At 38.6% G+C, this 110,093-nt stretch overlaps 6 protein-coding genes across 6 annotated transcripts in view; all 6 read left to right on the forward strand.

Annotated features, from left to right (window-relative positions):
* Positions 1 to 9,562, forward strand: part of zmp:0000001301 (rab9 effector protein with kelch motifs) — a 20,278-nt gene extending 10,716 nt beyond the window's left edge. Inside the window, exons 10-18 of the mRNA XM_036594879.1 lie at positions 1,647 to 1,728; positions 1,848 to 1,933; positions 4,784 to 4,871; positions 4,947 to 4,995; positions 5,412 to 5,499; positions 6,754 to 6,854; positions 7,049 to 7,133; positions 8,810 to 8,914; positions 9,203 to 9,562. Coding sequence (XP_036450772.1) covers positions 1,647 to 1,728; positions 1,848 to 1,933; positions 4,784 to 4,871; positions 4,947 to 4,995; positions 5,412 to 5,499; positions 6,754 to 6,854; positions 7,049 to 7,133; positions 8,810 to 8,914; positions 9,203 to 9,307 — 789 coding nt within the window. The 3' untranslated portion in view covers positions 9,308 to 9,562. The remainder of the gene's footprint in view (positions 1 to 1,646; positions 1,729 to 1,847; positions 1,934 to 4,783; positions 4,872 to 4,946; positions 4,996 to 5,411; positions 5,500 to 6,753; positions 6,855 to 7,048; positions 7,134 to 8,809; positions 8,915 to 9,202) is intronic.
* Positions 9,563 to 11,584: 2,022 nt separating this feature from the next.
* LOC118824605 (spindlin-Z) lies at positions 11,585 to 20,502 on the forward strand. Its single transcript, XM_036594878.1, has 6 exons — positions 11,585 to 11,711; positions 16,839 to 17,169; positions 17,273 to 17,321; positions 17,609 to 17,859; positions 18,005 to 18,238; positions 19,953 to 20,502. The coding sequence occupies exons 2-6, from the start codon at positions 17,118 to 17,120 to the stop codon at positions 20,150 to 20,152; spliced, it is 786 nt and encodes a 261-aa protein (XP_036450771.1). The 5' UTR covers positions 11,585 to 11,711; positions 16,839 to 17,117; the 3' UTR covers positions 20,153 to 20,502.
* A 12,994-nt stretch (positions 20,503 to 33,496) lies between these two features.
* On the forward strand, positions 33,497 to 36,118 carry nxnl2 (nucleoredoxin like 2). The gene is made up of 2 exons (XM_036595143.1): positions 33,497 to 34,067; positions 35,574 to 36,118. The coding sequence occupies exons 1-2, from the start codon at positions 33,766 to 33,768 to the stop codon at positions 35,740 to 35,742; spliced, it is 471 nt and encodes a 156-aa protein (XP_036451036.1). The 5' UTR covers positions 33,497 to 33,765; the 3' UTR covers positions 35,743 to 36,118.
* Positions 36,119 to 40,747: 4,629 nt separating this feature from the next.
* wu:fb59d01 (uncharacterized protein LOC322379 homolog) lies at positions 40,748 to 48,846 on the forward strand. The gene is made up of 6 exons (XM_036595678.1): positions 40,748 to 40,968; positions 43,827 to 44,021; positions 45,188 to 45,352; positions 47,247 to 47,312; positions 47,470 to 47,548; positions 48,282 to 48,846. The coding sequence occupies exons 1-6, from the start codon at positions 40,860 to 40,862 to the stop codon at positions 48,337 to 48,339; spliced, it is 672 nt and encodes a 223-aa protein (XP_036451571.1). The 5' UTR covers positions 40,748 to 40,859; the 3' UTR covers positions 48,340 to 48,846.
* A 2,475-nt stretch (positions 48,847 to 51,321) lies between these two features.
* LOC118824797 (myosin-IIIb) lies at positions 51,322 to 100,133 on the forward strand. The gene is made up of 30 exons (XM_036595210.1): positions 51,322 to 51,592; positions 52,212 to 52,277; positions 53,869 to 53,999; positions 61,035 to 61,137; positions 70,839 to 70,941; positions 72,736 to 72,892; positions 73,263 to 73,365; positions 75,834 to 75,959; positions 78,417 to 78,525; positions 79,169 to 79,285; positions 80,492 to 80,592; positions 81,167 to 81,253; positions 82,684 to 82,749; positions 84,146 to 84,259; positions 84,883 to 84,994; positions 85,726 to 85,769; positions 85,912 to 85,974; positions 86,457 to 86,576; positions 90,234 to 90,319; positions 90,698 to 90,745; positions 90,907 to 90,954; positions 92,313 to 92,404; positions 93,915 to 94,085; positions 94,398 to 94,528; positions 95,377 to 95,573; positions 95,713 to 95,802; positions 95,963 to 96,128; positions 97,544 to 97,879; positions 99,697 to 99,766; positions 99,862 to 100,133. The coding sequence occupies exons 1-30, from the start codon at positions 51,491 to 51,493 to the stop codon at positions 99,867 to 99,869; spliced, it is 3,267 nt and encodes a 1,088-aa protein (XP_036451103.1). The 5' UTR covers positions 51,322 to 51,490; the 3' UTR covers positions 99,870 to 100,133.
* Positions 100,134 to 102,737: 2,604 nt separating this feature from the next.
* On the forward strand, positions 102,738 to 106,170 carry ccl27b (chemokine (C-C motif) ligand 27b). The gene is made up of 3 exons (XM_036594925.1): positions 102,738 to 102,868; positions 104,015 to 104,129; positions 105,455 to 106,170. The coding sequence occupies exons 1-3, from the start codon at positions 102,814 to 102,816 to the stop codon at positions 105,552 to 105,554; spliced, it is 270 nt and encodes an 89-aa protein (XP_036450818.1). The 5' UTR covers positions 102,738 to 102,813; the 3' UTR covers positions 105,555 to 106,170.
* Positions 106,171 to 110,093: the final 3,923 nt, after the last annotated feature.

The following is a 110,093-nucleotide window of genomic DNA, read 5'->3' on the forward strand; positions in this document are numbered from 1 at the left end:
GGGTCTAGAAACACTAACAGTGTTTTAAACTGTGCTTAAAGCTGCTCAAATAGTAATGTTTTGAGCGTAGATTTGAAAGTGTCCAGTGCAGAATAGCAGCTAAACGTTGCTTCTCGATGTTTAGTCTGATTAGTTCCTAATGATTTCAGAGTTTTGCTCGGCTCATATTGCTGCAACATATGAAATAAATATGCTGTTCCTACACCACTAGGCAATTTATAGACCAGTAATAGTACCTTAAAGTCTATTCTATAACAGACTGGTAACCAGTGCAATGATTTAAGAATGGGGGTGATGTGTTCCCATCATTTACTCCTAGTGAAACTCTGGCAGCTGCATTCTGAATCATCTGAAGCTGTTTATCTTTTAGGAGTCCAGTTAGGAGACCATTACAGTAATCAATCCTGCTAGAAATAAAGGCGTGTATGAGTTCTTCCAGGTCTGCTTTCGTCAGAAAATCTTGGATCTTGTTGATATTCTTAAGGTGATAAAAAAGCTGATTTAGTAACTACTTCGACACGACTGGTAAAATTAAGGTCAGAGTCTATTAGTACAAGGTTACATACAAGTTCTTTAGATTTTAAGGCTCTTAAATCTAAATGGACAGCTCATCTGTGCCCCTCATTGCTATTCCCAAATAAAATAATCTCTGTTTTATCTTTATTCAACTGCAGAAAGTTTTGTCCCATCCAGTTAGTGATGAGCTCAAGGCATTTACAGATCTGAGTATCATCTGCATAGCTGTGGTAAGATATCCCATAGTCCTGTAGTATTTGGCCAAGAGGCAGCATGTACAAACTGAACAAGAGTGGCCCAAGAACTGAACCCTGGGGGACACCACAGGTCACTGGCACTCTCTCAGAAATATTATTTTCAATTTCCACAAAGTAGTCCCTTCCTTGCAGGTATGAACTGAACCATTTTAGGACAGTTCCTGAGAGCCCATCCCAGTTCTCAAGTCTTTCTATGAGAATTATATGGTCGCTGGTATCAAAGGCAATGCTGTGATTAAGCAATAGTAGATGTTTTTCCAGAGTCTGTATTTAATGAATGTCATTAATAACTTTAATTAGAGCACAGTACTATTATTAGGCCAAAAACCTGAGTGAAATTTGTGTAGACAGCTAGACCAGTATTGTAGTATTGAGTTGTCTTCTCACAGTGGAAGGATGGACAGAAGCACAAGTGGATTTTTTCAGAACTGAAAGAAGAATGGAGCTTGGTTTTATGATTATCGGTCAGAGATGAAAGCTTTAATGGCCACAGTTTTGGTGGTCTAACAGGTATATCTTGCACAGTGGTTAGGAGTTTCATTTTCTCTATAATTTTTGATAGTTTTTAAACTTCAGTTTTGGAAACTTGCTCTATATCTAATCTCATAGGAAATATCTACTAAAAAATTAACCTCTTAATACTATTGGCTGTTTTGAATGAAGGTAGGTCTCTGGCATTTGCACAGTACTGTTTATATACATACTGTTCATGTGATGAATTTACCAAGACTACCTGACCGAGGATCATTGAAATGCACCACATGTCCCATTCACATGTCATCTAGTAAAGAGTCCTGGCTTTAATCCTCGTTTCCCTTGATTGTAGAAGCTGCATAATGATTCACAATAAAAAATGCTGTTTGTTAAACACAGGATATCTACTTGTTTGGGGGGATGTTTACTGGCCCTGAAGGAACCGTCTCTTCAACTAATGAAATTCACAAGCTAAGCATTGGTAAGATTCTGTTGTTTATGTGCTTGTCATTTTTTGCATTTCCCAAACTGAAATGTGACTTGGCCCACAGCAAATACTAATCCATTCCTTCTCCTTGTGGTTTTTGCATAATTCTCCAGCAAAGATGAAATGGAAGGTACCTTTGTATGTGGGGATTCCTCCAGCAAGACGTTATGGCCACACAGCCTTTATTCTTCATAGTCATGTAAGTGAGTGAGCATATGTGTTTGTATATGTTAAAAACATATGTAAGAAGTCAGAAGGACTCAGCTCAGTCCATCCAGTGTCTACAAGCGTTCACACCAATTCAGCAAAACGTCCTGGTTTCACTAATGAGTTCACCTTTTGACAGAGAGAAATCTAATTAGACGGTGTCGTACAGGGCTGAAACAAATGCCTGCTGTCTCTGGCAGCCAGTGGACCTAATTAAGTACTCCTAGCTTACAGTATTATTTAAAGGAACAGTCAAACTTTTTCCTGAAATATATGTCATTTTCCTTGTTTCCAAGATTTTTTAAAACTATGTAGCTATTTTTATGGAATGTGTTCTTCTAAAGTAAGATATGAAGCAAACATTATCTCCCATAGACTTCAAGTGGTCTTTATCGAGCCATCTGGTCTTTATTGTCACTCATCAACAGAACAAATTTCCAAAAAAGTTGGGACATTTGGTCAAATGCCATTAAAAACAGAAAGTAGTGATCCATTTTGACCTTTATTTAAGTAAAAAACTGTACAAAGACGATATGTAATGCTTTATAATGGCACATAGCCAGTTTAAGACTAGTAAAGTTGAAATGTTCAAAAAAACGTCTGGAAGAGGGGATGCAATCTTAGATATAAAAGTAGCATCCAGTAAAGGCCTTGCACTTTGAGAGCAAGGATGGATCAAGGCTCATCATAAAATCCAAAAGTTTAAAAATAACGATCCTCAGTGAGTGTTTGGACTTGCATAGAACTTCCATTGTTCTATGCACAGTGGAAGTCATATGTCAACAAAGTCTAGAAACGCCGCCAACTTCTCTGGGCTAAAGCTCATCTGAAATGGACTGATGCGCAGTGGAAATGTGTATTGTGGTCTAACGGGTCCACCTTTCAGATTGTTTATAGAAATAATGGACAAAAAAGATTCCAGATTGTTACCAGCATAAAGTTCAGGGTCTGTTGTGATATGGGGTATTGGTGGGTAACTTGCACATCTGTGAAAGTACCATAACTGCTAAAAACATATTCAGCCTTCTGCACAAGATCCTTTTCAGGGGAGTCCATGCTTACTTCAACATGACAACACCAAGCCACATTTTGCACGTTATAACAGCATGGCTGTGTAATCAGAGAGTGAGGATGTTAGACCGCCCTGCTTGCAGTCCAGATCTGTCTCTCATTGAGAATGGTTCCCTTTTTAGCTCAAAGTACTTTTAAGAAGTGTTTCAGCCCTGACTGCTTTTTAAAAGAGGCAAAATACAGAACAGCCAATCAGAACAGAGGTCATTTCTACATATCAGTATTAAAGGCACAGTAACAAAAACAGCCTGTTTAATTCAAGAGGTTGCGAAATGGCCATGTAACAATGAGTTGGGATTATTTTTGGTACACAAACACATACAAATGCCATAAGCCCTTCTCACAATCCAAGTAATCTCAAATACATTCAATGTGGCTGAGGTGTGGACTGTCCATTGGAGGTCAGTCCATTGTTCTGAGAACACCAGCAGCTTATTTGTTTGATTCCCAAATTGTTTCTTTTTTTTCTTTTCTTAGTAACAGCTTCTTGACACATCTTTTTAGACTCATAGCACTGAGTTTTCTCACAGTGGAAGGATGGACAGGATTTTTTTCAGATATGAAGCAAGAGTGGAGCTTGATTTTCTCCTCTCTCTTAAAGAAGAAAGCTTTATGTAATGTATACAGACCATTCGACTGACTTAGTTCAAACTGCAGTCCCACCATCCCACAAAAAACTATTTGAAAAATAATTAATCAAATTAATTGAGTTAAATATATACAATATCATTATTTATAGGGTATTTTCTGTTGGGAGATGTCTGTCCCAAACTCACATTAAACCTAAGTTACCCTAAATTCAACATGTAAAAATAATTATTATGTTTTTAAGGTCTTTTTAATCACTTTTAAAGTGAAGCTGAAAGGTGTACATTTATCACCAGTTTAATTTTCCAGTGAAAAAACATTGCTGTCCCACAGTTTCACGTCGTTACCGAAACACATTTTCGTCTATAGGCGGAGCCTTTATTTTAGCCACACCCCTACATTTTAGAGCAGGAAGTGAGGCTGCATCCCTCTCCCTCATGGCCACATGGTGAGCAGTTAGATCCCATTGTTTTGAAGTAAATGTGTCCCAAAGCCTAAAAATCAATGTGTAATATTAAGAATTGTCATTACTGAAACACATTTTCTGAGGTTAAATAACTCTATAATGAAAAATGTTATGATTTTATGTTTGTACACTCGTTCAAAGCTGTGGTTGCTAGTCAGGTACTGGCCAGTGTTTTTGAGTTCTGCTGAAAATTAGCTAAAATTGTCACCACCGAAACTTTTTGATAGTGTTATGATTGTTTTGTTAGTGACAAAATGGAATCTTTAATCATTTGTTTAAATAAAATAAACATAATTAAGCTATAGGGTCACTCAAACCAAAATGAATTCAGTATTCCAAGTTAAATGTCTGGAATGTGTTTTCAACTTGGACTTGAGGTCTAAACTCTGGAGTAGCAATTCGATAAAATGATTCATATCTGATGGAGACAGTTTTGGTGGTCAACCAGGTCTTGTATGGTTATTAGAAGCCTCTATATCTTTTGATATATATTTTATTTCATTTTTAACTTTTTATCTTGCATCTAAAGTCTTCAGAAATATCAGCAGAAAAATGAATAACTTGTACTTAATGGCTGTTTTAACTGGAAATTAAAGAAATGCAGGATGGCCTCTGATTTTGCATAGTACTACAGTACAATTCTGAGAAAGTTCCATTTAAAAAGCCATTTAATTGTGAAAAAACCTTTGCACTGTACTGCGTATTTCTTCACTGTAGATGTACGTGTTTGGAGGTAAGAATGAGGAACAGGAATTCAATGACTTGAAGATCATGAAATTAATAAACCCATCAGAGAGACAGCCAGGTAAGATGACTTCACCTCTTTTTCACTATATCCTTATTACAGTCTAAATGATTCCTTTATCCACATTTATTACAGTCATGAAGGAGATTCTGTCTGAATTTGGACTTCAGGGAATCAGCAACAGGTTAGTACCTTTATAGCAGGGGTGCTCAGTCCTGGCCTTTGAGATCTACCACCCTGGACAGTTCAGATCCAGCATACTTGACTCATCAATATAGCCTTCATCACTTGGATCAATTGTGTTCAATAAGAGTTGGAGCCAAACTCTATAGGATGGTAGATCTCCAGGACCAGGATTGGGCATCCCAGCTTTTTAGGACAGACTGTGCAAGTGGTTTACATTTCATTGTCTTCTTCAGGAAGTTTTAAGTGCCTAAATGGTGTAATGATAGCAGTTGGGGGTAGTGTCATGTCATTACCTGGAACTGAACCCAAGCCCTTCTTCCTTTATGCAAATTTGGAGTTCTAGTTTCATTCTCAGTTTCATGAGGGCTATTTTTTTCGGTTATTTAAATTGAGTATGTGTGTGCATGTGTTCAGCTTTGTGCCAACAAAGGTTCCCAATGTGAAGTACGAGCTGAGTGAAACTCCATTAACTGTGAAGATTGAGAGAACAGAGTCAACACAGGTGACTTAAACTGCAGTTTATTCAGATTATCTGTAGTACCTTTTACAGAAAATGGCTCCTTGAATGAATGAATATATTAACAATAGATTGAATAATGACGTGTTAGCATTAACGAACATATACATTTTTGACTAAGGATCGCATTACCTGTCTGCGTTGCAGAATTAACAAATAATTCATCAAATATCATGGTCAAAATAACGCAGGCCAATCTACATTGTTCAGTTGGTTATAAAACCACCAATGCAGTTTTAAAGGGGCACTCCGGCCAAAATAGAAGTGCAAATATTGCTACATCTGTTGTAAACGTACCTATTCACCTCCTCTAGTGGTGCCACAGTAGTCTCTAGAGCAGGGGTGCACAGCTCCGGTCCTGGAGGATCAGTATCCAGCACAGTTTGATGATTTATCTGCCCGGTTACACTTAATCGCCAGGTTTAGTGGGTATATTTGAGTAGGGAAACTTCAAAACTGTGCTGGACACCGGCCAACCAGGACCGGAGTTGTGCACCCTGCTCTAGAGTGAGATTTTCCAGTTTAAAGACTCCAAAACTGCCCTTAATATGATTTATCTTGAAGGTGGGTGGACCTCTTAAAAACTACAAACACTTTGGAGTGGATACTCGAGGACATGTTTGAAATGTTTGTTTCTAACCGGTTAAGGCAGAAGGATGCCAGTTAGCTAACATGACGAATGTCATGTCTACATTTATAGGCCTCTACATCAGGCATGTCAAACTGGGGACTTTTCGGGCCAAAGTGCTGCAGAGATTAGCGTTTACCCTCATCTAATACTTGGAATTCAGTTCATGAAGTCTTTGCTAATTAGCTGAATCAGGTGTGTTTAATGAGGTACCGTGCTGAAGTCTGCAGTGTTTTGGCCTGCGAGGACTGGAGTCTGACACATGTGCTTTACATCAGTGGCTATGCTAGCAGTCCAGATTCTGTTATCATCTTGCAGGGATTCCCAGTAGTTGTATGACATATTTACATAGTGCATGCTGGGTATCGTAGTGAGAGAACACTGATGAAAAAAAAGATGAAAATTGTGAATTCTGTCAGACTGATGCAGCTTAGAGATATAATGCCTCGTCACAGAATATTACATAACTTGACAAAAAACAATAATTGCTATTTTTAGGCCGTAATGCCCTTTTAATATTACGCATGTTATATTATATGGCAATATAATCACATCTTTTATCAAACAGACTAACTCAATGCATGTTTAAACCAGTGGTTTGCACTGTCTAGCCCACAGCTCATCGAGATTTCACTGCAGTCCGTGATGAGGCAATGAGCATGATCCACAAAGCTTTTGCAATTTTAGATGAGGAGTTCCGCAAACTAGACAGGTATGGGAAAGGTACGAAACTGCCGGGTGAAAGTCACCTGCAGCTTTATTTCAGAGATCAGTCAGCACTTGGTAAAGAAACAGCTTAGTGTAGTTTCTGATTTTGAATGGTTTATCTCTATGTTTATATGTGTTTCCTCTTGCAACAGATTGAGCAAGATAGGTCAACTGTTTTTTCTTTTTCTCTGGAAACAGAGAAAAGTCAGAGCTTTCGCAGGCAGCAGAAGCGCTGCGGTGTGAGCAACAGGCTTACAATGAGTATCACCAGAAGCAGACTCAGGTGTGTTGTATTTACAGTACTGTCAGAGAACACTTCATGTGTTTAATTTCCAGTCAAAACAGCTGTTATGAAAGTTATTCATTTTTAGCATCAGGAGAAAAAAAATTACACAGAAGCCTCAACAACTAAATATCATTTTTCAGTTTTTAGTGTGCCCGCTCTTTACCTTTATAACAGCTCCCATTTTTTTCAGGAGACTTACTTTCAGTTTTTCAAAGAAATCTGCACCTACTAAGTTCAGTCTTAGACAGTGGCTGTATTTTATGCTTCTCATCGTTCCAGTAATCCTTAAACATGTTAAACGATGTTGAGGTCTGGACCCTAGGTTGGTCAGTATATTGTTCTGAGAACACCAGCAACTTCTTTGTTTGATCAAATGTTCTTGTTTTGTGGCTATTTCCTGTTCCCTTTAATAGTTTCTTGACAGCTGTACATGCTTTCAGAGTCATAGTGTTGAGTCGTCTTCTCACAGTGAAAGGATGGACAGAAACACCTGTGGATTTTTTCAGATCTGAAACGAGAGGGGAACTTGATTTTTTTTTTTCTTGGCTCTCAAAGATGAAAGTTTTATCAAACAATGTTTTATGCAAACAATGTTAGTGTAAAATTATTAGAATATATATATATATATATATATATATATTCTATATATATATATATATATATATATATATATTCTAACATATCACTGGGGTAGGAATGACATGTTAACCCCTTACATGGCCAGTTTTATTATACATTTCTAAAATAGCTCAACTAGTTTGCATTGAAGTCCCTGTAGATACTGAATAAGTCTCAGTATGCAATAAGCCTGAGATTTTAAGGGGTTAAAACAAAAAAAGTCACGTGTAAAAAACTGTAGATCATCAAATAAATGCATATTAATGAAAACTAAAAAAACTAAGAAAACTAACTAAGAAAACTAAAGCCACAAGAAAGCTCTGCCACTGTCAATATTCAGAGACAGTCTACTGATGTCTGCACAAAGTACCAGCTTTTCCCAATATGCTTTGCAAATAACAGCTAATTACTTTAAATTCTGACATGTATCTGACAAGAAACGTTACCTGTTTCTCCCAGAAAGAACCATTTTTACACATATTTAAGGAATACAGCAGATTACTGCAGAATATCTGCTGGAAATGTACATTAATTGTTTACAGTATATGTACTGTTTACTGATGGGGACAGTTTTGGTGGTTTAGGAGGTCTTGCATGGTTGTTAATAGTCCCATTTTCTCCATATCTTTTAACCCTTTAAATGGCCAGGGCCCAAAGTTTTAGTTACACTTCTATAACCTAAGAATAGCTCAGCCAGTCTATACCTGATCTCCGCAAAAAAAATTAAAAAAGAATAACTTGAATTTAATGACAGATCTGACTGGAAATTAAACACATGAAAGAGTGATCCCTAACTTTTGCACGGTACCTTATTTGTGAATCTGAACGTAGACGCAAAAATGAAGTCAGTCCAGCCCAAATTAACTGTGGCAAACTTAACCTTTTGAGTAACATATCAAGCATATCTATAGTTCTGTAACACTTTTACACATCATTCTCCAAAATGGCTTTTCTTGAATGGGCGGTCATTTTTCAGAACACATTCCCGCCTTTTATTCTATACATTTTCAAAACAATGGTTGAAGGAAGTCGGGTTTGTGTCTCTGGTTGAACAGGAACTTCAGGAAATGCTGGAGAGGCACAGATCTCAGAACGAGGCTTGGCTCCGAGCTCGAGCAGAAGAGAACGACAAGGAGAGGAAGGAGCTGTGTAAACTCAGGGTGTGTAACCGCAAACAGTTACTGAGGACGCACTTGTGGCCATGTTTCACTAGAGGCTTGCTATTTATATACCCCAATGTCTGACTAGTCAGACAACGACATTTCCACCTTAGCAATTAGCCTCCACTGAATATGACTGGACCTCACTTTTAACTAATGGTCAACCAATTGTCCAGAAAAGGCAAAATCAAAGGTGTATTACACCAGTTCAGTAGACATGGCACAGTACAGGATTCCATTAAGGTGCACCGTCATTCATTGCTGTTTATTGTCAACGTTTTTTAACAGGAGGAGGTGCTTCATGAGCAGGAGAAGCTAAAAGAAGAGCAGTGCAACATCCAAAAACGCAGTGAGCACCTCCTGTCCATTATGCAGCAGTTCAAAGGCATGTGAAGAAACAGTCTCCATGGCAACCAGAAGGAGGAGAGAGGCCGAGTTTTGTTTTCCATCACACTTCTTTGCTGTCATTGCTGTGCGTGTGAGTGTGTTCATTCGTGGGACCCCTTTGTGTCCTTTAATCACTCTAGACATGCATACATTGATGGCGTGTTTGCATAATTGCCATTATATGTTGTTGTACAGAGAGAGACACCTGTAAAAGCATGGCCTTATGCAACCAAACAAAGCCAATCTGACAGGGTATGTATGCTTACTAAGAAAACTACAGGCCCAGATTTTTAGATCTGAGGCCCAGAAGTACAAGAGCAAGCACTGCTTTCATTCTTGTGAAACAGGTTGACTTCCTTTCTTGTGTTTTGTGTTTTCTTCATTTGAAAATGTATCTGAATGCTGAAGTCTACGAATAAAAGTTTATGAAAATGTAACAACTGACTATATAAACAATGCTAGGAATATATGAAATGTATCTTGTTCAGGCACTGACTGAAAACAGTGTTAACATAAGTAATAAAGAAAGCAAACTATGTCATATCAAGCCAGTTAAAACCACTGTATGAGATTCCTCACTTCTAGTCCTATATCCTTTCCTAATCCTCATAAAAACTGATATTTAGTCACAGATAACATTTCCATAGCATTCTTTCCATGCAAACTGATTCGGGATGGGTTTAAACAGACACTGACTTAAAACAGTGTTAGCAAAACATATTAAGCCAGTTATTACCACTATAATAACTAGCTTAAAGTGCCTTAATTCCAGTTCTGACACATTTCCCATCATCATAAAAACTTTAGTCATGGATAGCATTTTCATAGCATTTTGTCCACATAAAGTACAGAAGTAACTGGCTTGAAAGGGCACAGTTTGCTTTGAAGATTGCTTATGCTAACACTGTTTTCAGTCAGTGTCTGTTTAAACTCATACTGAATCACGTTGTGCGGACACAACGCTGCTTCCACTGTGAAAATGTTAGGAGTATTATGCTAGCAAGAAGACAGAGGCTGCATCCACATTACACATCTGGTCACACTAGAAAAGTACTCAGGTATCACTTTTACTCCTAGTCCTGTATTCTATATAGGTGTGAATGGACATTGGCTGAAGAATGTGTTGAGAACTGGCTCTATTCAGTAAACCATATACAGTAAAGCTCCACTCTGTGAATGAATACTGCAGGATATAAGTGAATCATGACTTTTTTTTAAGAGGAACATAGATGATGATTATGGAAGCCCATTTCCACTACTGGAGAAAAAATATATAGCCATTTAGTGAGTCATAATAGTAAGAATTTTGATCATAATTATGACTTGGTCTCTTATAATTATGATTTAGTACCTTGTGACTCTGTCATAATAATTCCTCTCATAATCAGGAGAAAATGTTCCCAAAACTTTGATATAGTCAGAATTTTGATATAGTGAGCCATTATTATAAGCTACCAAGTCATAATTATAAGATATTAAGTCATAATTATGAGAAGGTAAGTAATAATTATGAGATACTAATGACTTAGTCATTGTTATGAGATGCTAAGTCATAATCATGAGATATTAAGTTGTAATTAGATTGCAAGTCATAATTATGACATAGTAAGTCATTATTACTAGATATTAAGCCAGAATTATGAGATGCTAAGTTTAGATAGTTATATGATTATTAGATAGTAAGTAGTATAGTAAATATGAGATCGCAAGTCATAATTATGATACATGTCATTATTATGAGATACTTAGTTATGACATAGTAAGTCATCATTACCGGATGTTAAGTAAGAATTATGAGATGCTAAGTTATAATTATTAGATTGTAAGTTGTGAATATGAGACTGCAAGTCATAATTATGACATAGTAAGTCACTATTATGAGATACTAAGTCATAATTATCAGAAGGTAACTAATAATTACGAGAAAGTAAGTTATAAGTATGAGATACTAATGGCTTACTCATTATTATGAGGTGCTAAGTCATAATAATGAGATATTAGCTCATAATTATAGAAAACTTTATTACTGTGACTTAATAAACGGCTATACATTTTCCAGTGGAGGAAACGGGCTTCCACACAACGGAGGACAACTACCCCGCCAACAAAACATCCCTGTCGCAGTGTCTGCGCAAAAAACACATACAATTTTTTGCCCTGAAGTTTGGAGCTGATGGAAAAAAATGTACACCGCCTCACTATTTCGCAGGAAGGCTGGGCCCGTTGCGCCAGGACGCGGCCAACGGCGGAGCACTATTTCGCCGAGCAAGAGGGGAGGGGAGGGGAAGGCAGGGCCGCCTTCTGCTCATCAAACGGAGAACCAAGGGGGGGAGAGTGAGAGAGAGAGAGAGCAGGAGAGGAATAATTTCCCCCCATAGCATGCTAAAACAAATTTCCAATAAAAAAGAGGGTAAGCTGACAAATAACGTCCGACATGCATATGTTTAGCGCTGCGGGAGAAGTGTGAATACAAGACTGCGCGGGCGAGAATAGAGGGATTTTTGGGAAGCGTTTACAGTAAGGTTGTCGGAGGCTGGATGCAGACATGGCTTTTTTTCCTGCTTTCGTTTGAAAGGGGTTTCTCGTCAGGCAGAGGCTGCATTACAGTCCCTCCTTTGTTCGGCTGCGGCCGCTCCGCTGCTCCGGCTCTGCTGCTGCGGGGATTGTAGCTAAATAATAGTGAGGCAACATGGCTGACGCGGCTGCTGCTGCTGCTGGTTAGCTGGCTAATGTCTCTGCTTTCAGGTTGATGTGCTGGTTGCCGTCCACTGTTTTTGGTTGTTTCAGTTGTATGGCTTTTTCTTGACGTCCCTTTGGAATGATAACAACCTCTGCTGTTGCTAATGTTGGCTGTGGTAGCCGTTGGTGCATCGTTAGCCAGCTAGGTTAGCTACCTGCAGAGCGTTAGCTTCCATTAGCCAACGTTAACGTTAGCTAGAAAGCCTAAACAGGGCTGTTTGGTTTCTAGTAGTAATCATGACACATAGCGTATGTCTTCTTTATCATCTGAAAGAAGTCGTCTGGGGCTCAGTGCATCTACCACAATGGCAAAGTTATGGTTTACAAGGCATTTCGTTCATGGGAACAAGCTAGCTTGGCTAGCTTCTTATTCGAATTTTCCCGTTCCACCTTAAATGGTGCAGCAGTTACATTCTAGCACCTGAGGCGCCAGAATGTAAGTGTTGCACCATTTAAGGTGGAACGGGAAAATGCAAGGAAGGAGCTGACTTCAGCTTCGTATCGCTCCTGCGCTTTCTAGAACATTTCCATCTGAGAGTCTGTTTTTCTTCTTTAATAAGTACCCCACGCTAGACTACCTCGTAACCTGTCTGATAAAACTCCCAGGCCTGCAGACAGCGTTTAATGAATCGGTGAAGTAACTTGTCAACTGTTCTCCCGCTGTCTCTCTCCTATTAGCCACCTTCGCCTTTGGCAGGCGACGCGATGAAATGCGATCAGGCTGAACTGATCTCTCCCTGCATTGTTGAAACGTCCTCCCCGCCAGGTTGAACTGTAAGGCGAGCGGCTCTCCGTCGGCGCACAGCTGAAACATCAGCCTGTAAAGAAAGCCTCAGGTCGAATTGCACCCCGAAACACAACTGCAGACGGCGAGATGAATCATTCGTGACGGAAACCGTGGTTTGTTTGGTGGGAGGACGGTCGTTTCATTTGTCTCTTCTGATGAACGTTTTGTAGGGCACCTCTACAGGATTAATTGGCCAATTAACTTGAGGCGGCAAAGCGAGTGGGCCCTACTCAAGGTGCCACTTTCACCCAACACAGAACAGCTGTGTTATCTGTCCCACCATGGAATCTTTTAGTAAACCTGAATTTAGACCAATTGACCAAAAACAAGGGATGCAGAACAGATGTTTAGATTTGACTGATATTTCAAACCAGTAGCTGATGATGTATTCGTAGTACTCCAGAAGAGCAGAATGTTTCACTAATGCTGGGCTGCTTTGATAAAATATCTGGATTTCGTTCATTTTAGTGCATTTGCAACCCAAAAGAAACAAGTATTGTATTTCTCTGTGATGTTATTCCAGGTGGACCTGCTCCCAGTTTCTGCATTTTATAAATGTTTGTGTCAGCATTGTTAGATACCTACATGAAAAATATCAGATATCGGCATCAGCCCACAATTCCCATTTAACAACATGGATGAACTTGAGTGAGCTGTTAAATACAGGCTACTGGTTTGCAATTATATAAAACCTGAAATTAGAAAATTCACTAAAAGCTGCTCAAAGATCTAATGTAGTCTCGTCCGCAGAATGTCTGGGGACAACCATTAGACACATTGGGCTAAATGTATAAGGGTAGGAGCAAACGAGTGTGAAAGTTCTAAACCAAACCAACACTGCGTGAAGGCGAAACTCAACATTGTCCGACAAAGTCTTTTGTTAGCCTATGGATATAACGTTAGTTAGCATGGCTAAAAAGTCCCCCCAGAACGCATGTACATCTGAATCGCGTGTGCATAAAACACATTACATGCTGTAAAAATAAACATCACCTCTAGTGAGGGAAAAACTCTTTTGTTAGCTTACAGTTGCATTTCGTTAGCTAGCTTGTTTGGCCTGTGTTATTGATTGTGCTCTGGATGCTAAAAGAAGGCAGACTAGAGGAACGTGGAGGCAGGTTTTAGAGGGGGCGTACCCTTGTCTGCATTCTTGTTACGATTGCAAATCACAGGAATAGGTCTAACGTGAAATAACTTAAAAGTGGAACTCCACTGATTGTTTTTAATTTTCTGCATAATTCGATCATAGAAATGTAAACAAAGTCATTTAGGGCTGTGCTTCCCAAAAGGGCCTTAGTGTGAAGGCTAAACTGGAAGAAAGTGTTCAGTGTGATGCTCGCACTACCATTTAAGACTCATCCTTGCACAAAAGTGCTTTTGGTCCAGCATGGTTTGATGTGAAATAATACAATGTAAACAAACTTACTGACTCTGATTTCTTCACAGTGGAGGTGATGGGAACAAGGGGTTGCAATATCTACAGTGCAGATTTAGCCATTTTATTTACCATCTGAAATGACCAGTGGACCTACACGTCTTCTGACTTTTCATATAAATGTTCGTAAAGGTAAAATAGTGGTAAATCTAAAAAATTGGGGAATGTTTTGCCTGATGATGCTGTAAATGGCCTCAAAATTACTTCTAAACAATGTCTCAGGCATCAGGAGTATTTGTGACCTTTTTATGCAGTAACTTTATGGGATGTAGCTTTGGGGCATTAAACTCTTTGGTGGTCTGGTTCCTATGGCCACCATTGTAAACAATTCTGACTTTTACTGAAATTTCAGTAGAACATCATTTTTAAGACTGAATTATTCAGAAATGTTAAAAAGGTATCTTATCTATCATGGATGGTTTGTCCTTCATTGAGTTGTTCAAATAGGATACAGGCTAGCTGTTATCAGTATGTTGTCAATAAGTCTAGTTGTTTGTTGAAAGACATTCTTCTCAGCTGATAACAGCGATTGTGCATGCGATTTATTTTTATGCTGCATTTTCATGGGGGGGTCTTCTGTAGCCACGTCTGCTGCCGTCAGGTCATCAAAAGGCCACCAACAGAAAGATACAAGTTCACTGTGCTTATGATCTTGTTCTAGCCATAAAATCCTGACTGTGCTTGAGTGTTCCGGTTGTTATACACTTTATTTAGCATCCTCTATCTGTGGACATTATCTAAGGGAATAATGCATGAGCCTATTCTCACTGATCAGTTAGCTATGACCATCAGCAGCGTAACAGCCTGCAAAAGTGCTCAGCCTGGATTTTGAATGGAGACTGAATGAAATGGAACGCAAGAGAGTGATGTGCTCATGCAAACTGAAGATGACAATAAGCGTTCATGCACTTATTTTTGGTTAAAAGGGGAATTTGACAGATTTTTCTGATTCAGTATAATTCAGTCGTTGAGATGTAAGCACGTTATTAGAGTGGTTTGCTATGAAGTGATGCATTGTAGAGAAATTTATTGACCTACTATTTTCTAACTATTTCATGTAATAATCTTCAATGAGGAACCTTTTAGAGGTGTCAAACAGTCTAGTCGTCGGGTTCCTATCAGCACCACTGTGAACAGTGTTTTACAAAGGAGCTTTCACATCAAACCACTCTGAGTGACTTTGTTTACATCTTACCATGTTAATTATTGGGAGTATAAATCAGTGGAATTCCCTTTTTACAGCACTTCTGTGAATCCCCGTGATTTACAGTCTCAATTTCTAGTTTCACTTGTGTCTAATGACATTACAAATAAGGAAAGCCCTCTGGTTTGGATGAGGCTTCTTGCCCTAATGCAAGTTCAGTCTCTTCACAGAGGTGACCAAATACAACTGATATACTATTAAATTCAAATTTAGTTAGTTGTGAAGTTGAATGATGTGAGAGTGTAATGCTAAACTCTGCAGGATCTCCAGGATTTGAATTCAGTTTGTGTTAATGAAGCTTGGATATCCATTTTGGCAGATTGTAGCCACTTTTGCACAGTCAGTTATGCTTTTTGGGGGCCAAACGTATTGTGAGCTTACCGCCCAGCTGTGGTCATTTGCAGTAATCGAGCTACAGAGTGAAATTCTGTGGATCCAGGATCTGAAGAAAGCTGGAATTGAGACAAGGGTCGTGATGATGCATATTATGTTCATTTTTAGTTTGATTCATCAACTGTGTTCATTTGGCTTGAGCAAATTGGCTTAGTGAAAATGTTCTCTTCAGACACTCATGTAGTTTTTCTTTCTCTGACACGTCTTTTTGCTCATGGGAGATGCAGTCTGTAATAATGGTATTTCTCCCCAATCGGGAGACGTTTTTCTCCCCGAGTCTAAGGTCTGTCTCAGCCAGCTTGAGCTACGGTTCAGTTGAAATATGTTTGATGGTTCTGAGGAAGGCTGTCTGGTCAAGTTAACTCATAATGCATAATGTTATGCAGCTGTTCCTGGTATTCTGTTTTTCCTGTAGTTAAAATCAGACTAATTCAGATTTGATCACCCAGCAGAGCAAGTTGTGACCACTATTTTGGTTTGGCTGTCTGTGTAACTTGTAGCACCGCTAAAGGTTAACACCGCAGTAGCCGTTGGCTGCCTTTGCATGTAGAACGATCCTGATGTGTTACGCAACAGCTTTGTCTTAGCTGACTAAATAATGTATGTCTTATGTCAATGCACGTTTGATCCAATTTCTAAGTAACCCCAAATGTCTGGATCTCTGATGCAGCCATAAGGAGAGATAAGGAAGGGCCTCAAATCAGTTTTAGAAATGCCACCTATTTTAAGGCTTTAATGTCAGTCTAATTTAAAAATAATCCATTTTCATCTAAGTTTGGAGTTCTAGCAGAGACATCTGTTAAGAATTATGCATGAAAATGTTTAGATGGATTCTCTTTAGTTCATATGTAGCTCACTTTTACTCAGTGAGTGTTTGTGCATATATTTACTTAACGATGTGTTACTCTTGGAGACGTAAAGCTTGCAATCAATCTCTTTCAGTGTCAAAACTGTTAAATCTCCTTCTTGTTTTTTTCAGGTTTTTGAAGCCCTTCCTCAAAGGTAAAAGACTGGACAGCCATCCGCTGGCAGAGCCCTGTGTGGGCTGCTGATAACCCAGCTGTCAGCTTTAAACCAAGAATTACACATTTCTGTCTGTTGGTGTCGTACCACTGGATTATATGCCAGCGTTTCCCCCCATTGTGATCTTCCCCCCTTTTATTTGAACCCCCTGTATACTCTTTCATTCATCAGAAAGAGTACAGTCAATATTTTCACCCTAGTCCGGCAGCACAGCTGCTCCCCTACATCCAGATGAATGAAGACCCCATTCGGGAAGAACGCAGGCCAGAGATCCAGAGCTGATGCAGGTAAAATTGGTCGTGGTGCTGTGGTTTTGTTTTTATATGCGATTCACTTTATTGGAGATATTTTATAATATTTGTGTGGGTCTTTTTGTTTTGTTTACTTAAGGACATGCTGGTGTCTCTGCAAATATGATGAAGAAAAAGAATTCGCACAAGTAAGTTTCCAAACCTAGGTGCTGTAAATCAGATTATGAAGTAACATTTGCCAAGAAGTACAATTTAAATGAAGTAATATAGTTTAAATTATAAATATTATAAGAGCTGTATAGGATTTGTGTAGGATTTAGATGTAATATTTGACCAGTATGTTTCCTTGTGTGGTCACTCAATTCCAATTCTTGTAGCAGCCAGCAAAATCTCTCAAGGTCACAGTGGATTTTCAGGAGCTTAGTTTTATAGCGCATCTGAAGATGATTTGTACGGTTGCTCTGCATTCTTGCAGAAAACACAAGAGCACCGTTGGACCTACCAAGGTGTCCCAGCCCCGGCGGAACATAGTGGGCTGCCGCATTCAGCACATTTGGAAGGAGGGCAGTGGAGCAGCCTCTCAGTGGAAAGGAACAGTGCTAGATCAAGTGCCCGTCAACCCATCGTTGTACCTGATCAAGTACGATGGCTTCGACTGCGTTTACGGGTTGGAGCTACATAAGGACGAGCGAGTGCAGGGGCTGGAGGTCCTGCCAGACCGTCTAGGTAGGTCTTGTTTGCTGTTCGTTTGTTTTTCCTGAATTTAATGCTTTGACTGCTTTGTCTTCTATATATTGTAATAATGCATTCATAGGTCCATGTCATTTTGCCTGTGTTCTCACGCAACACCCTTCTTCCTTTCGCCCATCAGCATCTACGCGCATCAGCGATGCCCACCTGGCCGACACCATGATAGGCAAGGCCGTTGAGCATATGTTTGAGACTGAAGAAGGCTCGAAAGACGAGTGGCGGGGGATGGTGCTGGCCAGAGCCCCTATTATGAACACATGGTTTTATATCACATATGAAAAAGACCCCGTCCTCTACATGTATCAGCTCCTCGATGACTACAAGGATGGAGACCTGAGGATCATGCCAGATTCAAGTAAGTTTGGTTTGTTTAGTGCAATGGCCTCTAGCCCTGGTCCTGGAGAGCTACATTCCTGCAGAGCCAAAGTTCCATCCACAGTTTGCCACACCTGCTCTGACTAATCAACCTCTTCCCATGTCCCTGACAGGCTGGATCAGATGTATTAGAGTTAAGTAAAGAGTGGGAACTAAACTCTACAAGAAGGTGGCTCTCCAGGACCAGGATTGGAGGTCACTGGTTTGATCTATCAAGCCGTTTGTTTGGCTTTGTCCTTTGTAATACACTGTTTTGTGTCTCATCTTAAGATGTGTATTTTACATAGTTTCAGAGCTTTGCTCTGACATGACATTTTGATATGATATTGAGGACAGCGTGTAGCATAAAGGGGCATTCCGGCTTAAAGATTGACTTTAATATGTTCTTCAGGTTATGCACTATTCTGTAGCACAACACTGTATTCCTCAGCCAGTTTGACAGATTTCAAAGGTTTAGCATTTTAAGGTTTTGGTTAATCAACGTTCTCTCACTACAATGTTCAGCATGGATTATGCAAGTGCATGATACAAGCTTTGGGACTCCCTGCAGTGTCATCCAATCCTGACTGCTAGCTTTGCCACTGATCTATAGGCTAAAAACACAGCCACAGCCTTAGTGTAACTCTTACCTCGGGTGCCAAACAAAATTGTAAAGAAAACAGTGATTCTGTTTATTTAGCACAAAATGGATGCCAGAGACATGATTTTACCAGTAATGGTCATTCTGAGTCATTCCAAATGTCAGAGTCTTTCGAAATGCTTAGGTTTCGCAGGTGACCTGATGTCGCATCACTGATTTTATCAAGAATCATGTTTACACAAGGTACAAACTGGGAGCTCTGTTGAAAGTGCAGTGCATTAGATTTCACTGTTGGGTATTATATAGGTATATTTTTTATATATGGTGTCTTTGTAGTTAGATATGTGTTGATTTTATAGATGTAAAAAATGTAATCTACTGAGCGTATTTATTCATGACATTCACCTGCTGAGAATTCATCCTGTAAAGTTAAACAAGGCAAACTTTATCTCAAATATTGTCTATATTTTGGAAGTACATGCTGCTTTCAGCGCTGCTTCGTCATACACTGGAATTAGACACATGTAATCAGTATTATTGTATCCAGAATCATCAAAGAAACAAGCAGTTATGATTGAGCTGAATCTGATATGCGATGCAGAGAATGTGTATTTCGAGGATCTCAATAGCCAACAGCTTTTAGATTGTCGCCCTCTTCATCTGATGAGTCGTTTCTGTCATCTGAGTAATCCGTTCCATTGTAATGATGATTTGAAGAAAGTTGAGACAGTTGTACGGCTGCATTAAGATATTTGGCTTACTAGCAGTAACATTAAATATTAAAACATTTCTGTGTTCACCAGCTGATTGAAAAAATAAAAATTGAAAATAGCCCCCAGAAATTCATCCTGAAGCAGTGGTAGTTTCTCAAAAGTTTCTCTCATCTTCAAGATACATCAGAAGGGGGTTTTCGTAGTCTGTAAACTGGAACATCTCACTGAGGAGAGCCACTGTGGAATACTGTTGCTCTGCTGTAGGAGGAGTGTAGACTTGTATACAACAGATTTTTCACATTTTGGCTGGAGCGCCCCTTTAATGTTTACATAGATCGGACACCATTTTTGCAACTCATTCCTCTATTAAGTGTCTAATGTTTCTCCTTGGTGTGTCACAGATGACTCGCCCCCAGCGGAACGGGAGCCCGGAGAGGTAGTGGACAGCCTCGTGGGGAAGCAGGTGGAGTACGCCAAAGAGGATGGCACGAAACGGACTGGCATGGTCATCCACCAGGTGGAGGCCAAGCCCTCCGTTTATTTTATCAAGTTCGATGACGACTTTCACATTTACGTGTACGACTTGGTGAAAACGTCATAGGCCGGGCACACAGTGCGAGCGAGGGAGGAAGTCGCGGTAGCGAAGGAGGAGACTGACTTGGGATGTGATCCACAAACTCTGCCAAAAGTTCTCGTGGAACGTTTCTTTGCACCATCTTATGGAGACGTAACGATGGATATTTCACTGGAGCCTTGGATTGCCACTAGCTAAGTGTCTTTTTATTGTTTTTCAGATGAAGGGATAGCTGTGTTTGACATGATATTCCCTAAACAAAAGTAGCTTAATATTCAAATGGTTGTCTTTTAGTATTGTTCATTCCTGTTGATAACCAGTGAAGATAATGAGCATACATCATTTCCACTAGCGAAAAGGGGGGGACAAAAAAAAAACACACAGGTCCCAGATTCTTGCCTTCAAGAGTTAACGTGTTCTCTGTTATGAATTGGGATGAATCGGGCGGTTCGATGACTGACAGAACAGAAGTGTGACTGTTACAGCTCCGTGCGGAGTTCAGCCTTTACGTGTCACCCAAAGTCCTTTTTTTGTTTTTTTGTTTTTTTTCGCTTTGCTGAAGTCAACAGCAGCTCCCAGCAGTGGGGATGACTAGCTCAGTTTCTCCCTTAACATCGTTTCACTATCACTACGAATTTAACTCATCATCTGTTTGTTAGATGATGCGTATATTTGTAGTGTGCACACCAGCTTCTTCTTCTTCTTCTTACAACAGTGTCTTGTACTTACCATATGATAAAATGCTAATGCAGCTTATCAGTGAATTAATTATATTAAGCACTAATGTCATTTGACCTCTATGGAAGATTGGAGCACTTGATTATCTTTTTTTCCTCAAATATGTGATTTATCACATTCAGTCACTTATTTAAAAGCTATTTACAAATGAGCATTTTTAAGCTTCGACTGAACTCATTGTAAACGTCTTGTGAAATTCTGCTATCGCTCGGCTGTAGCTTACGTACTGACGGTGTTTTAAGTGTTTTGCGACTTGTATTTACTTTCATAATCTAATATACATGGACGGTTGTCTTAATTTTGTTATCCACCATATGACAAAACGGTTTGTGGGTTAGATTTATGACTTTTAATTGATCTTTTATTTTATTTGGAAGATTGGCCACCTATTTCAAGAACTATTGTGACAAAGACCAGTAAAAAAAACAAAAAAAAAACAAAAAAAAACAAAGAAAATTGATGCAATAATAATTCAAAAGTATTCAGGAAACACATTCAGGAAGTGCACTGCAATCTTTACGGCCCACTCTGATTTCATTTGATGAGTAATGCTTTCTTACACAATTAGCCTTTTGAGATTTCTTTTCATTTTTTTCCACTTTATGTGTAAATGTGCGTGCCTCGCTGTTCGATTGTCAAATGTTTTAACGTTTTGTATGTTCCCAATCAATTTCTATTTTCAAGCTGACCTGAGGGCCCCTCAGGAATGTTACAATGTTTGAAGTAACACATCCACACTCGCAGCCACATGTGTTTTTCATTACCTCATGCTCCTCGTTCATGAGCATTCGGCCCACTACAGCTCACTCCTCCTTTTCTTTTTCAGCCGCGTTCGGCTGCATATAGAAGCTCGGCTACTGAGGGGAAAGGCAGCGCGACTGCAAAGGTCACACAAAGCTGTTGTATCTTGCTTTTGATATGCACAACGGAAAAAAACAATGTCATTGCAGCACCACAGACAGTGGAACTGATGTCGCTTTGTGTTTCTTTTATGTTCCATTCTCCCAGTATTGACCCTAAGACCTTAAGCCTGCTTAGCTTACCAAAAAAAGAAAAAGAGAACCATCGTCGATTAAACCGTCGTGATTCTTACACGGTTTGGGGGGGAAGCATCGTCCTTGGTTGCCGCTCGGGACTTGTGGTGTTCTATTAGTTTAAGGGGAGACTGTGGGCCCTGTAACAAAACTGTATGCACCCCCAGTATCTGTTGCAGCTACATGTACTTAACAAGTCTGTTTTTTTGTTTTTTTTAAAGTAGGATTCTGTCTTATCAGTGGCATATGGACGTGTCATTATGCAAACGGACATTCAGAAAAGACATGTTCGACGGATTGGCCTTTTATTTACATTTACCTACTGTAGTATTGTACCGTGTTTGATGTCAGGTCGACGTGGGAAATTGAAACAAAGAAGAAAAAAAACGAACGCTAGGCCATTCTTTTTGCATGAAATGAGTAGAGTTGTAAGTGTATGTTAGTGTGATGCATGTGTACCTGTCTTTTTATTTCAGTTATTTGTTCCCTAAATGAAAGTTTATTGTGTTGCTAATTGTGAATTTCCTGTTATTGGTTATTATTATTATTATTATTTTTTTTTATTTGTTTCCGATTTTTTCCCATTTCTTAAAAAAAAAAAAAAGTATTTTATTTTCTACTATGCTCTATCGGATCAAATGCACTGGTGTTCTATGTGGAGTGCCAATTTGAAGGGCAAGGTACCAGTGTTACACAGCATTTGAGGGATCATATCTTTAACGTTTCTACGTTTGTATGCATTAAGAGTCCCAGAATTACAAAGGTAACGTTGAGGAAAAGGCCTTATATGATTGGGATGGAATTGTTAATACATAAAAAAAATCCTATGTGAAGTATGTGAGCGTATGTCTGTGAGCGTGTATGGAACTTCACGCTAATGACCACACATATCCGTTTCAGCCTTGTACATATCGAATTGGAAAAAATGAGGGGTTTTTCCCGTTTAGTGCACAACTTTACCCTGCGTGGAGAAAACGGTGGCGAATTTGAGAATATGATCCCTTTGAGATGCTGTTGCTCTTTGATTACTTTGTAAAAAAAAAAAACAAACAGAAAAAAAACAGTGCAATTTGATGATTGTCGCAGATACATGTATAGTTCAAATTTTCATGTTCTCCTTCACGTATAGTTAAATGGCTTCTATTGGACCGCATTTTTTTTTCTAAACATTGTAGATAGTTCATTTTATTTGCATTTAGAAGTATAAACACATTTTAAAACCTGTTACTTAATTCTGTAAGTAATTTTTATAATTATTATGTAAGTCTATCCTTATAAGATTAAAAAAATAAAACTTCATGTGAAACAAAGGCGTCTTTGTATCTGGTCTCCCCTCCACCGCGTTTATTTGATCCATAGTTTCTGCATAATTAAATCAAACTTGCCAGGTCAGGATTGTTTACAGTGGTGGTGATGGGAACCAGACGTCTGAAGTGTTTAATGCCTCTGAAAGCTACATCACAGCCTTACAGATATGTTGCCTGATGATTTGAGATAGTTTTTGATAGTTTTGACCTTGATTTTGATAGTTTTGAGATGAGCTTTTGGGCTAAAAAGTATTTTTTTGTGGAGAGGTGCTTGTAGGGTGTTGTAAAGCAAAATAATCCCCAAAGAAAATTTGCTACTATTGTATCATTATCAACATATAAAAACTCAGATGATTTACTGCTGGCTTTGGATAGTAAATAAAATGGCTATGGCCATTTTAAAATCACTGCCACTGTAAAGAAATCTGAGTCAGTTTGTTTCTATATATTTCACATCAAACCGCTATGAATGGCTCAAGGATTCACTAATAAATCAGTGGAACTCTCTTTTAATTCATCCCTCCAATCTCAATCACTTGTTAGGCTGTGTAGTACAGTATACTAACATTTAACCAAGTGTCATTGAAATGTGAAAAGCCTAAAACACATTTGAAGACAAAAAAAAAATCAGTGTAAACCTCAAGAGAAGAAAATGAACACTGTATGTGGATCATTCTACTGAACTGGTTCAAAGTCAGAGTTCAAAACACATTTCAGACTTTTAAGTGACTTTGTCTTTATACTAAAATCATTTTTCTTTGAGGGAACCAGTACATTAGATATGTTTATCAAAATAAATAATTAAACGTTCCATTTTGTCACTAACAAGACAATCATAACACTGCCGAAAGTTTACCAGCTGTTTTGGTATTGACCGTTTCGGTGGTGACCGTTTTAGCTCGTTTTGAACAGAACAATTAGAAATATTCGCCAGTGCACGACTAACAAACACAGCTTTGAACAGCTGTACACACATAATTGCAGAAAATATGTTTCGGTTGTGACAATTCTTAATGTTACATACTGATTTTCAGACTTTAGGACACATTTATTTCAAAACATTGAGATCTAACTGCTCACCATGTGGCCAAGAGGGACAGGGATGCAGTCTCACTTCCTGCTCTAAAATGTAGGGGTTTGGCTAAATTAAGGATCCTTGTGTTTCGGTAGTGAAATAAAAACGTGGGACAGCATTTTTAATGAAGTTTTTTTTTATTTAAAATTTGAACTAAATCTAAATCTTTCAACTTCAAAAGAAACCAAAAAGCATTGAAAAAGTTGTTAAAAAGTCAATCTTATTTTCACAAGTTGAAATGGTTGTCTGCTGTGTTCGCGTAATGCATGCTGGGTGTTGTAGTGAGAGAACACTGATGAATGAAAACAAGTCAGCGATATAAAACCATGAATTCTGTCAAACCGAGAAGCCTGAAGGGTTTTAGGCTACACTACAGATTATCAACAGTTAGTTGCGGCCATGCAAGCTGATGGGTTGAGAAGCGTTCTAACCGTGCTGTTATTTCACCATAACATCACAGGTTTTTCACAAACACACTCTGCTGAGACACCATTGCTAAGCAACGACTTCGACAGCTGTAGGAGACACTCATGCTATTTGAACATTTTTACTTCCTACTTTGCGCAAAAACAGAAAATGGATACTTTTACTTCTGAAGATGAGGCTAACCTAAATTCCCAAACTGTCAGTTGGTCTGTGTGGAGCTGGAGAACGAACTGCCGGCTGTGCAGCGAGTGGGCGGAGCTCGTTACTCTGATGTAGCAACAAGCTGCTCATTAAGGAACTATAATTTGGTGAAGGAACTGGGAACATTAAAACATATTAAATGCCAGGTTTACAGCCCAAATTATTCATTTATTACTTTATTTATTTAACTGTTGTATAAAAGCAATAGAACACTCGAGGTTGTGTGTTATCGCTATAACACTGCGACCAAATCACAGCCGTGATGTTATTTCGCGATAACACACTCCCTCTCGTGTTCTATTGCTTAAATATGACAAATAACATGTTAAACTCTAGATTTAGGTCAGAGTTCCTCTTTAACATCATCAGCTATGAAGAGTATAGCTAATTAGTTGAGCAACAAATACTGAGCCCGCTGTACATTTACTCAATTCTCCTATCTGTTTATCATTAATAACTTATGCAGAATATTTATTGATTGTGCTTACGAACTGCAGTTACTCGTGTTACTTAAGTAGAGCGCACCTTTCGCCATGGGCAAACACAAAGGCCCTTATCTTGCACATTTCTCTATTTTAAATTGTTTTGAATATTCTTCAAGGTCCACTTTGCATTTTCTTGTACCAAAAACAGTTATAATTCACTTTCACAGGACCATTTCTTTATCTCTTAGAATTAAACGGGCTGTTTTTATTACTGTGCTTTTAGGACTGATACATGTAAGTCATCTCTGTTCTCATTGGCTGTCACTCATTAAAAAAAAACAAAAAAAAACAGTCCTGCCCCATTAAGCACTCTAAGCTTTGCAGCCCTCTCCAAAGTCTGCACTTCTGTAGATGTAGAGAGCAAGAGGCCAGGTGCATTTAGGCTATATGTGTACTTAATTGGCAGAAAATATGTCTTACTCATTTTTAAATGAGCTAGTTTGCTTATCTACATTGTCTCAATATAGATTTCAAGCATGATGCAGCTCAATGAAAAGTTAATAAAAAATGCATTTTGGCTCAAACTCAGTCAGCTGCAAAGCCTTCCTGTCTGATTGGTCCTAGCCTTGTCTCTCAAGGAATTTTGGGTAAGAGGTCGCTGCAGAATTAGTACCAGTTTAAGGTGAGCCTGGTCACTTCTTATTTCTCCTATTATATCAGAAACATGACGGCAAAACAATAGAGGGCGCCCACAGACGGGTCCTTAATGAATGGAAGAGAATGGAGCTGGTTAATGGCTAAAATTCAACATTTAACCATTTGTGCAGGACATTTATTTTCGGAAAGTAGAAGGATGTATTAGCATTACTGCTGAACTGATTGGTTGGTGAGCTGATCTATGGAGAGGAATTTATGCCAGATTGAAATACCGCAATGCACATGCCTTACTTTTCCATAGTGACATGCAGAATTCATGCCAAAATGAAAAACCTTGACCTTTCGATTGCTGAAAAGCAATGCATTAGGATTTGTATATAAAAAATGAAATGCAGAATTTGTGTCAGAACTGAACTCAATCCACTTTCACATGGAATTAAAGCACAACCATTGCCTTCCACTTTAAATGGATTTATGTCATTGAAATGCAATCGTAACAGTGAAAACAGTGTAATGCAACGCACACATGACACTATTTTTTCTATAGTGACGTGGAATATGTGCCAAATTGAAAAGCAAAACCTCTACTATACGTTCATGTTGCTTGACTTCTTTTATTTCCATTGTTGAATTACAACCAAAACAGTGAAATGCAATGTGCAATGCACACACAAGACTGCATTTACACAGTAACATGTAGAAAGTACTGCAGAATGGAAAGCAATATAGTCATGCCTTTATTATTTCAAGGTGGATTGTGTTCAACTCTGATGAATTCAGCATTTCATTTTTAAACTGCAAATCCTAATGCATTGTTTTTCAGTAAAGAGGTCAAATGACATGAAAGCAATGTAATAGATGTTTTGTTTTTCATTTTGGCACATATTCTGTAAGTCATTATGGAAAAGTAATGTCATGTGTGCATTGCATTTCACGTTTTTCCCACTGTAGTGATTGCTTTTCAATTTGGCACCAATTGTTCTCCATTCTGATCAGTGCGTTGGCTGATTAAAGCAGTTCGCAGTGCTTTGGCTGATTAAAGCAGTTCGCACTCAATAACATCATGTATGTGCATAAGGCACTGTCAGAAAGTCCTATAAAGGTGAGTTCAAAAGTGCTGAAACCTATATCAACGCTGTTGAAATACTAGATGCTGTTCTGTGTTGAGGAAAATTGTTTTTCTTTATAAAAATGGCTAAGCATTTACAAACTATGATTTTACACAAAAGCTCCATAGGAACCCATTCATTTTGGACTCGCTCAGGAGTGCCCTCTAGCATCAGACAAGACTTTGAGCTGCTCTCTGCTATGGTAAGATATGTGGGGATAAACGGATGAAAAAGAAAGTGGGTATATAAATGAACTGTTTTTCATTACATCACAAAACAGTGCTTTCAAAATGCTGTTTTTGCAGCTTGGTTTCAGTGCACAGACTGTGGAATGAACTGTACAACTTTAAGTGTACAGTGTTTACATCCTACAACCCCATTTCCAAAAACGTTGAGATGCTGATCAAAATGTAAATAAAAACAAAATGCAAAGATGTGCAAATCATTGAAACCCTATATTTAATTGAAAATAGTACAAAGACTATATATTAGATGTTAAAACTGAGTGTTTTTATTGTTTTTTGAAAAATGTATGCCGATTTTGAAATTGTTGCCAGCAACACATTCCAAAAAAGTCTGGACAGGGCAACAAAATGGCTGGTAAAGTTGTGTAATGCCCAAAAAATTGGCAACAGGTCAGTAACATGATTGGGTATAAACAGAGCATCCCAGAGAGGCTGAGTCTTTCAGAAGTAAAGATGGGGAGGGGTTCAGTGAAAGACTGCAGAGAAATCTCTGTATGCAAGGGACAAGGCTAACAACCAATAGTGGATGGCCGTGATCTTCAGGCCCTCAGGCGGCACTGCATTAAAAACAGACACGATTCTGTAGTGGAAATCACTGCATGGGCTCAGGAACACTTCCAAAAACCACTGTCTCTGAGCACAGTTTGTTGCTGCATCCACAAATGCAAGTTAAAACTCTACCATACATAAACAGGATCCAGAAACGCTGCCGCCTTCTCTGGGTCTGAGCTCATTTAAGATGGACTGAGGTGAAGTGGAAAAGCGTCCTGTGGTCCGACAAATCAAAATCATTCAGAATCAGAATCATGGACGCTGCGTCCTCCGAGCTAAAGAGGAGAGGGACCATCCGGCTTGTTATGAGCGCACAGTTTAAAAGGCGGCATCCATGTTGCTATGGGGGTGCATTAGTGCACATGGCATGGGTGACTTGCACATCTGTGAAGGCACCCTTAATGCTGAATGATATATACAGGTTCAGAGCAACGTGTTTTTAAGGGAAGGCCTTGCTTATTTCAGCAAGACAATGCCACACTACATTCTGCACGTATTACAAAAACATGGCTTTGAAGTAAAAGAGTACAGATACTAAACTGGCCTGCCAACAGTGCAGACCTGCCACCCATTGAAACCATTTACTGAGTTATAAAATGGGAAAATGGCAAAAATAGGATAAATTCTTAAAAGAAGAGGTGATGCAGCACAGTGGTAAACATGCCCCTGTCTCAACTTTTTTTCAATGTGTTACTGGCATCAAATTCAAAATGAACATTTATTTTTCAAAAGCATTAAAATTTATCAGTTTCAACATATGATATGTTGCCTTTGTACTATTTTCAATTAAATATAGAGTTTAAATGATTTGCACACATTGCATTTTGTTTTTACTTACATTTTGCACAGCGTCCCAACCTGTTTGGAAACAGAATTGTAGATCAGAATTTCAAAAACAAGAGGAAAAAATTTTGGTTTTCCACTAATTTAATTATTTTGACGATGCTCTTCAAATAAAGATACCTCACATTAGCTATTAAACAACAGCCTAGAACAGCCTCACAAACAATAGCTGGAGACCACCAAGTTACTTAGCATGCTATGACAATATTCTCCACATAATCTCACAAACATTATCCACAAACCGGAGTTATTAAGAAGGCTATGATGATACTGTAATGTAGGGGCTGAGGCATGTTACAAGTGCGACATGACTTTATTAGGGACAGTCTAGTACTCATTGTCCATAAAACAGGGCTCAAAACCCAAGCAGACAAGAGAAGATTCATATTCAAAAAAACAGGAGATAAACAAAAGTCAAAAACAGGAAAACAATACAAACAAACTCAGAACAAACAGGGACACTTTGATACACGCAGGGAAAAAAGGGGTATATGTAGCAGCGTTAATTAGTCCTGAGAATAATGTGAAGATGTGCAATGGAAGAATAGGTAGAGCAACAGGCCCAGGATGGGGTAGCTGGTAACAGAACCAAAATCTCAGACAGTGTGGGCCTGGACAGCGAGGAAGCACGGCTATAACCGGCAAAAAGTCCAGAGGGGAAGGTAGTTGATCAACAGGGTCATCAGAGGGGACAGAGGTAAGACCAGAATCAGTAATGTGGACTGGTTGAGTGGGGCACTGGGAAGCCCACTGAGTTGCCATCCTAAAAGCCTGCGCTGGAACATCCCTGGAAGCCGACACAGAATGAGCAGTCCTAAAAGCCGGCACTGAAGCAGCTTGGGAAGCCAGCACTAGAACAGAACAGGGAGCAGTTTGGGAAGCCGGCACCAGATCAGGACCAGGAACTGGCACAGGAGCTGCATAGAAAACCGGCACTGGAGTACAGCAGCTCAGGAAGCGAGCACTGGATCAGTGTGAGTAGTCGGCATAGGATCTGCACAAGGAACCAGCACTTGTTGAGCAGCAGCTCGGTAAGCCAGCACGATGTCAAGATGGGGGTCTGGCACTGAAGCTGCCTGGAGAACCAGAACTGAAGCAGCCTGGAGGACAGGAACCTTGAGTGGAGTTGGCACTGGCACTGCGTGGAGCCGTTCAGAACGCAGAAACGGGAGACCTCCAGTAAGCAGGGACTAGAACCATCCAGGGAGCTGGCACTGGAGCTGCTTGGAAAACCAGAACTGGAACCATCCGGGGAGCAGGAACTGGAGCAGGCCTGGGAGCGGGACCAGAGGTGTCTGCTCCAGTTGTAATTGGTACCCCAGGGAAGGTGGCTATAGGAGCCACCACAGGAGAGGAGGTTCTGGAAGCCACCACAGGCATGTTAGCTCAGGGTGGCATGATGAAGGCAGGCATCGACCCCCCCCCCCCAACACACACACACACACAGTTTCTTGGGGAGCCTCCTCCTTTTTACTCGAAGGAGTTCCAGAATTTCTCTAGTGAGTGAGCCACCTTGCTATGAGAGACCCACATGTGAGCCTCCAAGTCTAAGGGCTCATTTACACTGCTCCGGCGCGTTGACGCAGCGCAATGTATCCCATTCGTTTTCAATGGAAAGTGTCGGTTCCGTCAGACGTGGCCGCGCAGTGCATGATGAGTGCGGCGAGTCTGGGGGATGCGGTGCGGCGAAAAGTTGAGCCGATCTGAACTGATTAATCCGGTCAGCGCGATGCGTCTATCCTATAGATATACATACCTAGATGCCGCGTTGCCTGTTGTTTTCTATCTGATGCTATACGTCTGCGCGTCCGCCATGTTGGAGCGGTCAAGATCCGCTTGTGAACAGATTGACATGTATTGAGAGATGATGAGTCTCAGGATTAAATCAGCCACAACTTCCTTATTACTCAACCGATTTTCACCAAATCTGTTTTGTTATAATCCCCAGACATAGAATAATCTAGGCTGCGCGGGCTGCTCTCGGTAGCTTTTATTTCTTTAATAACTCATCGTGCTAATTAGCCGTCTTGGTCAGCAGAAAGTATTCAGTCTGCGCCTGACGTTAAAAACCGAGTTTAGCGCGAGCTCCGGTAGAAACATCAGCAAATCCATCAATGTGTGAATCACTTCTAATCTTAATACACATAAAAATTAAATAAACCCCCCAAAACACAGTAAGAAGGACGAAGCTGAAGTTGGCTTCCTATCAGCCAGCTTCTTCCTCGAGTTTTCCCGTTCTACCTTAAATGTTGCAGCCGTCACTTTCTAGTGCCTGCAGTTGCACCATTTAAGGTGGAACCGGAAAATTCGAACAAGAAGCTGGCTGATGCACCATTTAAGGTGGAACGGGAAAATTCAAACATGATGCTGGCTGATGCACCATTTAAGGTGGAACGGGAAAATTCAAACATGATGCTGGCTGATGCATTATTTAAGGTGGAAATTCGAACAAGAAGCTGGCAAATAAGAAGCTGACTTCAGCTTCGTGTAAGGTGCTAAAGTTAATCTATTATGAATACACGGTTTTAAAGAATGCTATAATCTACCTAGCTACAAAGCAATGACCATCATTGTAAATAAATAACTACTACATAAAGTTAAGATCGCCTGAGTAGACTATTAGATGAAATAAGCTTAATATAAAAACTATTCCATTAACAGGTTCTCTGTGCCTCACCAACCACACGGCCATCTACACATAAACATCACACAAACAATACTCGTCTCACAAACATGAGTGTGGATCGCTGCGTTCCCTCCGTCATATAATCCTATCGCCCTTTCTGAGTGCGATATTCTTGAAATAGCATAATTTTGGACAGTATCTTACTTTAACTGCCGCTCTGTAATTGTACTGAATGCAGTCCAGCAGCGATTTTGACCGCCCTAAAATAGCGGCGCCGTTGACGTGCCTGGCTGGACCCAACGCGGCATCTGGATATGTCTGTCTATGGTCTATCTAATCAGACGATAGCTGGTGTTTGCGCGATAAGTGTTCACAATGCAATGTATGAAACAATCGTTCCGGTGGAGCATGGAGGAAAAGCTCCAAACAATTTTAAACCTAGACATTTTTAAATATATGTATATATAAATTTGTAATTAATAACATACTAAATTTGTTTTTTGATTATTAGAAAATCAGCACATTCATTAATTAAAATTTGACTTAGCAGGACGTGATTTAATTGGATGCGGCCAACTGAAGAGGAGGAGCGCGTTCACGTCCGTCGACGCGCCGAACAGTGTAAATGCATACCACAAAGGCCACTTTAGTCTCCCCAGACTGAAAAGACTCATTAAAGTGGGCCAAATAGCAGAGAACAATGTGCAGGTGTGTGTAATGGAGGAGTGGGTGGAGCTTGAAAAGAGGAAAACAAAAGCACATGGCTTGGTCATGTGCACTACCACACAGGCCCAGGAGGGGGTAGATTGTGACAGATACTCTCCACCTAATCTCACAAACATTAGCCAGAGACGACAGAGTTGCTATGACGATCTACATATACTGTAATTTCACAAATGGTAGACAGAGACCACCGAGTTACTTAGCTTGCTATGACAATACTCTCCACCTGATCTCACAAATATTAAGGGACCAGCGAGTTACTTAGCATGTTATGATACTCTCCACATAATCTCACAAACATAAGACAGAGACCACTGAGTTACTAAGCTTGCTATGACAGTGCTCTCCATCTAATCTCACTGATGTTAGCCATGGACCACCAAATTATTTAGTATGATGATACTGTGTTAACTAACATGCTTACAATACAAACTAGCATGCATGCTAATGCATAGTTATCACAATACAAACTTGCTAGATAGCTGAATACAGACTGTGGTTAAACGCAGATAGACATTTATAATAACAGATATTAGGTAACTGATCCTCTATGTTTTATGGAGCCCATAAGGTGACAGACATGGTGATTATTTTTTAAAAAAGGTGTGGCCATAAATGAATAGGGCCACAAAATAATATATTTAGGCTGCAAATTACTATATCGAGGCCACGAATTAATATAAAACTTATTTCGTAGCTACGTTTGTTTGTTTGTTTGTTTGTTTGTTTGTTTTTCTTAACCGCCAGTGCATTTGTAAACCAATGGGTAACGGCTGCAAGGCAACCTGTATTTTATAGACTAGTTTTCCTCCCATACTCTGGATTTTATACCCTCATTTAACACAGCTGTGTGGCAGAACTCAGTTATAACAGCGTTATTACGGTTAACGCCACACTGTGCGTGTTAACCGTAAAGGCAAGTAAAACTGGAATTAAATGATAAATAATGTAAGAAACGAAACGTTATTCAAAGGATAAATGATTCTCATCAAATCGTAATTTGATTTAATCACATTATAAAAATATACTTAAAATGAATCATCGCGTTTCTTTTTATTAAATAATAACTGACATTTCCCACCCAGATACAAGACCCCTTCGTTGATAAATGATAAACCATGGCTCATATTTTATCGAATCAACACTGTTTTAATACAATAACGGCTGACTTAATTAAATCAGAACTCTCACATTTTCAGTCCATGTGCATTTTAATCTGTTCATTTTTTCCATCCCTCATTCCAGGCAGCGCCTTTTCTATGCAAACAAATAAACGAGTCCTGACCCAGACGGCCTTTCTCAGAATCTGAAACTGCATTAGAACTTCTCTCTGAGGAGTTTTACCTCAACTGGCAACCGCGGCGACTGCGTGTCGCCGTGGAGATCATCGAGAGTGCTCATTGGTGCTGTCGAGCGTCACCTCATTTGCATTAGGCGGGTCTTAGCAGGTTTATCTGCTCGTCCAATGAAAGTAAAAGCCGTTGATCAAAACAGTCGCTTTTGAGAGTGTTGCCAGTATTTGTCTGTTTTTCCCCGTTTCTCTTCAGGCTGGGCTTAGCGTGCTCCCACATTTCGAGCTGGGTGCCTCAGCTGATTGACTTATTGACACACAGTCAGTTAGCTTAGTCTAACCAGAGTCAGAAGGCGTCAGAAAGGGCTACTGCGTACAATCGGTAAGTATGGTGGAGGTTTTCTCGGGCCGAGCACTTATAAACAAAGAAGGCGACCTCGTCGACCCAGAACAGGCTCTCCGGAACAAAGTTGTGGGGCTGTATTTTTCCGCCGGGTGGTGTCCACCCTGCCGGGACTTCACCCCGGTGCTGTGTGATTTTTACACCGAGCTGGTGGAGGAGAGCGACCCTCCGGCACAGCTCGAGATAGTTTTTATATCCTCTGACAAGTCCACAGAAGACATGGTGGAGTATTACCACGACATGCACGGAGACTGGCTCGCCCTGCCCTGGACCGACCAGTACAAACAGTGAGTGGATATTGCAAGTTAAAGGGGAACTCCACCCAATTTTAAAACTTTCTCTATAAGTGAATGGCCGACATTTAAACAAAGTCATTCAGAGTGGTTCCTTGTGAAATGTTCCTTTGTAGAAGATTCTTACTGTGTCAGAATTGGTCACAGTGGTGGTGATAGGAACCAGACATCTGAAGAGTTTAATGCCTCTTAAAAGCTCCCTCACAGAAACTTATTCTATGAAATGATTGCGAATATGCTGCCTGATGTCTGAGACATTGTTTTACAGTAGTTTTGAGATAAGATTTTGGCCAAGACTTAATATTTTTCATTCATTTATGGTGGAGGGGTACATGTTCTAAGGCAATTATAGTCCAGGATGAAAGCCTGTTCTTAAAGATTTATAACTACTGTACTATCATCAACATTACATATAAAAGCTCAGAAGATACATGAAGGATCACTGATCATTTTGGATAGTAAATAAAATGCCTGTATTTTTTGACATCACAACCCCTAGTTACTATCACCACAACTGTAAAGACATCCTAAGTGGTAGGTTTTTCTACTTTGTTTACATCTCAACGATTTATTACGAATTATGCAGAAATTATTAAAAACCAGTGGAATTCGTCTTCAACTCCACACTATTGGTTTGTGTACTGAATACACGTATTTGCATGCAAGAGCAATGATGGGTTTTCAGATGTTACATGCGCCGTGCTAACCTAAAACTATGTTAAATAAAAGTCTGTTTACCTTACAGGCTGAAGCAGAAGCAAAAGTGGCCACCAAAAACCTTTCAAAAAAAGCATTAGGTTCAAAAACTCCTCAGTTACTGAGTTCCCTATTGAACTGCAGTGAAACTTCTTATTACTTCCAGCATATATCAGGATAGGACCTGAAGTTTAAGCTCCTTTCTTCTCTTTTTGGTCAGAAATTAAGTGCTAAATTACATGCTACAGCTCTTAAATGCTAAAGCGAGAGCAGCAAAGCAGTTCACAGCTGCTGTCGTCAACAAAACAGAATTAAATGCAAAAAAGTAGCTGACTGCAGTGAAACTGAGAGGAAAAAGTTATATTTTTTACAAATATACTTGAACATAAATACTCCTAAAAGTACAAATATCCATCAAACTGAATAGATGTAGCTATCTAGTTACTACTCTGGATAGCATCCGCTGGAGGTAGCCTACAATAAGTCTAGTCATTTGTAAAGTAGGCTAACCCTTCTTTGTCTCCTTTGTAAGAGGTTTAGTGAACACCCTTTGGAGGATTAGGTGTAAAAGTAGGCTAATATCCCTCTGCCTGACCTGTACTGTCCATTAAATTGTGGCTTTAACAACACATGTATTTGGAAATGTTACAGCATTGGCATGTGGTGGACCTGGTAAGCAAAGTCCAGTCAAGAATGTATTGTTTCTTGAATGAATGTGTTTTATGTACACCTTCCCATTCTAATGGGAGCTTGTGCAGAATTACAGGGCCAGTACTAACATTATGTTCTCCTTGTGTCTTTCAGTGAGCTCAAGAAGAGGTACAACATCACTGCCGTCCCCAAGCTGGTGATAGTGAAAGAGAACGGACAGGTCATCACAGACAAAGGCCGGAAGCAGATCCGAGACCAAGGCCTGGCCTGTTTCGGGAACTGGCTGGAGGTGGCTGAAATCTTCCAGAACTTTAAATGCTGATGTCTGGCAAGAGCACTTGCTTGCGCCATGCCACAGGTCCAAAGGGCTAGCGAAAAACTGTGAATTTTGCATCAAGCACTTTGAGAGGAGATCTGGACACTTGCTATGCCACCGTAGCCATAAGCTTTAAGAAGGCCTTATATCAGGAGGCCGACAAACTTGAGAAGAATGAGAAAAAATGCTTTTGCTACTTCTGAAAAATGATATTATTTGCACTGCTGTTTTTGTATTAGTGTTTTTCTCTATTTTAGGACAAAAGATCAATGTGCTGCTACGTTTCTTGGGGACTTGCAGCTGTTGTTTTTATGCATAGCATTGTCATGGTGCTACCGAGTCATTTAGCGTCCCCAGCGTTTCATTAAAGCACTGTGATATATCCCTGAGAGAGTCTTTTTTTCCGCTGTGCTTTGCTCCCAGTCTGCCGCTGTTTTCCTGCAGTTTGCAAAACATTCAGTGACTATGAGAACACTGTTGGGTCTCAGGTGAAAAGCAGTCCTGAGAGAGCCCTTCACTTCCTTTTGTTGCCAAAGAGCAGTTCTCAGACTTCAACACCTAATGACCAAGGACGGTATTCTCAGAAGTCTAAAGGCTCTTCAACAGGAGACAGGAGTTCAGGGAGATCCCTATTAGACAATCCTCACTGATAGCTTAGGTTACCTGATTTACTGAGAAAGCTTGCGGCTGAGAAACAGCTACCAGGTCAGGAGTGGGCAATATGACGATATTTAGCATTACCATGATAAATTATGTCATGTTGACAATATTTGTCTGAGTATATCATACACATCGTAAGTACTTAAAGAACTCTGACCGACTGAATGTTTCATTACAAAGAGAGCATAATTAGGCCTGTTTTGATTGGATTTCTCACAATATAGTATGTGAGGCGTTAAACAAAAATCATTGCATTTAGTTTTTTATAGAATTCTTAAAATGTGGCACTGATTATTTTTGCTGGTTTCCACTTATAAAACAAAACAAAACAAACTATTGTGATACGTGTTATGTATCGTGTAAATGTCTTGAAGTATGGTTTTATTTTTTGCAGTATCACCTACCACTGCCTCATGTTTTTGGGAAATGAATGATACATGAACATGATACGCAAATTATGTCCTTGATGTTCGTTTTCTTAAACCAGGGTCGGCACCATGCGGGTCTGGTGCCGCATGCAGCTTTTTTACTGCCTTGTTGGAGCTCCACAGAATTAGATTTTTAGGTAAAAATAAAATAATCCTCCTTTGCAGTAAAATAAAGCTCTGCTGATCGTTCAGACAGTTTTAACAATCTTACACATTGGAGTTAATGTATAACCAGAGCCGGCTTAGGAGGAGCCTGGCCACTTCCTTTTCCCCCTTTATATCAAAAACATGGCTGAAAACAACCAGAGGGCGCCTGTGAGCGAGTCCGCAATGAATGGTAGTAAAGGAAGCTCAACCAGAGAAGTTGTAGAGGTGAGAATTACCACTCTGCAATGTCTTCTGGGTTTCTTAAACGCTAGAGGGCGCTCCTGAGCGAGTCAAAAATGAATGGGTTGATATGGAGCATTTGAGCAAAATCATAGTTTATAAATGATTAAACATTTTTAATGTAAAAGAAAACATTCATTTCCTGAACACTGAATAGCATAAAACATTTTAACACTGCTGTTATATTTTTAAGAGCTTTTAAACTCGAGTTGTAGGAGTTTATAATGGCACCTCATCTATGTTCATGAAGTCAGTGAGCGCGAACAGCCAATGAGCTGCTCCGTTTGCCAATCAATCAGCACACACTAGCAGTAATGCCTGCCTTCTGCTGCCCAAAACCCGTTTGCTGTAGAAAAAATGAAATATATAGGTAAGATTTCTTTGTTTTTTTAGTGAAATACATCCTTCTACTTTCTAAAATTAAAGAAACGTTCTGTGTAAGTGGTTAGAAACTATTTTAACTTTTCGTTTTTAGCCGTTGAGCACCATTTACTCCCATTCATTGAGGATTCCCTCACGGGCGCCCTCTGCTGTTTAGAAGTCCTGTTTTTGATATAACGGGGGAAATAGGAAGTGGCCAGGCTCCTCATAAACCAGCTCTGGCTCAACGGCTAAACACACACACACATATTCTAAGCCGCGTATCCTTCTGGGTACGGCTAAAAACAAAAATGTAAAATAGTTTCTAAACACTTTACCAGAACTTTACCTAGAAAGTAGAAGGATGTATTTCACTAAAAAAAGCAAAGAAAACTTACCTATATATTTCCTTTTTCTATAGCAAACGGGTTTTTGGCAGCAGAACGCTAGCATTCCTGCTACTGCATGCTGATTGGTTAGCATTACTGCTACTGAGTGCTAATTGGTTGGCGAGCGGAGCAGCTCATTGGCTGTTAGTCCTCACTGACGTCATGGACGTATATGAGGCGCCATTTTAAACTTCTACAACTTGAGTTTAAAACCTTTAAAAATATATAACAGCACTGTTAAAAGTTTTATGCTATCCAGTGAAATTATTGTATTCTTTTACATTAAAATGGCATTTATAAACTATGATTTTGCTCAAATGCTCCATCTTAACCCATTTATTTTGGACTCGCTCCTGTAATGTCTTCTGGTTTTTTAACGCTAGAGGGCGCTCCCGATTGCCAACCCAGTTGAATGTTCAATACCATCTGTGAAAGCGATGCTACACCTAACAATAAGCGTATGTGAATATTGGATGTATCTTCATAGTCCTCACAGGGGACTGATCTCATTTGCAGCATCCAGATCCTTCCATGTATTTCCTCCATGCACCACTGGAGGGCGATAAAACAACAGCAGAATGCTGCACTCAGTCTCTCCTAATAAGCTCAGAATAGAGACTGTACTAATATATGTCACAAGCGATATCAGTACTGTACTCAAATATTAATGCTTTAAATATTATTAATGTTATTAATTATTTTGTTATACTGCATTTAAAAAGTTAATTTGGACAGGTTCCTTGGACATGGATAAAACTAGTCCCATTAAAATTCCATTAAAATCCTATTTAGTCCTATTTAGCTTAATCAGGATCTGGGAAACCGGCCAGTTTAATTTTCGTTCATGTAATGCTGCCGTAGTGTCTGGTCCTTGAAGGGGAATTCCATCTTACTTCCCAAAATTTCTGTGTAATTAAATGGTTACGATGTAAACAAAGTCATTAAAAGTCATTTGATGTGAAATGCTTCAGTCTAGAGAAACTTGCTGAGTCAGAATTGTTCACAGTGGTGGTGATAGGAAGAGTTCAGTGCCTCTGAAAACATTGGATACATGCTGCCTGATGTCTGACACATTGTTTTATGATAGTTGTGTGACAAATTTTGTTTGCCTTGAAAAGATTTTTGGCTTAAAGTGCATTTTAATGTATTCATGGTGGAGGGGTTCATGTACACGGGGCGTTGTACGGCAAAACAGTCCCCAAAGAAAACCTTTTTCAGATTTATGACTAGTTTACCATCATCAACATTACATATATAAACTCAGGAGACGTGTAGTTTCACTGGTGGTTTTGGATAGTATATAAAATGGCCGTATTTGTGTTGTAGACCCCTGGTTCCTATCACCACCACTCTAAAGAAATTTGAGTTGGTAAGTTTCATTACAATAAATGAATTAACTAAAACAATAGTGTGTTCAGTTTGTGACCATATTAAATTATATCTGCCAATATTATCAGTTAGCAGAAATGTTTAGCTGCTTAAAGGAGAATTCCACTGATTTTTAAAAAAAGTTGTGCATAATTAAAATGTTAAGATGTAAAGTCGTTCAGAGTGGTCTGATGTGAAATGCACTGCAACATCTGCATTAAAGTAACCACTAAAACCACCTCATTGTTTTTACACTCACTGTCCATTTTATCAGCTCCATTTACCGTATAGGCAGTTACAGACTGTAGACTCTGCATACTTTGTTAGCCCCCTTTTACCCTGTAAATCAGCCAAAAATAGTCAGTTTAATTTGCTTTGGCCTAATGCTGCTGTAGTGTCTGGTCCTTAAAGGGCAGTTTCATCTTTTTGCAAAATGTTAATTGAATTGTTAACAGTCTAGACTTTGACTCATAGAAAAAATATTATATGAAATTGTTATGAATACATTAATGGCTGAGAGGTACATGCTGGGCATTGTGAAGCAAAATAGTCCCCAAAAAACATGTTTTTGCATTTACCACTATTTTACCATCATCAATGTTACATATAAAAATGGACGTAGGTTCACTAATTATTTTGGATAGTAAATAAAATGGCTATATTTGTGCTGTAGACATTGCGACCCCTGGTTCCTATCACCACCACTGTAATTAGAGTCAGGGGGTTTCTCTGCAATTAACCATGTCAAATCAAACTTTGAATGACTGTTTGCATCTCAACCATTGAATTATGCAGAAATTATGAAAACATTGGTATTAGAATTCTCCAGTAATCAGTATTGTTTTTCACATCTGTGACTGTTGATCACTCAGTGAGGTAGAAACTTGGCCTTATTTGGCTTAAGATAATCAGAGGAGGGACCTTCGGGTTTTCCTAGATGTTAGGAATCGGTAGGTCGGTGACGCTTCATCGTTTTGATAGATAAGTTACAACATGTGTCACAGTTTTAGTGTCGGTTTCTGTTGGGCAACTATGGGTGTGTCTCTCGGACTTTTATGGCTTCATTAACAGCACGGTTTAGAAGTGAGCTTAAGAAATGAAGTCTGTGCTCATCAGAACCAGGCCAGTTTCGATGTAACAAAGTATTTTGATGCTAGCAAAGGTCCAGTCTAAGTAAGTAAGCAATAATTAAAAAAATGTTCACTTCTATTTGGAAATGAAGAGATACAGTCTAATAGAACCCTCACACAATAACGCACAAATACTCTACAAAAGCAATCCTAACCTTTGAATCTTGGCTGAAAAAGCGGAATCAGAGTGTGTGTTGTAAGTGATTAACCTGCAGTAGTCAAAGGATACTGTGACACACCCAGCATGGTCATTTTCTTGTTTTATGACTGAAACTGTACATTTGCTGTCAGTGAGAGAGCGTCACACACCCAGCCCATAAAACCCGCAGAGCTGATAAAGGAGTCTAAAGGACATCGCTCAGGCAGAGGTTTAGAAATCGAGGATATAATCATACCTGCTCATGCAAAGAGGGGAAAAAAGCAGCACAACTCAGGGATACAAAATGAATTCTCAACCAACTTTCTGTGTTTTGCTGATGGCGGTCGTGTGTGCCCTTGCAGTGGCAGAAGGTTAGTTGTATCAGTTGTATTGCTTTTGTGATTTCAGTGATTATGTTGGTTCTATGTAGTCGTGCGCATCACTAGAGCCTTAAATTGAATCCGAAACTGCATTTGAATGTTCCTTTTTTTATTCTCAAATAATAACAAATGTAAGGCCAAGTACTGAAGGCCTAACCTGAGTTAAAGGGACATTTCACCTTAACGTTATTTTTCGTCAGGATCGTCTGTCCTCTGTTACACTGAAGAGGAAATACACTTTGAAAAGCGACGTGCTTGTTAAGAATGAGGAAGCCAGACATTTTTATTTTGTCATTATTCATCAAACTTCTATTTGCTGGTCGTTTCAAAACTGGACCCAGCATTCACAAAATGTCAAAATCGGTGGACTGATCTAGGATCACATTTTATGACTAAGGTCACAATAACATGGAGAAGTATCTGATCCTGAATCAGCATGTTTCGTGAACATTGGCCCAGGAAGAAAGCTTGGTGACTTTGAAATGCTCCAGGAAGCTCAAATGCAAATGGCAGAGAATTATAGCAAAAAGATCAATAAGAGTTTTAGGAAAGATTTCCTTTATTGTAGTGATCATTTGACAGAACAGAGAACAGAGAAAAATGAGGAAATAAAGTAGAATTAAGGCAAAATTCCACTCAAGGACAAATCTCTCATTTTATTTCATGAGAAACGAAAGCAATTGTTCATTGAGAGTTGAGTGTTTTAAGTATTTCAGTGCTTATTGTCTCGTTGACGGGTTTGCAGAGCCCACTGCTCCATTTCAGCTCTGTAAATGATTACACGAACAAGAAATTCTCTAAAAGCAGATGTGACACTGGCCTCTGTGTGTGACTTGAAAAACAACAGGAAAGCAGGGAAAAAAATCCTCTAAAACCAATTACACCCATATGGAAAAAAATATATGGACATGTATCTTTATATATTTCAAATACATTGCAATCCATGCGGAAATACATTCCAAAATGCAATACAAACCAAATTGCATTGTAGAATATATTGCCTTATTAACCAAATATATTTTAAAATGCATTTATTTTAAATGTAAGGCAATATGCAATATTACACCTAGAACTATACCATGGAAAAATAAATGTTTGTAAATGGATGAAAATAGCCAAAGTACTAGTCTAATGCACTTTACTGTTTGGAACTTTTGAAAAGAATTCCATTATCTTAATTTTAAATATTAGCCATTTGACCTTTAACATGACTAAAGCAAGTGTTGTCGGTATTGATACACTGTAAAAATGCAGTTTGATGATTTAATGTTATGTTTATTTGAAATATATTTTGTGTGAGCTGTCTTACTGCATACGTACATGGTTAATGCAAAGTACAATGCAAAACACAGAAGTCAGTACCATTTAGTTAGTTTATGTATATAATTATATCTGTAACCTTAAAACTACATACAGTTGAAAAATATTATAACAAATACAAATAAATGCCTTTTTTGGCCATTTTCATATATTGCAAAGTATATATTTGATAAATACATTTGGAATATATTTTTTTCCATATGGGACAAAATGCGTTTCACCACTGACTTATTCTACACCCCTGACTTAAGTCTCCATTGATTTATTGTACATCCTTGACTTTAGTCACCATTGATTTATTATATACCACCAACTTATTCTACACCACTGACTTATATCACCCTTGACGTATTTTACACCATTGACTTAGTATAGATCACTGACTTAAGTCACCACTGACTTATTCCACACTATTGACTTATTTCACACCATTGACTTATTTTACACCACTGACTTAAGTCACTATTGACTTATTCCATACCAATGGCTTATTCTACACCACTGATTTAAGTCACTATTGACTTATTCCACACCACTGACATATTATACACCACTGACATAAGTCATCATTGACTCATTCCATACCACTGGCTTATTTTACACCATTGACTTAGGTCACCATTGTCTTATTCTACACCACTGACTTAAGTCACCATTGACTTATTCTACACCATTGACTTAAAATATCAACTTTTTCCTTACCATTGACTTAAGTCACTGTTGATTTATTCTATACCATGACTTATTCTCATTCTTCTGCCAGCTATGATTGATTTTAAAATCTTTTTAATCTTTTAAATTTCTTAATGACCAGTCTACTTATCTGACTGTTTAACTATATGCATCCCTAAATGCGACCTTACATCTGTTGACGTTGCCTTCCTCCAGGTCCCTTGAGTTTGATATAAAAAACTTCTTACTATTTATTCTATTTTAACTGGATTAATTTTTGAATTTGTTTTAAATTACTGCTTTTTGATTTCTCTTATATATTTCTTTATTTCTTTCCTTTTTATTTTTTCTTTCTCTGACATATTTTACCTGTGTATTTGTGATTTGATATGTTTTTTCTTTGTATGTGACTTTTCTTTTAAATTACTCTTAAGTGCGTTTTTTCTCGTTGCTACATATATTTCTGAGCAGATTAGCTATGAGATAATCCACCAGCATTTGGAAGAGGAAAGTCAAAGGAAAATAAATGAAAAAAGAGTTTCCAGGACTGGAAAAAAGGGTTAAAAACACCAAGATGCAACCAGAAAATGCAACCAGCTTCTAAGACTGAACTTTATTGGTGTGACAAAATGTACTCGCAAATTTTTGTGAAAAACTGAAAGCACGTCTCCTGCTTCTGTGTGATTTTCTGTCGAATGCATTTTCTGACACTGAAAATGAATCATTTGTACTTAATGGCCAATTTATAATTTAAATAAATGGAAGGTGTTTTTGACTTCTGCACATTATTGTAAATAAAGTTTATTATGATTATATTATTATTATTGTTATTAATAAATTATTTCACTATTCCATAGTTCCGAAATGCAGTATGGCCCCGGAGAGAGAAACTGGAGAGGACAGAACAGTGAAATTTTACTATGACCAGCAACTGGGATTTTGCGCCCCCTTCTTCAACAAAGGAAACTGTAGCGGTGGCAACTGTTTCAGTTCTGACAGAGACTGCATGGCATCATGTTCAGCGGAGTACCAAGATTTGTACCCAGAAGGAGGTAAAACCCAGCATCCTTTTAGGATACAGTGATTGGCTGTGGTTCCAGATAAGCAGGCATGGGGGGCATGCAGATGTTGATACTTTGCATATACATCCACCATCCACTGTATGAGTTCCAGCTTCCTTATACACACTTAGAAAAGATGGTTCCTCAAGGGTTTTTGCGTAAAGGCAATGGTTCTATTTAGAACTATGATTTCTATATAGAGCCATTTCATTCCTAAATGTTTGTTTGTATGGGGAAATCGTTCCTTAGATTGATGCAGAATGTGTTATATATGGTTTTATCTAGAACCTTTTTATAAATGGTTCTATATAGCACCAAAAAGGGTTCTGCTATTGTTACGATGTGACCTTATAACAACAGAAAACCCTTTTTGGTGCTACCTAGAAACCTTTTCAAAAAGGTTCTATAAAGAACCATATATAACACATTTTCCATCAATCTGAAGAACGATTTCACCATGAAAAGAACCATTCAAGAATACAATGGTTCTTTGAGTGTTCATAGTTCTATAAAGAACCATTGTGTTTACTAAAGAACCCTTAAAGAGTCATATTTTTCAAGATATGTAGCACCAAAACAGGTCCTGCTATTGTTACAGTGCCAAACTTGTAACATTAGAAGAACGCTGTTTGGTGCTGTATAGAACCATTTTCAAAAAGATTCAATGTAGAACCATATACAACACATTCTCCATTAGTCCAAAGACCCATTTCACCATGCAAAGAACCATTTAATAATGCAAATGCTTCTTTTAGTGCTCATGGTTTTATATAGAACCACTGTCTTTACTAAAGAACCCTTGAAGAACCGTCTTTTTAATGTGTGTTGGTCCACTATATAGGGGTGTAGTTACAGACTGTAGCCCCTCTGTTGTCATGCAGTCTGTCAGTGACCCTGTTCAGTTTCTGACCACAGGGCCGGTGTTGACCAGATGTTGGCAGGGTAGTTGTAAGTGGTCCACCACCCAAAAATACCCAGCCAAAAGTGGCTCTGTGGTCAGAAACTGGCCATTAATAAAGGGCCAAGTCGCAAATTAGGCTATAGTCTCAAACTATACACCAGTAAAGTCTGTCTACAATTTGGGGGGTTTCTGATAAAGTGTCCAGTGGGTTGATCTTTCCTGCCCTCTCTGAGGGTGTTCTCCACTCATCTTTCAGATGCAGTGTGCACTTTGAAGATGGATCCAGGCAACTGCTACGCCAACATTGCCATGTATCACTACGACAGTGAAGAGAAAACCTGCCGCATGTTCATTTACAAAGGCTGCCACGGGAACGGAAACCGCTTTGCATCCAGAGAGGAATGTCAGCAGATGTGTCTAGGTCGGTGCTCTCTTCTCTTTTCTTCCATTATCATTCCTCCTGTTCTCTCTTATTCTCTTCACTTCTTCTCCTCTCTTTTCTCTTCTCATCCCTTATGTATCTTTAACCTCTTTTCTATTTTCTTCTCTTCTCGTTTTGTCTTTTCTCAGCTTTTCTCTTCTCTTGTCTTTCCATCTTTATCTCCTTTATTCACTTTTCTTATCTTCACTCCTCTCCTCTCTTATTCCTTTCTTTACCCTCCCATTATCTTTTCTCATTTTTCTTCTTTTATCTTCTTCATTCTCCTCTCCTCCCTTTTTTCTTTTCACTTTTATTCTCTTTTCTCTTCTCCTCTTCCTTTCTCTTCCCTTATTTTCACCTCCACTCCTTTTTCTTTTCTCATGTTCTCTTCTTTTTTCTCTTTTCTCTTTCGTGCTTTTCTCCTTTTTCTCTTCCTTTTTGTATCATCTTTTCTTCTCTTTCTTTTCTGTTCCCTTTTTTCTTTTGCCTTCACTTTTTCCCTGTTTTCTTTTCTTGTCTCTTCTATGTCTTTCTCTTATCTCCTTATCCATTGTCTTTCTCCTCATCTTCCCTTTTCTCTTCTATTTTCTTCTTTTTTCTATTTTCTTAACTTTGCTCGCTTCTATTCTATTTTCTTCCCTTTCCTTATCTTTCCTTCTCTTCCTTTCTCCTCTTTCCTCTTCTCTTCTCTGCTTATTTTTCCTCTTCTCTCCTCATCTCTTCTCTTCTCTCCTTGTCTCGTCTCATCTCGTCTCTCATCTCTTCTCTTCTCATCTCATCTTGCCTCGTCTCTTCACTTCTCTTCTCTCCTCGCCTCATCTCATCTCTTCTCTTCTCTCCTAGTCTCTTCTCTTCTCTCCTCATCTCATCTCGTCTGCTCTCTTCTCTCCTTGTCCCTTCTCTTCTTATCTCTTCTTTTATCTTTTCTTCTCTTATCTTCTTGTATTTTCTCTCCTCATGTCTTTTCTTCTCGTTTCTTCTCTCCTCCTCTCTTCTGTCCTTGTCTCTTCTCTCCTCATCTCTTCTCTTCCCATCTCCTCTCTTCTCTTCTTTCCTTGTCTGTTCCCGTCTCTTCTCTCGTTGTCTCTTCTCTTCCTCCATTATACATGTATTCACCTTTGCTCTCTCTTCTTCATCCTGCTTCTGAGCCCTCCTTTCATCAGCCTATCCCCACATTACTCTTCTCTTCTCTTCTCTTCTCTTCTCTTCTCTTCTCTTCTCTTCTCTTCTCTTCTCTTCTTCCATTATACATGCACTCACCTGTGCTCTTTCTTCTTCTTCCTGCTTCCTAGACCCTTCTTTCATCAGTTTCTCCCCACATTACCATTTTATGACTTTGTGTAAACCACACAAAACACTGAAGTCGTTATAACCGTCCAGTGTTTTAGACGCCACTGACTAAACCCAGCCTAGTTCATATAAGTTAAACATTAAACACAATGCCATAAAGATAGAGCCGCTTCTCCTTTGAGCAGCTTCACATTTATGTGGAAATGCAGCCATTTATGAACAGCAGCAGTGACTGTGTGCTTCTTTTTATGTGAAATAAATGCTAATGCAGTAGTTATATTTCATCTGGGCTCTAATTGCGCAGACACTTCATATGGCATAGTTAGTGTCTGATCCACCAGCTTGAGTAAAAGCTCTGCGTGAATAAGACCAAAAGACTCCACAGTAAGACAGTTGTTTATGAAAATATCATCTGAGTTGGTCATTTTATGTATTTATTGGATCTTAACTGAGTTTTTCAGAGATAGTCACATACAGACACACTATATATAGATGAACATATGTGGGCTGGGTGCGTTTTTGAATTGTGGCTCATTCTTTTGTTGTCCACTAGAGGTCAGCACAACCCCACTGCAACAAACTCATTCACTGCCTTATTTTACAGCAAAGTCTGGCCGATCAGTGCTAGCAGGGGACGCTCCCAACCCTGACCTGCAAACAGTTGATGTGGGTAAGTGGTCAGTTAAGTTCAGATTGGTCGCTCCTACCAATAAATTCAATATATACTTTGTATGTATATCTCTTTTGATCACCTTGTCATTATGTTCCTCTTCATCTGTAACCGTCCGAGTCCAAATCATGACATGTGGGTGTTTGTTTTGTGACAGGTTTGATTGTTGGCATTCTGGGTGGGATTATATTTGCAGTGGCAGCCATTTCTGCAATTGTTCTATTTGTTAAGCAAAGGTAAGAACCTTCATAGACAAAGACCTTATAGTACTGCATAAACAGAACACAGGAAAATGTCCAGTGTTGAATGAAAAGTATAATGGTCATTTAAGTCCAGCTAGATGCGACTGACCAGTGTGAGAGTGAATTTAAGACAAATAAAGGTATTCATTCAACACTGACCGGCATTCAATTAGGGATGCACTGATATGGGAATTGTGGACATGTGTATGTACAAATATGTATGAAAAAATAAATAAATTAAATTTTTTATATATATATATATATATATATATATATATATATATATAAATACAAATATACGTGTGTGTATATATACATATATATATACGTATGTACATATATATATATATACACACACATATATATATATACGTATGTATATATATATATATATATATATATATATATATATATATATATATATATGTGTGTGTGTTTGTGTGTGTGTTTATATAAAGACATTTATTGAGAGTTAAATAAAGACAATTTAACATAATTGTCCAATGTCAACTAAACATTCTGCTCTTTCAGAATTCAGTTAACAATCAATTTAAAATAATATGTTATAATTTATTCTTTTTTTTTATTTTACAATTATCTGACAATCCTGATATGATTCCGATATCATTGTTTATTCCCACCTACAATGCCATGTGCATAACAGTAGTTATTGGAATAGTATTGAGTGAACAAGGTAAAATATTGTGTTGGGTCTTTTTATCAACAGGAAGGCAAAACGTCATGAGATGAAGAAAGTGTCAACAAATGATGTCGAGATGAGCTAGACGAGACTACAGCTTGAACTGCTTGCTCGGCTCTTTTGTATGACAGCTTGATTTTATTTGATCTCTGAATAGCAATAGCCTGAGTGGCCTCCAATAATCCATGGCTAAGAAGCATCTCTGTCTTAAGAATATCTTAAGTACTGTATATCTGTTAGCTGATTATTATATGTCGCATGTTTGTTGGTTTTTAGTAATGTGAAATCAAAGAATGTAAAACTGCTTTATACACGTTTTCGGGCTATGTAATCACATGAAGCAAATGCCCAGCTTTGTCTTTTTAGACCAACTGTAGATAGTATCAGCAAATATAAGATAACAAAATCACAAACGGTCATTAATTAATAGTAGTCATACCTGTAAATATTACCGTGTGGTTGGTGTATTGTTTAATTATGGAACTTTATATAGTGTAATATCTTTCATACTGTTTTTGTTTTGTCATTTGTTTGCTTTACCAAAAGACAAATAAAAGGTTGTTTTTCAATTAAAACATCTAGTTCTTTAATATGTCACGTCTCATTCGTGTACTAATTCCTGTATTTCCCTGTGAACTACAAATCTCACTTCCCATGACATTGGGACAATATGTGAAATGCAAAAAAAAAAATAAAGAAAGCAGGGATTTGTAAATGCGCTTTGACCTGCATTTAAACAAAAATAGAGACAAGATAATGAATGATTAACCTTATCAACTTTGTTGTTTGTTGTAAATATATACTCGTTCTGAAATTGACGCCTGCATCATGCTCCTAAAAAAGTAATGCAAGCATGCTTGGATGTAAAAGGAGCATCCAGGAAAGGCTGAGATGGGTTGTGGCTCTCCACTATGTCAATAAATGCATCAGCAAGTAACCCAATAGCTTAAGAACATCATAAGAACACCTCTACATGCGTAATTGTAAATAAAGGTGTGTTGAATCGAAAGATGCTGGGAATTCAAAAAAAATCCCTGTGTGTAAAGTGCAAGGCCCAAAACTATTACTGTATGCCTGTGACCTTCAATCTTTCAGACAGCACTGCGTTACAAAAACGGGATTTTTCTGTGATGGATATCACCATATGGGTTCAGGAATACTTTAAATAAACTGTCAATAAAAAAAGGTAAGTTAAGGCTGTACTATGCACAGCAGAAGCTATTACTCAACAACACCCGGAAACACCTCTGACTTCTCTGGGCTCAAGCTCATCTGAAATGGACTGAAACACAGGTGGTCTGACAAGTCAACCTTTTAAATTACTTTTGGAAATAATGGATGTTATGTTCTCTGAGCCAGAGGAAAGGGACTATCCAGATTGTTACCAGTATAAAGTTTAAAAGCCAGGGCCTGTGATGGTATGGGGTGTATTAGTGCTTATGGCATGGGTAACTTGCCCATCTGTGAAGGCACCATTAATGTTAAAAGATTTTTAAGCAACATTTTGGAGCAACATATTTTGCTTTCTAGATGATGTCTTTTTCAGGAACATCTATGCTTCTTTCAGCATGACAACACCAAGCCTGTGCATGTGTTACAACAGCATGGCTGCATAATCAGAGGGCAGATGGTAGACTGGCCTGCCTTCAGTACAGACCTGTCTCCCATTTAAAACATGCGGCGCATTATGAAGCACAAAATATGACAACAAAGGACCCATATGGAAAATCTGTTTTCAAAGCTGGATCAGTTGGTTTCTTCAGTCCCCAAACAATTGTTCAGTGATGTAAAAAGGAAATGTGATACAGTGGTAAACATGCTGCTGTCTCAATCTTTTGGAATATGTTGCAGGTATTAACGGTGCAGTGTGTAAGATTTAGTTGCATCTAGCGGTGAGGTTGCAACCAACTAAATACCTCTCCCTCGTACCTCCCTTTCCAAGTGTGTAGTAGAACAATACAATGCAGCAACAGCAGCAACCATTGACACTTATTCTTTCTACATTTTCCAGACGGTTCTACAGCGCCACCAAATTCAAGCTGCTGCTTCAACATAAAACATGAAAGTCACTCTCAAGCTAGTGTTTGGTTTGTCCATTCTGGGTTACTGTAGAAACATGGCAGCCTCTATTGGATGAGGGCCTGCTCCCTACGTATATATGAAAGGCTCATTCTAAGCTAACGAAAACACAGTGATTCATAGTTTCATGTGATTATACACTAATGAATACATGGTTTTGTATACTATATTCCATTTCTGCTAATAGACCCTCCTGAATTTTACACACTGCTCCTTTAAATTTGAAGTATGTCCCAACTTTTTTGGAATTGAGATTTGTTTATGACCCTTTTAATCAGAAATCTGCACATCCAAGTACTAAAGGCCTTTCAAAACCATTGAACAAAAGTCAACATTGAATATTGAAATAAGTTTACTACTCAAATTACAGCATGGACAGGCAAAATGACCAGTGTCTACTCTATATGAAGCAGAATAAACTAGAACTATAATAGGATTCTTATTTAAGGCCTGTGAGGACCCAAATGAATTCACTTTCCACTGGTAGGCTAAGCTATATTTAAAAAAAAAGGTAATACAGTGAGCTTTTCTTTGTCAGGTTTTTGAAGAGGTTTGCCATCTTAGAGGCCCTAACTCGTCTCGATAAAGCAAGTAAACCGTCAAATTCGTTGAACTGAGTAAGATGTTCACAAGACGTCACGGGGTAGGTAAGAGTTAACCGTGGTGAGTTGCTATTGAGAGATATTTTTATTTGAGATTTTCCTCAGCGAGCAGCTGATTAGGAACCTGAACGCGTTGTGGTTTTCCTACACCCGTATTGCGGAAAATCCTGCCTCCCGCGCTACGTTTCTGCTACTAGCCAATCACAGCGCAATATTTAAATAAGCCCCTGCGTCTGTGAATCAGAGTTACGCAGAGGTTCCGCTGTGAATCAGAAACTTCTAGCCAATCCTAGCGCAGCATGCAAATCATCGTCTAGTGTTTATGAAATAATAGCCTATCCTAAAGCTGGAGGCGGGGCTTGTCATAATACGGGTGGGTAAAAAACACATAACTCGGCTTATTGGAGACAGTAGAGTGCACCTAAACTGTCTCAGCGGTGAAGGAGGAAGGAGCGAGTCGACGGTTTGGAAAATTAAAGAGATGTTTTAAGTAACGAGGAGCGCTGAAACTCGGCAGTCACCTTTCACTGAACTGAAGTAAGTTCTAGACAAAACATGGAGGAACACTTCCAGGAAGATTTGGCCAGTCTGTCAGATTTGGACGAGAAAAGTTTGCTCGAGTCTCTGTCCGGCCGTTTCAGCCGCAACCGCATTTATGTGAGTAACTTACCTTGCAAGTATGAGTTGTTCTTGAGATAGACAGAGTCTAGCACTGCAGTCTAGAACCATCTCTTAAACTTTGACTTAGATGACCACACCTTTACTGGACTGTTTTTAACCTTGCTTACGAACACTTAGGTTCAAAATGGTAGCATATGGACAACGATTTTGCTGTACACTCTTAAGAAATATGGTTCTTCAAGTGTTAGAACCATGAGTTGTGTATAGAACCATTTCATGCTTAAATGGTCCTCAGACTGATGGAGAATGTGTTGTATGATTCTGTATAGAATCATTTTGAAAGTGGTTCTACATAGCACCAAGAAGGGTTCTTTTACTGTTACAAGCTTGGCAGTGTAACAAAGCAGAACCCTTTTTGGTACTACACAGAGCCGTATGCAACAGGAAAGAACCATTTAAGCATGAAATGCTTCTATATAAAACTCATGGTTCTAAATAGAATAATTTCCTTTACTAAAGAGCCCTTGAAGAATCATCTTTTTTAAGAGTGTAGTTGACACTAGAACCCACACAAAACATTAATACATTTCTGAGGCAGAACCGAGGCAGACAGAATGTTCTGGTGAGCTTTGATGTCTTTTTCTCTGTTAAACAGACATATATTGGGGACATCTTGGTCGCAGTGAACCCATTTAAACAGCTTCCACTCTATGAAAAGGAGGTGAGACAATGATATCCGTTTGTGTTAATTCAGTCAGATGTTATCTAGAATGCCTTGCTTTGGTACTTCCTTCTGACTGAAAGTTAAACACGAAAAAAATGGTTCTTCGAGGGTCCTTTAGTAAAGGCAATGCTTCTACTTAGAAACTGAGTTTTGTATAGAACCATTTCATGCTTAAATGGCTCTTTGCGTAGTGAAATGGTTCTTCAGATTGATGGAGAATGTGTTGCATATGGTACTGTATAGAACCTCTTTTAAAATGGTTCTGTGTAACACCATGAAGGATTCTGCTGTTGTTCCAGTGTGAAGCTTGTAACACTAGAAGAACCCTGTTTGGTGCTGTAGCAAACCATTTTCAAAAAGGTTCTATATAGAACCAAAAAGAGTTCGGCTGCTGTTGTGATCTCAAGCTTGTAACAACAGAAGAACCCTGTTTGCTGCTATATGGAACCATTTTCAAAAAGGTCCTGTATAGAACCAAAAGGGGTTCTGCTATTTTTATGATATCAAGCTTGTAACAATAGAAGAACCCTGTTTGCTGCTATATGGAACCATTTTCAAAAAAGTTCTATATAGAACCAAAAAGCGTTCTGCTATTGTTACGAAATCAAGCTTGTAACAACAGAAGAACCCTTTTTGGTGCTATATAGAACTATTTTCAAAAAGGTTCTATATAGAAGCAAAAGAGGCTCTGCTTTTGTTAAGATGTCAAGCTTGTAACAGTAGAAGAATCCTTTTTGATGCTATATATAGAACCATTTTCAAAAAGGTTCTGTATAGAACCAAAAGGGGTTCTGCTATTTTATGATATCAAGCTTGTAACAACAGAAGAATCCTTTTTGATGCTATATATAGAACCATTTTCAAAAAGGTTCTGTATAGAACCAAAAGGGGTTCTGCTATTTTATGATATCAAGCTTGTAACAATAGAAGAATCCTTTTTGATGCTATATGGAGCCATTTTCAAATATGTTCTATATAGAACCAAAAAGTGTTCTGCTATTGTTATGATATCAAGCTTGTACAATAGAAGAACCCTTTTTGGTGCTGTATAGAAACATTTTTAAAAAGGTTCTCTATAGAAGCAAAAAAGGTTCTGCTTTTCTTGCGACGTCAAGCTTGTAACAATAGAAGAATCCTGTTTTGTGCAATATAGAACCATTTTAAAAAAGTTCTATGTAGAACCATGTACAACCCATTTTCACCATGCAAAGAGCCATTTAAGCATGAAATGGTCCTATATAGGACTCATGGTTCTGAATAGAGCCATTGCCTGTACTAAAGAACCGTTTCACCATGCAAAGAGCCATTTAAGCATGAAATGGTCCTATATAGCACTCATGGTTCTAAATAGAGCCATTGCCTGTACTAAAGAACCGTTTCACCATGCAAAGAGCCATTTAAGCAGGAAATGGTACTATATGGAACTCTCGCTATCGCTAAACTATCGCTTTGACTAAAGAACCCTTGAAGGACCATCTGTTTTAAGTGTGTGTAAAATAAATCACTCGGACACTTTTTATTGTCATTTTCCTTCATACATACTTTGCACTTAAAAATCAGATGAACAAACCATCCGAATGTCTTCCAGGTGTCTGCGAGGTACAAATGCCATGAGAAGAGTTCTCTGCCTCCACACATATTTGCTGTGGCAGACCGAGCGTATCAGTCCATGCTGGGCCGCCTCGGCACGGGGCCTAAAAACCAGTGTATAGTCATCAGGTGAGTCCCTGAATTCCTTGTGCTCGGTGCATTTCAGAGCAAGTTCTAATCAAGAACGTCAGACCTCGTTCATGGAGCCGTTTTTGTGTTCCTGTTCACCCTTAACCAGGCATGTGGAGACAGGTCTGTTTCTGGCATGTCGTGGCTGATGAGGAATTATGGAAAGAACTTCACGTGTAGTGTAGTTTATTTGACAGTAAGATCGAGATTAAAGCTTATTTCATGGACTTACCCTTTATATACGGTACTGTGCAAAAGTCACCATTAAGCCATTAAGATCAAATCATCAGATATTTCTGAGGAGATCAGATGTAACATAATCTACTTGCTTAAGAAAAGGGAAAAAAACAGGCGTTCCAAAATGATTAACAGATACAGAGAAAATGGACTTCAAACATGTGTGACCTGAAAACCACCAAACCTTTCACCTCAGATTATTAGTACCTACAGTGCTCTGAAAGGATGTGAAGCTGTCAAAAAGCTGTTACTGTGAAGAGGAAATAGACAAGAACCGTTTAACACTTGCTCATCAAACAAAGAAGCTGCTGGTGTTCTCAGAACACTAGAGCACCCCAGACCTCATCACTGAGCGTGTTTGGGATTACTTGGATTGGAAGAAACTGAAAATGAAGACAACTTCTAAGACTGAACTTTGGAGGTGTCGAAAAACATTTCTTTGAAAAGCTGAAAGCAAGTCTTCTGAAAAAAGTGTGAAAGCTGTGATAATGACAAAGCGTGGACACATACATACTGAACAGTTTGATATATTTAGTTGTAATTTTCTGTTAAAGGTATGGTTTCTGCAGGCAACCCCATCCATTCACAAGCTCCTAAATATCCTAACAACCTCAGCTATTGTAATAAATCTAAACTTAGATTGAATAAACTGTATCCTATATTCTAAATGTGCCACTCCTTGACTAAATTTGCCAGCTTTTGAGTGCTGTTGTATTTTTGCATGCTGCTTGTGGCACCGTGGTAAGCCACTCAACTACCGGCCCTGGAGGCGTGGCAATCTCAACTAGGTTCCTTAATGTCTTTATTGGACCCTTTATATCTCTGCTTATGCAATTTACACCCATGACTAATATGTAGCTAATAATATACCTGAACCCTTAGCCTTCCTAAGAGCAAATTTTTTGAGCTGTGGCTTGTAAGAACCTACCATCACCACTGGAAAGGTTCACGGAGCACCCACGTCCTTCTTGAACATGTTGGTGCATTTTTAGCTGACCACAATGTTCAGTTGTGTCTGTTACTGCAATCAGTCTCCAGCTTCTTCGGAGAAGTGTTGTCCACATAGGTACATGTAAGATACTGCTCTAATGCATTTCACAGAGGCTCGCTGCTCGACCTGTGTCTTTCCCAAGTGTAGTATTTGTTGAATATGTGGTTTGCTGGATAAATGCAAGACTATATTTGTAATTGTGTATGATTTTGAGATTTCTAAGCTTTGGAAATTGATGTTAACTTATACTGGCCTACACTTTCAGAAATAAAGGTACTAAGCTGTCACTGGGGCAGTACCCTCTCTTGTCACTGGGGTGGTATCCTTAAAGGTACATCTAAGTACCTTTAGTCAGCGAATCTAATTGTACTGTAATCCACTGAAAGAATTTTTTCAGTTGTATTGACTCCGCACACCCCATCTCGTCTCCAGGCTTTTTATTTTATTGCTTTGTTTTAAAACATTGGATTATGAAAAGGTATAAATATGTACTTTTCCACCTGGAAAAACTATTTAAGGTACACAATCGGACCTTAAAACCTGTGGGTATATTTACCTTGTCTGTATCTTGATGAATGAAAAATGTACCTGCACAGTATCTTTATTTCTAACAGTGTAAGATTCTAAGAAAAGAGTAATTGCTTTGTTGGATAATTGAAAGCCTTGGCCTGCAATTGTCTTAGTTTTGGTAATAATTGTGCTAAAGGCCAACATGAGACTACAAAACATGTGTGCTGGTTTCTAGGAAATGAGGCACAAGCCTGCGGTGATTCAGCAAAGGAATTTCACTTGCTGTCAACGTCTTTGCTTTCTTAATTGCTAAAGTGACTTTTGCTCTTTAAAGATTCTCCTCCCAGACAACAAGTAAAGCCTGTGGTTTAATTTTCCAGTGGTTTGCTTGGGTTCAATAACAAGCCCCACTAACCCCCAGCAGGGTACAATAGCGCCATCTCCCCTAGTTACCATGCAGCTGGAGATGAATGAGGAGGGGGGTTAGGGGTTGTCTGTGGTCAGGGGTGTAGAGAGTCCGATAATTGTCCAGACGACAAAGCAAGAATGCACTTGCGCACACAATGACGGTGTAAGAAAACGTCCCTATATGCACGTGTATACATGGCTGTGTCGACGGATGTAAGCAAGGGTTCTATTTTTCATGATTACAGGTGTAAAAAGCAAGGCATGATCTCATCGCCCCAGTGCTGGCATTGTATTGTGGTATTGAGAGATAACAAGCTTTAAATGTGTGATATCTAATCGCACAAATTATCCACATTTGCATTATGGTGGATAGCCTGTTGTACAGAGTTAGGCCCAATTTCATTTCTGTTTCATTTCGTTACCATTATTCCTTGTTTTCGAGTGTCACCTTGCCCCTTGGAACTGAGTTACAAATTGTACTGGTTGAAATCTTCCCCTACGAAACGGAAGAGCCCTCAAATAAACAAGAACATTACTTCATTAACAGCTACCAGCGCTGCTCTGTAGGCGACCCTGCCAGTCTGCAGTGATAGCAGAGGAGGGTAAAGTTCAGCAACTTACTGCTGGGCTTTTATTTAGGACATCATGTGCCTTCAAAGAGGGAAAATTATTTATTATTGCCCATCCCTAATTCTTCAGTGAGATGAAGCTGAAGTCAGCAAGTCGTCAACTTCTTGTTCGAATTTTTCTGTTCCACCTTAAACCATTTAAGGTGGAAAGGGAAATTTAGCCCGCTAGCTACCAAGACATCAGCAAACTGCTAGTGAACTTTTTTTTTTGCTTGTTATGAAAAAAAGCACCATAATACATTGTAACAACATTAAATAAAATAATACAATGGTTATCCCAATTTTTAACGGAGAAACTACTTTAATTTGTGGGTTTCCTTTGGTCGCTCGCGCAGCCATCTTACCTTTTTTTTTCCTTTTTTTCCTCTTAACACTCCATTTGGATTGTGCCTCTGAAATCCTCGGTTTGGAGGGCCATGTAGCCCTAACACTTCACCCTACCCTAGAAATCGGGACACCCTACCCCTAGGCATGAACGTGCAAAACGGAGGGGTATAGCTAAGTGGTAGGAGCAAGGGGTGAAATGGGATTGGGCCTTAGAAACCACCCTTCGTTATTTAATTGACAGCCTAAGTGTCCATCTAGCACCGTGCAGTGTATTTTATCAATATACAGAGAAAGACACATTTTAGTGCATTTTAATCACTTGTTTATTTGTAGCAGTTAACATAGTTAAAAAAAATTAAACATAAAATGTGGTCTGTGCAAACGTTATGGCACACGTATAGATATAAATTTTTTTATGTTAAATTCCACAAATACATAGAAATTGTGCATTACAATTAGCAGAAAATGTCATGTCCACTTAGAACATCAAGAAAACGTGTAATCAAACTCTTGCATACGACCATATCAATAGTTTTCTCCCTAATAAGAGCAGGTGCTGAGACTTGGCCCTGTGACGTTGTTTACACACTATTATTTTGATCTGTTTAACTCTGTAGTCATTTTTGTTGGGTTTAATAGAAGGAATTTCCATGGTTTTCTAAAGCTGTACGTGAAGCTAGCAATTAGTGGTATTTAGTTAGTGGTGTTCTCTACATCTGCTCTTCAATCTCTTCCTCCCACTGAAGTTCAGTGGCATTTACTGTGTTAGTAAATAGATTGTGGCCACAAACGTGGATTTGCAAGTTGTATTGCTCATGCAAATTCCCCAGATCAGCTTGTAGACTCCAGCCCTCCAACATGCGTATTAAGTGGTCCAGAGCGCTGTGAGGCTCAGAGCATTTGATTATCAAATGGCTTTTTAATTTCACCAATATTCTGCACCTACATGTGTTGATTCAGCTGCATCTTGGAATGTTAGAATTGATTGCAACAGATTCTGAGTTATGAGTATATTAAGTAAATTCATTTTTTTTTGGCCAAAATAAAATGATCTGCAATTTCCAACATGTAGTAATTTTGTTTATTTTAGAAAATATAGAAAATATTTCTGAATAATACCAAAAGGGTTAAAGCTGCAGTATGTAAGATTTTTTTTGTTAAAACTGAAAGAATTAATGTTAATCTGTTTTCACACTGAACCACAGTATGTGCTGTGCTCGCCGTTCATGACTTGGCAAGTCGGAAACCACTGCTCTCCTACTGGCCACGCCAAGACTTGGCCGAAGTGTGTTGCTCAAAGTTGAAAACATTTCAACTCTGTTTTCCACTGAAAGCGCAGTGGTGAATTTTGCACATTCAGTGTGAAAGCAGAGTCAGAAGAAAAAAGAACAGGCTAAAATATGGCGTCTGTGCGCTGCTGTGAGTCGCCTTGTAAAGCCTGTAATAATAATTTAAATGTCAGAGGTGTTGTGTCGGCTTTCTCAGGAGTTTTTTTCAGACAAGGTCATACGTCTTTACGTCTTAATGTCACACACACAGGCTCAAAAGGAAGGTCTGGCTGTGTATGTTCAGGTCTCCAATACAAAATCAACATTATACTGATGCAGATATGATCACAATAGTAGATAATTCACTCACATCCTCAGAAGACACGTCCTTCGCCAAGTTTTGACTGGGTCTCTTGGAATACACTGTTTCACGCTCTCGCATTCATCACATTCGTCCGCTTGCGCAGGGACTCTGAAGCACAATCCATGTTACAAAATGTTCTTCTGCTTGTTGCATGCAGTTACACATTTCCACCAGAGAGGTCTCCAAATCTCCAACACTTACATAGTGCAGCTTTGAATTACATTGTATCAGGGTGAAATGAGACTTCATGATGCATTGAAGTGTATCCTACTAAAGCTATAAGGACTTATCGTTTGTGTAAAACAGCGATGAAAGCTGCCAATGTTCAATAGAAAATGTAATTTAGTAATAAACATAAAACAGTATTTCCACAAAGCAGTGTAGTTTGTCAACAGTAGGCTCTGGTAGCCAAGCACCTAGGGATGCAGCAGTGCACGGTTTGTTATTGAACCGTATGGTACGTCCCTACAGTTCAATATGCGCACATGAACCGCAGTACTACGATATGCTTGTGATCACCTATAATTTCCGAAACTTGCTTGTTGTGCTGCAGACTACGTGGATGTTGTACATGCAGATCCACAGAACATTTCTGGGGCCTATCACAAATGCCCTGGAGCCTGTCAGCACTCTGTATGTAAATAGGAGCTGAAGAAGAGAGGAGAAGTAAAAACAAATAATCCCTCGGCTCCAACATGACAGTGACAAGCACTAGCGACACAGAGAAGTTGGCAGCGTCCAAAAATTCAAAAACTTTGCCTCTAACGCATGTCTGCACACTGGCGCTGACACTTTGAGTCAACATGCAACAGTGCTCTTAACTTCGTCAGGCAGTCTTTTAGGTGAACAGCTAATAGTAAGTTACCTCAGTTACCTCTCACTAGCGCTTTCCGTTGTCATGCCGGAGCTGAGGGATTGTTTTTTAGTTGTCCCTCCTTGTATTTGCATACAGAGCACTGATAGGCTCCAAGGTAATTCTGATAGGCTCCAGAGACGTTCTATGGAGCTATCTAATACTGCGTGCGCCTGTTGAACCTTAGGCGGCGTAATGAATGGTTTGATAACATACTGTGTACCATTGTGTCCCGACAAGCAACGTAACAGTCTAAGGTTATTTCATGAAACACAATTGTTTTTCTTTTATAGCTTGGTATATTAAAAATCCCATATCCCATTTTGGGGATTTCTCCCGCTCAAACACACCTGATTTAAATCTTCATTTATTGAATGTGCTTGAACAGAGAAATCACCAAACTGTGCTGGAATCCGGCCCTCCAAGACTAAACTTTGAGACCCCTTCCTTAGAATTTACCAGGCTGTTATTGTTACTGTACCCTTTAAGACTGATATAAATGAACACCCAGTATTGTATTTGATTCAGGAAGCAGTCCAGGCAGAAATACTCTTAACTTCAGTGTGAATCGGTGGAGTTAAACTGCTGTAGAGGCAGACAGGTGTGATTGCATTGTCTTTTTTTGTGAAATCACAAAAACAATGGGTTCAAAATGAGCTGGGTTATTCTCACCAGCATGACCCACACTTGAAAAAATAGTACAATTTAATGGCTTGTTGAATGTACAAACATTATATCAATATATAAAATATATTACAATGTAAATAATAACTGTTTTTTTTTGGAGTGACTTCTTTAAAATTCACAAGAAAATATTAAAGTAAAGAGATTCATCAGTTAAATTTGATAATAAAAAACACATGGACTTATTTCAGTAATGAGAATAAGGAGAATGGCAAACACTGTACAGTTTTTATCTGTGTGATGCTTATGACACTTAAGTATTTATGGATGTTTTGAGGCAGTTTTGTGGAAATGATTCAATAGAGACTGTATGGACTGGGGAGTGAACAGTGTGTTTGAAGGTTTAACAGTGTTTGCATACTATATGAAACTTCTATTTACAAAAACATCAGAATATTCATATTAAGAATTCAGTTCCCTATTATATGGGCCATTTAATACGGAATTGAATATACATAATACAGAAATCAGTATACTGTATGAGTATATAGAGTACTTTACAAGGACTCTGGACTAAGCAGCCAATCAGATTTTAGAACCAGAAATCTGTTTTATGATGATTCGTAATCGTAATTGTTGTGAAGATGGAGATTTGCACCCCTAACCTTCAATGTTCTCCGCCTGTTAGACAGTGTTAGGTTTCAGTCTGGTTTGAAGTGCTGGAAACACTTGTTTCAGTGTTCTCAGCACTGATGTTAACAATACATCCCCCCTTTTTAATCCCAATCCTCACTCCATGTCATGTGCTGATTCTCTTTCCACAGCGGCGAGAGCGGGGCGGGGAAGACTGAGAGCACCAAGCTCCTGCTGAGGCAGCTGATGGAGCTGTGCCGGGCCAACTCCCAGCTGGAGCAGCAGATCCTGCAGGTAAGATAATATTATTCTCTCCTCTCGCAGAGCAGCGGGGTCCTCCTGGAGCACTCATTTGAATGCAGCCTCATGGTTTGCACACGTCCAAGTCCCGAGTTAAGCCCGACTGGAAATGGTGGATAATGGAGTCAGCATTTTGTGGGTTGTTATTACTGCGATTTGTGCCAGTTCAGTGGGCTTGTAGCGCAGTGGACTCTGAGCAAACAGAACAGACATCGTGGAAAGTGAGCACAGGGCTCCAGAGGATCAGGCAGGAATTCAGCTATGATGTCAGAAATATAATAAACGCAGACATAAAATGATTTTCTATGATGTTATAATATTGTTTTGATCACCTGATCACATCTTTCTGTGGAGAAAGATTGCATTTACTGAGTGCTGTTTCATTTTATTTTGAGTCCAAACGGGCATGATATAAAAGTTATTCATTTCTCAGGAGATATCTCTGAGGAGATTAGATCTAGTCCAGTTGCATGCGGAAGGGGAAAGTCAAAGGAAAATTTTAAAAATTACGGAATTTAAAAAATGAATGAAATGCTGTAGAGAAAATGGAACTCCTAACAACCATCTGGAAGACGTGGTAGACTGCCAAAACTGTTACCATCAGATAAACAGTACTTAAAGCTTTCATCTCTCAGAGAGGAGAAAATCAAGCGCCACTCTTGCTTCAGATGTGAAAAAAATCCACAGGAGTTTCTGTCCATCCTTCCACTGTGAGAAGACAACTCAAGACTATGAGTCTGAAAAGATGTGTAGCTGCCAAGAAGCCCTTTACTGAGAAAAGGAAACAAAGAAGCTGCTGAAGTTCTCAGAACAATGGACGGACTACACCTGAATGTGTTTGGAATTACGTCGTTTATCAGAAGCAGAAAGTGCAACCATCTTCTAAGACTGAACTTTGGAGGTGTGGAAAAATATCCCTTCAGGTTTCTTTAAAAAACTGAAAGCAGGTCTTCTGAAAAGAATGGTAGCTGTAATAACAGCGAATGATGGGCGCACTAAGGCCCAACTCCATTTCTTATTTTTACCCCTACCTTGTTTTTGAGTATCAGCTTGACCCTTAGAACTGAGTCACAAATTGTAGTGGTTGAAATTTTCCCCTACGAAACGGAACAACCGTCAAATACACAAGAACATTACTTCATTAACAGGCTACTAATGGTGCTCTGTAGGTGACCCTGCCAGGCTGCAGTGATAGCAGAGGAGGGTAAAGTTTAGCAACCTCGCTGCTGGGCTTTAGTTACATTTAGGGAATAATATGCCTTCAAAGAGGGGGGCAATTAATTATTATCACCCACCCCTAATTCTTCAGTGATATGAAGCTGAAGTCAGCTGTTCTCCAGCTTCTTGCTCAAATTTTCCTGTTCCAACTTAAATAGGGCAGCAGTTCTGACACCAGAATGTAACTGCTGCACCGTTTTGGGACACTCTACCCCTAGATGTGAATGCGCAAAAACTGAGGGGTAAGGGCTAAGTGGTAGGGGCAAGGGGTGAAATGGGATCGGGCCTGAATACTGAAAAGAAAAAGTATCTAGTTGTTGGAGCTCCTGCCATTTGCTGTTAAAAAAATAACACTGAAAAACTCATATTAATGACTGCATTGACTGGAAAGTAAAATGTATGAAGGGTGGTGTACTATGTGAAGTTTTCAAGTTGTAATTTTAAGAGCAGAAAGCAAAGCAAAACCATCCGATCAAAACAAGTTATGTCAGATTTGTAAGACTCTTGTAAGTATAGAGTTTGCTAGTAGAAATGGGTCCATCCACTTTAGAAATGCAAGGCTCAGAACATTTGCTTATCAAATGTCCACCAGCTGTGATGTCGAAAGGCTGGAGAGAAGGCAGACATACAATAACTCACTCAACTTCTCTGTAAGCTTCAGCTTATCACTCCGTCCCTATGAGGAAGATTGTGCAACTATTGAACAACAGTGACAAGCCCCTGATGACGTGAAATGGAAAAAAATGTGTCATTGTCATTGTTGGCATTCTTTCTTTGATACTACAGCCTTATGTAAGTTTATATGTTGTAAATGAGACAGATACCAAAAAATTGACCAATATATTAGAACCAGAATAAGTAGAATACCATAAATATTTTCCTTTGATCACAGCAAATGATCTGAAATGGATGACCCTTTGTTAGCAGAGCTACCAGAGTTCATTGAGTGCTGATGTGGAATAGGTTTTAGCTAATGGATGCTGGTTCTCTCAGCTGGCACTCAGTGTGGCAGCCTTGACCTGTCTGTAAAGTTCAGACTGTTGATGTGATAGAGGAAGTTGAGTTTTGGAATGAGGCCAAGTGTGAACTGCGTCTATTGATCCACTGCTCGTCTTTTTCTTCGTGTTACAGACATGAGCTGATCCTCAGAGATGTATGTACAATCTCAGTGCCTTTGCAGTATGGAAAGAGCAGAGTTTCTGTAGGCTGTGGTTCTCTGGTGTCGTAGAACTGGAACCATGTGTCTAAATCTCATAGCTAACTATTTGATTCAATTGTAGTTTTTTAGAATATGATTCAGTACATCGTGAAATCTTGGTTTAAGTTTCAATATGATTCGATTTCTTTTATTTTGGTCAGTTTTGCTATAGTTCAGTATGATTTATTTTGATCAATTTGATCATTTTCACCATGATGTGATTCAATTTTGATCAATTTCACCATGATTCTGTTATTTTGATTGGTTTTCCCACAGTTTAGTACAATTTTTTGATTGGTTTTAGTTTGATTATTGAATTATTGTGGCTCATTTTCACCAGAGTTCGATTATTTTGAACAACTTGATCTGTTTCACCATGATTCAGTTAAATTGTTTTTAGCTGATTTTCCCATGGTTGATTGTTAGTTTAGTTTCACCACAGTTTGATTTTATTATTTTGAATCATTTTTTCAGTCTCACAGTTATATTAATCATATTTTTGAGCAGTTTTGACAAAGTTCAATTTGAACATTTGATTGATTTTCACCACTATTTAATTCAGTTTTTATTTTTTTGATCAGGTGTGCCATGGTTCGAATCAAATATTTGTGATCACTTCCACCACAGTTGGATTTGATCTGATTATTTTGATCAGTTTTACCCTGATTCAGTTCAGTTCTTTTGATCATTTTGTCAGTTTTACAATGATTTGATTTGATTATTTCGGACTGATTCAGATGTAATAAAAAAAAAACCACAAACTATTAACACAGTTTACTCAGTAGTGGAATACTGAGGGGGGTATTTGCGTGAAAATAGATTTGATTTTGCATATTTTTTAAAATTATTTTCAACTTTATTTTTAAGATTGTAATCCAAATCCATGCGGCTGAAGCAACGCCTCTAGATCAGTGTCATCATGACACCCCTAATAGAAACCCTAATGTTAGTATGCATTTCAAGTAAGAGCTATGAGTTATGAGAACTTGCAAGAGAATGATTCAGCTATTCTGGCTCCTGCATTTTAGGATGCCGCATATAGGTAGTTGTGCAACGTGGCTTGATCAAATTCATTCTTTTCATGGCTCTCACTTATACTTGTAACTTGAATCATGTGTTCCTCAAACATGTTTTTCTTGTTTAACCGGTATAGAATGGTGAGTCTACTCCCAGGTTACTGCTGGCTCAAAAGTTTCGTACTGAAGATGCAGTGCTGTAGTTTTTCTGTGTTGTCCTGTTCTGCTTATAGCTCAGTGGAGTGGGTTAGTATCCATTTTATTGAAGGGAACTTTCAGTAACTATGATCATAAACGTAAAGTATTTAGCTGGTAGATTGTGGATTTATTGTAGAGTGTATATGAAAAAAGGAAAGGAAATGAAGGATCTGTGGGAAGCTCTAGTTAAGGGTCTTTTAAGTGTCTGGCCAAGGCCAAAGGAAACGTATTGTACAGGGCTGGTGCACATTTTTCTTTCAGACGGTGGGTTTTTGACATCTGCTTTTTATTGTTACTTTTTATATCAAGTCATTATTCCTGGAAGGATGTCTTTAAGGCACAACTTGACATTTTAAGCTGATTATTTCCTGTTTGTAGTGTTGTATCTCTGAAATATTAACTACATGTTAATAATTGGAATCATTTTGGACAATTTCTGCTGTTCCTTCCATCAAGAAATGTTCACACAATGTAAAGAGCAGCAGCTGTTTTCAAACCAAGTAAATTACATATTGCAAACTTGAAGAGCATAAAAAGAAAGAGCTACACAACTTACAACAGTTTGTTTAATTATTTGTTTATTTCTTATTTCAATTTTGGTGGGTTGGTTTCAGTTTTCTCCCCTGTTTAGTCATATCCAATTCCACCCACTAGTCAGGACTCCCCAATCGCACAATATCACCAGTGCTAAGAGAGCAAAGGCAAACACAAGCTTCCTCTGACTCATATGAAGCCGGTCACCACATCATTTCGTGCTTGGAGGAGAACACTAATGACCAGTTCTGTTACATCAGCTAACAGATGCCTGTGCTGGCTATCGTCGTGCCAAGTGATGGGAGGTAGATGGGGGGCCATCCTACCCCCACCCAGAGGGAGCGAGGCCAACTGTGCTCTCCTGGACTCCCAGCCACAGACAGTTGTAGCATCACTGGGGCTTGAGCTTGCAACCTTCTGATTACAGGCCCAGCACTTGGTTGCACAGACATTTCTTGGCCCCAAAGTTTATTTATATTATTTTAACTAATATAAATATAGGTTACTGATTTAATGTAAAGAATGATTGTAATATGCTAGCTCTGTGTAACTTCACAGACATCAAATAATCAGGAGTAAAAATAAATAAATAAAAATGAGTGTCCAGTAAGATGTATAGAGCTGTAGATGATACTGAAATGACTGAAAAAGATTACACGATACAAATATTGCATAATGAATAGTTTGTTAATTTTCTAAGTGACGTTGGTTTGTTTCTGCAAATTGTAGTGCACATTTTCTATTTATTTACTGATTTTAGGGTATTTGCAATTAATACAACATAAAATACAAAATATACCATTCATTTTATACAGGCTATATTTTATGTTTTTTTTCCCCCAGTATGTTCAATTCAGAATATAAACAGTAATTGTGCATTATAATGTGCAGAAGTGTGTTCTCTGTAGAGGATGTGTAACTTATTTTCACCATTTTCAATATAACAGTTCTACTGGGGCGCCAAACTTTTGCATATGGCTATAACTTCTTTGTTATGTTCACAATATTGAATAAAACATCTAAAATTACTTTTGGTGTCCAATATTAAAATCTATAACCCTGTAAGTTATTGTATGGAAAATATAAAATGTTAGTGATTTGAAATTTTACTGTTTTTTACATTTCATAAAGATCAAGCTGAAAAAGAGAAACCTGTAAAAACTGAACTCCTTATCTCAGTGCATTTCATCAGAAAACCTTACTGTCGTGCATACATCCGTCCTGATGAACAATGGGATGTGCTTTGGTATACATTCAGAGATGTTTAGGGTCTTCCACGTTCTCATGGCTGTGTTGGTAGGACAGGATGTCTGGGGGAGGTTCAGAAATGGGGGAGAGCTGCATGACGCTTTAGAAAGTCTTGTGTGAGAAACAGTAGCCTCTGAGGAATTACATCATTTGGAGGAGTTAGCACAGGGCTGTCATAGTAGTGCACGTCTAGCACAGCTGGTGTGAACAGAATCACTGATTATAACTGAAGTGAATCTGTTCAGTCAGATGGACGACTAAAAACGCTTCAGATATTCTTGTTTTTAAGGATTATTTTGAGAATTGGTACTTGAGTACTACTTTAAGTACAATTTGAGTATTCAAAATCTATAGAATGATGTTCAGGCCAGTCCTGAACCTACTGCCCCATTCAGAACTTTTTAGTAAAGCTTACAGATAGTATGTCATGTGATTGGAGATCCTAAGAGAGTGTGTGTGTGTTCTTTTGTGGGTAACTTGAGTCATGGGAGGATCTCCAGAAAGAGCACGGGAGTCCCACCAGTCAAAACAAACCATTTTCCAGACCTCCGGCTTTCTTTTTTCGCTTTTCTCTCTCTCATGGCCTATTTGTTAACTGCTGGCTTGAGGCAAAGCTGCTTGAGCAGCACAATAGGCCAGCTCAGCGTCCTCACTGACTTACTACAGCAGACTACTGGGTTTGCCCATGTGGCAAATTCTCCTTCTGCAGACTGAGCTTTTTCTACATGTTCTGTGTGTGTCATTAACCCCATCCTGTCTGATTGTCGTGAATCCAAATTTAACAAATATATAGACGGCTTTACATTGTAGAATGGTGGGGCTGGAACTATCAAAATATTTTCAATGTTTTAACGAATGTTATCAAGACTATTTATGTTTTCTTTTTTTTGGCAAAAAAATATCACTGATAAATGATTGTTTTCATAGCAATGTGGATCAAAATGCCAGAGACGCTGCACAATCTAGCAACTCTGAACTGATAGTGGGCTGTATTTGAACCACCACCATAAATAGAAATGGTTTTTAAGCTTGTTAACCTGCTCAAAACCCCTGCCACACACGCTAAACTTAGCCGTGTGGGCTTTATTGCCTTGTGCAGTCTAAATTGGACAGTTATCTAGCCAGCACACTCTCATTTATAGTGATACGTTGGATTTTCTGAGGTTAGCTCTAACCATTGACCCCTGCCACTAGAACTGATGGAGTTGATTCCTCCGCTTTATTGTAACTAAAACAGCGGCAGAGCCGTTGATAAAGGGATACAGCAGAGATTAATCCATCCTAAACATTTACCCACTTTTTGAGTAGCTACAGATTATAGTGATATTCTGAAAAGCCAGCTTAGTTCATGTTAGGGGAAACTCAGGGTGATGAACTGAGAAAACCTTTGCTGTAGTCATAATTCTTTGAAAAGGAACTATTTTAAAATTCTTTTTCAGTTCTTTGAAAAAGATTGTCCTGTTCCTCTTTTCACAAGGCTAAAAAGTTAGCTTCATATTCACCAGCCTCTTGTACAACTTTTACAGTCCACCTTAAATGGACTGTTACCTTAACAGAATGTAACTGCAGCAACCTTTTAGGTGGAATGGAAATTTTGAAGAAGCTGGAAAAATAAGGGGCAAACTTCAGCTTCAACCTCTTTTCCACCATATTCTGTTAAAAATATTGTTTTTTGTTCTCATTTCTGTTCCTTTTGCTTCTAGTAATTGTTTTTTTGCAACACTAATCATGCAGAAAGTGAAGAGTTGCAGTATCTAAAATGTGTTTAAGAACAGAGTATGTGCTCGCAGTGGCTGGTGAGCAGTGGTGGCATTGTTTAAAGCCGGTAGTTAAATGAACTCACGCTACTCAAGACTCTCTCCTGCATTGCACACGTCTCAGTCAACATCTCTCGAGAGCCAATTATGATAAATACAGAATCAACAGAGACAAAGAGTCGACGTTAAGCATTTCAACTCTCAGAGCCATTGGCCAAAAAAACAACCCAGACTCTCAGACTCCCATAGTTGTTAGCTAGCATCCCAAAGCAGCAGGCAACTTAAATGAACTTCCCCTAGAGTTAAAACCTATACTGTCGCTTCGAATTGTGAGAATCTCTCAACACAGTATAATAAAAATACTTGGCGCGGTTAAAAGTTGATGCAGTAAACAGTAAGTATGCGCATGTGTAATGCACATTCGACTAAACTTGCATTAAAAGGTGACCCTTGTTTCTACAATGGTGCAGCTAAATGTGCTGCGTTTAGGCTGGAGAGGAAGTTGGTACACTATAGATAGTGTAGAAACCTGGAGGAAGTAACCTGAGGCCATATTGTTGACATTCCGTCAGACTAATGTGTATGAGCAGTTAATGCCACCGATGACTTCCAAATCCGTACCACATTGACAAATTGTCTTTGAGACTTTTTGCCCATGACAACATGTCCAGACATCTGTAATTACCATAAATACTGCATCAGCAAACACACTGCAGGAGCTAAAAGCATACAAATCGCTGGAATCATTTGGTCTGTGGAAGGGTCAGTGACATTCAGTGGTTATCATCAACTACACCATCAAACGCCATCATGATGGCAAAAATTAGTCATAGCTACGTATCTGTGTTTGATGGGAATTAGTACTTTCTAACGTTCCTGTTTCTCAACGAGCTAAAGCACAAGAGATATTGATAGTTAGAATGCATAAGTCAGTCGTTATTCAGTGTCAATCGTGAACGATTATTAAACTTCGAAAATGTTCAGAACTACAGAATTCGTCCTTCATCTAACTCTACCGGTGACAAAATGATGAGAGCAGACTTGGTAGCTTTTGGGAAGATGCTGAAAATTTTTTCCTGTTTATTCTCGCTAGGCAAAGATTTCTCCTTCACTGGCTCAGCTCTTCAGCCTCTTTCTCACGACATCAGACAGGAGGGATGATGTAAAATCGTACACCTTTTTGTTTTTCGTTGCTGTTCTTACTACAGCCACTAACCACGCAGCACACCATGGCTATATTTTATCTTTCTGGATGTTTTCTTAACTAAAAGAGTGCAAATGATGGATCTACGAGCACCACAATCATTGTTGTCATCACTGCGTTGACCGGTGGTATGTCAATGATATGGCGCTGGTGATGTGTAAATACTTATCTCAGTCGAATACTATCTTTTAAAAGAACTTGGCTAGTTTACATTGAACCAATGACCCCTCCATTAACTTCTTTAGGTACTTTTTACATTCTGAATAGTGACCATTTGAGAATTGTTTTTTATGAACATCATTTTTTTTTTATTAAGCAAACTGCCTCAGTCATTCAAACTCTGTTTATAGAGAACCCTTCATACTGGTGGCAGCTCAAAGTGCTTTACCGACAGGTGATAAAGCTTAACGGTAATAGAAGAAATGCTGTATAAAGCAATGACACAGATCAAAAAAAAAATACAGAATTTTAATTGAACGGTAAATTTAACGGTAAAAAGAGATACGTTTGAATGAATTAAGAAACATTTTCAACCGGTCCCTAAAAAGTGCGCACTGAGATTGACAGTCTAATGAAAGGTGGAACTGAGTTCTACAGTTTAGAAGTGTAATAACTGAGAGTTTTCATGTTCTCTGTATTTTATGGAAGGTATTTGTAGAAGGTCAGTATCTCCAGATCTAAGATCAGGTGTTGGAAAAGAAACCGATAGACATTCTGTGAGGTAGGCAGGCACTGGATCATATAGAGGCTTAAAACTAGTAGCAGAACTTTAAATAAACAATAAATAAATCTGATTTATGCTGCAGTGAGCTTAAGAAATTAATGGGAGGCGATTTTGCTGTGTATCCTACAAGTATTTCACAAAAAAAAAAACATTGCACAAAAAAAAAAACACTGCAGAAAATCGTTGGAATGTTCCTTGAAAGCGTGTTTGTGGTTTATAAGTAATAGGTATAGTGTGTGGTAAAGCAGATTGGGGGTGGCTTTAATTATGTTTCTTTTCCATCAGATAACTTGTTCTTTCCTAAAAAGGCACACTGTGTGCTCTGCAGTTGCTGTAAGGTTGCTCTACAGCCTGTTTTCATTCTGTGATTCTCTCTGGAGCAGTACAACTAAAGTGGGTCAGTCTGTGGGATATATGCTGATGAACAGTAAAAGATGTTTGCCTTGAGGCCTGAAGGGACAAATATACAGTTTCCCAGCACCTTATTATGTTTCTCACACGATTCTGCCAACTTTTGCAGTCACTTGTTTGTATTTAGATTAGTTTTGTGGTGAAGAAGCCAGATCTTTATGCTCTTGTGTTTGTTTCTCATGAACAGGTGAACCCTCTTCTGGAAGCGTTTGGAAATGCCCAGACGGTCATGAATGACAACAGTAGCCGTTTTGGGAAATATATTCAACTGCGCTTTCAGAATTCTTCAGGTAAGTTTATTAGGCACAGCAGCATAGGAATGAAGTGTGAATTGTATTTGTAATTAAGAATTTTAGCGATTATTTTGATGATTAATCAAGTAAACAGACAAAAAATGGACAAACCATGCATAGCCAAATAAATGAGCCTTTTGGAAAAATGACACTTTTGGAAAAAACTGCACAAAGTTTAGATGCTTCTGGTCAAATTACACGTTTTTCTGATTTTCTAAGTGAAAATAAGTTAACACATCGTCTACAGAGAACACACTTCTGTACATTTTAATGTACAGATGCTGTTTATTTGTTAAAATTGGGCACCAAATTGTAGTACATTTATCAGTGGAGTCTCTACACTATGTAAGATTTGGGGATTTGGAGACCTCTCTGGTGGAAATGTGTAATCGCGTGGAACATGCGGAAGAATGTGCTTCGGACCTCTTCCCCAAGCAAATGAATCTGTTGATTGCAAGCGAGTTGAAAGAGCATTCAAAGAGAACTCTGTCAAAACTTTGTAATGTCTGCCAAGGATGTAAGTGAATAATCTACTGTTGTCATCCTGTCTTAATCAGTTGGTTTTGATTTTGCCTCAAAGACCTAAACATCGAGCTGGGACCTTCTTTTCAAGTGTGTTTGATTTTAGAACGTTAAGATGTATGACGTGGTCCAAAAAAGTCTGACCTGACACCTCTGACATTTAGGATGGTTTCTCACCTAGTTTGTTTGCTGAAGTCCAAACCAGAGTTTTAGGATTTTGTGACATTGTTTTTTATATTTGGTTCGGTGGTTTCACACTGCGTCAGCTATTGGTCAGAAACTTTGCAGTGATTCTAGTGCTCTTTTACTCTCACATTTGCCACCATTTGAGCCAAACAAAAATTCTCGTTTGCATGAAAATAAAGACCCTTAATGTCTATGTGAATCACAGTCAAGGCAATGATAAACCTTACTTGATATCTGCTTCTTTATGATTGGTGTGTCACTTCAGTGTAGCCAGGTTGCTGATGTGGTACGTTACGCAATCCATGTGCCCAAATTAAAAGCGTTACTTCACTATTATATTATTGCTCGTCTGCCGTTAGTAGCATCAGCTCGTGCTGCAAGAATGATATGACCCCCTGTAAAGAGTCAGACCTTAAACAGGCAGATTATGAGGCAGTACAGCACAGATGTTTTGCTAGAAGAAATAGAAAGAATGTGCTAATATTGGATTCCTTCCTTTGGTGTGGACCATCACGAAAAATGCGTTCCCACAGCAGGGAACTGAGCCAGTGTTCTTTTGGAAGCAAACAGAGACCTGCGATTTTCGCTGACCTCGCTGTATTTGTTTGGTGTGGACCCAAGTACAAGTGGAGCGATCACCCCTGTCAAAATGGTCCAAATTGAAGAAAAAGCTCAAAAGTTCCACCCCAAACAAGTTAGGTGTGAAAGCAACCTTAAATGACTATTTTAGTCTTTGCAGGGAGACATGCATGATAAAATATGGGCCCAGTATCTTAGACTCAGTAATGCCATTTCTTTCAATTTTAACAAAAACTTACATAGTGTAGCATTAATTAATACAGTTTTAAAAAAAGTAAGAAAAGCAAAACAATCAGACTGAGTTTTACACGTTCCAGATCAATGGAAGTCAATGAAATCTGAGTCATCAGGAAAGCCCTGGTATAAAGTCAAAGGTCATGCCTCACTGACAGGAACCAGTGACACAATACAGCATACTGCGCACTGTGATGGAGATTGTGACTGTTTGCTAAATTTCCTCCGGTATGTTGTCATTACTAACACTGTCTGTATTTATTCCTACAGTGAAAGGGGCCAAAATCAATGAATACCTCTTAGAAAAGTCCCGTGTGGTCCACCAGGACGAGGGCGAGAGGAACTTTCACATATTCTACTGCATGCTGGCTGGCATTTCTCCCCAAGACAAGGAGATGTACGGCCTCCTGGATCCCACTCAGTACCGGTGAGTCATTCCATGATGTCATTCCGTAACTTCCTTTAGCATGTGACATTGTATCAGCAGAGTGATTATAGTAAACGTCGCAGTCTTGTCGTCATTTATTGCGGTATGTAAAAGTGCTTTTCAGGAGTGACACAGTTCTTAGGTCTTATCGGGTTCTGCATGCGTCATATGAGTGACCTGCCTTTGTCACTCCCTATTTTAGTTTCACTCTAAAGGTATTTGTGGCTTAGTTATTAGGTTTTTATTGTAGGATCTGTTTTGACTGACATACAGTGATATTGTAGGATTCCTTTAGTGTCAGTTCCCATTAATTTTATGATCGTTAGCCACAGCGCTTGAGCTCATGAGTGCATTGTTGTTTGGCTCTCAGGTATCTGAATGGAAGATTTGTTCAGGATGACATGGTGCAGCACTGGAGTGCAAAGTACAGTGAGGTGTCCAATGCCATGGATATGGTGGGCTTTGAGGAGCAGGTGAGAAATCTTTCCCAGGTGTTGTATCACAGAAACATCCTAGCTCTGAAGTCTCATCGTATCTGTTTAGCCACCATGCCAGCTGAAGATAGGACAAATTATAGGTCAGTAGCTGTTGCGCAATAACATTTTAGATAGGAAATTTTAGATAGGAAAAGAGCATTACCAAAGCATCCTAACTTGACCACATTTACTAAATACGGTCCTAACTTTAAATAGTGTCCTAACTTATGTTTTAAGCTTCTTTTATGGCTGGGTGGTGTCAGTAGTATAAAACAAAAACACAGTACAACGCGTTTTTAAGTGGAACATGGAATTGTTGCAGCTTTTATTTATACTCTTGTTAATGTAAAGCAAGTACACCCACTTTTGTACTGGATCACGGTACAAGTGCACAGGTATCAGTGTTATTGTTGTTATCTATTTTTATTCCTGTTATTAGTTTTATTGATGATGATGATGATATGGTTAGTTAACTGCAACTAAATTTTTTCAGGTTGTTAAACTATTATGCTCAAATTTACTAACTTTCCTACCAGAGTTTTATTATTGAACTGCATTATGAAGCCAATTATGACACAAAAACTAATAAACAAGAAAGTTTGTTTACACTCTGCGAAGAAAAATAGCTCCAGGCTAGATGCAGACGCTGCAGCGTACAGTATAATGCTGTTCAGTGAAGTATCACACGGTGTCGCAAAGACTAGCTGCACATAACGTAGCTGACAGTAAATACAGCTGGTATTACTACCTAAAATGTCCAGCGGTCTAGAAAAGGTTGTGGGCGTGACCACTGTGTTTAAGGTGGAACATAGGAAGAGAAACAGGTAGGGATGCACCCATCATAAACTTTTATGTTCGATTTCAATTTATGTAAAGCTCAATTGGTAACACATAAACACATTTCCAGCACTTTATATTAGCCACAATTGCAATATTAACATTTCTTTTGCTCTTTAATGGGCCAACCTGGCATTTTAAATCAGTTACCTATTTTAATAACAAGAATTAAAGTTCTACGCTGAAAGTAAGAAACAACTGGCTATTTAGTGCAATGAATATTGCATAATTATGCTATAGTTTTTTGGTATAGGTGTAGCAGCAACGTTCAAAAATATGGTGTGAGTGCACTTAACCTGACTCATGTTATTTACATAGTAAAACTGCAACACAGAGCTGCCACAATGTAAACAATAAATTGTCCATTTTGTTTTTTGAGAAAACAATATTCCAGTTCTGATCTTTGCCAATTCTGATCCACAGAAACAGGGTCTCCACCAAAACCGGCGCTCAGCCTCTGCTGTAGACAGCTTATGTAATTACGAGGGGAGCGCTTTGGTTTGGTCGTTGCCGCTCTCTTGTGTCTCTTGCTGTTAAGACAAGATCTTATTACAGTTCTTTTCGGCAGGCTTGTTACTTGTAGTAAACTTGTTGCCTTGTTTCTAATCTGCTGTTTGTTGGTAGGTTACAAGAGAATAAGGCAGAGTGATCTTTAAAGATGATTGCGCTCCGACTAAGTAGAATGCTTCTCAGCCAATCACTTTGTGAGATCTTAAGAAACTGAAAACAGGAGAGCAGTGGATCCCTGTTTTAAAATAAAGGGAGGCGCACATACAATATTAACTTTTTTGAACTTGGGTTCATCACATCCTTTTTTCTTTCTTTTATTTTACATTGGTAGCTGTCTCGCTAGCTAGCTGACTTACTTGAATTTTTATTCTACGATTTAGCTGTGCGCTATTATCAGTTGATTGGTAACAGATGTGACAACCTCAACCTCGGATGAGTAGTTTAGGACTTTTTAACTTAAGATGAGATATTGTAAAATAAGATATAATTCCTACATTAAGATATGATTTACTTCTGTAATATGACTTTTAATGAATTTCCAAAAAAAAAATTCTTGATCTTGTCTTAAGAAATATGGGAAATTTCTGTAATATGACCTCTGATGTCCAATAAAACCCTATTTTTTATTACTACTCAGAGTTTTTTTTTTTTTAGTTTCAGTGTGAAAACGCTAGATGCACATTAAATTGTGTGAACATTTTAATTGTTAATAGGAATGTATGGTCCAAAATTACTTAATCTTGACTCATTCATGCTTATTAATAATACATGCGTAACCTCTTCAGAGATGCAAGGTTTTGTTATGGCAGCTATATATGTATTAAACAGAATGGGTGGTCCACTAAGTCTGTTTCTGACAGTCACTTGTTTTCTGATCGATAAATGACTTCTGACCTTTATTAGTTCGCCTCACAAAGCTCTTCTTTGTTTGATCTGTATACTTCTGTTTAATTTCATTTCTTCAATCGTTATTCTTATCTGGCCTAGGAGAAGTTGGGTTCCTCAATTTAAGTGTTGTTTCCTCTCAAGTTTTTTCCTGCCACTGTTGCTGCATTGGGACTTTATTTGTTGTGCATTGTGTTAATATCAGCATTGAACTGAATTCTTTTATGACTCAGGAAAAGGTGGACATGATGACCATCCTTGCTGGAATCCTGTCTCTGGGGAACATCACATTCGAGACGACAGACAGCGACGCTCTGAAAGTGTCCGAGAAGTCTCAAGGTTGGCTCAAAGCCACTGCTGTGAGTTTGAGTTTCAGTGTCTTCAGTATTTCCCTTTCAGCAGTAAGAAAGGTCACTTTCTGGGGTATGTCCACATAGAAGCCTCATTAGAGTTCCACGGAAGAAGAGTTCAAGGCAGTAACTGGGGTGGTTTTCATTATATCCTCTCTCAGTTGCAAATAACCACTGCATTTTCATAACATACTTTAGCAGTAACATTTCATCACATGTCCCCTATACACTTTTGAGTAGGACTGTAAAAATGCATCAAGGGATCGTGTTGCATCAATCTGAAAGTGGTGATTTAGTGTCCGAGCGAAACATGCCAATGTCCGAGTGACATATTGCCAGTAACTGGGTGAAACATGCCAGTGAACATGCAAAATATTGCCAGTGGCTGAGAAATATTGCCAGTAACTGAGTAAAATGTGCCAATGTCCGAGTGACATATTGCTGGTAATTGAGTGACATATTGCCAGTAACTGAGTGAAATATTGCTAGTGGCTGACTTAAATATTTTGAGTGGCTGAGTGAAATATTGCCAGTGGCTGAGTGAAACATGCCAGTAACCAAGATTTCCAAAATTAACCAAAATTGATTGGAGTGGGATATCCATTTGTAAACTGTACATGGGCTTCAAGTAACTTGACAATTCTAAAATAAGGATAGGTATTTAAGGAATTTGAGGAAAAAGGTCTGTGAATGAAAGAGAGAGCATTTCCAGATCATTGCTCCACTCTTTGGGAGTTTGTATGAATGCACACCATCAGTGAGGCTACTTTTATCAGTGTTCTGTTGTTTGACATCACTCTGAAGTTGTTTAGGATGCACCCTGTTCTCATTCGATTCACTTTTGAACATAAGCAAACAATCAACTGCAGAACAAAACCACAATAGGCCTGCAGTCTCTTTAAGCTCTCGCAGTGCAAGTGAGTATTTGTAGCATGAAAACAAAGAAGCAACCCTGCAAATATGGCAGAACGATCTCACAATGCAGTGTGATGTGACGTCAATTCCCAAGCCATATCTTGAAACTGAAATCTTGGTGTGTTGTTGTGACAGTACTGTGTGAGTAGTTACGTTAGTCTATTTAGTATTTATAAAAATAGTAGTTGAATCGAATTGTGGAGCAGTTTTCATGATGAAATTAAGCGCTCCTAAAACACTGTAATTGAATATCATTGTTGTCAAGTCAGAGATGTACACTCCTAAATCTCAGTGAAATAATACCCTGACAGAGCCTAGCGCCTGTGTTCAGATGTGCAGCGAGTGGGTGAAGGAATACAGCAGAGGGGGAAGCTGGGGGATTATCAGCCGTGCACACGCATTGTAAAATAAACAGGCTGATTGTTCGTTCAAATACCCTGGCTTAGGCCGGGCCTCAGGCATGTGTTCTACGTGAATGGAGGCTAAGAATCTACCCTAGCGACTCTGCTGTCCGCCTGCTAGTCCAACAGGTGAATTATTGCTGGCTCTGGCGCAATAAAACTCCTTGGAGCAAGGGCTAGGCTGTTGGCTCTGGCTACATCTGGCTGTGCACGATAAGATGGGTGGTGCAATAAAAGGTCACGAGTGCCTATATTTAGATTCTACTTGGATTTAGCAAGACTACGTATTAGCTGATAGTTTATTGTAATGTGCATTTCCTGCTACATTGTTAGACCAGTACAGACCAGTGCAGCCTGCCTCACCTTTTATTGTTACCATGTGACTCCAATAAATGTTACAGAGAACATTTGAAGTAAGATAGTAAAGATGCTACATGGCTAATGTAGTGAGCAAAAGGCAGTAGTGCAAAGTAGAGTGATGCTCTGGCCAAGGTGAGAAGTACATTGCTACATCCACTGTGAACATGTCGACCGTCTGTTACAGTGGAGGTGCAGTGGTATTAAAAGTGAGATTTCCTGGTTTAAAGACGGGGTAACTCCACTTCTGCATCTTGAAGGTGGAAGTAAATTTTGAAAAACTACAAATGCTTTGAGTGGATACTTGACTAAATTATTCCTTTAACTGACAAAGTTTGAGGTCCATTTGAGATTAGTGCTGTATTACAAATGATAGCTACTACCACAGTTGTAATCAGCCTCTAGATTTGTGGCTAGGTGTCAGGATGTTGTTTAGCGCTGTGGATATTCCCAAGGTTTATATGATCTTTGTCTAGTGCATGCTGGGTATTGTGAAAACACTGTTAGACAAAATACCATGCAAAATATAAATTAATATAAAAATGCTAGTTTTATGCCAGAATGCTCATTTAATAGTAAGTAAATGCTGAGGGATGCTACAGAATTGAATCGGCCAAGTATGTGTTTTGTTCCTTGTCTTTTAAATTAAGGTCCATCTCAGAAGCCGAACAAGTAGACATTGGTCAACAGCAGCAGTATGCTAGCATTGAGTACCTCTTGCTAAACATTCTCATTGTGACCTACAGTGCTTACATGCTAGAAAACAGTCATTAAAGTTTCGTTTCTGCTTCAGGGTCAGTTTGGGGTTCAGGAGGAGGAACTGCTGAGGTGTCTCACATGTACAATGTCAGTGACACGAGGGGAGTCCATCCACCGACTCCACAACCAGCAACAAGCTGAAGGTAGGACAACAAGCACTCCTGATTTTCACAGAAAACAGTTTGAGCTTTCATACTGCATTTTTCATGAAACTGGATCCTGCGGTGTTTATGCTTGACACATAGTGATCAGGGTCAGGCATGTGTTCAGATTCCTTGACTTGGTGGTGTTCTCCAGACAAAGGTCATTACAGTGCAGGATGTATTTCTTCTGGCCCTTTAAAATACTGTAGTTCAGAATGTAGAAACATTTGTTCAGCAATTGCAGCAGATGATGCTTCATTGAATTGTACTTTTTTAAATAATGGACATAAAAGGTGCACTGATTCTTCTCTCTCCGTCTTTCAACTGAGGCTATAGCACCACCAAATTCAAGTTGCCGCTTCAGCATAAAACGCAAAGTATGCAGTGTTTGGTTTATCTGTTGTGGGCTACTGTAGAAACATTGCGGTGTAATATGGCCTCTGTTGGAAGAGGACCCACTCCCTATGTAAATGTGAAGGGCTCATTCTAAGCTAAAAAAACAGAATGGAAGTTACAGGTTATTATACACCAAAACCAGGTTTTGTATACTATATTCTATGTCTGCTAATAGATCCCCCTAAATATTACACAATGCACCTTTAATGTCTAAATTTAAATAAAACTAGTCTCTGTTCCATTTCAGATGCCAGGGATTCAATCGCTAAAGTGGTCTATGGCAGAGTGTTTGGATGGATCGTTAGCAAAATCAACGAGCTGCTGTCACATAAACTGGATTCAGATGTTGCACTCAGTGAAATTGGTAAATATTTGAGTAGTCCATGTTCAATCACATTCAGCATTTTATTCTCTTATTTTCAAATCAAACAGAAACTTTGAAACATTGAGTTTTCATTGCTTTTCATTTACCCATTAAGATTAATTCCATTTCAAATGCTACCAAACACTAGTCAAAGGACGCAGTCGTTTTCCTTGTACTTCACATATGAACCTTTTCTGGTTCTGGTTATTGACATGTAGCATGTATGTAATATTATATGCATCGTCATGATAATGTTGGTCATGTTACTCAGATTGTATGTTTTCCTCTTATTTAGAAACGTTTGTAACACTTCATTAAAGGGCAGCCTTTATAAAGCTACACATCTACATAACATGACAACTGACATAAAGCATAATGAACTGTTCTACCAAATTAATCTGAACTGTGGTCCCAAAGTAAAAACTACTTAAAAGAACAATGAAGTATTCAGACCTTACAAATTTACAAGGATAATATTGTGATCTATTTAGACTCAAGGCATTACTAGAGATAGTAGTAAGCTAAATAAGACAGCATCCCTGCTGCCCATTTAGATGTCATTGTTTTGAAGTAAATGTGTCCCAAAGAATTTTCAGTACTGAAACACCTATTTCTTTGCAATTAAGTAGAAAGTTTTGTTTTTTAATTAAAATTTTTGTTTAATATGTGTACAGTAGTTCAAAGCTGTGTTTACTAGTCATGTACTAGCAAGTGTTTTTGAGTTCAGCTCAGAATTACCTAAAATTGTCATTACTGAAACATTTAGTAAAATTTTGGTAGTGGTTATGATTGTTTTAGTAGTGACATTTGGAATGTTCAATCATTTATTTTAATAAAATAAAGATAACTGAAGTTTAGGATCATTCAAAGCAAACAGATTTTAGTCTAAATTCCAAGTGAAAAGTCTGTGATGTATTTTAAACTTATATGAATAATTCATACAGACATTCATAAAGGCTTCCAACCAGCGTTAGTTGTCATAACACTTGTTGAGGTTGAATGATATCAGAATTGACAGAAGTGCCCTTTATGGCAGCTGACACTTGTTGAAATAAACCTTTATAAATGTTTATAAATGCACGTTTATGTGAGTTGTCATACAAAGGCCCATGTAGCCACCCTTCACTAAATGTTACCACAAAGTTCTCTAAGCCAAGAAAAAAAAAATGTGAAAACTGTTTAACACCTTGTTTTTCCTCATTGCAGGTATTCTTGACATCTTTGGGTTTGAGAACTTTGCTGTGAACCGATTTGAGCAGCTCTGCATTAATCTTGCAAATGAGCAGCTACAGTATTTCTTTAACCATGTAAGTTGTTATTTCAACAAACCGTGTTTGATCTAGAGCTGTTCCTTTGCATTCATTGTTGAACCACAGGTACAAAATGATACTTTGATCACTTAAAAATGGACAACATGGCATCGTCTTTAAATGCCTTGTTCTCAGGTGCATACTATTCAGGTATGTATGGTCATGTAAAACCTGAGGTTGCTTCTACAGCTCCACCTGTTGCCTGACCTCAGTTTTTACTCAAGTTCTTTTTCTAGCACGCTCAGCATGATGTTGATGTTGTATCCTACTCTGGTCTTATGGTTTTGGTTAGGAAAATGTTAAAGGCAACATGTTTTGAACAGACTTTCATGCTCATACTGTTGTGGGATTCTGTTGCTGCCAAAATGCTGTTGCTGCATAGTCATTTTCTTTAATGCACTTCTTCCCATTGACCCAGTTTTGAGGATTGGTGCTGATTTTGGTAGTTTGCTCTAGGCTGATGACACAGTAGGAAACGTTATTCAGAGTCAGATGACTGATCCAGTATTGTTTGTTATTTAATTGCTATTTAATGAGCAGGAGCTAATGCTTGAGCTTCATCTTTCCACAGCATATCTTTCTAATGGAGCAGAATGAGTACAAAGAAGAGGGCATCCAATGGGAGACCATAACCTTCAAGGATAACAAACCAATACTGGTAGGCTACAGATCTGTCCCTCTTATGCTCTATCTAGCCCCATTCAAGCTGGATTACTTTTTTAGGAGGTGATGTATTTAAGTGAGAGGTCAGTGATTTTTTTTTTTTTTAATCCAGTACAAATCTGCAATAATAGGCCTAATTCTGGAACCAGGTAGGAAGTCCTTCAGCAATTGGCTGAAGCTGTATCTCCATCAGTAATAGTAGTCCTTTTCTAGTCCACTACATGCTAACGGAATTGAGCGTAAAGCCTCTCGCATAACAGTGAATATTAAGGCTGTGATCTTTCAATCTGGGCTTTGTGTGGAAATTTAAGGAAAAAAAAAACATCCAAAAAAAATCCAGCTCTTATAATCCTTCAGTCTATATACATATGTTTTCCATTCTTTCTTTTGTTCCTGTCTTTTCTTCTTGTCTGTCGATGAGAAAGCACCAACCCTCTGAGCAGAGAACTTGGCAGACAGGAGCTCCTTTTGGTAAATCCCAAAAACAAGAAGTGCTAACTGTGCAGGTCGATGTTGCATTCTCGGACGCATACCAGATGCTTTGTGCCTTATTGGCCTCACACATCAGCTTTGAACGTCCTCTCTGTGTTTGACCACTCTCTGAGAGCCACTTGTGGCCACTGAAGTTGTTTGTGGTCTGTGAATTAAACCTGTGAGTTTTGTTCTCTTCATATGTTCATATGTAGAACATTCAGCCTGCCTTTTCTTGCCTTGCTGGTATTAACCCTGGTCTGTAATTATGGCCTGCAGCTGCAGGAGCAAATTTAGAACAAATAAGCGCACAGGACTCTGCAGAAGGTTGAGGTCCGCTGTCTTTCATGTATTATATTGTACAGTGTATAAATAGTTGTATGAAAAAGTTTAAACACCACTTTTGTGCTTGAAGTTTAATAGGAATTTTGTTTTAGCCAAAATATGAGCAGGTACATTATTGAACATACTATAATTGATTATAATCATTGTCCAATTCTTTTCTATTGTCAGCACAATGACTGTTTTGTAGAGCCATATATTTCCAACACACCCACAGGCTTAGAAGAAACACTCTGAAGTTGTCACTTGCGGCTGATGCACTTAGTTTCATGTCTGACCAGAAAGACTCTCGAAAACCGTCATTTTGTTATTATTGGTGGATATTTGTATGTATTTAGCTGGTCTAGTGGTTTGTTAAAAGTGGAAAACATCTTCAAGCCGTGTGACCACTCAAGCCACATGCTGTGTGAAATGTTAAAGGCACCTGGCAACAGGTGATGTTGACCGATAAGTACTCAAATATGCCAGAATAATTAAACTAACTCCTGCATACATGTTTATGATTGTGAACTTCGATTGAGAAAATCCAGAACTGACCCTAAACCCAGGATGCACTTACGTCTCTAAGCTCTAAGCAAGGAGTATTCATGGCCAAACGTTCTAACCCCCTAGGACCTGTTCCTAACGAAGCCTATCGGGATCCTGTCCCTGCTGGATGAGCAGAGTGCCTTCCCTCAGGTGAGCAGATGGGCTTTAAAATTATACGGAGTTCATGTGGGACCTTGCAGACCATGCGATTTTAGAGCATCATCTGTTTGTTTGCACACATTCTGGCTGGGGGTGCACAATAGGTGGTTAATCGTTATTGCTTTAGCCTTTGTGATAGTCATAGTAGAAGCAGACGCAATATGTCCATGAACTTTTTACACATAACATTTGTTCTAGAGCATTCTGATCCAACAAGCATAAATAATTTTGGTAGAAGTAGTGCAGGCCAGTCTCTTAACAGCAGGTTAATTATTGCCACATCAAGAGTTCGCCAGTGCATTTTTAATCTATAGAAGGGCATATCGCAATCACAGTATGTGGCAGTATATTCAAAGTATAAGATTTTGTCCATATGTTGTAGCCCTACTTCTGCCTGGGCTTCTTTACTCTAGCCCTAGGACTTTGCTGTGCTAGAGCAGGGACAGTTTTAAATTGTAGGTCTTCGAGGCTAATGCTGAGTACCATTGTTGTGTAGAGTCAATATCCCACTAATTCCAAAGTCATGAATTTTTATTTATCTGTATTGTGTCTATATGTTTAATACTATACAATACTGCCATTAAAGGGCCATTCCAGCCTAAAACTTGCATAGCATTACAATGTTATGTTCTATATTGGAGCATTGCATCCTTTAGCCTGATCAGTTTGACAGAATTCATGATTTTGTTTTATTTTCATCTTTGTGTTCTCATCCTGCATTACCCAGCATGCAATACACAAATACAACAATTGGAAATCCCTGGGGTGTCAACCAATCCTGACTACTGATCACTACTTTTTGAACACTGATGACTACTTGTTAAAATAATGATACAGACAAGACAGTAACACAAAGAATTCAAAGTGAAAAATTGAAGACTTTCAAAATGTATTTCCATCTTTAAGCTGCATATTTTCCTAGTCTTTAAACCAGGCAATCTCACTTTAGGGGCTACTGCAGTACTGTTGTAAGAACACATGTTTACAACAGATGTAGCAATAATTACATTTTTCATTTTGGCCAGTGTGTGCCTTCAAGATCATTCTTTGCTTCCAGCTAGTACCAGCTTTTTGTTTCTTTTTTCCACTCGTAGAAACTACACCACTGACACCGCCTGTAATAGTACAGCACTACCCAGGACCCTAAGGAATTCATGCCATTGTAGCACCACCCAGCAAAATACATGGGATGTGCCGGTTACACCTAGAGCAAGCTATTCACAGAACAAAGCATCTTGTTGAGCATGAAATGTGGTAGCTGGCTAGCAAGATACCGAATTCATGTGTAATGATGTAGAAGCATTTCTCATAGTCTGACTGCAAGTGTGGAAAGACACGTCAAACGTTCAAGAGAAGTTTACATCAAAGGCTGTTTTTCAACTTACAGGCCACAGACGGAAACTTTGTGGACAAGCTGAACAGCAAATTCAAAGCCATTCCCCACTTTGAGGTGGTCAAGAGTCACAGCCCTCTCTTCACTATTGTGCACTATGCTGGAAAGGTATGTCTGGATCCACAGTTCATTAGAAGGACGTTTATTGATAAGATTTTCCAACATAATGCAATGAGCATGATCACACTAAATAGTTTCTAGTACACGTTTACATTTACCGGCAGTTAGTCAGGTTTGAGTACCAAGTTTGTAGCAAGTACAGTTTCTATGTGTAGTTTAATAATTTGGCATTGACTTACAATGTCATGTAGCCCTGTGTTTGTAGAGAATAGGTTTGATGATAATGCGTTGGTGTGTGCGATTCAACGGTTCAGTAAAATGGATCAAACTTTCCATCACTAGACTGTAGCCCACTTGTTGTCATGCACAGTTTATCAACTACCTTTTGCACCAGTCATCACTGGTCAGGTCCACCAGTCACATCTGTGTTGCTGAGGTTTTTAGAAATGTCAGTGTCATTGCTAGGTTGGTCCAACACCCAAAAACATCCTTTCAAAAGCAGTTCTGTGGTCAAAACCTGACCACTGATGAAGTGATAGAGGATGGCCAACACCAATTGTTCATCAGCACATGAGCTACAGCCTCTTTACACCAGCAAGGTGGAGCTACAAGGCAGGAGTTTCTAATAAAGTGGCCTGGCAGTGAATAATTGCTCTCTCTGCTCTGTTCAGGTGCAATATAATGCCAGTGGCTTCCTGGAGAAGAACAGAGACAACATTCCAGCCAACATCCGCACTCTCTTCATCAACAGTGTTACTCCCCTGCTCAGTGTCCTCTTTGCTGGTAGGCCAGATGCATCAATACAGAGAAAAAGGGCTGCACGATTAGGATGAAAATGATAATGGCATCATCATCTTGGCTGATTTTTTTTATTAAACAGTTAATTCTAATTCACACATAGCTGGGGGGACATTCTTGGAAATATTTACTAAGGGAACATAATTGTACCATATTCTGTGGCACATTATTGTTTTGTTATGAAACAGTATTAGTGTGGGAATGTACATGTATTGTACCTTTTAAAACTCATTTAAACTACACAATTGGATCTTAAGAACCATGCTTTGGTTCTTTGTTTTTTGTCACTTTGTGGACTAAAATGTACTTAGACAGTGCCTTTTTTTCTAACAATGCACGTCTGCTCACAGCTCATTCAATGGAAACCTTAGAAACTAATTTGTTTACTTGAACCTTTTTTTATTTTAAACCATGTCTGAGTACAGGCAAACTGCTCTTTAGATTGTGTTAGTTAGACAAGACTTCTTTCCAGAAATTTCAGTCGCTTAATATGTGGTTAAGCAGCAAATACACAAAACCATGTAGCAAAACCACAAAACAAACTAATTGTGCTGCTTGTACTAATGTTGCAGCTCAGCCAGGCTGAGGTGAACGGTCCTCTCCATAGTGTTGAAGTGAACTGTGAACAACTGTGCACCACCAAATGTGTACTAGTGTCCTTGTATTAATTCAAGTGAAATCTTATGTTTTCTTATGTTGTTTTTCTTTTTCCCCAGCCACAATTTCCAGAACTGGGACACTGATGCCACGAAAAGCAAAAGTATGTTCTCCTTGTAATGGCCTTTGCTACCTATGCAAGTCTTAATCCTCTTAAAGATCAAAATGCAGAAAAGCTGAGGCTAGTTTTGACCGCACTTGATCATCTTGTTTTTTTATGGTGTTAAACTCTGTGTTATTTTTAGTTACAAGCTGTGGATGACAACTTCAACTCAACCAGAAAGCAATCTGTGGGGGCACAGTTCAAGGTAAAAGTGAAAAAGTAAACTATTTTTTGTAGCCCTCAGTATTTTAAATTGTTATAAGTCACCCAAAGTGATGATGTGAGATGCTCCATTCTAGAGAAACATACCAAGTCAGAATTGTTCATTTTGTGGTGATAGGAAATAGGGTGGCTGGATTATGGCAAAAATCATAATTTTTTAATTATTATTTCAGTCAATATTGAGATCATGATTATTTAACATGATTACTCATCAAATTAGAAAAATTTGTCTTTTTAACAGGGTCTATAAGTAGAATTGAACTGCAAAACAAATAGAAAATAAAAAATAAATGTAAAAAGTACCTAAAAAGTTTTCAGCCTGAAGGTCATTTTAAAATGCAAATGGTTTTTTTTTTCCTTCAAATTTACCACTTTTTTTTACCATTACCAACATTAATGGATATATTTGTGCTTTTGATATTGAAACCCCTGGTTTATAACTGTCATGCTAATTGCCCCATGCAGCATTCCCTGACCGTCCTGATGGAGAAGATGTTTGCAGCCAGCCCACACTTTGTAAGATGCATCAAACCCAACAGCAGCAAGCTGCCTGACCAGTTGGACAGTAAGCTGGTCATGGATCAGGTAAGCCACATGTGCTTCCCCTTTGCTGAGTCAGAACCCCACTTTGGTTTTGTTCTTGGCAGGACCTTAAAGAAAGCATAGTCACTTTTCAGCCCTGCTCTTGGCCCCATTATCCTGAGGTCCAAACATGCACTCACTCTTTCCTGCTCTTTAAGAGGAACAGTAGTGCTTGGTGTAAATTCTGGGACCATTTAATAGTAGGGGAGTTATACTTATCTTAAAGCAGTGGTTCGAATGGTGTCAGAAGTTGCTGCTTTATGTTTCAGGCTAATGTAGCTAATAAGAAATGGAGGCTTACAGGTACCAGTTTAGCACAATACAAACTGCATGCCAAAATTATACTCTTAGATCACAAGCCACACTGAGTAATCTCATATAAATTTGCCTTTGTGGATTCTGACACTATGATTTACTGTAAATACTAAGAATGAACAAAAAGTCAAGATGACTACTACTTCTGTTTTTAACTATGTGATGAGCACTTGTCTACTCTTTTACGCAACCGTCACACAGAAACCACGCATGCTGTAAGATTTGAAGGGAAATCATTTCGACAGCTCTGCAGTCCAGAGGCTAATGCTGTGATAGTGTCAGGCATGAATGCGCTATTGTGGGTTACTGAGTGGGAGCTAATTCAGTCCTTCCCAGAAGCGCTGGGTTGTCCTGTTGCAGTGTTCAGGGACCATGATGTCTAGTTGTATTGTCTGGATGTATTGCACTGAGTGCAGTCGAGCTACATTCTAAACTTAGCCTGAAAATCTTACAGCATCTGGGAATCCCAGTCTACCATCCAAGCACTAACCAGGCTGAACCGGACTTAGCTGTTTAGATCCGATGACAAGGGCTTCTCAAAGTTGTTTGGCCTTTGGCGAAAACTGGTCAGCAAAACAGCTTTTTAAAATATTCCATCCATCTATATAACCTAATATATCAGTGTGCAAACAAAGCCTCGTATCTCCTAAATGGTAATATTCTTAACTTGTAATGGAAGTTAATATACCAAGTTAAATAGACTGCTGGAAAACTTTGAAAGGATGTTTTGCCAACCATATGCATACACACACAGTCATGTGTAAAAGTTTTTGCAACATTTTGGTGATTTTCTAAGGGGAAATAAGTCAACACATCCTCTAAAGAAAACACACTTATATGATGAGTTTAGCATATTGGAGAAAAGAAAAGCATGTAAGATGTGGGCCGTGTAAATGTTTTGCCACTTCATGCCCCATTTTATGTTTTATTTTTTCTAATATATTAACCTAAACAAACATATATATATATATATATATATATATGGAAATTGTGCACTAGCGATTGCAGAAAAATGCCATATTTATGTTTATTTCCTGTAGAGGATGTGTTAATTTTCACTCAAAATCAACAAAATATGAAATTTGATGGAGGTGTTCAAAATTAGCTTTTAAGCTCAGTGCTCTTTGGCCTTTTGTGAAAGTTGTATGGCAAAATAGCCTTTTATATAACCTAATCTAAGAGATGCCGACTTTAAGTTTTCTTACTTGTTCCTTAAAGGCATCTACTTTTGACCGTATTCTAAGATGATTTATAAAATAATGGTACGGCTGAAAAGCCTGGCAGTCTCCTATCCAGGTGCTAACTGGGCTGAAAATGTGTATGACTTTAATTCGGACAAATGTCATGTCTTTGAAATCCACTACCAATCAAGAGTTTGGGGACACCTTGCCTTCTTTTGAAGTTTTCTGAATGTTTTTTTTCTTACTTAACTGAAAACAAATAACTGCTAAAATTTTATGAAAATAAAACTGACATTTGTTAATATGTGTATTTTGCAACACTTGTTTCATGCACATCAAAGTGCCCTCTTTGCTATGAAAAGCATCTTTAGCCTAAATAATCATTTGGCTTTTGGTTTTCTTTTCCGAACTGTTGTCAAAAGCACATATTCGGAAGTCTTGGGCCCAAAGGTGTGTTAAATAGCTGAAATGTTTGAGTACTGAGTAGTGCTTGGTAGTGAAATCCCATACTTTTATGGTTCCACCAGTACTACAGGTCCTGTTGAGCTGATAAATTACTCACGAACACCTACGAAAACACACAACACCCACAGTCAATAAGCATGTTTGTTCCATAATCTAGACTGCTGTCTAATTTACATTCACCGTACGTGTTTAACGTCAACACTTCTTAATTAGTGTGCAGTCCATTGCCGTCAGTAATTATACCCACTTTTAGCACCTTACACTCCTTTCTGATTTAAGCATTGAGGTATCATGCCCAGCCCTACTAATTAGTGCTGACATGGTATTTGGCACTATTCCCAAAGTAGTGCCTGCCGTTTTTGCAAAGAAAAATATCTGTTTTTGTCTAGTGTGTTAAATTATTACAAACCAAAGCATTTTATAACTTTTTAAACTTTTTCACATTTAAACTTTTGAAAAGACTTGTGTCCCCAAACTTTTGACAGGCAGCGTATGTTTGAATATGAGCTGTATTCTGAATAGTGATCCTGTTCTTGGCCTCTTGGGTCCAACAACAGGTCTTCTGTAAATTCTCATGGGATTTTCGTCTCTTTTGCTAAACAAGATGACCTTTAATCCTTTTGTGTGTACTTTTCTGAAGTCACATGACACGGTAACCGAGTCACCGAGACCAAAATCGCAGATGTGCTGGAAGAGCAGCTTGCCTTTAGCTGCAGTGCCACCTTGTGTGCAGCTTTAAAAGTGCAGCTGGGCATCGGTGACATGGAAACTGAGATGATGTTAAGCACACTGCTCTCTTTAGTCAACTTTAGTGAGAAAGTGTAGTACAAAAAATCTTTAATATCTTGAATATTGTTCCACAATCCAAATATTTCATATACTTTAAATCAAATACAAGAAGGGAAAGTGGGCGCCTCTGGTCAAGTGACATGTTTTTGATGGTTTTCTAAGTGAAAATAACACATCCTCTACACAGAACACACTTATGCACATTGTAATGCACAGTCACTGTTTGTTTGCTCCATTTTAAAATAAAAAAACTAAAATTGTCTGTGCAAAAGTTCTAGCACGGTTTATATATATTCTTTTTTTTTTTTTCCAAATGTGTTGAACTCGGTAAATAAATACATTGTGCATTAACATTTGCAGAAAATGTTATATTTAATTTCCCTGTAGAAGATGTTCCTAATTTATTTTCACTTAGAAAATCAACAAAACATGTAAATGGATCAGGTGTGTTCAAACTTTTGCATGCGATTGTACCAGTTAAAGCTTTCACACAGTCCAGGGAGATGTTTTTTTCCATTCATGTCCATAGTCCTCATTTAAGTTCACATTGGATCTGCTTAAAAACTGTGTCTGTAGATATTACATATTACTGTATTACCATTTTACAGCAGGTTTTCCCAACTTTTTTCAATTTACAATACAACTAACCAAACATTAAAACTTCTACAATTCGTTACAAATGCTATGCTTAACACTTTTCTGATTTAATATCAATTTTGAGTTCTGTGCATTTCATGTTTTGTCTAATTTTAACAGACACTGCACAGTTAATTAAAAGTTCAGTAGTTTCAAGTACGGGACGTTCTGTAGTCGTAACTAAACAGCTCCATTTGACAGCTTAATGAACTGGCACTTCTTGCTGATACATTTGCTTTAGGTGTAACTTCTTAAAATTTTTCTTCCTCCTTAGCTGAGGTACAACGGCCTCCTGGAGACCATCCGCATAAGAAGAGAAGGCTTCTCCTGGCGGCCGTTCTTTAAAGAGTTTGCACAGCGGTAAGTAAGACCTCCGATTCTATGCAGCACCACTGGTCAAACTATGTTCTGTTGATTTTTCTAAGAGAAAATAAGTTAACATCCTTTACAGGAAAGAAGCATAATTTTTATTATGTTTTATTTCTTTTAGTGTTAGAGTTACAGTTTCTTAGAAACACAGTGGGGGAAAAAAAACATAGCAAATACATTCAGCAAATAAAAGTAATTGTGCATTAAAATGTGCAGAAGTTAGTTCTCTGTAGAGGATATATTAACTTAATTTCACTTAGTGAATCAACAAAACATTAATTTGACCAGGGGCGCCCACACTTTTGCATACGACTGTTGACCGTGAGAGTTTCATTTTCAGCTAAATGCCAAACTCTTCTAATCCATCAGGTACAGCATCCTGCTGCTAAAACCGGATATGCCCTTAGACAAAGAAAGGTGGGGTTTAATCATCAGCCACTATTGAATCAAATCCACTGCTATTGTTCATAATGCATGTACAGACATGAGCTTATTTTGGTTGTGAAAGTTTCTGGCCCTTTTGTGCTCTTATTGAATGTCTGTATGACATGTTTTGAAATTCTCTGTCTCATTTTCAGCTGCATATCCATCCTCAACACTACAGAACTGCGTGGCTGGAAGTGCGGGTAGGTTTCAGTTTCACATGCACATGCACGTTAGACCAGACCTGACCAGTGCTGCTAAATTTGGAATTTGAACCTGATCCAAACAGAGATGGATTGTCACAGACATTTAGGATTATCACAGGCTTTTGGTCCTAAGCGCTTGTATTGATGGACAGAAAATGTCATGCTAGGATAGACTGGTATTTTACACATCTGTAATACAATAACAGTATTATCAATACATTATCAGTATATTTTCAGTATATATTTGTGGAAATTGCTAATTGTACCTGGCATCCACACTCGTTCACTCGTTCCTCAAACTCTGAAGTTATTCCGAACGCAGCTACAGGCTATAACATTTCTAGAGAGAGTGAGCGAGTAAATACTTGATGAATGCAACATTTACAGTCAGAAACCACTACCTAAGGAAGGGATACGTCAAAGGAAAATAATAAAAAAAGAAAAAACAGGAGTTTCCAGAACTCAAAACATTTTTAAAATATACAGAGAAAACGGGACTCATAAGAACCTCCAGCTAAACCTGGTAGACCAAAAGTGCCACCCTCTAATAAACAGATAAACCTAAAGCTTTCATCTTTGAGAGAGAGGATTAAATTAAGCTCTACTCTTTCTTCACATCTGAAAAAATCCATAAATTTATGCCTGTCTTTCCACTGTGAGAAGACAATGCAGTGGGTCTGAAAGGATGTGTAGCTGTCAAGAACCTGTTACCAGGAAAACCGATAAATCAAACAAAGAAGCTGCTAGTGCTGTCAGGCCCAGAGGCCACTAATGTGTTTGGGATTACTCGGATTGTGAGAAACAGAAAATGAAACCAGTTTCTAAGACTGAATGTGGGAGCTGTGGAAAGACATCCCTGTAGAAAGGCAAAAGGTAGACACACTAAATACTGAAAAACCAGATAATAGATGTTCCCTCAAAAAAAAACCACAATCGCTAGAAAACAAACCCTAGCCCTCAAAGTTCGCCTCAAAGCCAGCCTGAGACCTGATATTTTGTCAGGCCACGTTGGGCTCGGGTCAGGTAGCAGACCTTTAACACGTGCACCTCAAAACATTATGAATCAGTATGTTTTAGATGTAAATCGTGGTGAATGAAATCGATTGGTTTTAGTACCCATCAACTTCCTGACATGTTGATATCACAGTCCACTGTGGACAGGTCTTCATTTTATATAATACTTCATATAAAAGTGCATTGTGACGTGATTTCCAAGCTCCAAATTGGTTGCATCATACCAGCCTTTTCCCAGAATTCGACCCTGATGGGAAAATGTATGTTTTTTTTTTGTTGTTTTTTTTTCTGAGGACGTGTGGAGCTTGCTGAAGGATGGATGTTTTGCTTATCTGTTTCAGATCTTCCCGGTTGTTTTTTAAATACTGGCACCAGGAGGAGTTGGCTCGTCTGCTGGAGAGGCTGGGGAAGGCATCTGTCGTCATTCAGAAGAGTGAGTGGCGGTTACCCAGTGTTTGTTTTAGCTGTCCAATAACGATGAACCATTTTTGGGATCTGCAGCCGGTTCTCATAAAAGCTCATCTAAGTGTCTTTGGCAGCTTTGCGTTCTGTTGTGAATCATCGTATAGTTTTGCCCGAGGCCTGCTAAAGAGGTACATTAGCAAACCGGGGGGGGTGCAGTCACGAAAGGGCATGATCAAACCTGAAACAAAAGCGTATGCTCGTATATGTCTTTAGGCTTGTAATCAAATCTTTCTTTATTCATTTACTCTTTTTGGACAGTCCTCAAGAGAAATAGTACCCTTCCCTTATCACTGTGAAAAAGAGCAAAAGGATTACAGCTTGTCGCTCAGTGTGGGCAAAACCCTTTGTTTCGTTTTAACATGCCACCCCGTAGTGCTGCTCCAACATGTTCTGTCACACTGATCTTACCTTTCTCCTGGCTCCTCTCACTAATATGAATATAACGTTAGTGTGGGACATTAGCACAGCCATAAACCATTGCATAGGCAGCAAGTGAATGGACACCTTGTTCAAAATTATTTAAAAAAAAAACGAGTATGTTTGTATTGTAATGAATGGAATGAAATATTAAAGGACTGCCTAGGTTTATTTTAAGCATAACATTATCATGGAAATATTTGGGACAATGTTAGTAATAATTAGGGCTGGTTATTAATCAACGTTCAGGTATAATCAACATTAAATACCTTTATGGTACTGACCCAATTACTTCAATACTACAGAGTATAATTCAGTACCAAAGTACCCAAGCAGTGAGTCTTATTAGCATCTGTGAGCCAATAAGCATACGAAAATCTAGACTGCTGATTGGTCGTCTAAAAACATACTGTAATGTTAACATCAGCACTTATTGATTAGTCTGCAGTCCCTTACAGTTAGTAAATATACCCACTCCTAGCGCCTCGCTTATATTTCTGGTTTAAGCCACACCTACTTTTTGGCTTGTAATTAGTAAGATGGTATCAGAAAAAGAATTGTTTAGGAATTGGTATTTAAATCAAGCCCTAGTGAAAGTACATTTTTTAGGAATAATACCAAAGGCCATGCATTTAATCCCCTTGTTGTGATGTCAGCACTCAAAAGCACATATAACAGTCTGGAAAAGTAAACTATTAAATCATTATTAATTAAAGATTTTTTTATTATTTATTTAGGACACTTTGATGAACATAAAGCTAAGTGTTAAAGTTTGAAATGCAGGTAACGCAACACCATTGGACAGCTCAACTTGCTTGGAGGAGAATGATAATTGTCAGCTGACAGCCACCTGTGTTGGCTAGGAAAACACTGAGTAATAGGGGGAGGGAGGAAAAGCCAGAGAGAGAGAGAGAGAGACAGAGAGAGAGAGAGAGACAGAGAGAGAGAGAGGCCAGTAATGTTTTCTTGGGGTTAATTATTTTGTACTTGTACTGCGCTGGGTTGGTCTGCAGTATCTCCGCTTTAGTGTTTCTGTGCTCTTTTGGTGCTCCTTCTCACAGATTACCGGTCAGTGAGCTGCAGGAGGAAGTACCTGGTCTTGCTGGCTGAGGTGAGGAGGCAGCGGCAGGCCCAGCGAGAGAGAGAGATGGAGGAAGAGATGCGGAGGAGACAGCAGCTTTTGGAAGAAGAGGAGAGGAAGAGGCAGCTGCTTATGGAGCAAGAGAACAAGCGTAAGAGACTTTCTGCTGCCACAATCTTCCTTTTTCTTTCACTGCTTTTTCTAACTCACTCTTTCACCGTATCTTTTTCTACCATAATTTTTTTACATTAAACATATTTAAAGCTATGTCAACGTTTGGTTACTTTCTTCTTTAGTATACAGAACAGAATATGAAACGCATTAGAACACTCAAAGTTGTGCGTTATTGTGAATAAAATCATGGCAGCGATTTGGTCATCGACACGTTGTGATGTTAAGTGTTTTTTTTGTTTTGTTTTGTTTTGTTTTTGTTTTTGTTTTTTTTTCATCTCTGTCCCCTCAGGACCAGTCTCTCCCCCAGTTCCTCTGCCCAGGAAGAAAAAGCCTGAGCCCAGACCTCGGTCCATACTCACTGGAATTGCCCAGTCATCCCATTTAGCACCTGTCCCCCGGCCACGCAGCAAGCAGTTTGAGGTGAGAGTCATTTGTGCTATAAACTACACATAGTCCATAATTATAAGAATGGATGTGTGAATCTGTGGCCGGGAGTCCAGGAGAGCACAATTGGCCTCACTCTCTGGGTGGGTAGGATGGTCTACCCCCTTCTCCCCCATCTCTCAGCACAATGCCAGTCAGCACAGGTGTCTGTTAGCTGATGTAACATAACTGGTGGTTGGCACTTTCCTCAGAGCAGCACTTGGAAAAGATATGGTGGCTGGCTTCACAGGTCTCAGATCAATTCTGTGCTGGCCTTCACCCTCCTAGCGCTGGTGGTATCATGTGATTGTGGGAGTCCTAACTAGAGGGTGGAATTGGACACGACTGAATTGGGGAGAAAATTGGGGGGAAAATAAAAAAAAGAATTGCTGTGATTGCAGCAAACTGCCTCTCAAAACCTGCAGACCTGATCAAAATCAGCTTAAGACCAAAACTAAGCATTTGCAGAAATTCTGAGAAGTGCTGCCACTCTCTTAAACTTGGATGAAGTTTAGCATCTTAAGTTTGACACAGCTGTTAGTTGAATTCAAAAATTTTTCAGGTTTGGAAATGAAATAAAAAAACCCTGAGGATGACCAGGACAGCATATGTGTTTATTCAATCATGTTCCTTTTCACATATCTCTGTTAGTTCTGACTAATTTACTTCCAACACCATTCTCACTTATTTTCTTAAAGATGGTTGGTAAGCAGTGGCTGGTTAAGTGTCCTGTCAGTCATTTTGGTGAATCATCTTGTTGTTTTTTTGAGTCTGTGAATCAGCGTTCCTCTTGAAAACTGATTTGCTTTCAGCATGAACGTTGAGCTTTTTTGAATCTCGGACAGGCAACTCCGTTTGATAACGACTTGCAAGAGAACAGTGACCTGATGAAGTTAGTGGGTCAGCCAGTAGATGAGGAGCGGGCCAAGGAGAAACGAAAGAAGAGGAACAACACCATCCGCTGGTTCAAAGAGACCCAAGTCCGTAAAGTGGCCAGAAATGGAACTTTCCCTTGCTGGTTCCATGGCATGATCACTCGGAGGTTTGTCCATTTAGCATTTAGATCCGAAAGGACACTTGTGCTTGTGATCTATGGTTTTCCCTTTATCAGCCATTACACAGTTAACAGTAGTTGCTGAACTTGATGTTAAGTTTGCTTTTTATTTTCTATTTATTCCCAGGCAAGCTGAAGATCTGTTGATTGACAAACCTCTTGGCTGTTTTTTAATTAGAGTTGGACAAAGTCGAGAAGGATATACACTTTCATACAGGTAAGTCTTCCAATGCTGTCAAACCGCAAGTGCTATTAAATATGTAATTGCAGCCAGTGTAATTAAATCACAGCTTGAATTAGTTTCAGCTCTTTTTAGTGGCAATTCAACTTAGTGCATATACTTTTCCTCTACTAATGGTCGTGGTTGTGAAATGCAGGGGTGCTAACCGCTCTCGACATTACATGATCGAGATGCAGAGTAATGGGAAGTATGTGATTCTGGGCGAGGACCGGGCACACTCCTCCCTGCCTGATCTGGTTCAGTACCACACCCAAGTGGGCATCAAGCCCCTCTTGGAGCTACTGACCATACCATGTGGACAGGTGAGTTCAGCATCAGCTGTCTCAAAGGCATAATTTCTGGATAAAAATTTAATATCATAACATTTACCTAACATTTTATGACAGTTTTTGATTATAATACTGAATTAAAAACTGTAATAGAGATGCGAACATGACAATATTGCATCATTATCATGAAAAATTTTACTCTCTAATGTTTTCTGAGCACATTGTGGATATTTCAGTACTCAAAACACTCACTGACTGCATGTTTAATCAAAAAGAGAGTTAATTTGGCCTTTTTAATTAGGTTTAACGCAGTGCAGTATGTGAAATGTCGAATGAAAATCATTGTGTCCAGAGTTTAAAATGTGGCACTACTTGTTCATTGTGTCTGGGTCAACATATCATGAAGCATATTGTGTTGTGTGAAAGTATCATGATATTTTTGACATATCGCTCACCCCTAACATAGTTACAAGCTAGTTTCCCAGAGACAGCTGCATAAAATAGGAATTTTAATGATGAAACTCCAAAGGCTTTGCAGTTTAGTCCATGACTAGGCTTTATACATTGCCCTCCACAAATATTGCCACCCCTGGTAATCATGAGCAAAATGAGCTGTAAAAAAACATTGGTACTTCTCGAAATTCTTGAAAGAGTGAAATCTAACTGAAGTATATTCCCATTCATATTTTATGCTTTTAAGTTCACCTGAGCGATTAGGAACACTGAAATGGTCAGCCATGACTTCCTGATTTACTGGGGAAGATGTATGAGAGAAAACACAGGCCAAACTCGCCCAGTCATCCATCACTATGAGAAAGACCAGAGAAAACAGCAGTGATTTGCAACAAAAAGTTGTTGAGCTGCACAAATTAGGAAATGGCTACAAGAAAATAGCTAAACAGTTAAAAATGCTGTTTTAGTGATTTAGCATTTTGGGGATTTCTGTCTTTGGAAAAAAAAAAAAAGTTTGATGACGGTTTGTATAGTGGTACAACTTCTGCAGTCCTAGATTTTTTTTCGGGTGGTAGGCCATTGGTGCTCTTGCACATTAAGTATGAATTTGAAAGAATACAATTATATTGAGGTTAAACTGAACTGTCAGCTCAAGATATTTTCACATTTGATACATATTTATAAATGTCACTTTTGCACGCAGCCACCAAAAGACATGGACAATTTGCGGTAGGCTCATTTGTAGTTGCTATCTGTAATTGCATTTAATAGTGCATGCAATTAAATGACCAAGATACTTACACCTGTCTGCAATCCAAAAAAATATTGGTCAAGTCTGTGGTCATTGCGATAATAATACCGTCAAGAATATATAATATAGCCTGTTGTGCTCATCGTCATTCTAGTGATTCCTTGCTCTCTAAGTTGCTAGTGTAGCATGGTCTGTGTGTATGCCTTGTTGATTTTGTTTACCTTTCTACGGTTCTGTGATACAGCAATGCGACCATGAGCCAGACTATGAAGAGCTGAAAGCCACTGTGGCCCCTGCCATGTTCAACAGCAGCAGTGTAGACTCTGAAGAGGCCATCTATGAGGATCCGGACCAGGTGCATCTGAAGCTGCAGAGGCTCTTCCTGCCACCAGGACAGAACCCAGGGCTGGATGCCAACAAACCACCCGTGCTGAAGCGCGTGTCAGACAGACGCAGGCGTCTGGAGGCCGCCGAGCTGGAGCATAAAGCACAGGAGGAGACTGAGCACATAGGCAGGCCTGTTCCCCGCCTGTATCCCTCCATCCGGCTAGCCATGAGAGAGATTCAGCAAATACAACAGGTGCAAGTCCACTGTCATATTCTGTTATTACAATATTGACCCTTGTTTTATTGACATTACAGAAGGCTGCAACATGCAAATCAGCCCTGTAACAGATCTTTTTTTTACTGTTTCATGTGGTGTTTTGGGTAATCCATGCATTTATTTAACCTAACAAAAATCATTTAATTCAGTCAAAATTATGCAGGTCAGTCTTTAACCATTACACTATTGATTCGCCAATGAATTGAAAAAATATGTGAAGCATATCACAATACATCATAATACTGGTCTTTTGTCCATGGCCTTTGAGCTAAACATGCTGATGTGGTTAACTTCAAGGGAAATCTAGTGACAGCAGTGAGCCCCTGCCACCTTTTAGTTTTCCGTTTGTGACAGAAATATCAGTGACATTTAATGTAAAGGCTTTATAAAACATGTAAAAGCATTGATAACATATTTGTGAAGTAATATTTGAGTATTTATGAACCATTTATGCCACTAATGACAAGATTATATGAGAAGAGGCAATTGACACTGCATTTGCATAAGGAGTCTTCCCTATACTTAAGCATCATTTTTCAAGTATAGGAACTTTCAATGCAGCACCCTAATTAAAAACACCATATATCAGTACTGTATATACACACATATAGTTGCGGTCACAACAAAAACCTCTTATATACAAAACTGTCACAGGAAAAGCATGTACCACACAAGGAAAAAATACTTTGCAAACTTTGAATGGAAGATAATGGAACACGATTTTTTGTACTATTTCTTTTGCTCCATTTATTATAAAATTTTAACACAATGTAAAGGGCAGCTGGCCTTTTATCCTCCAGAAAAACAAAAAAAAGACAAAAAATGGAGATACACCGCTTTTTCAAGGTGTTGGTAGGCCGTTACTGTGGTATCCAGGTGGTTGCTAAGGTGTTGCCTTTTACAGGACATGGAAAAAATATTCATTACCTTAAATAGACATCAGTGAAACAAGATGTTTTTCCAAGTAATTTTGGGCCATTTTTATTACTCCATTTATTTATTTTAGCACAACGTAAAGGACAGATGGCATTTTTAAATTATGTAAAAATAAATAAATAAATAAATGAACAGAAAAGGAGATTTGGAAAACGTTTAATTCTAAAAGCCAGAATATATACTGTAAAAACTTGTCCAGAACAAAATATGTATGGAAGAAAATTGCATCAAAACCTTCTATACAACTGATATGTTATGGAAATGATGCTTCATTAGTGTTGTAAATAAAGCAAATAATTACCCCTTTTGTTAATGCAGTGCCATTTACTTTGTTAAACATCTTATTGCATTTTGCTGTTCATAAATAATTTGTTTATAAATGTTATTAAATGCTGCATATGGTATGATGTCCCTATAGCCCATTAAAGCATTTAAATAAAGTGTTACTGAAATGTGTATCTTAATGGAATAGAATTAAATATTTTTATTTATTAAAATATTTTTGGTGTTTAGGACAAGGGACTTAACACTAATCACAGACATTTCTTATACCTGATATTTTCTTGCCCTAGTTCACTTGTGAATTACGATTCTGGCTACGTTGAGAGCTTAAAAGTCCAGAACAAATATTTTTGTTGCAATATATCAAGTCTCTTTTTGCCCTCCAGAACAAACCTGTAGGATTCTGTTCTAATCAAGAATAGAGGGGTTTTTTCTCACCTGTTCAGACATGCAGGTGGATGCTGTCAAAAGTGGTCTTTGTTTTCGTCAAAGCAGTCGCTATAAGCCCTTGAGTTGGATTCCTAATCAGTTAGAAGCCTCTGTATAAACTTGTTTCATGTCTTTCACATTTGCAGCAGTTCTCAGCCAGCCAGGAACAAACCGCCGTACCTTCCCACAAGCCGTGGGGACCCTGGAGGAAGAAAGGTGACTGTTACACATCCATTCACAGCATCTGACTTGATGCATGTGGGTACATGTACCTCTTTCATGTAACCTCTGTGTATTTTCATTTGTTTCAGATTCATAATCAGAAGGAAAGATGGGGAAAGACCACAGATGTTCTTGCTGCTATTTATTTGAAATGTGACCATCAAAATTGAACTGGCAAGGATTAAGTGTGACTTAATGTGATGAATAGAACTTGAACAAACTTCTCATCAGGGGAATTTTAGGCTTTTTAATGAGGTTGTGTATTTGTATTAGTTTCTTTATTATGTTTTTAAATAGTTATTTAATTTGTAAATTGTGTTTTAAATGGGCTGCTTAATAAATGTCTGATTTCATTTACTTCCATTTGCGTGGTATCTACTAAACTAATACAGTCTACGTGTAAAGATTTTGTTTTTATGAAAAACTTTTATTTTCTGGTGCTGACATGATTGTATCACACATTTGCTGCAGGTATGTCAGTTACTTACCTTACTACATGCCAAAGTGCCATATTGTATTGAGATTTGGTGACTGGGGGCATCAATGAAGTTTACTGAATTCCTTGTCGTTCATGCAACCACTTTGACATGACTTGTGATTTGTGACAATGCGCATTATAGTGGTGGAAGCAGCCAATAGAGGATGGAAAATTCTGGCCATAAAGGGATTCACATGGTTAGCAACAATGCTGGCTGTGACATTTAAACAATGATAATGACAATACAACATTGCCCACCCCATTACACCATCAGCTTGAATTGTTGGCAGAATGGGTTCATGGATTCAAGATGTTTTTGCCGAATTCCAACCCCACCATCCACATATTGCATAGAAATCGAGATTAATCAGATGAGGTGATGTTTGGGCAAACCTGTGCCCTCTGTGAGCCTCAGATTCCTGTTCTGACAGGCGTGGAAACTGATGTGGTCTTCTGCTCTTCTGCACCATTTTATGTACCCGCCAAAGACTGTTGTACGTGAAAAATCCCAGGAGATCAGCGGTTTCATCTGGCACCATCAAGCAAATTTTTGTGCCTAATTTTTAGTTATTTGCTGACTTTAATATACTGAATATAATTAAACATAAAACACAAAATGTGCCTTAACTTTTACACAGGCTGCATTTTATCTTTTTTTTTCAATATGACAAATTAAGCAAAATGTGAAGAAGTGTGTTTACTATAAAGAATGTTTTAATATGTTTTAACTTAGGAAATCAACAAAACATGTAATTTGAACAGGGGTGCCCAAATTTGACTGTGTGCCCAAAGCAGGTTAAAAAAAAAACAAAATTAAAACTTCCTGTGTAGCGACACAAATTAGATTTTTTTGCGGCCTGCTGGGTGGCCGTGCTCACAGTTTGAGAACCATTGATTGGGGTTTCTCAACCCTGGTCTTAGAGGCCCACTGCCCTGCACATTTTAGTGCTTTTCCTGTTTTAACAGCCATTTTAACTCTATAATGGGCTGTTAATGAGCTGATTTGCTGGATCAGGTGTGTTGGGAACAGGGAAAACATTAAAAAGTGCAGGGCAGTGGGCCTACAGGACCAGGGTTGAGAAACACTGACGTGGATCACATTTTATTCCCCACTCTGACGTTTGGTGTGAAAATTAACTGAAGCCTTTGATGCGTATCTGCGCGTTTTATGCACTGTGCTGCTGCCACATGCCTGATTGCATGAACTGGTTCTTTTTCCTCTAAATAACTATGACTGAGCAGGTGTTGCTAATGAAGTGTATGTCCAAATGTTTGTAGACAGGCTTTTTTTCCCCTGAAATTAAGGTTATTATTAGGAAGTTTGTCACTCCTTTCCTGGGAAGACTTTACACTAGATGTTGGAACATTGCTGTGAGGATCTGACTGCATTCAGCCGCAAGAGCATTAGTGCGGTCATGTATTGATGTTAGATGAGTAGTTCAGGATCTCAATCTCACTGAGACTCATTTCAAAGGTAATGGATGGAACTCCACTGTTCCACAGATCAATACTGAGGGGCTTTGTACCCCTCTAGCTGGTGCTTGGCATTGGGCATGGTGACGTTAGGCCCATGTGCGGCTGCTCTACAGCGTTCCATTCTTTTGGCAGTGCTTTTCTATCAAGACAATGGGTGCGTCTTAAAATAGCTGAATTCACTAATGAGAATGACCGGATATTTTGGGTATATACACTGATCAGCCATAAGGAACAGAGCAAGTATTATTTGAGTGGTGACCATTCTCAGCACTGCAGTGACACTGGACAGTGGAGTGTTAGTGTGTGTTGCACTGGTACGAGTGAATCAGACACAGCAGTGCTGCTGAAACACCTCAGTGTCACTGCTGGATTGAGAATAGTCCACAAACCGATAATATCCAGCCAACAGCGTCCTGTGACCACTGACTAGAGGAACTGTGTACAAACTGTGTAGTAACAGATGAGCTTCTGTCTCTGACTTAACATCTATAAGGTGGTCCAACAAAATAGGTGTGTCTGAGAATGGACAGTGAGTGGACACAGTGTTTACTCCTACCAGCACAACATGCACTCAGTGTCACTGCAGTGCTGAGAATTGATCCACCACCCAAATAATACCTGCTCTGTGGTGGTCCTGTGGGGGTCCTGTCCATTGCAGAACAGGGTGAAAGGGGGCTAACAAAGTATGCAGAGAAACAGATGGACTACAGTCTGTAACTGTAGAACTACAAAGAGCACCTATATGATAAGTGGAGCTCTATTCATACTTTAAAGTGAAATTTAAGTTTTTTAATATGTCGACATTTAAATTCAGTCACAACAACAAGTAAACACATAGTCTCAGGTTAACCTACAAGTCAACTGAGTCCCAGTAAATAAGACACACTACTAGATGAGCAATGGAGTAAAACAGGAAAAACAGTCTATAAAGGCTGATGCCTACTGAATATTCTGCAGGTATTCTGCATGGTTTGAGAGGTGTGGCTTCCCCTCTGCACATAAAAGCAGTGCGAAATCACAGACGGGCAGGATCCTTTAACACTGAAGTGTGGCTAACAGGAATCTGACTCAGAGCTGAAACATCCAAATGGATCTCAAAGTGCTTCTGCTGGTCCTGTGCATCGCCTTCACCTCCGTCCAAGGTAAATTAAGGGCTACAGATATGGCTTAATACACCAGACGAAAGAGTTTCCTGAACACTGGCATGTTCTAGTTTGAGCTTTTGACATTGTAAACCTTTGTTGAGTGAAGTAGGATAGAATTTTTTTCATTATTGGAAGAAAATTATTTTTCTTTAAATTCTAGAAATGCTCTATTTTACAGGGAAGGTTGGAAACAACAATGTGACAGTAATCTTCAGTAGCTATTACTTAATTATAATTACAATTATTTACTTAAACTGTGATGGGATGTGTTGGAATACAAGTATTGGAAATATGTATTCAGAATGCAGAAATTAAATTCTTAATTAAGAAATGAAGTATGTGTATTAAGCCCATATTACATTTTGTAAAAACAATATTCAGAGTACAGGTACCTTTTACATTTTTGCAAGAATATTTTTGGAATACTTACGCAGTAAATGAAAAAATAAATAAGTTTAATATTTTTGAATGTAAAAAACAACAAATGTTGAACTTTTTTGAAAAACTTTAAAATCAGCGCATAGTGTGTAGCCAACATGCCTGTTATACAAACTCTAAAGAGGGCCTCAATTTACAGATTCCTTCCAAACACTAAAGTTCCTGCTAAAGCCTGAGTAGACTGATAAATCAATGTGATCGGTTATTAATCTCAGTGTTACTGAGCTCTGCTAAAGCCTGAGTAGACTGATAAATCAATGTGATCGGTTATTAATCTCAGTGTTACTGAGCTCTGCTAAAGCCTGAGTAGACTGATAAATCAATGTGATCGGTTATTAATCTCAGCGTTACTGAGCTCTGCTAAAGGCTGAGTAGACTGATAAATCAATGTGATGATCAGTTATTAATCTCAGCATTATTGAGCTCTTATGAGGAATGATCAAACTATCAGTCTCCTCAGTAGTGGACATGTTTGCAAGCCTCAGTGTTGTACTGGACTCATGTGGATTTTGGGAGCAGCAGTAGAATGAAGCAGGTGATGAGAAAGAAAAAAAATAGTTGAGAACTTAATTTTTGGAAGTTCATTCAAATGATGGGTGAATTTTACAAAAAAAAAAAAATGTTTTTGCCTTTTTCAAATTTTTTTTGCCCAACACTGACTGTGAGTTAACATGCTTCTCATGAGTGAACTGGTTCCAATCCCAGGTGCCATTCCAACATGCTGCGTTCAAACCTCCCGCATCCCTCTATCCATACTGCAGGAGGTGGAGAAGTTTGATGTCCAAAATCGGAATGGAGCCTGTGAGATCGATGCCGTGGTGTGAGTTTTGATGTGACACTGAATGATGCTAATTACTAATTACCTGACCGGTTTAGTGGAGCACTTATAAAGTCCACTACAAAGCAGTGTTTGTTTCGAGTTCACCTGATGTTGCTTTTAATTTTTGCCCTGATTGACACCAATTATACATCAGGATTTATCACTGAAAGGCTTAATACTACTGTATTCATGTATGGTTTGTGCCAAACTCTATACTGGTGTGAGTGCTCCCCTTTACCTACTGTGGTGTTTTCTATAATTTATTTTATTTAGCTGATATTTTAAGAATTACTGTCTTAAATAATGTATTTTGGAAGTAAGTGAAATACGTCATTTTTCCCAACATGATAAGAAATTCTTATGAATTTTAAATACATGTTTACACACTACTTGCTTAAATTCATAAAACTGTCATGAAGCCATATCTTTTATTCAAACTTGAGAACCCAGTACTGTGCAGAAACCACCTGTCATGTGTTTAAATTCCAGTCAAAATGGCCTCAAAGCACAAGCAGAAAATACATATTTTGCAAAAAAATTAGAAGCCTCAACAACTAAATACAATATCAGAATATTCAGTATTTAATATGTCCACCCTTTACTTTTCTTACAGTTTCCATTCTTTTCAGGACGCTTTTCAAAGAAATCTGCAGAGATATTTTCCAAAGTTCAGTCTTAGAAGTTGGTTGCATTTTCTTCTTCTCACAATCCAAGAAATCTCAAACACATCTAGTGATGTTGAGGTCTGGACTCTGGGGTGGTCAGTCCATTTCCTTTTCTCAGTAAAGGCTTCTTGACAGCTACAAATCCTTTCAGCCCCAGAGTTGTCTTCTCACAGTGGAAGGATGGACATAAAAAACATCGATTTTTTCAGATCTGAAGCAAGAGTGGAGCTTGATTTTCTCCTCTCTCTCAAAGATGAAAGCTTTAAGTGCTGTTTATCTGATGGGGATAGCTTTGGTGGTCTACTAGGTCTTGCAGGTGGTTGTTTTGGATGCTTTGGATAGTCCTGATTTTCAGTTATTTTGCGTTGACTTTCCCTTTCCTTATATATTTGGATTATCTTATATCTAATCTCCTCAGAAGCATCTCCTAAAAATGAATAATGTGTTAAAGGCTGTTTCGACTGGAAATTAAATAAGTGAAGGGTGGTCTCTGAAAATTGCCCACTCTAAATGTATATTCCTAACAAACAGCATTCATTATTGTCGTGCTTTAGCAACTAACACTTAATACTGAAACCTGAAATGGGTAGTACTGATAAAAGCAAAGACTGGACATGCAAACATATTTGTGAAACTAAACCATCTTTTTTTTGATTCCAGGTTGCATCATAAGGGAAAGAAGTACTGTGCCTTGCCCAGAGCAAAGACCGTACTGCAAATCATACATAAGAAAAAGATGGGGAGCAAATATATGGTTTAAGTGAGGAGATCTACTGTTACATATGGAGAAGGTTTTCTATCAATATCAATCCTGTGGTCTTCTAGTAAAAACTGATTTACATTACCAACTAAGACCCGTCCATTATCTGTTTTATTTCTATCTTAATGCACAAATTTAATTCTCCATGATGTATTCGCTTTCTGATCCTCATGTAGTTATTCCATTAAAATGATTCTGAATATATCTTACTTATACTATATATATAGCAGCTTGGGTGCCAGACAAAACCTGTCATTCATTCAGTGATCGTAAAAATCTGTAAATATTGCCTTTTACTGTATTTGAGTAATATAGTTTCACTAATAATAACGGGCAAATTTTTAAATAAACAAAACTGACTGTGAAATAAAGCTGATAATTTGTTCTCCTTCTGTGAATAGTACACATTGTATTTCTGTAAATGAACAACAGCAATATCCGAATTCAATGTATGTAAATTTTATTTACATGCATTTAACTTTATATTTCTTCAAAAATGGATTTTTACCATTAAATTGGTATTTCAGACATATATTGTTCTCACTAGCCTAACACTTTCAATATTATGCTGTTATGTGCCCACCTTATACTTATTAAAAGGTAGTTTCTGTCTTAATGAAATGTCCTGTCTGTTCCTTTATTCCTATTCATAAATGGTGAAGTAATTTCAGGTTTTGAACTGTTGCAGGTCTTCCTCCACATATGTTCTCAAAATTTTGACTTAATATTAGGGCTATATTTAAGACCACCACTGAGCCCAAACAACAACCAACAGTGCCCATTCTGAATGAATGCAACTATTGCTCAGTCTGAATTAATATATCCAATGAATACTCTAATGAAACACTCTAGAATATGTTTATCTGCCTCTGTCTGGATGGCTTAAATCAAATCATGTACTTGGCTTTTTTCTTCCTTGTTTGAAAGTTGTGGCATCAAAATGACATTAAGACATCTTCTGATTATTTTCTGACAGAAATGAAATTCAGACTAAAGCCTTTAAATTGGCAGAATGAACTGTTCCAGTCAATAAGGCCACCCAGCTGACCTCAAGACCCCTTCCTTCTTGCTTGGATCATCTTCCACAATACAGTTTATACTGAAAACTCGTGAAAACCCTGTGCAACACTTCATTGCTATGTTCAATGCCATCCAATCAGATTTTGGAAACATGCTTCTCAAACTACTGTAAACTCCTACCTAACATGAATAACTAACCAACTGAACTCTGATTAGCAAAACTAATTATTGTGTTCTAGCTAGCTAGGTGCAAATGTGTGCATTTGAAAACATTTAGCAAAACAGTAGACAAAACTTCATAGTTAGGCAAAGCTATATGTTCAGTAATTGACCAGCTGACCAAGATACCAGCTTCCAAACACCTGCACCATGCTCACTTTTGTAGCATTATGGCTAAACAGACATGATTAAGTGTTTTCATTACACTGGTTCACTCAGGCTCAGTTTAACACCTGAGCTGCTTGAGAGTGAGTATTATTGTTATTATTGTTACCATTATTATTATTATTGTTATTATTATTATTATTATTAGACTACTTACTATTTACTATTCACAACTATTACTAAAAATTGTTGATATTGTTATGACTAGTAATATTATAAATATATGTTAATTTTATATGTTTATACGATTGTTATATATGAAACTTTATTATTACTGTTGTTGTTGTTGTTGTTAATGCGACTAAAAATAAGAACAATATTAATGTTATTGTAATAAATAAACAAACAAATAAATAAATAAACTCATTCATTCATTCTTTCACTTTTGAGATAAACAGTTATTTTGCGCAGTAATATCATTGTTGTTGCAACAGCGCCGCCTGTCGAGCACAAACCGTAACTCCAGTGTTTATGTTTCAGTCATTAATAAAGCGCTCAGCAGGGGGCGCTCTGCCGCTACAATTCAGCGCCTCATCAGCTCTTTAATTAAACGAGCGCTGTGAGTGAGTGAATGTTTCTTTGAGAGCTGTTTAGTCTCCTCCACTGCGTTATTATGATGATCATACAGGTTAAAACTGTTTAGTCTCCACCACTGCGTCATTATGATTACAGTGATTATTCATTCATAATGATTATTATGAATTTAATGTTACTGAAAGTGTGTAAGTTAAGTTCTCTCTTTCTCGCTACAGTTGTTTTTCAAATCGGCGACGATTGTGAGGAGAGTAAAACAAAACACTTTCTGTGTGTGTGTGTGTGTGTGTGTGTTTTCATGGTCGCCGACACGAGTTAAAGACTGTTGGTGGGGGGTCATGAGTGAGTATTTTGAGTTTATTAATAATTTATTAATTCGGCATAATTCATGTAATTATATTAAGGTTATTTAAAGTTTTAAGTGCATTTTAAGGTGATGAAAATTGATTTGTTTTCTGTGAGTGCTGTCACTGAATTATGGCCAATCAAAACATTGCGCCAAGCTCCGCCTTCTTTTACTCAGTCTTACAATCACTGCTTAGCAACCATTGCTATCCACCATTTCCTCAACTCTGCAGTTGGTTGTGCCAGTGTTTGAATTCGAAGCTCCAGTTGCGGTTAAAAGATAAAATTGGAGAAGTTTAAAAGTGAGATTCAGTCCCACAGATCAGGGGTGTCAAACTCAACCACTAAAGGGGCCAGAAAATCTGTGGGTCAGCTGTGTTTTTATTTCATTTTTAGTTAACATTTTGCCATGAACTGAACGGGCCACTGCTTATTCAAAATATGCCAAAACTGCAACAGCAAAATAGGCAATGAATACTTACTCAAAAATAATTGTAAATAACAATAAATTGGTTTTTTATCTGCCTATTTGCTTGAACTAGACACCAGGCATCTTTTCTTTTTGTGTAACCGCTGGCCCATAGATTGTTATAGGGGATCAAAAAGCACACAGTGTTGCAGTGCATGCTGGGAACTGTAGTGCATCTCAGGGTGAAACGGGCTAATAAGAATAGAAAATTAAAATATATTCGCGGGCTGAATAGGACTGTGTGAAGGGCCTAACTCGGCCTGTGGGCGTTGTGTTTGGCGCATGGGCCGTAGAGTATATGGTTTTATAGCCACCAGAAGACAAATTTAAAAAAACATCATCAGCTTCAGTTTTCTGCGAATTTGGTACTTACACTGCTCTTTAACTACAGCGGCTGACATGGGCTTTGTGAAAATTTCAAATTAAAAAGTCTTTTGCCCACAATAATTAGGTTTGGGTTTTGAAGTTTGCAGTGTTTTTTACTGCCTTTGTGCATCTCGGTTGTCTGATTTTAACCTAGTTTTGTCATCTTCTCTGGGCAGAAGTCGTGCCTGTGGTGAGAAGACGCGTATACTTTATACTGAAGTGTGCTGCAGTGTTGGTTGTGTTTATGTGAATCCAGCTATTTAGTTTACTGCTATTGTTTTTTATTGGCATGAAAGCTTTGGAGTAGTGTGATGACTGCATGGCTGTCAGGAATTGGCTATAGCCTGATGTAATGACACTGCGGGACAGTAGTGCGTTTGGAAATTGTATATACCCAGTTAGCCTAACAACTTTTTCACAGGCATAACCAACAGTTTATTTCTGCCTATACCACTGCCTTGTAGAGTATATTCAGCATGATAACTTAAAGAAATAGTTTGACAAAAAAATTTAATTTAAGCAATTTTCCACTTGCTCCAGATGTGCTCAGCCAAGACATACTGCAAGTCTAAATTTTGCTTCTTTAGATTAGAATTGGAACTAAACGTCTGATGCTGCTAACAAACACTACAACTCAGTTGTCACCCAAATAGCCCAAATAATTTCTGTAAAAATCAATCACCGAAACGTCTCTCAAACCCCAAATATTCATTAAAGGCACAGTCTATGATTCTGGAGAACGATTGTTTAAGTTTGAATAAGTAATGTAAGAAATGTAACACTAACTAGCTTGTGGGTTGGCAAACTGTCGCTACAGTTGCTGCTGTGAAGCTAGCCAGTTGCTACAACAAGCAACCGGGACAAAACAGTACTGACTTATTAGTTCTGTGAAACAGTAAAAACAAGTTAATGTGACCCACCTGTTAAGCAGGAGAAACTTCTTCTTTTATATGCCTTTCAACAGCTAATGTCGCTAAAGTCAGCTTCTTTTTCTTTTTTTAAATTAAAATCATATACTGCATCTTTAAGGTCGCAGAGATTTGTCAATATGATTTGGAGCACAGAATGAGTTATTGTGAGCTATAAAGAAGAACTCTGTTATGGACAACCAGCTGGTCTTCACAAAGCAGGACTGATCTTAGATCAGATTCCTGATGGTCAATTTCCACAAATATTCTAGATCAGTACTCCTACTCCTGAGGGGGTTTGTGAATACAGTCCCTGTCGTCTAAAGTGGCTGCTCACATCATTATGCAGTTAGCGTCGTTGAAAGAAGTCTTGGTGATGTATTTTCACGGAAAAGATTTAGGCAATGGGGCAGCACGGTGGCGCAGTGCGCTGTCACCTCACAGCAAGAAGGGCCTGTGTGTGGATGGGTGGATGTGTGATTTAGGCTATTTGGGTGACAATCTAGTGTTTGT

Source organism: Colossoma macropomum, unplaced genomic scaffold, assembly GCF_904425465.1.
Source record: "Colossoma macropomum unplaced genomic scaffold, Colossoma_macropomum, whole genome shotgun sequence".
Classification (NCBI taxonomy): Eukaryota; Metazoa; Chordata; class Actinopteri; order Characiformes; family Serrasalmidae; genus Colossoma; species Colossoma macropomum.

What these genes read in the sequence shown, in the direction of transcription:
- LOC118824605 (XM_036594878.1), top strand. Translation starts at nt 17,118, where the DNA reads ATGAAGACCCCATTCGGGAAGAACGCAGGCCAGAGATCCAGAGCTGAT. An exon ending in GGTCCTGCCAGACCGTCTAG is followed by an intron (nt 17,860 to 18,004) that starts GTAGGTCTTGTT and finishes TTCGCCCATCAG; the next exon opens with CATCTACGCGCATCAGCGAT. An exon ending in GAGGATCATGCCAGATTCAA is followed by an intron (nt 18,239 to 19,952) that starts GTAAGTTTGGTT and finishes GGTGTGTCACAG; the next exon opens with ATGACTCGCCCCCAGCGGAA.
- nxnl2 (XM_036595143.1), top strand. Translation starts at nt 33,766, where the DNA reads ATGGTGGAGGTTTTCTCGGGCCGAGCACTTATAAACAAAGAAGGCGAC. An exon ending in TGGACCGACCAGTACAAACA is followed by an intron (nt 34,068 to 35,573) that starts GTGAGTGGATAT and finishes TGTGTCTTTCAG; the next exon opens with TGAGCTCAAGAAGAGGTACA.
- wu:fb59d01 (XM_036595678.1), top strand. Translation starts at nt 40,860, where the DNA reads ATGCAAAGAGGGGAAAAAAGCAGCACAACTCAGGGATACAAAATGAAT. An exon ending in TGCCCTTGCAGTGGCAGAAG is followed by an intron (nt 40,969 to 43,826) that starts GTTAGTTGTATC and finishes ACTATTCCATAG; the next exon opens with TTCCGAAATGCAGTATGGCC. An exon ending in ATGTCAGCAGATGTGTCTAG is followed by an intron (nt 45,353 to 47,246) that starts GTCGGTGCTCTC and finishes CTTATTTTACAG; the next exon opens with CAAAGTCTGGCCGATCAGTG.
- LOC118824797 (XM_036595210.1), top strand. Translation starts at nt 51,491, where the DNA reads ATGGAGGAACACTTCCAGGAAGATTTGGCCAGTCTGTCAGATTTGGAC. An exon ending in GCGCTTTCAGAATTCTTCAG is followed by an intron (nt 70,942 to 72,735) that starts GTAAGTTTATTA and finishes TTATTCCTACAG; the next exon opens with TGAAAGGGGCCAAAATCAAT. An exon ending in AGATTCAGCAAATACAACAG is followed by an intron (nt 97,880 to 99,696) that starts GTGCAAGTCCAC and finishes TCACATTTGCAG; the next exon opens with CAGTTCTCAGCCAGCCAGGA.
- ccl27b (XM_036594925.1), top strand. Translation starts at nt 102,814, where the DNA reads ATGGATCTCAAAGTGCTTCTGCTGGTCCTGTGCATCGCCTTCACCTCC. An exon ending in CGCCTTCACCTCCGTCCAAG is followed by an intron (nt 102,869 to 104,014) that starts GTAAATTAAGGG and finishes TTCCAATCCCAG; the next exon opens with GTGCCATTCCAACATGCTGC. An exon ending in TGTGAGATCGATGCCGTGGT is followed by an intron (nt 104,130 to 105,454) that starts GTGAGTTTTGAT and finishes TTTTGATTCCAG; the next exon opens with GTTGCATCATAAGGGAAAGA.